The sequence below is a fragment of the Giraffa tippelskirchi genome, chromosome 4 (assembly GCF_054371585.1).
Source record: "Giraffa tippelskirchi isolate mGirTip1 chromosome 4, T2T-mGirTip1v1.2.pri, whole genome shotgun sequence".
NCBI classification, from domain to species: domain Eukaryota; kingdom Metazoa; phylum Chordata; class Mammalia; order Artiodactyla; family Giraffidae; genus Giraffa; species Giraffa tippelskirchi.
In genome coordinates this window covers 132,510,508-132,653,976 of record NC_137278.1, presented here as the reverse complement: position 1 = coordinate 132,653,976, position 143,469 = coordinate 132,510,508, and the positions used below count along the sequence as shown (strand labels likewise).

Here is a 143,469-nt window from a genome sequence, read left to right as displayed (position 1 = left end):
CTTGTTAACACCCACCAGAAAGCATTCTCCACTTAAAAACGGCACTGAAAAACCAAGTGGACGAAGTGACTTGATCAGCTGACGTTAACTATCCTTAATCATCACCCTAGAACTAGGACAAAGTAGACAAAGATGGAGGTTATACTGAAATGGACTCCTAGTTATCACCTGGCTACTGTCCCCTCCAAACGTCTAACCAGCCACCAACAGAGACAACACTGAGCCCCTGTTATGCACTATCCCTCAACCACACCACCTTCTTGGTAGTAAGCAGAATACACCAGGCCCTTTCAGTCCTTCAAGAGCAAGTGATACATCCTCACAGGGATGCCTAGGTCCAGGTACGGGTTTCACCTTTCCTGTTCACAGGGCTTCAGGCAGCACTGCAGGCATGAAATTCCACATGACATAGCACCTAAGGAGTCCACTGCACAGCAAAGGGGGATCAATTGATCATATCACACACTGCACCATCCAGAAAGCAGCTGGCCTTAGACAGCCCTGGAACAGCCTACTGAAGGTACAGTTGAAACCAGCATGGAGGAAATACTTTTCAAGGTTGGGTGCTATCCTTCAGGACACAACTGTTCGTTGTTCTTTTAGTTTCTAAGTTGTGTCCGATTCTTACTGCAACCCCATGGACTGTAGCTCACCAGGCTCCTCTGTCCATGGGGTTTCTCAGGCAAGATTTTGGAGTGGGTTGCCATTTCCATCTCCAGAGGATCTTCCCAACCCAGGAATCTAACCCGGGTCTCCTGCATTGCAGGTGCTGAGCCTCTGGGCAAGTCCTCTTCAGCACGCACAACATGCACTAAATTAGACATCTCTATAAACCGTTATGTTCCCCTGGGAATTAAAAAAAAATGGGCTTGGGACCAAGAGACGGGAGTAGCCCTACTTATTACACCCATGACCTGCTGGGGTATTTCCACCTGACCTTAGGCTCTGCAGGATTACAGGTCCTGATCCCAAAGGCACTCTTGCTGAGAAGACAGGATCTATTTGTTATTCAGTCACTCAGTTGTGTCCAACTCTTTGCGATCCCATGGACAGCAGCATGCTAGGCTTCCCTGTCCTTCACTATTTCCTGGAGTTTGCTCAAAGTCCTCTTCATTGAGTCAATCACACCCCCCAACCATCTCCTCCTCTGAAGTACCACCAGGGAACTTCAAACTCTGTCCAGGAAAGGAGCTCCATTCCAGCAGGATAACTGATCAGCTGGACAAAGTAGGGCTCCAGCTCCATCTTTAGATCACACTGAGGCCCCAGTTCCCTCAGGCTGCTGCCACTACAGGCAGGCCATGTCTTCTAACCTTTGCTTAGGGAATCCCGTCCAACAGCATTTCCTGAGCTACAATGCAGCCCAAATTAAGTCTTTTCCTACCAAATCTCAATTACAGAGGCTAAAACCTTGGAGAAGAATAGTAGCTATGTGTGGCCTTTTCCAAACTCACTTTGCATTTGCAGACAAGTGGCCATCAGAATCTCTGGGTGCTAGGATACAGGTTCCATGGCCTCTACTCCACACCCCCACCCTCCCCAACCCAAAGGTACCTGAACCTGTTAATTTATAAAACCACCAGACTGAGTGATGTGGATGCTAGCAGTTTGCCCATAACTTTTTAAAACAATGGGAAGATGGGACTTCCCTGGCAGTTCAGTGGTTAGCACTCTGTACTACCACCCCAGGGGAGCAGGGGTCTCCTTGGGAAACTAAGATCTTACATGCTGTGTGGTGGAGCAAAACAAACAAAAACAAATGGGAAGAAGATATCTTAATCCCTAATCTTGTTGCAGAAGTTTTTCAATCTGCATAAGGGATGTTCGTGAATAGTGTAAAAAGTACTAGACAAGAAAGCAGTGGGAACAAATAAAGTGGAGTATACAGCAAGCCCTATTAAAGGTAATCTCAGGATTCATCTGACAGGTCTTCTGAGTCACTTCCTGACCATTCCCAGGAAATAAACTAAAGCCAAGGTGATAATGTAACTATATAACTTTTCTCTATTCCATTTTTACAAAGGGTAACTTTTTGGCCCCCTTGTCATATTACATTATGGTGAGATCACACACTCCTAGCTTTACACACACACACACTCCTAGCCTTAGAGAACTCTGGAGATCTCACACACACACACACACACTCCCAGCCTTAGAGATTTTTGAGACAACAGCCAGCCATTAATTGTGAGAAAAAAATGTCAGTGGGAGCAGGGGGCACAGAGGATGAAAAAGAAAGAAGACATTTGGGAGGAATATGCAGAAATACCATAACTAGGCAAGTAGGTTTTAATAAGGGAGCCCTTTCCATTTACTTATTACAGGCTTTTAAATCTTTTAAGTGTATCTGTCTTGTTTTCCCTTTCCCATTAGACTGCTCCCAACCCACCCCCGCAACATATAGACACCACACTCTCAAACACAAACAAAATATGCATTCAACTTATTGTTTTACATTTTCATAACACTTTAACATTTAATAGAAACTATGTACAATCATTTTTTATTGTATCTTACATAAGATAGCCACTACAGAAATTTACATAGGTTAGAAGCAAGATGGATGGTTTAGGAAGGCCCAGTCCTGTGGGCTATTTTCTCAGAGGCTATGGGTCAGATATCATTGAGGAAAGGAGCTTCAGAGTACCCAATAAGGAAGAGAGGTGAGGAAAGGCTAAAATACAGGCTGCTAGACAGAGATAACCAACCACTGGGTCCCTCAACATCCCAAGACTTGGGAAACAGCATTACAAAAACCTCTCTCCCCTTAGGCACAGTCTCCAGGACTCTCAATCCCAGCAGCTCTGATGGGAATCACCTACCTCTCCCCCTTGCATGGAGTGGGAAGACAAACACAGCTCGTAGACACTACTGGTCCCTGCCCCCAACATTTGTTTGACTAGAGCACTCAATAACCCAAAAGAAAAACAAGGTAGTCTGGGTTGTCCTTTATAGTGAGAGACAGGTCAGAAATACTTGTTTAAAGAATGGGAAATACAAATCCTCCAAAGTCAACTTGTTCCCAGAATAAGCTATCAACTAACAGAAGTGGGTTCCGGCTTCCCATTTGCAGCAGCCACTCCACTCTGAGGCAATGGTGCAGGGGCTTTCTCAGAATGTCGAAGTCCCTGTGATCTGCACCCATCTCCAGCCATCTGCATCTGGCCCTGTTAAAACAAAGTCACTTTGGTTACAAACTCATTCATTGTGGCCTGCAGCATGAATCTGACTTATACAAAGCCCATGTATAGTAAGCAGCCAGAACAAGACAACAGATATAAAATAACTCTATGTAGTTGCTTTTCCCCATACTTGACTATTCCTGACCCCTGGAGTCATAAATCATTACTGGTAGCATTCCTGAGGCTCTCCCAATGCAAAGGAAAGCTGTGGGTTGTTTCTTCCAAATGAAGTAGCCATTCCCTGCTGAGGTTCCAGAACAACCGAGAGATCACACAGGAAGACAGTGCTCTGGGCCTCTGTTTGAAACCAACAGCTATAGTGTAACTGCAGGTCTTCAGTCAGGGCCATGAGTGTCCCACCCAAAGCTCAAAGAAACCAAATCACACTGCTTATGCTTAACTTTATGACGTAAACAATTCCAATACTGAACTCTCCCTTAAATCAATAATTTACCTACATTCCTTGCCTCAACCTTTCCTAGTTAACCAAATAAATTTATGTCCTGCTCTCCCAGATATGGGGGCCAGGGGCTAGTAGTAAGTATTCTAAGGCCCATCTGGAAAACTGCAACCAAGGGCACCTTTACAGCTAGTGATGACAACCTCAACCCCCGGGAGTACATGCCAGCCACAGCCAGCACGGAGCTCTCTGCCTGGCTCAAGTTATTATTCACTTGCCAAAATATCCACTGGGCCTTCAGCAATTTCTTTGACTGGATGATCGTCAAGGGTTAGTGAAGGATCAAAAAGCAAGGGTGAAGGAGGACACTGCATACCGTCACCCACAACATCCAAATCCTAAGAAAAGAAAAAGAAAAAAAAAAAAAAGAGTATTCTTTAAACAGGAAAATTCAAGGACAGAAAGTAAAATAGTAGCTACCAAGGGCTAGAGACAGAGGCAGTGTGGGAGTTACAGTTTAATGGATACAGTCTCTGTCGCACTGAGAAAAGTTCTGTGGAAAGTTCAATGGAAACTGATAGTGGTGATGGTTGCAATATAGTTTAAATGTACTTAATACCACTGAATAGTATGTTTTAAAATGGAAAATCTTACATTATAAATATCTTACCACAATAAAAAATATTTTAAAGAAGCATACACTGGGAATTCCCTGGCAGTCCAGTGGTTAGGACTCCATCCTTTCTTTCACTGCCAAGGGTGTTAGGTTCAACCTCTGGTTGGGGAACTAGACCTGTGCAGCACCCCGCCCTCCCCAAAACAGGCATATACTTCTAAGACTAGCTGTAGTCAACCTCTAAGTTCATGAGTGATGCATCTAAAATGGACAGCAGCATAATTATAAATTAAAATGAAATACTGCCTTAATAGATTGGACAATATGAGACCACTTGATAAACATTCCAATAGCCGCAAAGCCAGACAGTGAATAAAACAGGAAGAGGGATAGGGAAGAAAGAAGGAAGACAAAAAAGCTCAAACTCCTTCTGAATGGCCAGGAAATATTTTGGTTAAGTCATTATCCCCACAGAGAATAAGTTCCTGATTCTTAAACCTAACATAATCCAACTGCCCTTTAAAATACACACACACGACATTATATTCTACAGACTATGTTTCTTCCAACTGAACTGGCTATCCCCAAGGGAGGGCTGAAGCCAACAGACCAAAGGAAGACAATGCTCTTGGCTCCTGTCTGAAACCAACAGCTACAGCAAACTACGGGTCTTGATTCAGGGCCTAAAGCACTATAAAAGCTCAGACAATGTGTCAAACTCACTTTCATGCCTCTGCTTTCTAAGCATTACTGCTAAACTCTGCCTTCCAAGAGTGAAAACTACTTAAGGGTTTAAACTGTCCTGTGTTCAAGGCACTTTATAGAGGATCTATGTCTCCGGTAATTCAGCTTCTTGAGAAAACGGAAGTTCTATGCTTTAAAAATAAGTCTTAAGAATTTGAAATCCTTTCCCTTGGTTTTGATCACCAAAATGAAGAATCATATCCTCAAGATAATTAAGGTAAAGGAAACAATATAACTTTCAAGCCTTTGACTGTGTGGATCACAACAAACTATGGAAAATTCTTCAAGAGATGGGAATACCAGACCATCTTACCTGCCTCCTGAGAAATCTGTATGCAGGTCAGGAAACAAGTTAGAACCGGACAAGGAACAAGACTGGTTCCAAATTGGGAAAGGAGTACGTCAAGGCTGTATACTGTCACCCTGCTTATTTAACTTATATGCAAAGTACATCATGCGAAATGCTGGACTGACTGGATGAAGCACAAGCTGGAATCAAGATTGCCAGGAGAAATATCAATAACGTCAGATATGCAGATGAAACCAACCACCCTTACGGCAGAAAGCAAAGAACTAAAGAGTCTCTTATGCAAGTGAAAGAGGAGATTGAAAAGTTGGCTTAAAACTCAACATTCAGAAAACTTAAGATCGTGGTATCTGGTCCCATCACTTTATGGCGAATAGATGGGGAAACAATGGAAACGGTGTGTGTGGGTGTGTGTTTTGTTGCTCAGTTGTGTCCAACTCTTTGAGATCCCATGAACTGTGACCCACCAGGCTCCTCTGTCCACAGGATTCTCCAGGCAAGAATACTGGAGTGGGTTGTCATTTCCTTCTCCAACGGAAACAGTGAGAGACTTTATTTTGGGGGGCTCCAAAATCACTGCAGATGGTGACTGCAGCCATGAAATTAAAACACTTGCCCCTTGGAAGAAAAGTTATGAACAACCTAGACAGCATATTAAAAAGCAGAGACATTATTGCCAACAAAGGTTTGTCTAGTCAAAGCCACGGTTTTTCCAGTAGTCATGTACGGATGTGAGAGTTGGACTATAAAGCAAGCTGAGTGCCAAAGAACTGATGCTTTTGAACTGTGGTGTTGGAGAAGACTCTTGAGAGTCCCTTGGACAGCAAGGAGATCCAACCAGTCCATCCTAAAGGAAATCAGTTGAATATTCATTGGAAGGACTGATGCTGAAGCTGAAACTCCAATACTTTGGCCACCTGATGTGAAGAACTTACTCATCTGAAAAGACCCTGATGCTGGGAAAGACTGAAGGCGGGAGGAGAAGGGGACGACAGAGGATGAGACAGCTGGATGGCATCATTGACTCAATGGACGTGGGTTTGAGTAAGCTCCAGGAGTTGGTGATGGACAAGGAAGCCTGGCGTGCTGCAGTCCACGGTTGCAAAGAGCCGGACACGACTGAGCAACTGAACTGAACTGATAAAGGATGTGCTAGACTTAAAGCTGCTCAATTTAAGCAGAAACATAAGGAAAAGGATACAGCTGGCTACCTAACATCTATTTCAGATGTGTTAGAAACTTCTGTACCATCGACAAAAACCAGTGTTCTCACACCGTTAAGACTATTAACTGCTCGGACTCCCTGACAGCCCAGTGGTTAAGACTTCACGCTTCCATTGTAGGGGGTGCAGGTTCGATCCCTGCACTGGTTTCAAGGAACTAAGATCCTGCATGCTGCAGCCAGAAGGGAAAAAAAAAAAAAAAGACTGTGAACTGTTTTATCCAATTCTTTTAGTATGCACAATTATCATGCACTTGATCCTTGCACAATGCAGTGGTTAGGGGCACCAATGTCCAGTCAGAAATCAGTGTATAACTTCAAGGTGGCCGTTTGTGTCCATGGTTCTGTACCCTCAGATTCAATCAACTGCAGATCATGAAGACTGTAAAAAGTATTCACTGGAAAAAAAAATCTGCATAGTAAGTGAACCCACAAAAGCTCAAGCCCATGTTGTTCAAGAGTCAACTGCGTAATTAACTAACATGAAATTTAAAAGAACCCATATAAGTAATGTGGCAAAACGTTTCAAAGTCTCGAGATGACAATGGCGTAGAAATTTTTCAAAGAAAAACAGATACTAAAAAGGCTTTCTTCACATATTGAGTGTTGTCTGTTATGAGAATTAAAATTGGGAACAAGAACCTAAAATAAGAGGAAGAAAGGATCAGCAGAAATGCCTAACATAAGAGAAATATGTAGAGACAGACCAGAATATAGGATAGAATCCACACTTTGTTCTGATGTCAAAAATGGAACTCAAAAAACAAACAAACACAAAAAGAGAACAAGCTCAAAGTAACAGGATTAAGGTATTATATTACTATTTGTCCAATATCCTTAGATCAAAGGACAGAAAACAGGCAAGTGTTAATATCTGATACCTGGTCCTCCCACAAGTTACCAGAAATTATTATTAAGTTACAGAAATGATACCTAAGAAAGAACACAGGTAGATTGCTGGGTGGAATTCACATAATTAAGAAACTATTTTTTCCCAGCAAGACTAGTATATTCAGAATCTAAGGGAGGACAAAAATTCTTTTATAAAACTGAATTTGAACACATTTTCTGGAGAATTTTTACCTCCAAAGAATAAAACTACTTTTTAACGACCAATGTGGTTCATCTAAAGTACAGTAATACGGACATAATAGATGATCAAGCACAAACAGCGAAGTATCACTTTTAAGCCTCTAACAAAGGTCCTTCTTAAAAACCCATTAGATTCCCAAAAAATAAAGTTACTTCTTATACATTCTTTCACATCTCATAATCACTAACATTTTGTGTTATTATTCTCTGAAAAGCAAACAAGAATATAATCTTCAACAAAAAGTCATATTTTCTCAGATCTAAATCATCAAAAGTTTGAGAGAACACTCTTTAAAATTAATGACAAAAACAAGTGAAAGGGGAAACAAAAGGGTCAAAAAGAAATGGCTCTAGAAATTAACAATCACATGAAATAAAAATTAATAATAATCTAGTACATCTAAATAAAACACATGCTAATTTCTACATATATATATTACCAAGTGAAGGGAATCTGGCAATGTAGTACTTGATCAGGTTGTTTTTAAAACAGATAAATCTGTTCATGTTACTAAGTTTTAAAAAGAAAAAAAAGGAAAGATAGTACCTCTTTGGGTTTTCTTCACACGTAAAAATGAAGACAAGTGGACAAAAATTTGCCCATCAATCTAGGGCTATCTATTCATTTACTCTCTTCAACACAATCTCACTGGAAAACTTTGGAAAGCACTGGAGTATATAATCTCTAAGAGTCTCATACCCTATGAATCTGTCTGAAAGAAAAAAGTTTTTAAATTGTTTTTAATTTTTTTAGCTGTGCCATGCACCTTGCCAGATCGTAGTTTTTCCATCAGGGATAGAATCAATGCCCCCCTGCAGTGGAAGTGGGGAGTCCAAACCACTGGACCACCAGGGAAGTCCAGAAAGAAATGTTTTAAAAAGCAATCATAATCAAGATTATAACCAAAAGTATAATTTTATTATCATGAAGTGACAAACATTAATGTACTATGCCTACAGACAGTATACAATCAAAAAAGAGGGGAAGGGAATTTATTCAGTTCACTCTTCTTTTTGGGCCACACTACTTGGCTTATGCGAACTTAGTTCCCCAACCAGGGAATGAACCCAGGCCACAGCAGTAAAGCACCCAGTCCAAACCACCGGACCTCCAGGGAATTCCTTGGAATCAGCTTACTGATTCACTGAATCAGTTTATTGAATCAGTACCACTTTTTAAGATATTAGCGTTTCCTGATGTATCTTTTTAGTGAGCAACACTGTAGGCCATCCAAATCCTGCTTCTACCCCTACACAAACAATACTGCAACCTTTACTCAATTTTCTATTTTGATTTGTCACTTTAAATATGCCATGGTTATATGCAAAACATCTTATTTATTAAATTCAGAAGATTTATCTTCATAATAAATAATGAAAACCTTTATTCAGAAAGCTAAAGATTAAGCCAAGTGCTAAAAAAAAAAGAGAGGGAATGTCACCTGATCCCTAAAGTGAATGACACAGTAGGGTAGTGCTAATTAGGGAAGCAAATACAATCAGAGATGTGTTTAAGAGCTGGGACCAGTTGAGGAGCAGGCTGAAAAAGGCAATGAAGTGTATACACTTAGAAGGTTGTCACAGTAAACATTTAGAGAGTTCACTGATATCTGAGTCCATTCACCAACGAATCTTTAATAACTATCAAAAATGAAAAACAGTAGGCAGAGCTAAGTTTAGGGTTGTTTTTTGGGGGGACACATTAATCTAAAAATGATAACCCTGACTACTCAACCAAAACACTCTGCATTGCTGAGCAGATACTGGAATTCATTTGTATTGTTAAGATTCTAAAAAAAAAAAAGATTCTAGTGAATTACCTTGTGAATGGACACCAAATTTCCCAGCTACATAAATCCAATCACAAAGAGACTTTCCTCCAACTTCTGTTTATAATTTCCCTTATCATGCCCTCAGAAAAACTTCTGTAAATTTAAACTGTCTCTAAACAAATATGTTAACATACAAACACGACATACATATCATTTCAAAAAATTTATCAGTTTTTTTCTTTTTTAAACCACAAATGACTAACCTAGTCTCACCATTAATAAATAAGGCCTTGCCTCAAGGGCCAACCAGAGCAGAGCTTCTCTAACTTACATCACTGAACTCCAGAGGTAAACTCTCAGTGGGCTGAAGCTCGGCAGCACTCAAGTACAGATCCATGGGGCCGGCTTCCAGATCGTCTGGCACAGACAGTACCTGCTCGGGCTTATACATCTGAGGAGGCAACTGGAAATGCAGTGGGCAGCAAGGATCCTCAGAAAGGCTTACAGGAACTGGTTTGTTGCAGGGTACCTCTTCAGACCCCTGGCAGCATTTGAAGAGAACCTGATTCGTGTCCTGACAAATATCTGTAGAAAAACGGTCAAGGGAAATAAAATGGATCTATCCAAGGCACAAAAAAGTTGTCTGCCATGTAAAATTCAAGGTCTGGACTACACAAGATTATTAGTTACATTTGATACAGAATCAAATGCTGGCAGCAACTTTTAAAGTTATTTCTCAAATTTTCATTTACTAGAGTAATTCTAGCTCTACCAGTAGTGTAAAACTAGTCCCCAACCTCCATTTCAGGATCTATACTTTAGAGTAGACACTAATCTCATTCTCTCCATGAGGGTCAAATATAAAACATTTAAAAACATAGTGCTAAGTATCAACAGTAATGATCCTAGAAATCTGTAGCTATCCAGAAGAAACATGTCCCAGCAAAAGCAAATAGCTTGCAGAGGCCCCTACCAACTCCTTCCAAGAGTCAAAAGATACAATGTTGTTTCTGCTGTTAAGCAGACTGGCAGACAGTTGTTCTTGTTTTTTTAAAAAAACATTTTGAACTTTGTTTCCAAAATGTTTTATTACATAAATTTGTTTAAAAGCAGGGTACTGGGGGAAACAGAAGCTCTGGTAACATAACTAGGTATCATACTCTAACAGGAAACACTTTGCTTTAATGAGGGCCCATGGAAAGTACTCCAAGAACACTCCAGGAGCCCTAACAACTTCTATTACAGGTAGAAGCAGAAAAGGGCTATATTTCCAAGTTGGCAAAGAAGCGCTGTAGAATGAATGAACATTGAAATCATGATTAGATAACAAAATTTCAGACGTCAGTCTACAAAATACATATTTCTCAAGTTTTAGCATTTTCTGATATCCTAACTACACAGTTGTTTTCCCTAAATTAAAAGACAACTGTCATTTCAAATTTGGGCTTATTTTTTAAACCAGAAAGCACAACTTTCTATAAATTGACTGTACCCAATTTTCTATAAATTGATTATGCAAGTATGGGTAATTTTTAATCCTCCAAATTTTAAGGTAATTTTTTAAAGGTAAAAAATCTAATAATTCTAATTTTTAAGCCAAATAAAGCCTCTTGAAGAAAGTTATTTTTTCAATCCATTCTTAGAACTTGCCAAACTCTCTAAAACAGAGTTACACAGCACTGCCACTACTAGCACTGTGGCTATCTGTGTGCTGTAGAATGTTTATTAGCAGCATTCCCAGCCTCTGCCCACTAGATGTCAGCAACACCCGACCAGAGCTATGACTGACAAAAATGTCTCCACACATTGCCAAACGGGGGGACAACGGCCCCAGCTGAGAACTACTGCTCTCGAGGTAAAGTATATAGCTCACTGTAAACAAATAACTATTGAAATGAAAATCAATGCTCAAGTGAACAACAAATTGCAATCTGTGTGCTTAAGAAGACCAATCTTGTTTAAATTATCAAAATCTTAAATGTTAATCCATTAAATGTTTTAATTAGAACCTTTTTCATGTAATTCAAAGGACTTTCACAAGCCTCTTAATTACTATCACAATATCCCTGAAAAACCTTTTACCCCCCTCCTCCACCCCTTTCCTTTCAGATGGGGACGACAGACAAAGAAGGGAATGGTTGACCTACAACTAGAGACTGGGTCCTTCACTTTCAGTCCAGGGCTGTCTCCATTAGACCAGAGTAAAGAGTTAACAGGTCACCAATGGCAGTCGCATCTTTCTCTGGGATAAGGACTTAAGGAAGGGTAAGTGACTTAGGCAACCATGGAGTGGAAAGGAAAAGAGCATAAAAGAGAAAAATAATACTTCCCTTCTCTTTTCAAATACATTTTACGTTCAACTTTGCTTTTTTAAAATATTAAAATTCTAATAAACTGAGTACAGTGCAGTAAGAAAAAGTCTAGAATACTCTTTAATATCCATAAGTTGGGTTTTTTGCCTTATAAAGTAATTCAAGGCCACTGAAGAAAACCTGAAAGTACAAAGCAGAGGGAAAAAAGGCATTCATAACCCCATCATCCAAAAATAGTCACATTTCTCTTATATTCCTCCCAGTATTAGTTCCATGTAGTTAAAACCATACTCTACTGAATTCCATATTCTATTTTTGTCACTATCATTTTCTTGTCATTCATTAACTTTAAATGTTTAATTCCTGAACATATTCCAGATTACACTTTATCAAAATTTTTCTATTTTCCATCCCTGAAAATTTTAAGGCTATCTCTAGTTGGGAGAATTTTATGTAAAAATATTGATCTGTATTTGATTATCTTCTTAAATTCCCAGAGATGACATCAAAGAACATGAACGTTAAAAAAGAAAAAAAAAAAAGAATATGAATATTGTCAAACTGCTTTCTAAAAAGCCTGTAGCACTTTAGTCTCACTGGCAGTGTTTAGAAGGGCCCATTTCACTATTCCCTCAAACTTTTGAAACTTATTAATTATATTTCATACATAGATAAGTATCAAATTTATAGATTAGGGAATTCCTTGGTGGTCCAGTGGTTAGGACTCAGCACTTTCACTGCAAGGACCTGGGTGGGTTCAATCCTTGGTCAGGGAACTAAGATCTCACAGGCTGTGGTAGTGCAGCCAAAAAGAAAAACAAAATGCATAGATTAAAAATCAGTTTTCCTTTCAAAAAAGAATATTTTCCTTTCCTTCTTACTAAAGAAAATACATTTTACTTTCCAAATATTTGTATATTTTGCCAGGCAAATGAAATCCAGCAAGATTCATGCCTTTCATATAATGAAGATTATATTTAGAAAGTGCATTTACTATGAAAGTGACTTTTCCCAATCAATGTTCATAATGTAGATGCACTTTCACAATCTAATATACAACTCAAAAAAGTTTACAACCCAATTATAAATATAAGTTTCCTATTTGAATGAAATCTAAAATACACAAGCCATGGCCCTGACCACACAAAAGGATAATATTCAAAGACAGCTCACAGTTCAGAATCATCCCACAGTTTTTGGATACACAACAATTTTCTTTTATAGTAACTGGACTTAACATTATTACAATTCTAATGAAAAAGTTAAACCAAGCATCTCTAAATTTTGGAATCCTAATATTAATCAACTACAAATAAGTATTAGCCCCTATCACCAATGACTGAGATGTTTCTTTCTAATGAATTGACCACTACATTTCCAAGATCTGAAATGGCCAACAGACCTTAGAAAGAGACTTCTTTAGGCTCCTGTTTGAAACCAACAGCTTCAGCAAACTGCTGGCCTTGATTCAGGGCCAAAAGAAAACAAAGACCTTCAATTAACTAAACTATCACAGATCCCCACTAGCCTTCAGATTAGCTAGCAAACTAAACACAGCGAAAAAGATACGGGTAAGGCAGTGTCTGGTCATTGGAAGAGACTGATTGGAACAACGAACATCATCCACAAAGGCCAAGCACCTCTGACTGGAACGAGTGGTATGGGCCTAAAATGAGAAAATACATTAGTCAAAATAAATTACCTACCATTTAACACTTTATTCACCAATGCTATGCAAAAGGAAAAAAAAAATTAAACCTCATGTCCAAATAAAGAGCCAACCATAATTTGAAATACAACTCCTTCATATTACAAAAGTGTGATACACAGGCCTAGTGTTTTTCAAACTACCTGTCTTTTACTTATCTTAAATTGTAGTCTTACGTTGAGTCTCAAAAAATATGAGAAAGATGGAATTACTCTTACTGATGTTTTGTTTAAAAAGCATTTTAAACAAATTTAAAAATGATGACTTAACTTGGTTCGTCAAACTTACTGACATTCATTGTTCTTATTATTCTACTTATATCTCTGCTTTCTAAAACAAGAGTCCCAAACTGTTTGGTGTTCTGTGCCTATTTCTGACTGAAGATTTCTGAACCAAGTAACTTAGAAATCTATGGCAATCTTTCAATATGCAGATGAAAATAAGAGTTCAGAGAGGTTCATTTATCAGAGCAGGCACGGAACTGATCAGAAGGGAACTAAAACCCATGTCTCTGGACTCTCAGGTAAGTGCTCTTTTCAATATACCCCAGTAAGTTAGATTTCAGAACAAAAACTGTGAAAGTGAGAGTTAATCGTTCAGTCATGTCCAACCCTTTAAGACCCCATAGACTGTAGCCCGCCAGACTCCTCTGTCCATGGATTCTCCAGGCAATAACATTGGAGTGGGTAGCTATTTCCTTCTCTAGGAAATGTTCCCAAACCAGGGATCGAGCCCAGGTCTTCCGTGTTGCAGGCAGATTCTTTACTATCTGAGCTATCAGAGAAGCCCTGTAAGCCCAGTTAAGTTAGATTTTAGAACCAAAACTGTTTTACTGTAACTCTGTAAAAGCAAATGTATACACCTTAAAGGTATATACACAAATTACCTGTTGGGCGGCACCATCTGTGGCCAGCATTCTGCGCTCCTTCAGCTGCCTGTGTAGTAAGGCTTCCACTCCATAGCGCTGACGATACCGCCGAAGACATTTTAGACGCTTTAAGTTTTCTCGTTCTTTGGCCAGAAGTCCCTCTGGGCCAGTCAGGAGACTACTACCTGGAAAGTCAAAAGAGTCAAGATGTTATTTGCCAAGCAACCAATCAAGGATGCATCTTCAAACAGTTTCAAAAGCAAATCCTTCTCCAGTCCAGGTAACAAAAAAGAATAAGTCTAACTACCAAATTCACATGTTGATTGAACCCGTGACAGGTTGTTGGAACTGGCATAAAACTTGCCTAGAGCTTCATGTTCCACTTTGCGATTGTGTAAGTAACGTCGCTTCTTCTCTTTGAGCAGATGCTGAAGTCGTTTAAACTGATCAATGTACAAAGATTGCAAACGAATAAGCTTCTCACGCATAATCAGGGCCACTTCTTCTGCTGTGTAGACACCAGCATGTCTAGAATAAGAGACGATTCAAAAAGGATAAGAAAGCACAACAATAAGACCCAAGCTTAAAAGGAGCAAAGAGTGAAGGTTAGACTTAGGTTTGCTATTCAACAAGCAGTCAGTGCTGAGACAATCACCTTACAAAATTAGAATGTTTTCACAGCATTTTACTATTGTTATCAAAAAACAAAAACAAAATAACCAAGAATGGATACTAATGTATGATCTCAAAATGTGGGGAAGGAAAAATGTTTCTTTATGCTCCTGTTATTTGCATTATGTTTAAATAGGAGTAAAGACACAGAACACTCAAAACTTTTACTAATCTACAGTCTTGTTCCCTTTAATAATTTAATACAGAAGAAAACCACTTACCAGTAAATTAAAGTGTTTAATTTAGTAGCATGTATCTCAATATATTTTAATTAAAGTACAAAAGATCACAAATAATTACAACTTCTAATTTAAAAGTACACTTTTAATTGGTGGTCCAGTGGTCAGGATTTTATGCTCTCACTGCTGAAAGGCCTGGATTCAATTCCTGTTCAGGCAACTAAGATCCTGTAAGCCACAAAGCATAGCCAAAAATAAATAAATAAAAATAAGCTACACTTGTATTTTGGAGTTTACACTAGCCCTCATAACACTGATCTCAATGGCTAGTCAATGTCCTCAGCTCATTCTCTTGACAATATTCTCAAAATATAGTACCCTGGAGAAACCTTTAATTGCCAAAGATCTAGATCCACATCAACTTTATTAAGCTTTGCCACCAACTATGAATTAACAAAACTTAAAAAAAAAAACTTATTCAAAAAAAAAAAAAAATTCTAGTGATTAATGAGGTCACATAAGCAAATGAGTTAAATGGCAGCATTTCAAGACTGTTTCCTTACTCTGATTTAAGTAGTTCAAAACTTAAGAGATTAACTACAAATTTAAAAGATTTTTTATTCCATTTGTCTTATTATATAAATAAAAAAATTATTCTTTCTATTGATCATTATATAAATAGAAAGTGATCATTATATAAATAGAAAGAATAAGCTAGATATATATCTTGACTTGATACTTTCATATTTTGACCTAGTAAAAATTATTTCTATTATTTAAAAGGCAAAATATACATAAACTCTATACTAATTTTAAATCCAAAAAGTATGTGCTCTTTAAAAGTTAACTCTTAAATCACTGAAATACACAGAATGAAACTATTAACTTTAGGACTGACAGCAAATAATCTCTGCCAAAAACTTTTCTTAAATATAAACAGGAGATAATACCTGTGTATAAGAAAAGTACAACTACAAAGTACTCTGAAATTATAAAAATAGCAAAATCTAAGACTCAGAAAATGTGAAAATTTCAAAAATATCTAATGTTTCAACAAGGTGATGAGGTTATTCATATTCAGGAAAATGGGGCATGTCTGCATTAATGCCTGTATCCCTAAAATGCTGAGGCCTTAACCTAATATCATTTGTTAAAATGAAATTAATTTCATTGTACACTGTCAGAAGAGAATTTAACTGAGGACTACAATTAGAATTTACAACAAATCATTTGGGGAGGCAGATGAGCATCCTAACTAAGGTGAATGCCTAGTTCATGTGACAAATGAGTTGTTTTAAAGATGGAGCCGCAAATATTCACAGCTAGTTATAATTTAAAAAAATCATATACTAACTCTTCTTGCTCTGATGTGCACAAATATCAGTCTAGGTTTATTATTAGACCAATTTCAAAAAAGGGAATCACTTACTATATTGTGTTAAATTGTTTTTTCCCTTTGAATGTTTCTTTTAGGGGAAACTGACATTTAGCCCTTTTAACACTTGTATTTCTCATAAAATTAACTGGTATTTTGTTTTATTTAACAATCTCCTGTAAGGGCTTCCCTCCTAGCTCAGTAGGTAAAGAATCTGCCTGCAATGCAGGAAATCCAGGTTTGAATCCTGGGTTGAGAAGAATCCTGGGAAGAATTCCTGGGTTGGGAAGATCCCCTGGAGAAGGAAATGGCAACCCACTCCAGTATTCGTGCCTGGAGAATTCCATGGACAGAGGAACTTGGCAGGCTACAGATCATGGGGTTGCAAGAGTTGGACACAACTTAGCAACTAAACCACCAAATCTCCTGTAAGTCAGGTTAGCGTAAATGTGGATCAGTGAAGATTGATCTACTCTAGATTAGTACAGACAAAATAAAGTTTCTGGACCTTCCAAACTGAGTGTTTACCACACCAAAAGACAATCACTTTGTGATCCTACAGCATGTACACCTCAAACAATCAAGTATGGCATTTCCAGAAGCACAATGTAATGTAACTATATAAATTTTATCTACATCTATGTCTATCTATATCTACATCTATATATATATACAATATCTATATCTATCTATCTATCTATATATATATACACGGCTTAGTATAAAGTTTCTACTGTGAAAATATCCTGCTAGAAACAAGCATTCCTTCTCAAACTACTTATATGGACTTTCCAAACAAGTAGTTTCTGAATAGCTCTCTATATTCAGATTACTTAAATAGATGAAATTATTCTCAGAAAATATAACCCTAAATCACTTCTTAGAAACCTCAGAATCCAAGGAATGAAGAAGATGCTATTCTAAGAATTTGTCAAACACAGTCAAGTCTAGAAATGCATTACCCCTTCCACTATTTAAGAGTTCTTCCACCTAAACTGTCAGTGGGAAGTATCGAGATAGAAGTTAGGAAAAAACAAAAACTAAACCCAAACTATGAGACACAGAAACATTAGACTTTTGAGTGGCCATGTTCTGTAACTCCAAAGCGATCATGGGTTAAGTAAAGAGCAGAACCTTAGTAAGATATAATTAGGTCAATTACTCCCAGGTTTCTATATCAGTTTCTCTTTCTTAGGCATGAAACCAAAGGAAGCTCTTAAACATCTTTTAATTTTTCTTAGACATATAAAGGTAAATAAAATATGAATTAATCAGAATTTTGGGGGAAAAAAAGTTGTTATTCAAATATAACCAGTTTTTTATTCCTGAGGTTTAAGTCAAGAACCAATTCTCATCACTTTTCTCGTCTCTGATCTCCACCCACCTCTCAACTCCTATGTCCAAGAAATCTATTTCCCCCCTGTACTTTCTCACGTGTAGAATCTGATGTCCAAAAACTTTCCCAAATTACAAGACTTCTAAAAAAGAATTGAATCCTACTCTGAAGCAAGATGGTGATGAACAATGATACTTTAATATGCAGAAGCTATTACTGCTCACAAATAGCTAAGCTATCTTCAACCCTCCTAGCTTATTAATCTATTAACAGCATGCAGTACTACATTCCACATACTACCTACTAAAATATTTTAAAGCCCTATGTGGAGTTACAACTTACTTTAGGGGATCTTCTTGATCACTGTCTATGCTATCAGCTTCACTGTCAGGGTCACCTCTCCATGTCTGATCCACAGTAATGGGTTCCTGCTCCCCATCACTCCAGCTGTCTTCATCTGAGGCAAGGAAGGGAGAGCAGCCATTAAGACTTCCCACCTCTGTAACTCCACCACACAAAACTAGATTACTTAACACACCAACCCAAATCTTAAAATTAAAAATGCTTAATACAGAAGCACTGGCAAATAAAAATGGCTTAAGAAATATACTTCCTGAGTATGAGTACTTATAACACAAATGAGTTAACCATAGCCTCAAAAAGGACAGAAAGGGCAACTCAAAATTATTCTGTTTCCTGAAATTATCTTACCTAACAAAGTTGTTAAGTATAAAAACAGCACTGAGTCATAAACTCAGGAAAGTAAACCTAAGCACACATGACTTAAAACCAAAAAGACTGATGAAAAAGAGCAGTCCTGAATTCTCCCAAACTGGCAATGAATTAACAATAATATTGTATTTTCAAGTGCCACATATGTTCAAGGCACTGAGATAAACCAAAGTTCTTTGTTAACTTTCTTCCTGTTTTTTCATTATGAGAGCGAAGATCCTTACCCAGAATTCGGCTGGCTTCGCTGCGGCTACTTTCTGGAGTCTGAGATCCCAGCTCTGTCTTAGCGTATGAGCTCAGCTGGCACAAGAGTGTTTCACCCACAGGCCCTGGATTGGTCTTTTTCATTTGCGCATGAAGTGCCAGGGCATTCCTACGAGCATGTTCAGCACAGAAGGATACCCTAAGGAGACAAAATATTAACGTTTTATACTCATGCTCCCTCTTATAAGAGCTCAATGATTTCCACAGACAGTGATCTTTAGATCATTTTCAGGAAATTAAAATGACTATTATCTTCATTTATAGATTAAAAATGCCAGTGAGGCAGAATAATTTAACAGGCAAGATCAACTCATTTGGTATTACTGAAGGGAAATGTAGGCTAACATACCCCAGTGATCTATCCATCTAAGGAAATATTCCAACTATAAAAATGCTGGTAACATTTTGCAACAAATCACACTGATCCACCTTCATCTCTCAAAACTGGTTCTGGAAGGCAATTCTGCATTTTATAACACTTCAAAATCAATCCATTGTAGGTAATAAGATGTGGGATACAATGCATAAGTATCTAGCCAAATTGTTCCTGCATGGATATTTTTCCTAGAAAAATACACATGTATACAATTTTGCATTACCTAAGATTCAAGGACAGCCAAAAGAGCCATGGAACCTAGGCTTAAGAATAATAATAATAACAATAATCTTTATTTTACAGGTAAGGTAACAAAGAGACAACAAAATGGCCCAACTAGGAGATGTCTCCTCGTCTTCATCATTTTAAAAAATTTTCCAAGGATATATCCATAACTTCAATTTTATAAACACGTGCCTAAAACACTTGGCGGCTGTTTCCAAGGCCATATCCTGCCACATCTTCCTCTCACTTAAAAACTAAAAGTACAAACGACAGGTATCTATCTGTCTCTCTCTCTCTATATATATACATATATATATATATATACACACACACATACCCATCTTTCTTCTCAGGCTTTGGGGCAGCACTGGGACATCTTTTTCCGTTCTTCGTCGATATATAACTACACTGCTTGAAAGGCGCATTCTTGTCTTCAAGAATATGCTTAATGCAAAATTCCTGCCCTTCCAGACGAGGCTGCGAACATGGACGATGAGTAAAAGAACAAGACACGGGCTCCTGAGATCTGGGCACTGGGGTGATCCTCCCCCGATTGGTCGGCAAGACGTGAATCCGAATCCTGTTCATACCAAAACCTGCAGGGTCGCATAAAAATCAAAGCCCTTACCGCGCGGCTTCTAAAACGCCAGGCGGAAGTCACGCTCCTTAACTCCCTTCCGCCCAGGTCTACCAAGACGTTACTGAATCTGCCTCATCTCAACTTCTCGGTCCAAGCCCTCCCCCAACTCCGACCACAGCCACGTTGAAAGTATCTCAAGAGCTCGCACGGTCGCCACACAAACGAGAAGCAGCAAGAGGCGGAGTGCCAGCTCCTGCCCCACGCCGCGCCGCAACCGCCCCACCCCTGGCCTCCGCCTCCCCGCATGCCGCCTTTGTCCCGGCCCGCCTCAAAGCTGAAGGCTGGGCCCTGCCCATCCTCGGAGGCCCGTCCAAGCGCCATTTTGTCCTAAGACTCCGAGAACCGGCGAATCTGGGTCCTGGACGCCCAGAGGAGTAAAGCGACCCTGACGCTGACTGAGACAGAGTAGCAGCTCGGAACAGACACAAGGGGCGAAACAGCAGCCTAACTCCAAAAGCGAAAATCAAACACAACCGCCATCTTACCTCTGCCGCTGCACCGCGCCACTCGCTTTCTGGCAGCGCCAGCCACTTCTAACATGCCTTTCCGGGCTCCCAGCCACTGATTGGATACTGAGTCTACGACTCTGTGTCACCATTGGCTATCTATCGCGTTCAGGGGGAGGGGCGCTGAGAAAAGGCGCGGCTGGGTGGCTAGAAGAGCTGTCTGTCAGCAACTCAGCTCCAGAGAGTGAGGCGGAGGGAGCGTGGGTTGTGGGACCTGCTCGATAGGGACGGCTTTTTCCATTTCCGATCGTGGCTGATGTCCAGGCGGATTTGGGGCGCTGTGTGTGTGATCTTAGGCCGTAGCTGTTTCACCACCCCTACAAAGTGGGTATAACAAAATCGACATGTAGAGGCCAAAGAATCACTGTATATTTGACTCTCATTGTTTATACAGGAAAAGGCTTTAGTTTTCTTTTGCGAACAGTTCATTTATGGAAACATTTTTTCAAGTATTTACTGAGCCTGGGAAATTACACATATAAACTTTTAATTTTCAGAACCCTAAGAAGTAGAAACTATGATCTCCATATTACAGATAAGATAATGGAGGAACAGAACGGGCCCATACCTAATAAATAGTGGCAAGGAGGTGAATTTGAATCCAGCCCTTATTCTGAGTTTCCCTAGTGGCTCAGACGGTAGAGAATCCACTTTCAGTTCAGGATACCCGGATTCTATCCCTGGGTCCGGAAGATCCTCTGGAGAAGGGAAAGCCAAGCCACTTCAGTATTCTTGCCTGGAGAATCCCATGGACAAGAGCCTGGCAGAGATGGGTAGCAAAGAGTGGGACACACTTAGCGACTAACACTCATTCTTTATCCCTTTCTTCTCTCTTCTATAGTTAAGTGCATTGGACTGAGAGGGCTTCCCAGATGGTTCAGATAGTAAGAGTGTTTTCCAGCAATGCGGGAGGCCCGGGTTCGATCCCTGGGTTGGGAAGATCCCCTGGAGAAGGAATGGCAACCCACTCCAGTATTCTTGCCTGGAAAATTCCATGGACAGAGGAGCCTGGTAGGCTACAGTCCACGGGGTCTCTAAGAGTTGGACACGACTGAGCAACTTCACTTTTTTTCACTTTTTGGACTGAGAAAATTGAGTTCTGAGAAAATTGAGTAAATGAGTTCTAGTTGAGGCCTTGCTTCTCTAAAATACTCAATTCCATGCTAAATAACACAGGAATATAGAATGGCAGATAAATCCCAATCTTATAATCCTTTAAGGATTTTTAGTTAAAAGCATCTTTCATCTCACCAGGACTGTGGTAGACGTGAGCCAACATTTTCTCTCCATAACCCTTCTTGATCTTTTCTGCATCCCAACCTTCCCAAACTCTGGTATCTGCTGTCAGTTTCATTTAAGTAAGCTATTTCCCCACTACCAATGAGCCGGTGAGCATGGTGACCATAGAGAATGTACAAAGCTCCAGAACAGCAGTTTAGGCACAAGAAGTGATTAAAACCAAAATGGGGAAAGGAAGGCTTTATAGGTGCCTTTTCCCAAAGATGAGGCCAATCCTAGAAGGCATTTTCAGAGAATGAGAATAACTCTGCTCTTCTGGAGTACACATTCTAGAGTAGTTTGGAATTGTGGATGCAATACAACCATTAAATAGCAACTGTGTTACATACATAAGCAAACACTCCAACCCTCAGAAGTACAGACATTTGTTATAAACACCCTGTAACTCAAAACTAGGGGAGGCAGTCACATTCCAGAAAACCTGGGAATCTTCAAACCAAATGCAGTGATATCAAAAAAGGAAAATTAAAACTACTATAGGGAACAATGTAAAGAGGAATTAGGGACTAGGTAGAGATGCAACAAAGGCTTTAATTAGGGAGTCTAGAGAAGGCCTTAGTTGGGGCGGGGGCGGGGGGGTGGCTGTGAAATCCTGCTAAGCTTGAGAAGACAAAAAATGCTATTTAGAACCACTTCTAAGTTGAGGAGGGGAGGAGATTATTAAATGTTCAAGATATTGGCAAATTCTTTCCGCTTTTTATCAAAGTAGATGGCTGGTTTTAATCCAAGGAACACTTTGTTAGCTACTGAACAGGTTTACGTAGACCTGAGGCTGTTTGTAAATAGAGGTTAGGAAAGATGAATTGAAGGACATTTTAAATGTGGGAGTTCTGGGGGCTAATCCTAGAGGAACTGAGTGTTGGTGGGGAGGGGGATAAATGAATGCTAAAATCCTGTACTTTCTATAGTCATCCTGATCTATTTTCCTTCCAGCTTATCAGGCCAAACACTGGGAGTTATCCTTGATTTCTCTTTGAACCTTACAGCAGAAGCTACCGGCTCCAACTTCAAGATATGTACTTTTCGTTACCTTCAGCACTTCCAACCTGGTCCAAGCCACTTTCATCCTCTACCTTAATTACCGTGAGTGTCCTTACCTTTGACTTCCTGTAGTCCATTTTCAACACAGCAGCCAAATGAACATTTTGGGGGTGGGGTGCGGGTCCACGCCTCACAGCTTCCAGCAGCTTGAGATCTTAGTTCCCTGACCTGAGATTGAACCTGGACTCTCGGCAGTGCAAGTCCTAACCATTGCACCACCAGGGAATTCCCCACCAAATGAGTATTTTAAAACCCAAGCTAGATCATGTCACTTCTCAATACTTGTCAATGGTGCTCCATGTCACTGTCTTTATAATGGCTTACAAAGCTCTACTGTATCTAGCCTTCTGCTGCTTCTATAACCACATTATCCTACTACTTACTGTCTTCCTCAGTCAATTCTGTAACTAGCCCCACTGGCCTCTTTGCTCTTTCTCAAACATGCCAGTATCTTCTCACCTCACTAACTTTGCAACCTAGAATCATCTTACTCACAAATATTCCCATGGCTTGCTCTCTCCCCTTTCAGGTCTTTGCTGAACTGTAATTTCATAAGGCCTTCCTCCCTAGCCGTCTTATTTCCAATTTCAACAATCTTACCTACACACACGAAATCCCTCTCCTTCCCTGCTTTACATTCTCCAAAGTACTTATCATCTAGCATGTTTTATCTCTTCTACAACTAGAATGTAAGTTGTATGAGGGCAAGATGCTTGCTTTGTTTACTGCCATCAGTAAACGGTATACAGTACTTAGCAAATACTATATTCTAACTAAGGAATAAATGAAAGGCAAGGGAGTGCCTAAAACTAGATGTATCTAGTTTTCAGTTTTAACTTGTTTTTATGACTGGGGTTCTTTGCTTTTGAGTGTTATGTGAATCAAGAAAAGGGGTTAAGATTCCACAATGCAAAAAGGGTAGCACAAGACAAGTGACAATCCACAAACCAAATCTATTCAACAGAAGTAGGCCCCAGAGCTACAGATTACAATAAATACAAGCCTCTAAGGGAATCCACAGAAGTCACAGAGAGGGCTTCAAACTTTCTACAGAATGTTGAATGATAGAGATCAAGCCAATCTTACTGGTTTTCAAGTGTCAGAGACCAGGATGATTTAGGCACTGATGGTAAGATGAAACCTAACTCTATACCAGTTAGTTTAACAAACCGCTGTAACTAGGGATCCAGCTGTTTGGAAGTTTATATTGATTTATACCTCATCTATTCCCAAGGATGATACAGTTGCTATCTCTTTTAACAAAAACAAATCACTAAATGTATGACTTTATAATAAATTTATATCATCCATTCTCACACTCTTCATTTACTACTTCTCTGTTCTTCCATTTAAGTCAGACCAATATTCCTAAAATATCAGCAACTTTATCACTGAAGTTTCAGGAGGGGCACAGCCAACAAAAATGTTCTTGTAGTATTTCAGAAAATGGAAGAAGAAATGCACAGAACTCGATTTTTTTTTTCAAAAGTGTTTAACACTGTTAAATTTATCTGTTTCCTTTTAGGGCTTTTAAACTATAGCTACTCCTAACTTTTTAAAAAATAATTTGATTATAGCATAAAAATTCTTTCCATTTAAATGTGTAGTTTACAAAAATTACCTTGTGTATGTGGTTTTATTATTTCCCAGGAAAAGGGTGAGTATTCACTATCAGAGGCTATTAATTTTTTTCTTACAAAAGCACTGCTATCTATACCAACATTTCAGATTTTTTCGAGGAACCAAATATACAAGTATGAATCACTGATAGTGCTCACTAGACAAGCAGTACATGTTGCTATCTTCTGTTAGAGAGTTGTCTGTTGTTCTGTGTACCAGTCATCCTTCCAGGTATCCATGTGACAATATAGAATGAGGGGTTTCTCCCCTCAGCCACATCATACTTACACTGTCAGGTTCACTGTGATGATCAAATCTTAGGTATTCCCTCTGAACTCAATTCCCATAGGATCCTGTGCATTAAGAAAGTACATACTATACTACCAGAACTAAGACACCTATTATCATACCAATAAAATGACAGTTAAAGACTAAGTTGAAGACTCAGCACACATAAATGATCATTGGATGAGTGTTTTAACATTTATTGATGGGATGGATAAATACAGATTGAGAAACATACTTGACAGCAAAATATCAAATTGATAGCCAGACTATAAAATGTATACAATGTACTTTTTAATTTTTAAAAACATTTTTTTTTAAGTTTTTACAAAGAGCCCTTACTGTAATGGTCACTTACATCTTATCATTCACATAACAGCAGTAGAGATCCCAGGAGTAGCATCCAGAACTGGGGTGCCCCAAGGAAGACAGAGGCAAGAGCAGAATAATATGCTAAGAAAGGACTCTTAAGAGCAATACCAAAAAAAAAAAAAAGACAAAAATATCACCACAAAATTGTACCTGAGTGACATAGATTGGTAAAGTGTTTCACCTTTTTATTCCTTCTTTGCTCTTTGGTCTGATAAGAAAACAGTTTTAGGTGTGTGGAGTAGGGTGAGGAGGTGGTCAGTTTCAAATCCAGAAACAGGTTAACACTAAGTCAAGTCAGCTGCATTCTTTTCTTTGTGTGCTTTAACCCAGCCAGCACTTCCATCTTGTAACCAAATCCAATGTGATCAACTACTAATCAGTTAAGGCCTCAGCTTTCAACCAAAGAGTTCCTAATAACTGATGGAGACATACTTGCTCTGGCTTCAATTAGCATGCTGTCAAGCATCCCTCTCCATGCTTAATATGACAACAGAAAACCCAAGTCTTTCTCTTCTTTTCATTCACCATGAATCCACACTTAAAAACAGGAAGAGTAGACACCACTTTTCAGTAAACATTCCTTTAGAGACATTAAAATGGAAGGGTCTCCCACTTAAAAATAATTCTCACTCAAGACCACTCTATCAGGCAGAATTATAGTACCAGGCTTTTTATCCCACATAGGGATGAAGAGATAAAACTTGACAGTGTGATATAACGTGAACGTTTTTTAAACCAACAGGAACAGACACTCAGTTAAAAGCTGGGTGTTGACAAGCAGCAACACAAGAAATCCAGGGAGGTGTCAGTCACTGAAAGTTTAGTGGGACTGCAGAGGGCTTACTTCTCACCATGTGAAGGGTTGCATAGGCTGCTTAAATTCTCCCAACCCTAAGAGAATAACATTGGTATTCCAACTTCGTATTCCAACTTCAAGATGTTCTAGAATCCCTTTTCCCTGGCATTAAGATCAAAACAGATTATCAACAAAGGAATAATCCTTTTAAAAGTTAATCAGTTCCCAAGTTCCCACAGTCCTGTTTCTGTGGGAAACACAGGTATGTTTAGAATCCAACCATAATGGGATAAGACCCCTCTAGTCGGCCTTTGTCCAGGAACAAAGAGGGGAATGGATTTTCAATATGGGGAATTAGGTAGCAGAGGTGAAAGTAAATCCAGCACTGATGTTACCATGATTTTATTTCTATATTCTAATCCATTGCTGTTCCAACTGGAGATTTAATTTTTCTATCAATACTGGTGAAGCCAATAATACAGAACTATGTAAAAGGATACATTAAATGAAAACACTAAAATCATTTAAAAAAGGGGGGGTTGCTGAGGGTCTCAGATATGGAAACACATTGATTCAAGTAAAAAGGCTAGACTAATTCCTATGTATTTTCTAAACCCAAAAAGCATAACTGATACTTCAGAAGACCAACATAGCTTTAGATTAATGCTTCACTAAAGGTAAGCTAACAGCAACACAGGTATCTGATTAAAAGTCCTCAGGACAATTCACAGATAATCGTTTTTGCCAACATGAGATTCAAGCAAAGTTTCAGGAATGAGATTTATAGAACCTGAGGCTCCAGGCCTGCTTATCACCACTTATCCTTGATAGTCTAGGTTAAAGGGGGGGGGGGGGGGAGCCATGTTTACTAGACTAACTGGATGTATAAATCCTGTTTCTCACCCTTTGAAGTGGTGAGGGTAAAAGACGACAGTGTTTAGAAACCACACAACCTCGTGAAGCCTAAGTTTATGGAATTTGGACAATATGCATGCTAGTTGACAGGGACATCTGCTAACCCAAAGACAATGCAGCAAACACTTCATGCAGAGCCCATAAGGAGGCTCATAACATATGCACAGATATAAAAGCAGACACTGCAGGTATCTTAAAACAGTATCAGGAGGCACTAATAAAGAAAAGTCTCTAAACTAACCTATATCAGCAATAATCTACTAGTGCAAAGGCCAGACTATGCAGCAGAAAGCAGCTTTTAGGCTCTAGTAAGCATTTTTTTCAAGGTCACTCCTGACAAAGTTCTAAGGAACTAACTACAGACTGCCATGGAGAACTGCTGAGGCCAAGTGGATATGTATCTCTGTGGTGAGGAAGTGAATGTGATTAGAAAATATGTGACATTTCATGAGAAAAACTTAAAGCTGTAAGAGACATTTTCATAATCAAATCAATGATCATCACTTCCACAAAGATACAAAAGCAAACTAAATAACCTTTAAAGGTCAGGGAAGAAAGCTGACTCCACCAAACAAAATCTAAACGAACAGCCTAAATTTAGTAAATACATCACGCATCTCCCAATTACCAAACGTAACACAGAAAATATCAAGGAGGAAGAGGAAAATGTCATCCATAAAAGTAAAGTGACATTCCAAGTCAAAAGTATTACTGGTGTATCGATCAGCAGAGAGCTCACTTTACACAGCAATGGCAAGCACTCTAGACAGTTAAAATATGCAGACGTAGGACACTAACTCACCTTCGGTTAAGGTTTATTGTACAAATTCCCTCCTATATTAGGCCAGTGCATCATCAATTCCAATTGCCTCAGTTTTCTCCCCAACCTGTTCCTGGCAAACAGCAGCACATATAAAACTCCTATCTCCCTATGACTTCCAATGAAAAAATTCAATTTATCCATAAAGAATATTTGGTGTGAAAAAAGCTGCATTAAAATCAAGAAGACAAATTCAAATTGCATGACCTTTTCCATAGCAAAAAACACCATGAAGACTGAAGAATATCACATTAAATGATCTGTGACTTGGTGGCATTTTCAGCTGGACAACTTGGCTTAGAATTCTTTCTAGTCCCCTGAAAGATTTCTTTCCTCAACAAAAATATTCACTCCAAATATGGGACAATTAAGTACCCACAAGAACAAGACTCCTGATCCATTTTTCTAAAGGACTTTTAGAAATCTCCAGAAGAACTTCTGCCTAGAATTAAAGCCACCAAAGATGGACAATCTAAACCTAACAGTTATCTGTAGGCTAGGCTTGCTCACCCTCATGGCATCAGCACTGTTAAATTCGTAAGTTTCGATCTCTGAAGTCATATAGACTGCAAAAATTGAGGATGCAGCTGGTTCCCTTCAGACATACAGAAAGTCTTACATTCATAATGTAATTTAAAATATAATGTCCTAAAAATTCCCAATCACAATTCTCATTGTTTTCAGTATCCTCTAGCTCCATGGCTTCTCCCCAGAACTATTCTCACATATGGTCTGGGCTTCACAGAAAGGATAGCACACCCCACTTCCATTCAGAGACCCTGAGACTGCTCTCACTTGAACACTTTCCTAAAGCCAACGTGGGGGGAAAAAAAAAGAAAACAATTTTGTAGGACCAAAGCCAGCCTAGCTCTCCAGCCTTCTTCCTCAATCCCATCTTTGTTCTCTATCAAATAAAGGAAAAAGAGGGTAAAAAAGGAAGTTAGTGTGAGAGTCCAAAGTCAGACTATTGGCTGCACCTGCCCAAACTGGAATTTAGAAGGCTACCTTCAATTATAACATAAAGAATAGGGGAAAATATCATGCCAAATATATGCCTCTTCCTCCCTTTATGCTCAAAAAGGCCACACCGTGTTCTCTCTAGTAGACTCTCGAGAAGTAGAAATGGTGAAGGACAGGGAGGGAAAGATAAAACATGATTTTTAAACACACACACACTTAATATCACACATACCCACACTTATATACACACTTACAGGTCGAAACACTTCAAGTGGCCAGAGCCTGTCTCAGAACTCATGGCCAAAATCCTGTCTTCCCATCCCGCCTACACACACCCCCACCCTCCAATCCCACCCGGAAGGACTCATTACTGTGTTCCTCATACACACAGCAAAATCCCTACCCCTTCCCCAATTATATAAAAAAAAACTAAACAGATAACTTACTTTCTTTAAATTATTTTTTAAAAGTCTCTTAAAAGATTTTGATGTTTAAATACTTCCTCTCTTCTGATATATTAAACACCAACAGGATCCACAACTGTTTGATAAAACAAACCCTCCATATTTCAGTCCTGGCAAGAAGAGGGAAGATATCAACTCTAATCAACCTAATTAGGAGGTGGAGAGGCCAAGAAGAGAGGAAGTATTCTGTATCATTCACAGCTTTAACACATTTTCACCTCTCCAATACCAGTAAAAACTATAATAAAATAGTTAAATTTCTGAGGCAGGAGATATTAACAACCAAGGCCCTCAACCATCCTCCCACCTATGTCTCAATATTAATTTATTCCCTAGTCCAAGAAGGGTGACATATTTCATATGAGAAGCAATTTTCTTAGTCCAGAATCAGTAGTTTAAAAACAAATGCGTTTTTAAAGAAGCTTTTTTCTCCTCTTCTTTTTCTTTTTTACTTGGGAAGGGGTGGAAGTGGTGGAGGAGGTTCTGATGGTAGAGGTGGTGGCCGGGGTTTGTCTGTGTTGCCAGATCTGGAGGACATTCCACCAGCCCGTGGATTCATATATTCTCCGTAAGAATGAACGTATTCAAACGCCGGGGGCTGAGTGGGCTGAACACCCTGGGCATTGAGAAGGGAGTTAAGCATATTCACAGTATCTTGATAGTCTGTGGTCTGGGGTGTATTGTGACTATTGGCCCCAGTGGAGCTTTTATCCAATTTCATGTGAGGAACTCGAGTTTTACAGCTGGGCTGTGAAAAATGAAGGCCACTTGTGTCTGAGCTATGCCCAGGCAACTGGGCCATTGTAGGAAGAGGTGGGAAGGAGAAATTTATGGAAGAGGATTTAGCACTCTTGGCAGTTTTGGCTGAATGATCATACGCCGCCCCTCCAGTCTCTTCAGAGAGGGGCCTTTTACGAGAAGAACTGGAAGAGGAGAAAGAGCTAGACAAGCTATAGGGTTTGTGTGCTAAGGTGCTTGTCTGGCTACTATGTTTTGGATCACCCAGACGTTTGTTCCCAGTACCAGCTGGAAGCTGTGAGTGAGAGTGTTTGTGTGAGTGGTGATTATGATGATGATGATGATTAGATGGGTGAGTTTTGTGCTTTTCTTTGTGCTCTCGGTTCTTTGTGACACTGTCATCTACAGAATTGTGCTTGTCAGCTGCAGTGTGAACTTTAATGCGCATTTTTATCTCCTCTGCTTTTGCAGAGGCAGCTTTATCTCCACCTGTCATTGGGATTCTCATTTTGAGAGCTGTCTTGTCTGTTTTTTCCAGAAAAGGCCGCTCAAGGTTTTCTGAGCCCTCTATGGGCATTTTCAGAATGACCGAAGAATGGCTATCATGGTGAGACAGGAGATTCTGGGCAGCATATGCATACTGTGACTTCACATTGGCCTCCATGTTCTCCAGTTGCCTCTTCTGAGCAGCCAACTCTTCTGCATGCTTTGCACGGTATTCTTTCAGTGATACTTTAGCTGACGGCACACTCTTACTATTCTGTTTCTGGGAAACAAATGCATTTGAACCATCCTGTTGTAAGGAATGATCAACTCCTACAAGTGCTAAATTCTCACTCTTCCGATAACCCTGAGCAGGTTCTACCTTGAAAGGAGGGTGGGAGGACAGCCAACGCTCACTTGACAACATCTCCACATTGCTTAAGTTGCTCTTTGAGTCTTCAGTGGCTGGAAGGGAAGGCACTGCACTTGTGGTAGAAGAAGCTGACATGCTCATTAAACCTGCGATAGTTGTATCTGAAGAGCTCTGGGAAATCATATTAAGGATTGTCTGCTCCGAAGAGTTTTCATCTGCTCCTCGGTCATCTGCTTTTGTTTTCCTGTCAGCCTGCCATGCCTAGAATGAAGCAAATAGCATTTTTTCACTTCAAGTAATTCATCATATGGGGAAAAAACACTGAAATGAGTAGACTGTGTCTGCTGTGGCACTGGGAGTTGGGATAGCCCATAACCAGAAGGCTACTCTAACATGAGATTGATAATTATTACCATCAAGAGATTTAAGATTTTTTTAAAACTTCAATCAAGAATCACAAGATTGCAAAGAGGCACAATACCTAAGGTATGAAAGCAAGCCAAGTGTCCAACAACAACAAAAAAAACAGATTTAAAAAATGTGGCCTATACATACAATGAAATATCATTTAGCCTTAAAAGAGGAGGGAGATTCTGTAAAGATAAGAGTAGGAAGCCCCAAGAATCTGTCTCCCACCTAAACAACAACTGCACAGGCAGAATCTTATTGATGTAACTATTTGGAACACTGTAGTCTGCTGAAGGCTTGTAATTTCCAGGGTAAGTAAGCCATGGACAAATAATTGGGTTTAACTTCCCTCAATTTCAGCTCTCAGCCCCAGGCAGCGGTGCATCTGTTCCTACAGTAGCTTTCTCACACCTTGGGGAAGCCTGACTGGCAAATACTGGAGATCTGTGCTCTGATCGGGGACTGCTGCTTTCAGTCACAGAGGTACAAAGAGGCAGGTGACCACTGTTGTTGCACCTCCCTCCATTGTTGTGATCCCCTCCTCTTCTGGCTGAAGTGAATTCCCCAGATACAAAGGGCCAATACCCTTCCTCCCCCATTTCATTTTTTCCTCTTCCTTCTTTGGGAGCCAGATATTATGGTAGAACATTAAAAAAACTACATATATAGAAATGTCTAGGAGAAGGCTCAGAAAAGAGAAGTCCATAATTTTACACATCAGGCTAATCTTCAGCACAGAGATATCCCTCAAAATCAAGCCACCAGCCCAAATATACAAAAATAAAAAATAACAAACCCCAGGAAAGTGAGGGAATCTGATTTCCAGAGTTACCATGTTATTAGATTCAAATAGTCAATCTTCAACAACAACAAAAAATCACAAGGCATATAAAGAAACAAGAAGTATAGCCCATTTGAAAGGGAAAAAACAAACAAACAGAAGCTGTCCTGAAAAAGACCCAATGGCAAATCTACTAGGCAAAGACATTAAAATAACTGCCTTAAAGAAACTTAAGGAAACGAAGTTGGAAGTTAAGAAAACAACATGTTAACAAAATGAGATAAAGAGATTTAAAAAGAAAATAAAAATTTTAAAAGAAATCAGAAAGAAATCCTGGAGCTAAAAAGCACAATAACTGAAATGAAAAATGCACTGGAGGATTTCAAAGGCAGATCTGAACAGGCAGAAAAATCAGCAAACTTGAAGACAGCACAATGGAAATTATATCAAGTCTGAGGAACCGAAAGAAAAAAAAAATTAGAATACTATAATTTCAGGATATTCAAGATAATCCCATGATAAATACAAAGAAAACAGCCTAGAATACAAAAAATGAGCAAGAAAGTTTAAAATTTTTCACTATGAAGAATCAGCTAAGTACAAACGACAGTAATTCAGGAAATGGACAAGCTCTAAGGCATACAGGCATACTTGTGGAAATGCTGTGGGTTCAGTTTCAGACCATCTCAATGAAGCTAATATCACAATAAAGTCAGGGAATTCCCTGGTAGCTCAGTCGGTAAAGAATCTGCCTGCAGTGTAGGAGACCCAGGTTCAGTCCCCAGCTTGGGAAGATACACTAGAGAAGGAAATGGCAACCCACTCCAGTATTCTTGCCTGGAAATCCCATGGACAGAGGAGCCTGGTGGGCTACAGTCCACAGGGTCACAAGAGTCAGACAGACTGAGCAACTAAACCACCACCACCACAATAAAGCAAGCCACAAAAAATTTCTCATTACCCAGTGCATATAAAAATTACCCTTATACTAAGTCTATTAAATATGCAATAGCATTATTTCTAAAAAAAAAGCACATACCTTAATTTAAAATACCTTATTGCTAAAAAATGCTAACCATCATTTGAGTTGTAGTAATAATATTAAGGATTACTGATCACATATCACCATAATAGGAATTTCCAAAATGTAACGGAGATATAAAGTGAGCAAATACTGTTGGGAAAATGGCACAAACAGACCTTTTCATTGCAAGGCTGCCACAAACCTTCATTATAAAAAGTGCAATATCTGCCAAGTGCAATAAAACTAGGTATGCCTATATAAACGGAGAAGGCAATGGCACCCCACTCCAGTACTCTTGCCTGGAAAATCCCATGGACAAAGGAGCCTGGTAGGCTACAGTCCATGGGGTCGCTAAGAGTCAGACACGACTGAGAGACTTCACTTTGATTTTTCACTTTCATGCACTGGAGAAGGAAATGGCAATCCACTCCAGTGTTCTTGCCTGCAGAATCCCAGGGACGGGGGAGCCTGGTGGGCTGCCGTCTATGGGGTCGCACAGAGTCAGACACGACTGAAGCGACTTAGCAGCAGCAGCAGCAGCAGATCCAACAAACATATACAGAACACTCTCCCCCAAATCAGCAGCATACATTCTTTAAGTGGATATGAGACATTTTCCAGGACAGACCATATGTTAGGTCGCAAACTTAGTCAACAGATTTTAAAAGACACATATCACACTAAAAATCAAAACTAGATAAAGGTTAGTGAAAACTGGGGGGGGGGGGGATCACAAAATTGTGGAAATTAAACCAATGGATCAAAGAAATCAAAGGGGAAAATAGAAAATACTTAAAGACAAAGGAAGAAAGTACAACATTTCAAAACTTAAGGGATGTAGCAAAAGTGGTGCTAAGGGAGAAATTTACAGCTACAAACACACTAAAATCAGGAAATTAAAATCCCTCAAGCTGTGAAACACAAAAACAAACAAATCAACAAACATCTCAAAATAACAAACTTACTTTTACAATTTAAGGAACTAGAAAAAGAGGAACTAAACTCAAAGGTAGCAGAGAGAAAGATACAACACAGATTAGAGCAGAGAATAAAATGGAGAAAAGAAAAATAAGAGAAAAATCAAAAAATTTGGGGACTTCCCTGGTGGGCACGTGGTTAAGAATCTGCCTGTCAATGCATGGGACACAGGTTCAATCCCTAATCCAGAAAGATCCCACATGACATGGAACAATTAAGCCCATGCACAACAATACTGAGCACAGGCTCTAGAGCCTTTGACCTGTAACTACTCAGCCTGTGTGTTCCAATACCTGAAGCCTGCACACATAGAGCCCGTGCTCCATAGCAAGAGAAGCCACCACAAGAAGTAACACCAATACTTTTCAAACACTCCAAAAAATAAGAGGAATACTTCCCAACTCATTCTATGAGGTGAGCATCACCCTGATACCAAAATCAGCCAAAAACACTGTAAGAAAGGAAAACTACAGGCCAATATCCCTTAAACACATAGATTAAAAAATCTTCAACAAAATACTAGCAAAATGAATTTGACAGCCTTTTTTAAAAACTACATATCATGACCAAGTGGAATTTATCCCTGGAATATAAAGACAGTTCAACATAAGGAAATCAATTGATATGTCACAAAAACTCAGACATGACTGAGCACGTTCACAAGCACATCACATAAGCAGAATGAAGGGGGAAAAAAAACCACATGATCATCTCAATTCATGAAAAAAACTCATTTGACAAAATTCTACACACTTTCAAGAACTAGGGATATAAGAAAACTATCTAAACATAATAAAAGCCATATATAAAAAACCCACAGTGAATATCATATTCAATGGTCAAAGACTGAAAGCTTTCCTTAACATCAAGAATAAGGAAAGGATGCTCACTTTCAACACCTGTATTCAACACACTTCTGGAAGTCCTAGCCACAGCAATCAGGCAAGAAAAAGAAATAAAAGGCATCAAATTGGAAAAGAAGAAGTAATATTATCCGTCTGCAGATAACATGAGCTTATATGTAGAAAACTCCAAAGATTCCACCCAAAAATTATTTTTTCTAATTCTATTAGAATTAATCAATGAATTAGGCAAAGTAGCAGGATAAATAAAATTCAGTTACAGTTTCCTGAATGAACAGTAAACAATCTGAAAAGGAAATTATATGAAAACAATTCCATTTACAACAGCATCAAAAAGAATCAAGTACTTAGAAATTACCAAGTAAAAGACTTGCACAGTGAAAACTGCAAAACACTGGTGAAAGAAATTAGGGAAAACATAACTGGAAACTCATCCCATGTTCTGGATCCAAACATTAATTCAAACATTAGTACTGTTAAAATGTGCATACTCAAAACAATGTATAGATTCCTGCAATCCCTATCAAAATTCCAATGACATTTTTCGCAGAAATAAAAAATCCATCCTACAATTTATATGGAATCTCAAAGGACCCTGAATAGACAAAACAATCTCGAAAATGAAAAACCAAGCAGGAAGACTCACACTTCCTGATTCCAAAACTTACTACAAAGCCACACTAATCAAAACAGTGGGGTAATGACATACAGATGAACGGAGCAGAACAGAAAGCCCAGAAAAAACCTTGTCATACATGGTCAAATGATTTTTGACAAGGGTGCCAAGACCATTCAATGGGGAAAGGAGTTTTTTCAACAAATGGTGTTAGGAAAACTACACATCCACTTCCGAAAGAATGAGACTGAACCCTTACCTAATACCATATACAAAAATTAACACAGATAAAGGATCCAAATCTGAGATCCAAAACAATAAAACTCATATACCCTGAGAAAACCATAATTCTAAAAGATATATGTACCGCAATGTTCAATGCAGCACTATTTATTTACAATATCCAGGACATGGAAGCAACCTAGGTGTCCACGGACAGATGAATGGATAAAGAAATTGTGATACCTATATACAATGGAATGTTACTTAGCCACAAAAAGGAATGAATTGGAGGCAGTTGAACTGTGGTGGATGAACGTAGAGCCTGTTATACAGAATAAAGTAAGTCAGAAAGAGAAAAACAAATATCATATATGAATGCATATATATGGAATCTAGAAAAATAGTATTGATGATCCTATTTGCAGGGCGGGAACAGACACAGGGAACAGACTTGTGAACACAGAGAACTTCCTTTTGGGGAAGGAGAAGGTAGGATGAACTGAGAAAGTAGCACTGAAATATATACATTACCATATGGAAACAGTGACAGATTTTATTTTCTTGGGCTCCAATATCACTGCAGATGGTGACTGCAGCCATAAAATGAAAAGATGCTTGCTCCTTGCAAGAAAAGCTATGACAAACTTAAGATAGTGTATTAAAAAGAAGAGACATCACTTTGCCAACAAAAGTCTGTATAGTCAAAGCTATGGTTTTCCCAGTAGTCACATGCAGATCTGAGAGTTGGACCATAAAGAAGGCTGAGTGCCAAAGAATTGATGCTTTTGAATAGTAGTGCTACAGAAGACTCTGTCAATCCTAAAAAAAAAATCAACCCTGAATATACATCGGAAGGACTGATGCTGATCATGAAGTGCCAATACTTTGGCCACCTGATGCAAAGAGCCAACTCAAAGGAAAAGACCAATGCTGGGAAAGATTGAAGGCAGGAGGAGAAGGGGACGACAGAGGAGATGGCTGGATGGCATGAATGGACACGAGTTTGAGCAAATTCCAGGAGACAGTGAAGGACAGGGAAGCCTGGCCTGCTGCAGTCCATGGGGTTGCAAAGAGTCAGACATGACTTTGCAACTGAACAACAACAATGGCTGGTTCACTTGTTGTAAGGCAGAAACCAACACAACACTGTAAAGCAATTATCCTCCAATTAAAAAAAAAAATACAACTCTTGGAAGAAAACAAAGAACAAAAGGTTCACAACATTGCATTTAGCAATGACTTCTTAGATATGACAGCAAATGCCAATGACCACACCCCTCCCCAAAAGGACTCCATGGAAATATTTAAATTTTGTGCATCAAAAGACACTATCTGGAGTAAAAGGAAATACACATAATAGGAGAAAATATTTGTAAATTATATATCTGATGAAGATTAGTATCCAGAATGTGCAGAAAACTCCTAAAACTCAACAACAAAAAACCAAACAACCCAATCTGAAAATGGACAAAGGACTAGAATAGACATTTCTCCAAAGAAGATACACAAGTGGCCAATAAGAATACGAAAAATGCTTAACATCATTAATTATTAGGGAATTGCAAATCAAAGACCACTTCACATCCTTTAGACAGCTACTGCCAAAAAAAAAAAAAAAAAAAATTAACAGCAAGTGTTAACAAAGATGTAAAGAAACTGGAACTCTGTGAACTGTTTGGTAGGAATGTAAAATGGTACAGCCACTATGGAACATAGTGTAGTGGTTCCTCAACAAAATAAAAACAGAACTAGCATATGACCCAGCAATTCTACTTCTGGGTATATACCCAGAAGAATAGAAAGCAGGGTCTCAAAAGAGATAACTGTATACCAATATTCATTGCAGCATTATATACAAAAGCTAAAATGCAGACACAAACCAAATGTCTATCGATGGAAGAATGGATAAATAAAATGTGGTACAAACACACAAAAGAATATTATTCAGCCTTTTAAGAGAACAATTAAAATTCTACAATATGCTACAACATGGATGAACCTTGAGGACGCGCTAATTGAAATAAGTCAGTCACAAAAAAACAAATAATGTATGATTCCACTTACATGAGGTTTACAGGTACTAACAATAGTCTAAATAATGAAATATAATTGTGGTTGCCAGGGTCAGGGAATAGACAGTCATTGTTTAATGGTTATAGAGTTTTAGTTTTAGAAAATGAAAAGTTATGTGGATAGATGGTAATAATGACTACAGAACAGTAAAAATGCATGTAATACCTGTATACTTAAAAATGGCTAAGACAGTAAATTTTATGTTATTTGTATTTTACCACAATTTAAAAATTTTAAAGACGGAAATTCTGCCATTTGCAACAACATAGATGAACCTGAAGGACCTTTTGCTAAGTAAAATAAGCCAGACACAGAAAGGCAAGAATTATGTGATCTTACTTATGTGAGGAATCTAAAATAGTCAAACTTGTAGAGAGTAGAATAGTGGTTTCCAGAGACTGAGGGAAGGAGGAAACAAGGACATGTTAGTCAAAGGGCAAAAAGTTTCAGTTACACAAGATGAATATATCCGAGAGATCCTCTGTACAGCATAGTACCTATAGTGAAACATATAATATTGTGGGAATTCTCTGGTAATCCAGTGATTATGACTTGGTGCTATCACTGCCAAGGTCCCAGGTTCTAACCCTGGTCATGAAACCAGGGGCTTCCCAGGTGGCGCAGTGGTCAAGAATCCACCTTCTACTGCAGGAGATGCAAGAGACGTGGGTTCAGTCCCAAGGTCGGGAAGATCCCCTGGAGGAGGAAATGGCAACCCATTCCAGTATTCTTGCCTGGAAAATTCCATGCACAGAGGAGCCTGATGGGCTACAGTCCATGGGGTTGCAAAGAGTCAGAAACAACTGATCATACACACACAAACACACATACAGGAAACTAAGATCCCACAAGCTGTGTGGCACTGCAAAAAACACTGTACACTTAATCAATTCCCAGTCTTTTGGCTAAGATCAGATTTAATATTATATACTTAAAAAAAAAAAGTGACTGTAATCTATACCAATGCTACAAGGCAATAAAAATAATGAAGTTGTATTCATTCATGAACATCCTTGCCTTATGATTAGTTAGTCTAAAACTCTAGAAATCTTGGTAAAGTTTTACATGAAAGTAAAAGGTAAGACCTGTGTCCTCTCAAATCTCCTTTGAACCCTAGGCAAACTCATTTTCTATAACTCAACTTAGGAGAAAGAAATTAAGCATCCTCAGTCTAGAATTCTCAAAATGCAAGGAATACTTTTAAGGTTTCTGACACTAAAAAAAAAAGAGAATAATTTCATTAATCATAAATAAGATTTTCAAGAATACCTGAAATAGAACTTTGAACTGAGACCTATATAAAAACAAAATTCTAAAATTCATTTAAAAGCAAGTAATGTCAAAGATAAAATTACAATACCAGCTCTAACCTCCTAACTCTGTATCTTTCCTATATAAGAAGCCAACATGCTGTGTCTCAGAAAAGCCAAATTTTCCCCCTTAATACTCTCTACACACAAAAAAATACTCAACCAATGTTGCTGACCAAATGACTAAACCACGAGAGTTGCAAAACACAAAATAAATCCTGCTGTTACCTGCATCAACGGATTTCTGAGCCAGTATCCCAGCTATGAAGTTGAAATCATGATTACTGCATAACTATAAAAAAGGGAAATTCCAAACCTAGGGTCCATATTCATATCTGGTATCTCACTGGTGCAGTCAAAAGAAAGTGACAGCAATAATTCTTACCCTCCAATTCCAAATTCGTTTGAGCCTGTTGGGGGTTTTCTCCAGAATCTGTAGAAATTCATGTGTCAGTTCTACAAATGAAATTAGAACATTTAAGAAAAACTGAGAGAGGCAGAAGTAATGAAACAAGAATAACCTCAACTAACTGTATTCATCTGAAATCAAGTCACCTTTGGTCAGATATGTGACAGATCAAGAGCAAGTGCTTTTTCAAGGTCCCTTACTCTAAAACTTACCATCTAAAAGTTCCAAGGTCACAGTGGCGTCAACATACTCCCACCAGTGCTTCCCATCAGTTGAGACTGGGATCTCCCAGTTGGACCACTTGCAAGCCAGATGAATGCAGACACAGGCCACCACAGGAGGTGTGTACTGCAGGCTAAATGTGGTCAAATGCAGGCTGACATCAGAGGGAAGGAAACAAGAGAGTGTCATGAGCTCTCAATTCTGAACCCAAAGTTAAAAAACTCTCCATTATTTAAAAAAAAAAAAAAAAAAGTAAAAAAAAAGGAAAAGAAAAAAACACTGGAGAGCAAGAAAGGCAAGAAATAGCCAGTGCTCTAATCCAACACCCAACCTAATCTTTCCATTAACCCATCTGCTCAGGTAACAACTTTCTAATTTTTTTGACTATACATCATTTAATCCACACACTGATGAAGGACTGGAAAAAATAAAAACAAAAATAAAAGACTGAGTACTCAGTTTTTTAAAATAAGGATTAATCATCCTGAGAATAAGTTCCGAACATAAGAAAAATTTTAAGATTTTTAATATGTACAATCCCTAAATCAAATACTTAAGGAACCATCCTAAAAATTATCTTATTTCTTGCCAGTCATAGATATGGTCTCGTAAATAATGAATAGATAATCACTCTCTCGTGTGAATATGCTTGATAGTTTATTTTTAAAATTTCTCCCATCAGGCTATAAAAATGATCTTCTTAGCCTTGACGGTCATTAGAAGTATCTTTGGTTTCCAAGAACTATGTAGTAGATTGGAGAAGAGAATGAGCAAATCATTTGGTAATACAAGTTATGTGTTAATTTTTTTCTTTAAAAAGGGAATGAGAAAGAAAAAGTATCACAGCTCTTCACACATATATGTGTCCATTTATCTGGGAGTAAGTGAAGACAAAAAGAACCTTTTAAAATACCACAATTACAGCAGAATCCTCCAAATTAAGATTTTAGTCACCGACTGGCAATGAAATCCAAGTTTAAATAAACTTTCAGAACTATGCTCTTGGATATTTTAATGCAAAGTAACAAATGCAGGATTAAGTTGGCTATCAAAGAGCAACAAAAATATTGTATCACCTTAACAAATTAAAAAGCAGCATGGAAATTTTAAGGCACGCATGACAACTGTGCAGAAAAATCAGCATTTACCATGGACTTGTCTATTACACATTCTATTAATATCAGAGATCCTTGACTAGATCTTTGGCTCCTAGTTTACTAAGTGCCAGAGCTATCATCTTTCCACATACCCAACAAAAAGTGACAATTCCAACCCAAGTAAAGTACTATCCCAAAAAGAGAAGAGAAAAATATTAAAATATAAACCTGTTGGTTGCCATGAAGTAAGAAGTTTGTGCTAAGTCCTTGCTTGCTAAAAAAAAAAAAGCAGGGGGGATTATTAGTTCCATTCATTCTCAATAATTATTTAGTAAGCATTTAACATTTGCAAGGCAGAGAATACAGTGGCAAATCAGACAGATATGGTCTCTGACCACCTGATGTTTACATTCTACTGTCAAATGAAACAGTTTAAGTGATTTTTAATTATATTAACAATTATGCTGTTTCCAGACTTAGGGACTTAAGCTTTATTCTGCACACCAGGTATAAGGGTTACATATTTAAAATGCAATTCCTGGGCATCCTCCCGAGAGTCTAACTCAAGACTTTTGGCGAAGGATGTAGTAACAATGAGCATTTTTAACAAGTAACTCAGAGATCCTGATACAAGAGTCCACTGAAAAATTCTAAGCTAGGGGGATAAACTAATCTGGAGGCAAGATCAGAAGACCTTTATATATTTGGAAAAAAATTAGCAAATGACATAAATTATTTAAACATATTACAATAAAAAAATTCCTCCTTCAAAAAAAAATTTGTCTGGGTAACGAAGCAAATTTTAATCTTCCTTAGATGAAATATTAACATATTTAACCCATCTCTGTTTAACACTATGCTTGCTCAATGTAAACCTTTTAATGCTTTCAAAATAAAAAGAACTCAAAAAACCCCTGAGTTTTCAGATGAAACACATGTTAAGGCCAATTATCAGTGAAAGTCTACAAAACAAGAAACTGCGTTTAAATGCACAATGGTATCTAGATATTCTTTCTTGATATTACTATTTGAATAAAAAGAAGAACTAGGTTTAATGCAATCATGGCTACTAAAGTTAAATTAGATAAAAAGCAAGCCTGCCAAGGAATTAACAATCATAAAAGTAAGTTCAAATCAATTCTACGTGGCCTTCTGGGTGGCCTGTTTTTAACAGTGTCCAGGACAATCAACCCTAGAATCAAATTAAGATCACTTCCCTGGTGCCTCAGACCGTAAAGCATCTGCCTACAACGCGGGAGACCTGGGTTCGATCCCTGGGTCGGGAAGATCCCCTGGAGAAGGAAATGGCAACCCACTCCCAGTACTCTTGCCTGGAAAATACCATGGACAGAGGAGCCTGGTAGGCTACAGTCCACAGGGTCACAAAGAGTCGGACACGACTGAGCGACTTCACTTTCATTTTCACTCCCAAGACATCCTTAAAATTGCTATTGGATACTTTGATTTTAGTGACTTTTCAAAATCTGCCTCCAGCTTTGACAAACAAGAAACTAACTCACTTTATCTAGAGATCACCTAAAAACACTACAAGAACTCAACAGAAAAGCTCCAACCACTCATTTTGAAATTAAAAAGCCAGGTAGGTTTTTTAATTTAAATTTTGGCCAAAGCAGCTGTATTATGTATTAGCCCACAGTAAATCTTAACCTCTAAACGGTAAAACAATTGAAGATAGCGTCTCAAGCTGGGATTGGGATTGCTTACCTCGAACAAGTTGAGTGCACTTTACCACATGTGTATGTGGGTGATCAATTGTTAGTTCAAAGCCTAAAAAAAAGTATCTGGTTAAAAAGCAAAAGATACTCAAAATATTTTATATTGCTTTTATCTGAGTCATCATTGAAGGCTTCTCTCATTTTCTGGTCCCAAAACTGCCTATTGAGAGGCTGAGAGTCACATAAAGTATGCAGTACACTCTCAAGATTATCTTCAAAGGCACCACTCAGATAAGAAAGTTAATGCAGTCACAAGATCCCTGACCTATCAATAACATCTGAATACAAAACGTGTTCTTAGGGACAACAGAATATATGATTGGAAAATAAGTAGTTACATAATGATTATCTCTGACAGCTTAGCCTTTAGAAAACATTTTTAAAACCTATTCCTCTCTTAGCTCAGTCTTTCTTTTCATCATCTCAATCATCATTAAGTACTGATCATTTTATCTAACTCTAAATGATCTTAATGAAAATGCAGTATGTCTATAAAAATTTTCGAAGAAGTTTCTTTTTGTGTATGTAAATAAAATTATCTAGTACGAGTAAAGAAATTCTAGGCCATTCTCCCAGCGGTCCAGTGGTTAGGACTCTGCACTTGCACTGCCGAGAGCCTGGGTTCAATCCCTGGTCAGGGAACTAAGATCCCACAAGCTGTGTGCAGCACGCCCAAAAAATAGAAACAAAGTCTGAGGCAAACTGATTAAAAAAAAGAAGAGAATTCTATTGCAAAATTTACTTGATGCAAATTATTCTACAAGCACAACTGACTCTTGCAAGTTAGATTTTACAGGTTTCCACATTAAAACATTAATAAAAACGTATCCCACCAGAAAAATATCATTGTCCCCTAAAGTATGGTTACCTTGAAGATAACTAACTTAAAGTAAAAATTAGCAGGAACTAATTTCAGAGACAAACTTTGAAGAATTCATTGTGTGTATAGGTGTATATGCAAAAAATACAGGCCGATCAGCAACTTTCCAACATGACTCATGAAATACTCTCCTATCTAAAGAGAAAAATGATAGCCCAAAAGAACTAGAAAATCTTTATTTTCCATATTTGTTAAGCTTTTAAAGGCAGGCTGATGAAAATAGTAATAAATAATAACAGAACATCATCAGTTCTTTAGCCCATCAATTCAATTTAACTTGAATTCCTCCATCCCCACTCTACTGTTTGGAACATTGATTACCAATTTTAAAAACAAATAGTGTTATGTAAATATAAGGACAGACAATAAAAACCCCTGGAAGGAAAAAAGTTATTTAGATAGTTTCTGCCATTATTTATCAGAAAGTTAAAAACTGCCAAATCTTAGCAAACAAATCATGAATCCTAGAATAAAAACAAACAGAAAAACCCTGCTAATGGCTATTTCAAAGGTCGGTGGTGCCTTCATTCTCTCTGCGGCAGGGTTAAGCAATCTCTACAATGTGCAAAAACCTTCCCAAGAAATTCTCTTCCTGTTTCCTATTTTGCAAATTAAAAAAACATTATATTGCATACATATTTCTTTAATGTTGTAAAGGAAAATAAGCTTACCTAAAGTCTGCAGAATTATGCTTTCTAGTATCACCAGATCTTGAACTTGCTGCAGGTAAGCCTGCAGGTGTGAGAAGACACATAAATTATTCCCCCAAAAGACACAGTATATAACAAAATGTAGACAATTCTATCATAACAACCTCCAAGGGAAACCAAAGCCACAAAAGGCAAGAGTGCAGTTATGAGGGAAAGTAGGAACTGAAATTAATCTTTATCCCTAACAGATTCTCCTTTGAAATAAATAAATAAATAAATAAGTGGTATAGCAAAAGATGTCACTTTATTTATAAAGGGCTACAGAATAAACACCAGATATCTGGTTCATTTTCAGCCTGACATTTTAGGTTATAATGTTCATATGATGCAGATTAAAAACTTTTAAAATTAAAATATTAACATACCTTTTTTTAACATCATCAAAACACACTGAACAGCCTTCCCACAGTACTGTACGCAATCTCAAACATTTGATTCCTGTTAAACTTTCCTTTTAGAGTAATGCTAGATTTTTAAAATTCACAGAGGAGTTCACAAGAAAATGGAACAAACAACTCCTTCAGATTTGTACAGTCATTACTGTAGCCACTATCCACACATGGCCATCAAGCACCTGAAATGTGCTATGAATGTAGAATACACAATGAATTTTAAAGACTTAGTTAAAAAATAATAATGTTAAAAAACACTTCATTAATAATGTTTTAAAACTGACTATATGCTGAAATGACTATATTTTGGGGTTAAACAAAATGCTATATAAAATATGTTATATTAATTTTAAATTTAAATAAAAATTTTAAATAAAGCTTAATGAAAAGCTTAAAAATTCTGATTACATATGTGACTTCCCTTATATTTTTATTGGACAGCACTGGTCTAGAGCTCTAGGAGAAGCTTGAGCCAAGAGTTAAGAGACTTATGTTGCTGCTAACTTTCCACTGAACTTTATGATCTTGAGTGAGTCCATTAAGGACTTAAAACTATGGTAGCTCTCCTTTCCACATAATGGAGAAAGTATCTTCTCCGAGTCACCTCATAAGATAGACTCAGGTGAGAAGTCATGTAAATATACTTTGAAGAAAAAAAAGTTGGGATTTTACTTTTTATTTCATTAAAATTTTGTTATTTGGTCAATTCTATGGACCAATGGCAGTTAGTAGTCTCTAACATAAATACAAGTTCAGACCAACAACTTTTCAACAAAACTGCTCTGGTGCAGCCCAGAGAGAAAATGAAGTCAAGACGCTGCTATTCTAACATTTGACTCATATTAACTAGGAGCTGTGATTCCACAATTCTACTTATCTATTATGTGCATCCACTGTAACAGACAAATAATCTGGTACAGAAATCTGTAATTTTTCTTCAAACTCACTGCTGCCCAATCACTGAATTGTAAAGCCAGGAGAGTTTCTCTTCTTTATAAGGTCAAGGAAAGACGGAAAGGGGGGGAAAGCTATATGTAGACACAAAGGATAAAGGGGTAGAAGAATATTTATCTGAATTATTATCAACAGTATTCTCCTAGGAGAAGAAGGGGAGATGAGCTTTGACTTTTACTTTAAATGGTTCTTTAGTGTGAGTTCTTTTCTAATGAGCATACTTGAATTTCTTAAAAAGTTAAACACATATGTGACAGGATCCATTTTTTTAAATTCATTAACAAAAATAATGTTCTCCACAGAAATATTTCCAGTAAAAAGCTCGAAATTATCTTAAGAGATAATGGTTAAAATATATGTATGTATATGATGAAATTCTGTATCAATATTTAAAGAAAATAGAGAATTGATGGGAAAATATTTGACATACAGTAAGTGAAAAATGTAGGTATAAAATATATACATGTACAGCTACTTATAGAAAAGAAGCTGGCAATACTGGTTCATTTATATATCTGTGGTACAAATTATACCTAGTTAACGTATTTTCTTCTTTTTCTGCATTTTCCAATTTTATCAGAAAAAATACAATTAACTTTTGTCATAAAATTTCTATGTTTTAAGGAAAAAACAAACACTAAAAGTTCCTTTAACAGTCCCCATTAAGATTTCAGTAAATCAAAGTTGCAAAACTAAGTTATGATCAAAATAAATTAAGAAAAACAGATGTATGCAATTAATCAACCCCCTACCTCACTTCTGGTATCAGGAAGTGATTCCTGTGGATGGAGACAAGTGTGTGCTACCTTGATGACGTGTTCCAATTTTTTTGGCTGCTCCTCTACTTTGGCTGCTAAAAATAAGGCTGCTGGAGCCACAGACTGGATGAAGAGAAAATAAATCACTTTTATTATTTATTTCTAGAGCAAGGTAGTTCTAAAAAAGGACTAAGTTTTAAACCAACTTCTTTGCTTACCTCAATTTTCATCACCTCTTGTTATGCTTTCCCTTCTACTTAAAATATCTTCTCCTCTCCTATCCATTAACCCAAGCCCACTTCCTAAATCAATCCTTCAATGAACTCTCTAAAGCTACTTTCAAGTAGCCACTAGATGTAAGTAGACAGCTTTCTATTTAAAATGAGATTAAGTTTTATCAAAGCACTCTATATACTTTTTTTTAAAAGGATTGTTAGGGAAATTAAAATAGAGGTAATCTTGTTCTCTTGTTCTGGAGAAGGAAATGGCAATGCACTCCAGTATTCATGCCTGGGAAATCCCATGGACAGAGGAGCCTGGTGGGCTCAGTCAGACACGACCTAGCAGCTAAACCACCACCACCAGTCTTGTTCAGACTTCAGAAGTAGGGCAGCAGGCCTCTGACCGACTTCTGACCTTGCCCAGACTCTGCCTGGACTACGTGTCTGCCTGGTAAGCACACCAACTGTTACCAGCAAGTCAAGAGGCACTTTAGAGAAGAAAGGGAGTGGGACTTGAAATCTCTAAGCCTCTAAGGGCCTGGCCAGCCCAGGCCCACCTCCGGGGTCTAATAAGTCTTATGACTAACAAGATGAAATAAACATCATTGTAAAGTTAAAGTAAAACCAGAGCTGCTTTTTTGCTAGCAAACTGATGAAAATATCAGTTTGCAGCACAGGACTGTAATAAGCAGGAGCCCCCAAAACTGCAATCTGAAGTCTCACCCGTGGGGTAGATGTACCACCCTGATCTTTTCCAACTGGGCCTCCAGATTGCTGTTAACTTCTCACGGCTGTTCAAGTCTGGATGTAGGTTGTCAGCCCAATTTGGTGATGTATACACTGTTACACTTCTATTTCTTTTCTTTTAATGACTGTATATTGAAATTAAGTCAAATAATCTTCTATAAAAAAATGAAATTGTTTATTTGTGTGTATCGAGTGGTTTCTTTTGTAAATGAATCCTTCGAACCTAAAACGAAAGTAAAACTTTTGGCAAAACATAAATCGGTGCTGTGAGCAGGATTTGTGAAGCAAAATGCCACTCTTTAAGAAGAAAAACATTAAGATTAATGAAGTCTTTATTTCCAGATGGGAAGATCTGCCTTACTTCTTGTTAGCTACTGAATGGGCCATATCCACTGGATTGTGTGAGAATTGGGACCCCAAATTAAAGAGGGCTGAACCTTTAAAAGTTATTGAATGTTTGCGGCTCTTGCCAACTGAGAAAGAACAAGAATGTACTATGATGGATCAGAGAGGCTGGATCCTCTCTGCCTACCATAAGGTGCAAGAAGCCAAATTAAAATTGGTTGAAAAGAAGTCAAAACTGGAGAAAGAATTATGCGATCTGCAAGGATGATTGTCCATGTTACAATGTCAAAACTACATTTTAGGTGACCAAGTGTCCACTTTCCAGCTGGTAGCTGAAAAAGCTGCTGTAAAGACTGCACAAGCTAAATATAGAAAGGAACACGGCAAGGTTAACAAAAAGAAGTTCATTCTAGGAAATGACAGGGGGAAAAGAAAAGAGACCAAGAGACATTTTAAATCTCAAACAGAAACTGAAACCTCTGCCTATCTGGATATATGTGTATGTCTCAGTATGTGTCTTTGTCCTAGGATAACATTGCTAAGGTTAACTTGTAAATGAGCTCTATTTAACTGACTTAATAAGTGCTTACAAATTAAAGCTACATATCTAGAAAACTGGCCAAAATAAATTTTAGGACCACATGATCTGGGAAATATTTAGTACCAAGCCGATATCTGCTACTGAAGATGGTTTAAGTCTGTTGAGTTAATCAATATAGATATGTCTTACAGTCATCGTATAATAATCAGTAGAATACTTTCACTGTGCCTAGGCTTAATATATGCTAAATAAAATCTTGCTGTTTCCTTTACAAATTTGTCAGCAAGGAAAGTAACTCAATATGAAGAAATTTTTAAGGAAAGAAAAAGCAAATTAGATAAGAGCTTTTAAATTAAACTTTAATAAGAATAATTATGCTTTAGGAAAGTCTCCCTAACATAGTAGGCCTTTGCTGGTGACTCAGTGGTAAAGAATACATCTACCAAAGCAGGAGATGCGAATTCAATCTCTGGTCTGGAAGATCCCACATGCCACAGAGCAACTAAGCCTGTGCACCACAGCTATTGAGCCTGTGCTCTAGAGTCGGAATGGCAACTACTGAGCGCTAGCGCTACAACTACTGAGGCCAGCAGGCTCTAGAGCCCTTGCTTCACAACAGAGAAGCCACCACAATGAGAAGCCTGTGCACCACAACTAGAGAGCAGCCCCCACTCGCCACGGCTAGATAAAGTCCACACAGCAATGAAGACCCAGCACAGCCAAAAAATAAATAAATAAAATTATTAAATAAAGTCTTTTGTCATTATAGTTATGGTTTTATTCTGATGCCTTTGTAAAAACAATTAAAAGACACTTGTTCCTTGGAAGAATAGCTATGATAAACCTAGACAGTGTATTAAAAAGCAGAGACATCATTTTGCCAACAAAGGTCTGTACGGTCAAAGCTATGGTTTTTCCATAGTAGGTAAGGTGATGCTAATGGAAAGAATCTGCCTGCAATGCAGGAGACCTAGGTTCAATCCCTGGGTTGGGAAGATCCCTTGGAGAAGGGAATGGCAACGCACTCCAGTATTGCCTGGAGAATGCCATGGACAGAGGAGCCTGGTGGGCTACAGTCCATGGGGTTGCAGAGTTGGACACAACTGAGTGACTAACACACACACACCATGGTTTTTCTAGTAGTTATGTATGGATGTGAGAGTTGGACCATAAAGAAGGCTGAGCGCCAAAGAACTGATGCTTTCCAACTGGTGCTGGAGAAAACTCTTCCGAGTTCCTTGGACAACAAGATCAAGCCAGTCAATCCTAAAAGAAATCAACTCTGAATATTCACTGGAAGGACTGATGCTGAAGCTGAAACTCCAATACTTTGGCCACATGATGCAAAGAGCCAACTCACTGTAAAAGACACTGATGCTGGGAAAGACTGAGGGCAAGAGAAGGGGGAGACAGAGGATGAGGTGATTGGATGGCATCACTGACTCAACGGACATGAGTCTGAGCAAACTCAGGGAGATAGAGAAGGAAAGGGAAGCCTGGCATGCTGCAGTTCATGGGGTGGCAAAGAGTTAGACATGACTTAGAGACTGAATAACAACAACTTTGTAAAAATATCACCTCTTCAAGATTTATAGAAAGGACTTTCTAGGATTAAATTAAAATTAACTATTAATAGATAAACAGATTTTGTTATTAACAGTAAGCTGGTATCAGACTGGAACTTGGTTTTCTCTCTCTGTTAAGAGAATAGCTTTCTTGGGCTGTGGCTTTTGATAACAAGACTATGCGAATTTCTTTGCCTTTAAGTGATTTATATTTATTTTTAAAATCTTTTGCAACTTTGGTAAAGGAACTAAATATTATTTCACATGATCTATGAAGAATGTGGCACACACAGATAAGCTCATTTTGCTTCTACAAAAAATTAATACTTCACTGTCCGATTTTTGCTATCCTGATCTTCTTAGAACATGGCAACTGTCTACTTCTAAATCAAGGAATTTAAAACTGGTAAACAAAGGCTATAAATCAAACAGTCAGGGCACTGGGAAACCCCAGGTGGCTGCTTGACTTTTCCCGGCTCCCTGATAAACCTCATTTTTTGTTTGATGGGACTAACCATTAACCCTGGCTAGAGGGTTAGTGCCTTCACAAAAAATTGTTTCACTTAATAGTAAATTCTAGTTTTGTTAACTGAGATCTATGTTGACCAAGACTCACTTCCCAGATAGCTCCTTGCTGTTATATTTTACTGCTAAGACGTTTAACTGAATTATTCTAAAGCTTATCTCAGTAATCTATCTTTGGATGGAGATCAGACACCCTGTGACACAAAATAACCTGTTATCAATCAATGAACTATATGCCAATTGGATCTTAAGGAAAAAACAAAATAGAGCCCTTGGGTTTCTAGAACAGGAAATTTTCAGAGGCCGGAAAGAGTTATACTAAGAACAGTCAATTTGCTGAATTATATGCAGTATGTCAGGCTCTAAAACAAGAAAATTTAACAGAATGTCATATTTACACAGATTCTTGGTCAGTAGCCAACGAACAGACTGGCCACTTGGCTTCACCTAAGTGTAAAGAATACCTGGCAAATTCACTCCAAAGAGCTATGGGGAAAGGAATTACGGTCTGACATTGGGAAACTGTTCAAACTACTACTGTTTCAATCTTTCATGTAGATGCTCACAGTGTCCCATATTCTAGGAAACAATGGTTTAACTCTATCAGAGATGAACAAACCCGAATTCAAGCAGAAGTTGATCCAGACTTCAGCAACTTAAAATGTTTGACTTCATGGGCACACCAAAAATGTGGCCATTTGGGAGGAACAACAACATACAGGTGGGCTCAGGATCAAGGTATTTCTTTAACTATAGATCTCATTAAATTTGTCATTTTACAATGTCCAATTTGTCAACAATTAAGCATAGAAGCTTGCCACAACCAGTAAAGGACAAGTGGCACATGGCAAGCTGCCCAGGCAAATACAGCAAACTGATTATATTGGTCCATTAATTTGGGAAGAAGGATGCCAATGTGTGTGTACTGCTGTGGACACCTATTCTGGATATTTAGTGGCCATTCCCTTGGGGAAAGCCAATCAGAGTAATACTATTAAAACACAGGAGATTAATATAATTAATCTATATTATGGTGTTCCACTTCAAATTCAGAGTGACAATGAGTCACATTTTAAAGTAAGTTAATACAAGAGTTTGTCCAGGAACATAATGTACAATGGATTTTTCAAATTATCCTCAAGATGCTGGCTTGACTGAAAGAATGAATGATCTGCTTAAATAGCAATTAATTAAACTTGGAGGGGGTTCTTATAAAAACTGAAGGACTAATTTAAATACTGCCCTCAATATTTTAAGTAATAGACCTAAAAGAGAATTAGAAACTCCTTTGATGAGGATGACTATTCTAAACTTACAGATTCATAAAACAGACTTCCATCCTGAGACAACTAGAATTGGAAAATCAGCCCAGGAGCACTAGCTCCTTTCTGAGCTACCCCTGAGGCATCCAGACTGGATTTGTCACCTACATCTGAACACAGACTTACTAAAGGATTGATATGTGCTATTTCAACTGGTATTGCGATTAAAATGCCTCCCAGACACTTTGAATTAATCCAAGAATGCTCTAGTTTAGCATTAAATGGGATTTGTGTCCGTGGGGGAGTTACAGACCTAGACTACCAAGGAGAAATTTGAGTAATTTTACTAAATGAGGAAAAGGATGATCTACTTATTAATAAACATAATCAAACTGTCAATTGCTGATTCTTCCATTTGTAACTGGCAAAGTACAAAATGGAGAATCTCCCACCTTACTAACAGTCAGAGGTGATAGAGGGTTTGGGTCCTCAAATGAAATACATGCTACTGAAGCTAGAGTCTGAGTGAAGCAGCCTAACCATCCTCCCAAACCTGCTGCTGACGTGACTGCACAAGGGAAGGGTATCATCATATAATCTCCGGACAGGAAAAATGGAAATATGTGCCATTAACACACTGTTATTCCCGAGAAAAGACTCTTCTTGGAGCCTTACTGTAATGCAGATTGTTATTCATACCCCAACTCCTGACTATCTGCTACAGTTAAGAAAAGAACATGAAGAAAAATGTTGGGGAATCTTCAGATGGAGAAATAGGAGCCAGACCCAAACTCAGGATAACTTCACCTGCCTTACAAACAAGGCCTGTTCTTTCTTAACTTTGACTTTCTATGGACAAAATTTATCTGCTAGATTACACCAACTTCATGTGTTACTCACTGTATCTGGGGCAGAGTATTAGTTGTGACATTTTACTGGGAATTGTTTGGACTTTAATAATCGCACCACTTACTGACAGACTGTGATAAGGCTACCAAGAGACTGCTAAGTGGACCAACATCTCACATTTGGGAACCCTACTTATTACAGAACTTCATTAAGTATTGTGAATGGACTATCTTCCCCAAATCCTATGTTTTTTGAAATAGCCCCTCAACTTGTATGTATTGTAACCAGTAATGTAGAAACTTCTACGTATCAGTGAGGAACCTCTTTTTCCAGATGCGTAACACATATTGATCATTTATATTGGAAGGGAACCACCTATTACTTTTCCTCCATGAGAACTCAGGTATTGTGGACTCAAATCCTATTCCCTACTCTCTCTGTTCCAAGTATTAGCTTCCCCTTAGAACCTTTACGAAAGATTTTGCAAGGAATCAAAGAGTCACAAAATTTCATAGATAAACATAATCATACCTTAATAGAGCATTTTATTGTTATTACTGTAACTGCCAGTAACTTAATGGATATAGGAATTGATATACAAAAATGTACTTCTCATTCATGGTGGGTCTTTTTCTTTACTAAATCCCCTACTGCTCAAAGATTCTTTTCTGCACTGCTTAACCCATTACATATTTCTTTGATCACTTTATTTCTATTGATTATCTGGAACTGTTATTTGACTTCTAGAATTAAAGAGACTGTTCACGTTACTCTGCCTTATTCCTATGCTCTTCAGCCTAAACAATTCTGAGATCAACTGGTAGGAATGAGTCTTATTCAGGCTTCAGAAATAGGGGAGCATGCCTCTGACCGACTTCTGACCTTGCCCAGACACTGCCTGGACTACATGCCTGGCTACAAGCACATCAACTGTTACCATCAGGTCAATCGGCACTTTGGAGAAGAAAGGGAGTAGGACTTGAAATCCCTAAGCCCCTGAGGGACTGGCCAGCCTCTCCTCCTCACCTTCCCACCTCTCTGGCCCTCCTCCCCAACTAAGAGGCTTAAGACTCAGGAAGTTAAAACAAACAGCATTGTAAAATTAAAGTGAAACTAGAGCTGCATTTTTTTGAAGTAATCTTTTAAAATTATTTTTATTATTAGTCACCAAAAACTATGTGGAGATGATATTTACAATGTTACATTCTCACAAGAGCTGCTTTTTTGCACACAAACTGATGATGATATCAGTTTGCGGCCTGAGATTACAAACAGGAGCCCCCAAAATTGCAATCTGAAGTCTCACCTGTGGGGTGGACGTACCACCCAGGATCTTTCCAATTGGCACTCCAGATTGCTGTTAACAAGGGACTGGCCAGTGCTGTTCAAGTCTGGATACAGGCTCTCGGCCCAATTCTGTTACTTCTCTCTACTGGTTTTTTTTTTAATGACTATATTAAAATTAAGTCAAATAACCTTCTACAAAAAAACTGAAATTGTTTATTTGTGGTAATGAGTGGTTTCTTTTGTTAAAGAATCCTTCAAACCTAAAACGAAAGCAAAACTTTCAGCAAAATAAGGAGTAAATTGAAACATCCAGAATCAGCAAGTTCTTGGAGACAAAAGTAGAGTAGTGGTTGCCAGGGGCTGGGAAAAGAGAAATGTAAGTGACTGCTAAAGTATGAGGGGTTTCTTTCTGGGGTGATGTAAATGTTCTGAAATTAGATCATGGTGATGGTTGCTAACCTCTGAATATACCAAGAACCAGTGAATTGTACATCAAAAGGAATTCTATTGTATGCGAATTATCTCAATTATACTTACATATGGAGAAGAGCACAAAACTTAAATTAGTGCTCTCACTGCTGGGACCCCAGGTTCAATCCCTGTTTGGGGAACTAAGATCCCACAAGCCATGCTGTGAGGCCAAAAAAAAAAAAAAAGTCAAGCCAATACACAAGAAGACAGAAAACTCGGGTGCTAAAGAAGAAATCAGAACAACAGGACATAAACATAGCCTGGTGATTTGGGAAATCTCAGGAAGTAGAACTTCTCTACAATCTTAACAAGAATACGTCAGTGAATCAAACACGGCAATGGCATGAACTAGACAGAATTCACCAAGAGTCAAAGAAAACAAATAATTTTATAGAAGTGAAATATTTATTTACTGAGTAGAACTGATAAGCAGTCTAATATTTATTTGTATTACTTGTGAAAAGATTTTTCTCCACAAACTCAATTCAGAATAATAATCCTCTTCCTTTATATTTGTTGCAGTTGTATATGGAGCTTGCTACAAATATTCTACTAGACCTCAAAACAAAGAAAAACAAGAGGAAAGCGGGCATGAACAAAGATGTGAGAAATCAGGGCATCAAGCACATTTTGAACAGTACATTGAGTAGTTAAAGGATATAAATAAAAGGATATAGATCACAAAAGATTTTTGAGAGTGACATTAAACATTTTGGGGGAAAAAATGTAGAGTTTAAGAAATAATTAAAAAGATTAATCCAGTGGTAGATGGGACTAACAGGAAGAAAGGATAGAAACATTAAGTTACTTTTAAGAGAAAATTTTACTAATACAAGCACTAGGAAACAAAGTTTAGAATAGGCACTAGCAGTAGAAATAAAGTAAAAAAGAGACGCAATTTTCACCTTGGTAAAATGAATAGGTTTTCAGTAAATATATATATATATGTAATTGCATGAAGAGAAAAAAATCCTAGTAGAATATATGCTAAAAGGTTAATAGGATTATCTCCAAAGACCAGAGTTACAGGGAAATAATTACCTCATTTGTCCTCTTTAATTTTATGATAAAAATACATATTTATAGGGTGAGAAAAACCGAATAGTACCATTATAGAAATTAACAGGACTTTATAACTGATTGGACAAAGGGGAAAAGGAAAAAGATAACTCAAAGGCAATACTAAGATATTAAGCCTACAACTTTGTCTTCAAGGGTCTAAAAATACACTTGAAAGAATCTAACATATATATATGCATATATATAATAAAAACAATGTCTAACAAGGCACTATCTCAGTTAAGTGAAAGACTGCAACAGATAAATTTCAATCTAATTTTTGTGAAATCAATCATATACTCATTGCTCCTCACGGACTCATACACCAAGCTAGTTTATCAAAGTATTTTCCTATCAAAGGTAGTTTCCAAAGGAATTCTTATGCCAAGTAAGAGCGTAAGATTTTTTCTACATTAAAGGAACAGTAATAATGCCAGCTAATACTTGCTATGTGCAGGCATTTTGCAAATTAATTCATCTATATCCTATGAGGTAGGCACCATTTTTGACTCCAAAGAGATGAGAAAACTGAGGCTCAAGGTAACTTGCCCAAAGCCAAATAGCTGTAGGCAGTGCAGCAAGAATCCACATTCAGATGTGTCTGACTCAAGAGATCATCCTCTTAACCACTAAACTTGACCTTTTAAAAGTCAGTTAATGAGAGTAATATACACCCAAATTTGTCAGCTATTACAAGACAACACCTGTGTATCAAATGTTAGAAAATACAACATAAATACACACACATCAAGTTGCTCCCCTTTACTTTTACATTCCCCCACTTGAAACCATTTAAGATAGTATATATAGAAATTCAATTCAGTTCAGTCGCTCAGTTGTGTCCGACTCTTTGCGACCCCATGGACTATAGTGAGGCTGAATTTCTTCTCAAAAAAAGAATGCAATGCCAGGATTTAAGTAAAAATAAACCAGTCATTTAATCATGTCCACTAAAGGAATACAATTTATGCAATCAAAGGTAAGTTCTCTACCTTCCAAGGTATTGGAAATATACTTTATCTTGTTCTGAGTGGAGGTTATCTATTAATAAAATGTAAAAAACAATTGTGCTGCACACCTCAAACTTGAGTGCTTTATGTTGCTGCTATTGTTGTTTAGTCGCTAAGTCCTGTCTGACTCTTCTGCGACCCCATGGACTGTAGCCTCCTAAGCTCCTTTGTCCATGAGATTCTCCAGGCAAGAATACTGGAGTGGGTTGCCATTTCCTTCTCCAGGGGATCTTCCTGACCCAGGGATTGAATCCATATCTCCTGCATTGGCAGGTGGATTCTTTACTACTGAGCCACCAGGGAAGCCCATGCTTTATGTTATACCTCAATAAAGATTTTTTAATTTTTTTTTAAAAAGGCAAGTGTTCTAGGCTCCAAAACACTACACAAGAGTTACAACAAAACAAGAAAAGTATTCACAGCACATGGCACACAGCTTTGATAGGTGAGAAAATCAAAATAAAACAGGGGCAAAAAGAATCAACAGAATTTTTAAGTCAATTCTTCAATTTCACAAGAACAATGACCAACAGGCATAAGAAGTTCAACTTCACTAACTGAAGAAATGTAAATTCAGAAAATAGGACTCCTACTATCTTGCTCACCACTCTATCCCTAGTACTTGACAAATAGTATTTCCTGAAATAATAAGTATTTGTTGTTAGTGAGGACGGAGAGAAAAGAACTGTCTTCCACAGTGCTGGAAACAATGTATGCTGATATCTTTCAGTAGAGCAAATGGACACAACAAAAATCTTTTAAATGCATACCCTTGGACACAATTCCATCTATAGGAACTTATAGAACAGTCACCTGTACCAGACTATTTTATATAAATTATTTATAATACAATAAACTATAAACAACCCAAACATCCACCAATCAAAAGCTGGTAAAATAAATTATAGCAACTACTCAAATACTATGTGGCCATTTAAAATAACAAGAAAATGCCCAATACATAAATACTGTTAAGTGATAAAAGGCAATTGCATAAGAGTAGTATAGTAAGTGATTTTTATAGAAATACATAAATGCTGGTACTACAGGCACAAAAAGATGTCTGGGACACTCCTGTCGAAATGTTTATCAAAAGTTACTTCTGGAGGATGGGATTACAGAGGAGCTTTTACTTTCTACATTACACATGCTTGTATTGTTTTAATTTTTACCACAAGCATTTACCACCTTTGTAATAAGAAAAAACAAGAAAAATGTATGAGCACTTCACAGGACATACTACGTTATCAATGCCACAATGTACTAAATCCCCTTAAATCTGAATTTGGATTTACCACAGCTAAACCCTTAGAATTAACATCTTACAGGAGTCATATTTTTCATCCATTAATTCCAGAATGTTCCTAAAATCTGTTCTCTTAAAGAGGACCAATAACCCCAAATTAAAAGAATCACTGGATTCTCGAAAAGGTACTAAAATCCAAAAGAATATCTATATTGGATAATTACCAGATCGTTCATTCATTCAATAAGTTTACTGAAGGTGCTTTAGAGGATACACAGAAAAGTGAGTCTCTGTCCTTGCTAAAATAAACACACAGAAAATAAGACAAGATGTAATTTAAAAGGTAAAGCAGGGGAAACACACCCACACACGTTGCTGTTTAGTCACTGAGTCGTGTCCGACTCTTTCCTGATCCCATGAACTGTAGCCCACCATGAGATTTCCTCTGTCCATGAGATTTCCCAGGCAAGAATACTGGAGTGGGTTGCTATTTCCTTCTCCAGGGGATCTTCCTGACCCAGGGACTGAAACCACATCTCCTACATTGGCAGGTGGATTCTTTACCACTGAGCCATCAGGGAATCCCATACATACACACACACACACATACATATATAATACACAAACACATATGCATAGAGTGGACAAATTGATTTGAGATGTATTTCACCTTGGATTTCAAACCTTTACCATAATAAAAGAAAAGAAATGTAGAAAACTTTTAGAATGGGCAAGACAGCAATAGACTTCCTCTTCAAATTCCATTTTTTATCTACTACTTTCTATTCTAGAGCTATCAGACAGACTCAATAAATGCTTCTCTCTCTTAAGAAGAATGTGTTCCTGGCAATCAGAGGAGGCAGGGAGGTTAAAAATAGGAGACAGCCAAAATGACTGAATAATTAGCAAAAATTGGGAATATTTAGTCCACAAATCTAAAGGGTTTCCTGTACAATTATTCCCAATAATGAGTCCACTAAATCTTGCTTTCCAATTTCTTTTCCTATGGCATAAAAAAGAGAATTCAAACCCTATTATCCTAAGGGTAAGTCTGAAACACCTTACCTCAAAACATAACCTTTTCTTAAAAAAATAATGAAATATTTGACTCATAAATCCATATGAAGTGTTCATCAAGTTTAGCCCTATTATCTTGTGATTTTATTAAACAAATATATTCTTACCTGCAATTGGAATATCACTATGCACTTGCTTCCAAGTCATTTACAATAATGTTAAATAGGACCATTTCAGGTAGCAAAACTGAAAATAGCATTATTTACAATTCTGTCCAGAAAAAAAAAATCCCTTTATTACTATTATTTTTTTTTCTCGTCTTAAAAGTCATCACCCAGTCATTACATAATGTACCTTCCCCTTCCAACCGGACACTGTTTGGACTCTTTTCAAAGATTTTTAGAAAATGTAAATGACTAACATTCACTTGTTTTCCTGTTCCCATATTAATAACCAGTTCAAAAGTTACACTTAAATTAAGCAGAGTTTCCCCTTTAATGCTACTCTCCAAAACCAAAATTGTTAACGCTAAGTGTTCAATGATCTATTTTATTAGAGAATCCACCTATTCTAAGAATGCACTAAAGCTAAACAACTAGCTAGACACTAAACAGGAAAACTAGAAGGCTGGATTCAGAATAGCAGTGTGACATATAATAAAAGTGATCAATACTAAGTTCTAAACTTCAAACTCCAATTTAGCAGCAAAGATCAACCACAAAGAAATATGAAGTTGAAATTAATCACAAAAGAATTATACCATATAAAAAAATCATACTTACATTTCGATGGAACTGTGTAAAGGACTGAATCATGTAGAATCGATGCATGTAAACTATAGCAGTGTTGATAGTCAATTGTGAGCTAAAATGTTCAAGTTAAGGTCCCAAAACAGACAGTACAATCCCCCAAAATACAATCTCCATATCCTCCCAAAAGGACCATTCAGCCAAGCATAGTAGATGCTCTTATGAAAATCATACTTACCTCTTTGAGGTGTGGAGAAAGGGAATTCTCGACGCTGTTGGTGGGAATGTAAACTGATGTGCCACTATGAAAAACAGTATGGCGGTTCCTCAAAAAACTAAAAACAGAGTTGCCATATGATCAAGTAATCCCACTCCTAGGCATATATTCAGAGAAAATTCTTCTAATCCAAAAAGATACATGGGCCCTAATGTTCATGGCAGCACAGTTTACAAAAGCCAAGTCATGGAAACAACCTAAAGGTCCATGGACAGATGAATGGATAAAGAAGATGTGGTATATATACACAATGGAGTATTACTTAGCCATAAAAAAGAATGAAATAATGCCATTTGTAGCAACATGGATGGACCTGGAGATTATCGTACTTAGTGAAGTCAGAAAGAGAAAGACAAATACCATATGATACCACTTCTATGTGGAACCTAAAATGACACAAATGAACTTATTTATGAAACAGAAACAGACTCACAGACATAGAAAACAAACCATGGTTACCAAAGAAGAAAGAGGGCAGGAGAGGATAAATTAGGAGTCTGGCATTAGCATAAAAACAACTATATATACATATATATAAGTAAACAGATAACAGCATAGGGAACTATATTCAGTATTCTGTAAAAAAAAAAAGGAAAAGAACACATATATACGTATAACTAAATCACTTTGCTGTACACTAGAAACTAACACAATGTTGGAAATCAATAATTGTAATTCTTCAATTTTAAAAAAAGATATCATACTTGTCTCTCAGAATTAAAAAGCAAATCTGTTTTCATCAAACTATTGACACTTAACACAATCCTTATATGAAACAGGTATTCACTATAAACTTGCTGAATTAATAAACAAGGTCTCAGTATGTGTGGATCAAGAAGGACTACAAACAAAACTATTTAAGACCTAAACCTGTCACCTGTCTACTGAAAATCCTGCCAAGGTGATCCATTAGGACAGAATTAACTCTTCACACTGATTTACAACACCCTTCCCCGATCTGTCCTCTAGGTATGCTTCTGCTTATCTCATCATCTCAAGCCCTCCCTGATCTGCCCCCTAGGTTGTTGTTCAGGTGTGTCCAATCTTTGCGACCCCATGAGCTGCAGCACGCCAGGTTCCCGTCTTTCACCATCTCCTGGACCTTGCTCACACTCATGTCCATTGAGTCAGTGATGCCATCCAACCATCTCAGCCTCTGTTGTCCCCTTCTCCTCCCGCTTTCAATCTTTTCCAGCATCAGGGTCTTTTCAAATGAGTCAGTTCTTCGCATCAGGTGACCAAAGTATTGGAGCTTCAGCTTCAGCACCAGTCCTTCTAATGAATATTCAGGACTGATTCCCTCCTAGGTATGTTTCCACTAATCTCCTCATCTACTAAGTGCCAGCAATTAACTTTTCAGTTTTACTTCCCTCTGGCAACCAAACCTTCTAATAAGGTGATCCCTGGGACCAGAAACACTTTGGTATTTAATTATTTGATATTCACTGAAAAGAAAAACTTTGATTTTAATTTTTAACACAATTTTTAAAGATTATGCTACATTTCCAATTTCTATAAAATACTGGCTATATTCCTCCTGTTGTAAAATACATCCTTGCAGTCTATCTCATACCCAGTGGTTTGTACCTCCCACTCCCCGACTCTTACACTGTCCCCTCACCTTTCCCCACTGCTAACCATTAGTTTGTATCTGTGAGTCTACCTTTTTGTTTCCACCAGTTGTATTCCTTAGGTACCACATGTAAATAACATATGTCTTTTTCTTTATGACTTATTTCACCGAGTATGATAACCTCTAGGTCCATCCACATTGCTGTAAACAGCATTACTTCATACTTTTTTTATAGCTAAATAGTATTCCACTGTCTATATATACCACCTATTCTTTACCCATTCATCTGTCCACGAACATTCAGTTTGCTACCATATCGTGGCAACTATAAGCAATGCTGCTATGAACAACTGGGTGCTCGTATCTTTCCAAATTAGTGTCTTTGTTTTTTCAGATATATACCTAGGTGTGGAATTGCTGGGTCATTTAGCAATTCAATTTTTAGCTTTTTGAGAAACCTCTACATGGTTTTCCACAATGACTGCACCAATATACGCTACCACCAACACTGTCCAAGGGTTCTGTTGAAAAGGAAAATTTCTGAATGCCTTACTTAAAAAGACCTCAGAAAACAATGTGGGATATACAGAGATGGGGGCTTCCCAGGCGGCCCTAGCGGTGAAGAAACCGCCTGTCAATGCAGGAGACGTAATAGACACAGGAACAACCCCTGGGTCAGGAAGATTCTCCCCCTGCCCCTTCCCGTAGGAAATAGCACCCCTCTCCAGTATTCTTGCCTGGAAAATTTTATGGGCAGAGGAGCCTGGTGGGATACAGTCCATGGGGCCGTGAAGAGTGGAACACGACTGAGCACACAGAGATGAGACAGTACCACAATAATACACACATTAAAAAGGAAAATACTAGGATGCACCAAAACAGAATTTTTAAAAAAATTTTCTTAACTCAGTACTGACTGGATGCTTAGGAAACAAACTGAATATGGGCACCAAAGACACCTTTTTTCAAGTAAGGACAACCTTAAGACACAAACATACAGCCAGCAACACATTTAAATGGAAGTTGCACCCAAAAACAAATTTTTACTTCCGAAGTGGAAAGAACTTCAAAACTCCACGGTTTTCTCTGCTACAAAATGAGTAGGTTTTCTGACCAAAACACTTAAAGGGGAAAAAAAAAGCCCACTAAATCTTTTAAATATGAGAAAAACGAATATACATTAGCATTTTGAGTAACTTAAAACCCCAGTATTTTATCAAAGATTTTTCAGAACATTGGATCTGTAAGGCTACACGCCTACAAACTCAACTGACATCGTTCCTTCCTCTGAAATACTATAAAACTCTTAACAGTAACTACTTTTTGAACATATAAGTGTGCCAAATATTGTGCTGGGCACAGAAATCAAATTCAAGAGGTATCATCCCATTTTATAAACCAGTCTTAAACAACCAGTAAGTGGAAGGAATGGATTTTAAGCCAAAGCTGGGGTATTAATTCTAGGCCACCCTTTTAATAAGACCTTCAGGTACTGAAATTTCTCAAAACTCTCTTTACACAGTTAGGTTTAAGAAGGCAGCCATCAACAGTGAAACCTCCACTAGACACCCTGGGCATAACAGAAAAGCAGAATCTCAAAGTCACCAGGACAGGAGATCACAACACACCGAAATGGGACAACTTACTACTTTAAAATACAAAACAGGAAGGATACGCATTCCCACCAAGGCTGGCGGCACGGGTGAGCGAGCGGGAAATTAACTCCGCCTCGCTTCCCTCTCGCGAACACTTAACTTCTACCCATGGCAGACTCTCCTAACTAGACACCTAGTCCCGGCCCACCCTCTTCACTTCTTGTCTAACAGACCTTTAAAACTGGAAGCCGAGCAGGGCGGGACCGACTCCAAGGCCGAAGGCCTAGGCCGCAAGGATACACGTTAAGACGTTGGCCCATGTCCTGGAGCAGATTGGCCGCCTGCTGGCGATTAGAAAGTTCTTTATCTGGATCCAAGCCAAAACGACGAGACGGGCTATTTTCCAGTTGTTCTCGAGTAAAATACCACCGTTTATTGTTGTTCTTCCTCTCTCCCTCCATAGTGCTTCAACCAGAAGGCAGCGGCGGCGGCTGCAAGCACTTCTCAGCGTCACCTAAGCGGCGACACACATCCGCTGTGCGGGGGCAACTGCGACGTGACGAACTTCCGCAAAGGCCGGACGGCTAGGTTGTGACACACTTCCGGGGAGGAAGTGCTAGTTAAAGGACCTACTTCCGGAATGGACCCCTGGCCATCCTGTAGCCGAGTTAACAGCCAGTAGGCGATCAGAAAAACGTTGGTTCTAGGACGCCGGCGCCAGTCACGTGACCCTGCAGCGGCAAGTTAGGGCTAGGAGTTCTCGTTAAAAAAAAAAAAAGCGTCTCCTCTCGCGAGAACTATTTTAAGCCTTCGCGCCCTGAGCGAGGGGGCGAGGCAAAGGCTGTGGGTGGGTAAGGCTGTGGGTGGGTAAGGCTGTGGGTGGGTGAGGCTCCCGCCCTCGCGCCGCGCGGCGGTTCCTCGGAGAATTTCGCTTGTGACGGAAGTGGCTGTACAAAATGAGGCAGATGGAGAACTTGACAGAGAAAATGGGTAAGAGTGTCAAAAACTGAAAAAAGTAATCAAAGCGAGTAGCCTATCGTATATCGTAACATAAAGCAACCAGAAAGCTCTTGAATTCGTTGGTAGCAGTATAAGTTACCCATTTGAAAAGCTACAACGCGTAGCTAAATCCTTGGAAACACTAATGATTCGCCACGCTGAACCAATTTAAAGGAATAAAATAAAATTAATAATTTCATTTTATTAATAATTTAGTGCTTACCACATCGCTGACTCTTAACTACACTATTCAATCGGCACAACCCGAAGAAGCGGTACTATCTTAACCCCATTATATGACCGGATGAACTAAAACTGCTCCTTCCGTGTGAAAAACTTCCACTACCATCCTGCGCATGCACAGATTTTTAAATTCCTGTCCACTGTCAAGCTATATCCCTACTCCAAGCTTGAGTGCTGTTTGTTCCTAGGCAAGATACGTAACTTGTCTGTGTCTGTTATAAATGATACATAGTACATAGGTTTTAGGTTCTGAAAAGGATTAAGTGATTTGATAAGTTATAAACAGTTATAGTAGTACCGGGCACATAGAAAACATTCAGTAGGTTTCCTCATAATATTTATTCCATTATGTGAAGTTGAGGGCAGGAACAATACCATCTATGCTTTTGTATCCTTAGCACCTACCTACTGTAGTCCTGGCCCTAGTAAAGGAGTGTTTGTCAAACAAAGGGTCACTACCACCTATAATAAAGAAACTGAGGCTTGGGAGATTAGGTAGTTTGCCCTACGCTACACCACTTGTAGATTTTAAAATCAAGTATAATTTCATTGTTCTTGCTTTCCTGGAACAGTCAGTTCACCTTGATTATATTTGAGTAATATTAGAACCTTTTGTCTTTTATGAAAAATATTTTGAGTTTTGTCGTTTCTAGACATGGCTTTTCCCACTCAGGTTGATTCTAATTCATTCTCAGAAGTATTTTCTTTTACTGCAAGCCTTCCTCTGCCATATACTGCCTCTAATGAGCATTAAGTAAGTGTTAGTCACTCAGTTCTGTCTGCTTTTTGCAACCCCATGGACTATAGCCTGCCAGGCTCCTCTGTCCATGGGATTTTCCAGGCAAGAATACTGGACTAGGTTGGCATTCCCTTCTCCAGGGGATCGTCCCGACCCAGGAATCAAATTCAGATCTCCTGCATTGTAGGCAGATTCTTTACCATCTGAGCTACCATTAGCTCCATTTTACTCCAGAAAAATTGAGGAAAAGACGATAGGTATGGAGTAAAGGGATACATAAATGATTGAATAGTTAATCCCACTAGGGGATTGTAACTAGAATTAGTATGAGAGACCTTTGTAAGTTAATAATTACTTAAGAAAGCAGGTTTACTTAACCACAAAACCAAGCAGGCTTGTTTAGCAACAAAACCATGCAACAGAAGCAAGAGATATGCCCCCAAATAATAAAACAATGGTGGCATCAGACTCACATGCTGCTCAGTGAGCCCAGTGAGCTCAGTAAGTTAATGATCCCTAGGACATGCTCTCTGCACACACAAAAAACAGTAATTTGTGCACCTAACTTGACCATGTAGGGACAAGAAAACTCCCCTGCTCAACTTGGAGCTGAAGCTGATGATGGAAGCGTGATGTCTACTCAAGAAAGACAAAGAAGTTCTGCTCCTCCTCCCCACTATTCCTTTAATTATAAAACTAGCCCATTAAGCTCTCGAGGCATAGCATCCTTTTTTCCTTCTGCTCATAAGCCTCACAAGTATCCAATTTTAATAAATCACTTCTTATCTATCACTTTGTCTCTTGCTGAATTCTTTTTCTGTGCTGAGATATAAAGGACTGGTACTAGAGCTCTTCAGAGCCGCTGAAATGACACCAAATGGTTTCAAAAATACTTACTTCAAATTATAACATTAAACATTTTTCTTTCAAACTTCTTCCATGGCAGACTTTTTCTGTTAATAGAAAAAGCACTTTTCAGTCATGTCATCGTGAATTTTGTCTTTTAAACAGCCAAAATTATTTCTCCCAGATCCCTCTTGCCTGTTTCTCTGACCAGTGTTTGGTTCTCCACTAAGTCTCTTGGATTTATGACTCCATTTTAAATTTGCTGTTGTAGCTGTGTACCAGTCCTCCAAGAAAAAGTTCTGGTGTTTGACAGGCTTCAGGCAAAGCAAATGCTAGCCAGTGGTTTACTACCCTGTCATACGGAAGAGGGGGACCTGTGTAAATCAGAGAAAGGAAATGTTCTTTGAAGATGAAATTATTGAAAGTAGGCAGCAGTGATTACATAATTGCTAAACATAACTTTTTGATTCAGGCCTGATATCAAATCCAAGTTATTTTAAAACTGTCTTAACCACTTTTAATTGTACAGTTCAGTAGTGTCAGCTGCATTGTTATGCAGCAGGTATCTACAGATTTTTCTTTTTGCAAAACTGCAACTCTATATCCATTGAAAATCTTTTTGCAAAACTGCAACTCTATATCCATTGAAAAACTTTCCGTTTCCCCCTCCCCCAGCCCTGACAACTCCCATTCTGCTTTCTGTTGTTTTGAATTTGAATGCTTTAGATATTTCATATAAGTGGAAAGGTATTTATTCATATAAGTGGACAGGTATATGAGACAGTCTCACAGGATTGTCTTTCTGTGACTGGATTGTTTCACTTAGTATAGTGTTCTAAAAATTCCCAGTTATGTATTGACTAGCTCTGTGATCTTTTTTTTTTAATTATTATTGTTATTTTTTTTCTAACTTTAAACTTCTTATTTTGTATATGGGTATAGCCAATAAACAACTTTACAGTAGATTCAGGTGGACAGTGAAGGGACTCAGCTGTACATATACATGTATCCATTCTCCCCCAAAGCCCCCTCCCATCCAGGCTGGCACGAAACATTGAGTGGAGTTCCATGGCTATACAATAGGTCCTTGTTGGTTATCCATTTTGAATATAGTATTGTGTACACGACCTTCCCAAACTCCCTAACTGTCCCTCCCCCCCAACAGTCAGTTTATTTTCTATGAGTCTCTTTCTGTTTTGTAAGTAAGTTCATTTGTATCATTTCTTTTTAGATTCCACATATAAAGGATGTCATAGGATATTTCTCCTTCTGTCTTACTTCACTCAGTATGACAATTTCTAGGTCCATCATGTTGCTGAAAATGGCCTTATTTCTTTGGCTTAGTAATATTCCATTGTATATATGTATCACATTTTTTTTCTTGAAAGAAAGCTCCTATTTTTTGTTTTAATTAAAAATATTGCATGGAAGTATAGTTGATATATAATATTATATAAGCTGCTGCTGCTGCTGCCGCTAAGTCGCTTCAGTTTGGTCTGACTCTTAGCGACCCCGTGGACTGCAGCCTACCAGGCTCCTCCATCTATGGGATTTTCCAGGCAAGAATGCTGGAGTGGGTTGCCATTTCCTTCTCTGTCTCAAAGCCTAGAAACTCCGAATGCATGCATGCTAAGTCGCTTCAGTCGTGTCCAACTCTTTGCGACCCTATGGACAGCAGCCCACCAGGCTTCTCTGTCCATGGGATTCTCCAGGCAAGAATACTGGAGTGGGTTGACAGTTCCTTCTCAATTATATAAGCTACAGATATATAATATAGTGATTCACAACTTCTGAAAGTTACACTCCATTAATAATTATTATAAAATACTGTGTTCTCATTCTCCAGTTTTTTCTACACATACACACCCCTACTACCCATTAATAGAGGAGAATATAAATGTTAATCTAATCTGGTAAAATTTTAGATCCAGTAGTTTAATTATTCCATTAAGATAGTTCCGTTTCTTCTTTTTTTGTTGTTGTTGTTTTTTTTTTAAATTAGTTCCGTTTCTTCTGGTTTAACAGTTTCTTTTCAGTATTTCAAACTGTATTATCCTTCCCATGCTCCTTGTAAAATTGTTGTCAGAGTATATGGAAGAATGTAGCTGATATGACCTAGTGTTCATGCTGAGGAGGTAGAATATAAATAATCCAGTATCCTCTGTATGAATGGTCTGATCTGGTCTGTTCTGTTCCATGAACTTGAGCTGCACAGGTACAGTACTTCTCTCTCACATTTTTTTCTTTTTTTTAAGAGTGAGAGTCTAGTGTTCCTTGCCAGAGTCCACAGCCTCAACCATTTAAACCCATTCCCCTCATTCCCAACTCAGCGTCTTCTGCTCCACTGCCTCCTCATCACAATTTCTGGCAGTCCTGTGGCCACTAAAGCCTTCTCCATCTCTACACCAGGCCAATTTTGCCAAGCCTTACAAAGGCCAAGGGCAGCCAGTGATGCTCCCTAAGGCTCATCCCTGAGTGATGGAATCATCATTTTTTAAAAAAAGTTTTTAATCCTCTCTTTTTCTTAATTTTACATTTATTTTTTAATTGAAGGTAATTACTTTACAGAATTGTGTTGGTTTCTGCCAAACATCGATGTGAGTCAGCCATATGTATACCTTCCTCCTGAATCTCCCTCCCCAACCTCCCCTCTAGGTTGTTACAGTCCTGGTTTGAGTTCCCTGAGTCATACAAAAAATTCCCATTGGCTATCTATTTTACATATGGTAATGTAAGTTTCCATGTTACTCTCTCCATACATCCCACCCTCTCCTCGCCGCCCCCCTCTGCCTGCCACACTGTGTCCATAAGTCTGTTCACTATGTCTGTGTCTCCACTGCTGCCCTGCAAATAATTTCATCAGTACTATTTTTCTAGATTCCACATATATATGTGTTAGTATGGTACTTGTTTTTCTCTCTCTGACTTCACTCTCTATGATAGGCTCTGTGTTCATCCACTTCATTAGAATTGACTCAAATGTGTTCCTTTTTATGGCGCGGTAATATTCCATATAAATAACCTCACATACGCAGATGACACCACCCTTATGGCAGAAAGTGAAGAAGAACTAAAGAGCCAAAGAGCCTCTTGATGAAAGTGAAAGAGGAGAGTGAAAAAGTTGGCTTAAAACTCAACATTCAGAAAACTAAGATCATGGCATCCGGTCCCACCACTTCATGGCAAATAGATAGGGGAACAATGGAAAGAGTGAGAGACTTTATTTTGGGGGGCTTCAAAATCACTGCAGATGTTGACTGCAGCCATGAAATTAAAAAACGCTTGCTCCTTGGAATGGAGACGGCAATGGCACCCCACTCCGGTACTCTTGCCTGGTAAATCCCATGGACAGAGGAGCCTGGTAGGCTGCAGTCCATGGGGTCGCGAAGAGTTGGACACGACTGAGCGACTTCACTTTCCCTTTTCACTTTCATGCACTGGAGAAGGAAATGGCAACCCACTCCAGTGTTCTTGACTGGAGAATCCCAGGGACGGGGGCGCCTGGTGGGCTGCCATCTATGGGGTCGCACAGAGTTGGACACGACTGAAGTGACTTAGCAGCAGCAGCAGCAGCTCCTTGGAAGAAAAGCTATTACCAACCTAGACAGCATATTAAAAAACAGAAGCATTACTGTGCCAACAAAGGTCCATCTAGTCAAAGCTATGGTTTTTCCAGTAGTCATGTATGGATGTGAGAGTTGAACTATAAAGAAAGCTGAGCACTGAAGAATTGATACTTTTGAACTGTAGTGTTGGAGAAGACTCTTGAGAGTCCCTTGGACTGCAAGGAGATCAAACCAGTCAATTCTAAAGGAAATCAGTCCTGAATATTCATTGGAAGAACTGATGCTGAAGCTGAAACTCCAATACTTTGGCCACCTGATGCGAAGAACCGACTCATTGGAAAAGACCTTGATGCTGGGAAAGATTGAAGGCAGGAGGAGGAGGGGACAATAGAGTATGAGATGGTTGGATGGCATCACCGAAGTGATGGACATGAGTTTGAGTAAACTCCGGGAGTTGGTGATGGACAGGGAAGCCTCTCATGCTTCAGTCCACAGGGTCACAAAGAGTCAGACATGATTGAGCTGAACTGAATATCCCATTGTATACGTGTACCACATCTTTATCCCTTCCTCTGTCAATGGACATTAGGTTGCTTCCATGTGTTGGCTGTTGTAAACAGTGCTGCGGTGAACATTGTGGTGCATGTATCCTTTTGGATTATGTTTTTCTCCAGATATAGGCCCAGGAGTGGGATTGCAGGGTCATATGGTAGCTCTATTTTTAGTTTTTTAAAGAACCCCCACATTGTTCTCCATAATGGCTATACCAATTTACATTCCCATGAACAGTATAGGAGGGTTCCCTTTCCTCCACCCCCTTTCCAGCATTTGTTGTTTGTGGATTTTTTGATGATACCCATTCTGACCGGTGTGAGGTGATATCCCATTGTAGTTTTGATTTGCATTTCTCTAATAACTACTGATGTTGAACATCTTTTCTACTGCCTATTGCTCATCTGTATGTCCTCTTTGGAGAAATGTCTATTTAGGTCTTCTGCCCATTTTTTGAGTGGGCTATTTGTTTTGACGCTGTTAAGCATCATAAGTTATTTGTAAACTTTAGATACTAATCCCTTACCAGTCACGTCATTTGCAAATATTTTCTCCCAATCTGTGGGTTGTCTTTTCGTTTTGTTTTGTGTTTCCTTTGCTGTGCAAAACTTTTGAGTTTAAGTAGATCCCATTTATTTTTGTTTTTATCTCCCATTATTCTGGGAGATGGATTGAAAAAGATGTTGCTGTGATTTATGTCAGAGACTGTTCCGCCTATGTTTTCCTCTAGGAGTTTTATAGTGTCCGGTCTCACTTTTAGGTCTTTAATCCATTTTGAGTTTATTTTTGTGTATGGAGTTAGAGAATGATCTTATCTCATTTTTTCACATGTGGCTATCCAGTTTTCCCAGCACCATTTGTTGAAGAGACTGTCTTTCCAGTCTTGCCTCCTTTATCATAGATTAATTACCCATAGGTGCATGGGCTTATTACTGGGTTTTCTATCCTGTTCTATTGATCTATATTTCTATTTTTTACCAGTACCATACTGCTTTGATGATTGTAACTTTGTGGTATAGTCTGAAGTCAGGAAACCTGATTGCTCCAGCTCCATTTTTCTTTTTCAAGATGGCTTTGGCTATTCAGGGTCTTTTGTGTCTCCATACAAATTTTGAGATTTTTTGTTCTAGTTCTATGAAAAATGCCACTGGTAATTTGATAAGGATTGCATGAATCTGTAGATTGCTTTGAGTAGTATCGTCATTTTGACTATTGATTCTTCCAGTCCATGAACCTGGCATATTTTTCCATCTGTTTATGTCGTCTTCAATTTCTTTCATCACATCTTATAGTTTCTGCAATACAGGTCTTTTATCTCCTTTTAAGTAGATTTATTCCTGGGTATTCTATTCTTTTTGTGATCCACACAGTCAAAGGCTTTGGCATAGTCAATAAAGCAGAAATAGATGTTTCTCTGGAACTCTCTTGCTTTTTTGATGATCCAGCGGATATTGGCAATTTGATCTCTGGTTCCTCTGCCTTTTCTAAAACCAGCTTGAACATCTGGAAGTTCACGGTTCACGTATTGCTGAAGCCTGGCTTGGAGAATTTTGAGCATTACTTTACTAGCATGTGAGATGAGTGCAATTGTGCGGTAGTTTGAGCATTCTTTGGCATTGCCTTTCTTTGGGATTGGAATTAAAACTGACCTTTTCCAGTCCTGTGGCCACTGCTGAGTTTTCCAAATTTGCTGGCATATCGAGTGCAGCACTTTCACAGCATCACCTTTGAGGATTTGAAATAGCTCAACTGGAATTCCATCACTTCCACTAGCTTTGTTCGTAGTGATGCTTTCTAAGGCCCACTTGACTTCACATTCCAGGATGTCTGGCTCTAGGTGAGTGATCACACCATCATGATTATCTGGGTCGTGAAGATCTTTTTTGTACAGTTCTTCTGTGTATTCTCGCCACCTTTTCTTAATATCTTCTGCTTCTGTTAGGTCCATACCATTTCTGTCCTTTATCGAGCCTATCTTTGCATGAAATGTTCCTTTGGTATCTCTAATTTTCTTGAAGAGGTCTCTAGTCTTTCCCAATCTGTTGTTTTCCTCTATTTGTTTGCACTGATCGCTGAGGAAGGCTTTCTTATCTCTCCTTGCTATTCTTTGGAACTCTGCATTCAGATGAGAATATCTTTCCTTTTCTCCTTTGCTTTTCGCTTCTCTTCTCTTCCTAGCTATCTGTAAGCTATACCAGACCATCTGACCTGTCTCTTGAGAAACCTGTATGCAGGTCAGGAAGCAACAGTTAGAACTGGACATGGAACAACAGACTGGTTCTGAATAGGAAAAGGAGTACGTCAAGGCTGTATATTGTCACCCTGCTTATTTAACTTATATGCAGAGTACATCATGAGAAACGCTGGGCTGGAAGAAACACAAGCTGGAATCAAGATTGCCGGGAGAAATATCAATAACCTCAGATATGCGGATGACACCACCCTTATGGCAGAAAGTGAAGAGGAACTAATGAGCCTCTTGATGAAGGTGAAGGAGGAGAGTGAAAAAGTTGGCTTAAAGCTCAACGTTCAGAAAACTAAGATCATGGCATCTGGTCCCATCACTCCATGGGAAATAGATGGGGAAACAGTGGAAACAGTGTCAGACTTTACTTTTTTGGGCTCCAGAATCACTGCTGATGGTGACTGCAGCCATGAAATTAAAAGACGATTACTCCTTGGAAGGAAGGTTATGGCAAACCTAGATAGCATGTTTAAAAGCAGAGACATTAGTTTGCCAACAAAAGTCCATCTAGTCAAGGCTATGGTTTTTCCAGTGGTCATGTATGGATGTGAGAGTTGGACGGTGAAGAAAGCTGAGCACCGCAGAATTGATGCTTTTGAACTGTGGTGTTGGAGAAGACTCTTGAGAGTCCCTTGGACTGCAAGGAGATCCAATCAATCCATCCTAAAAGAGATCAATCCTGGGTGTTCATTGGAAGGTCTGATGTTGAAGCTGAAGCTCCAATACTTTGGGCACCTCATGCGAAGGGTTGACTCATTGGAAAAGACCCTAATGCTGGGTAGGATTGGGGGCGGGAGGAGAAGGGGACGACAGAGGATGAGATGGTTGGATGGCATCACCGACTCGATGAACATGGGTTTGGGTAGACTCCGGGAGTTGGTGATGGACAGAGAGGCCTGGCGTGCTGCAATTCATGGGGTCGCAGAGAGTCGGACACGACTGAGCGACTGAACTGAACTGATTCTATTCTTTTTAATATCTTCTGCTTCTGTTAGGTCCATACCATTTCTGTCCTTTATTGTGCTCATTTTTTCATGAAATGTTCCCTTGGTAACTCTAATTTTCTTGAAGAGATCTCTAGTCTTTGCCATTCTATTGTTTTCCTCTATTTCTTTACATTGATTGCTGAGGAAGGCTTTCTTATCTCTCCCTGCTATTCTTTGGAACTTGGCATTCAAATGGGTATATGTTTCCTTTTCTCCTTTGCCTTTAACTTCTCCTCTTTTCTCAGCTATTTGTAAGGCCTCCTCAGACAACCATTTTGCCTTTTTGCATATCTCTTTCTTGGAAATGGTCTTGATCACTGCCTCCTGTACAATGTCATGAACCTCCATCCATAGTTCTTCAGGCACTGTCTATCAGATCTAATCCCTTGAATCTATTTGTCACTTCCACTGTATAATCATAACGGATTTGATTTAGGTCATACCTGAATGGTCTAGTGGTGTTCCCTACTTTCTTCAACATAAGCAGAAGATATTAAGAAGAGGTGGCAAGAATACACAGAAGAACTATACAAAAAAGATCTTCATGACCCAGATAACCACGATGGTGTGATCACTCACCTACAGCCAGAGATCCTGGAATGCGAAGTCAAGTGGGCCTTAGGAAACCTCACTACAAACAAAGCTAGTGGAGGTGATGGAATTCCAATTGAGCTATTTCATATTCTAAAAGATGATGCTGTGAAGGTGCTGCACTCAATATGCCAGCAAATCTGGAATACTCAGCAGTGGTCACAGGACTGGAAAAGGTCAGTTTTCATCCCAATCCCAAAGAAAGGCAATGCCAAAGAATGTTCAAACTACCGCACAGTTGCATTCATCTCTCACGCTAGCAAAGTAATGCTCAAAATTCTCCAAGCCAGGCTTCAACAGTATGTGAACCATGAACTTCCAGATGTTCAAGTTGGATTTAGAAAAGGCAGAGGAACCAGAGATCAAATTGCCAACATCCTCTGGATCATCGAAAAAGCAAGAGAGTTCCAGAAAAACATCTATTTTTGCTTTATTGAGTATGCCAAAGCCTTTGACTGTGTGGATCGCAATAAACTGTGGAAAATTCTTCAAGAGATGGGAATACCAGGCCACCTGTCCTGCCTCCTGAAAAGTCTGTATGGAGGTCAAGAAGTAACGGTTAGAACTGGACATGAAACAACAGACTGGTTCCAAATCAGGAAAGGAGTACATCAAGGCTGTTTATTGTCACCCTGCTTATTTAACTTATATGCAGAGTACCTCATGTGAAATACTGGACTGGATGAAGCACCAGCTGGAATCAAGATTGCCAGGAGAAATACCACTAACCTCAGATATGCAGATGACACCACCCTATGGCAGAAGAAGAACTAAAGAGTCTCTTGATGAAAGTGAAAGAGGAGAGTGAAAATGTTGGCTTAAAACTCAACACTCAGAAAACTAAGATCGTGGCATCTGGTCCCATCACTTCATGGCAAATAGATGGGGAAACAATGGAAACAGTGAGACTTTATTTTCTTGGACTCCAAAATCACTGCAGATGGTGACTGTAGTCATGAAATTAAAAGACGCTTGCTCCTTGGAAGAAAAGCTGTGACCAACCTAGACAGCATATTAAAAAGCAGAGACATTACTTTGCCAACAAAGTCTGTCTAGTCAAAGCTATAGTTTTTCCAGTAATCATGTGTGGATATGAGAGTTGGACTATAAAGAAAACTGAGCGCTGAAGAATTGATGCTTTTGAACTGTGGTGTTGGAGAAGACTCTTGAGAGTCCCTTGGACTGCAAGGAGATCCAACCAGTCTATCCTAAAGGAAATCAGTCCTGAATATTCATTGGAAGGACTGATGCTGAAGCTGAAACTTCAATACTTTGGCCACCTGATGCGAAGAACTGACTCACTGGAAAACATCTTGATGCTGGGAAAAATTGAAGGCGGGAGGAGGAGGGGACAACAGAGTATGAGATGGTTGGATGGCATCACCGAAGTGATGGACATGAGTTTGAGTAGGCTCTAGGAGTTAGTGATGGGCAGGGAAGCCTGGCTTGCTGCAGTCCACGGGGTCGCAAAGAGTCAGACACGACTGAGTGACTGAACTGAACTGATTCTATTCTTTTTGATGTGATGGTAAATGAAATTGCTTCTTGAATTTCTCTTCTGATCTTTCATTGCTAGTGTATATAAATGCGACAGATTCTGTGCATTAATTTTGTAACCTGCAACTTTACCAAAATCATTGATGAGTTCCAGTACTTTTCTGGTAGCGTCTTTAGGATCTTCTATGTATACTATCATGTCATCTGCAAACAGTGATGGTTTAATTTCTTCTTTTCCAGTTTGGATTCCCTTTACTTATTTTTCTTCACTTATTGCTGTTAGCTGTGATATTAAATGTCATCCTGAACAGAACACCGTTTGGCACATGGTAGGTGTTCAACATATGCTTATTGTCAAAATAGTGTTAGCTTTCAGATACATGGCCCTTAAAGAACAACTGACAAAATCTTAGACCAGAGAAATTTTCCTCTTTTTTTTTTAACATTTTTAAATAGGACTCTGTTTCCTGTCACACTTACAAGGCTATTCATTCTGGTTATAGGATGATATTTCATGGTTCGATCTTATTTTGCATTGTGCTTATGAAGGTCATATTTCAGTCATGTCACACATTACCATTTACTGCTTTTACAACAATTTCTCCACACATTCATGTAGTTTCCGAACAAAAATATGAAAAGATGGTGTGCTATTCATAACTATACCCAGTTCCACGTTGAATGATGTGTCTATTTACATAAGTTTAGTACAAAGTTTACTGATAGACTGTATAGCATGCAATTTATAAAAAACTAAAATATATAATTTTTTTATTGTAAATTTTTTATAGCTAGCTGATCCTCATGAAATGCTTTCATTGAATTTTCCCAAAGCTTGAATCAAGAACCAAATATGTGGTGACATTTGACAAACAGATACAGGCGTACCTTGGAGGTATTGTGGGCTCAGTTTCAGACCAGCATGATAAAGCAAATATTGCAATAAAGTGAGCCATATGAATATTTTTGTTCTTAAGTGTGCAGTAGCATTATATCTAAAAAAACAATAATACATACCTTAATTAAAAAATATTTTGTTGCTAAAAAATGCTAACCACCATCTGAGGCTCCAGTGAGTTGTAATCTTTTTGCAATAGTAGCATGAAAGATCACTGACCACAGATCACTATAATCAATATAATAGTAATGACAAAGTTAAAAATATTGTGAGAATTATCAAAATGTGACACAGAAACACAAAGTGAGCAAATGTGGTTGGAAAAAAGTTTATGCTGGTAGACTCACTCAAACCTTCAGTTTTTAAAAAGCACAGTATCTGCAAAGTGCAAAAAAGTCAAGGGCAATAAAATGAGGGATGCCTGTATAGCTTTGATTGCTGGTTGACATTTTCATTTGCATTAATAAGATGAAAGTGAAGCAGTGAGACATGTTGGAACTTCAGTTATCAGTGACTTGAACAACATCTTTGCTGAATTGGAAAATAGTTTTTGAATACTGGGAAAATATTTCAGTTTTTTTGTGCTTTTGATAATTTAATGGCTGCAGATATGATACATTTTTAAACTTAATATACATTATTAACATTTTCTTGATCACTTTCTTAAGTCTAAACTGTTGACAGAGCAAATAAATTGACGGTTTGTAGTATTTGCCAATTTCTGTAGTGTAATTCTTTCACCATAGTTAATTTCAAACTACCACTGTGACATCACTGATCATGAAATTGGGAAGAGATGAACATACCATCACATAGTATTTCCTCCATACAGATGTAATAGTCAGGAATTCTGGTTTCCAGTATGACATATAAAGAGCTTAGAAGTTATCACTCCTGTTCTCACAACAACAAAAAAGTTGAACAAACTGAAAATCAGTAACCCTTCTTAGATCCATCAGAGAATCAAGGTGACAGGGCAAACCTCTACCACAAAAAGAAGAATCAGAACAGGCAGAACACAGAATCGTGGTTTACTAGGAGCAAAATCATGGAACCAGTAACTGATGTAAATATTTAAAGGACAATTGACTAACTACTGGAGACTAAACATGAACTTAATTGAAAGATTACCAGAAACAAAAACCTCCTAGTGCCCAGCCTAAGGAGATATCCACATTTTCATGAGTTTTACCTCTCAGAGCCCCACAGGTCTTACTATGAAGATAGGAGAAAAATCCTTTCATCCTTCCAATGGACAGAATGAAACGTAGCCATTTTGAAATATGCTAGAGCATTCAGTTCTCCTTAAAAAAGATCTTCCCTCAAGGGAAACGATTCAACAGAGCCTACCTAACCAACGTGGGAGAAGGAAAATGAGCCAACTCCAGTTTCTTGTAGCTGTCCTGTTTCATGTAAGAGAGAAAAAAGACAAAAAGCATCTATGAAGGTCAAAATACAGGAACACAATCTCACTAAAAGAATGAGACCTATAGGACACTTCCCCTCCCCCCCTTTACCAACACATCAGTTGAGTTCCTGTAACAGGTGATTCCGTCTGAAAGAACTCTAAACTCAGACCCTATTAAGAAGGAGTCTCTAGGGAAACCCAAGGACATCAGAGGAAATTTGACACCTATAGCTATAGCAAACAGGAAACACAGCCTAACTCCCAGCCAGACAAACATAGAACCTCAGTTCCTTTTACCAAATATATTATGTTGCATTTTCTCCAAAAAAGTTACAAGGCATGCTAAAATGCAAAAAATAACAGTCTAGGTATTTCCTGGGCAGTCCTGGGGTTAGGCTCCACCCTTCCACTGCAGGGGGGCCCAGGCTCAATGTTCAGTCAAAGAACTAGGATTCCACATGCCCTGGGGCATGGCCAAATATACAAATACATATTGGACAACTGGACATATATATATTTGGCCATGCTCCAGGGCATTTGAGATATATAGATAGATAGATAGATATAGATATAGATATATATGTACACAAAGCAAGCATTAGAATCAGACTCATATATGGCGGAAACTGGAAATGTACCTGATTAATATCCTAAGGACTCTAATGGAAAAAGTGGACACCATGAAAGAATCAGTAGTGATACAAGCAGAGAAATGAAAACTCTAGAAAGAATCAAAAGGCTAGAAATCAAAAGCACTATAACAGAAATAAAAAATGCCTTGATGGGCTAATCACTGCCCTGGACATGACCAAGGAAAGAATCAGGGAGTTTGAAGATATGTCAGTAGAAACTTCCCATACTGAAAAGCAAAGAGGAAAAGTAGTGAAAACAACAGAACAGAATATCTAGATACAGTAGATGTAAATAACTTCGTGAACATAGATATTAGTAAAATGTAATACAATAATTAGGAAATGGTGAATTTTTAGTATTTACTGCTGGCATGTTGCAATCCATGGAGTTGCAAAGAGTCAGACATGACTGGGCAACTGAACAACCACCATCCTTATTTTTAATAAGTATATTTTATTCAATTGTAAGTTTAGATAATCAGTAGATTATCTGTAATAGCAACAACAATAATAATAATGTGTTAACAACCAGCCCACAAAGTTCCTGAAAACTTAGCAGGTAGTTCTCAAAAGTCAAGATGAACTGGCTCAACACATTACTCTTGAAATAACTTAAAGACGTATTGAAATTACCATATTCAGATTTATTAATGCATTGTATACATATATAAGGTTCTATTATATGCAGAACACATGCTGAGGAAGTGTGCATATGTTATTTAATTCTGTTAACTATGAAATAGGTATCATAGCCCTTTTTAAATTAATCGGTTCAAAGTTAGACACCTAGAATATGGCAAAACTAAGATTTGAGCCCACATCAGTGGCGTCCCTGGTGGCTCAGACAGTAAAGAATCTGCCGGATTTGAGAGCTGGGTTTGACCCCTGAAGATCCCCTGGAGAAGGGAATGGCAACCCGCTCCAGTATTCTTGCCTGGAGAATTCCATGGACAGAGGAGCCTCGCGGGCTATACAGTCCATGGGATCACAAAGAGTTGGACACAACTGAGCGACTAACACTTTCACTTCACTTTTATCAGTGCTCTTTCCACGCACTGCTTTCTGAAGCTTACAGTATAAAGAAGACTAGGACAAGAAAAAGGGTAACAAACAGTTGGTTCATCAGTTTTTCTGAAGTTATTTTGTCCACTGCCATTCCATCCCTACTGTGAACCCATAAATCCTGTGCCTCCTCAGACAATGGGAGTTTCAGTCATAGTAGTTCTTCAGGACATTCGGTTCAGTTCAGTCGCTCAGTCATGTCCGACTCTGGAACCCCGTGGTCTGCAGCACGCCAGGCTTCCCTGTCCGTCACCAACTCCTGGAGCTTACTCAAACTCATGTCCATCGAGTCAGTGATGCCATCCAACCATCTCATACTCTGACATCCTCTTCTCCTCCTGCCTTCAATCTTTTCCAGCATCAGGGTAGTTTCCAGTGAGTCAGTTCTTTGAATCAGGTGGCCAAAGTATTGGAGTTTCAGCTTCAGCATCAGTCCTTCCAGTGAATATTCAGGACTGATTTCCTTTAGGATAGACTGGTTGGATCTCCTTGCAGTCCAAGGGACTCTCAAGAGTCTTCTCCAACACCACAGTTCAAAAGCATCAATTCTTCAGCGCTCAGTTTTCTTTATAGTCCAACTCTCATATCCACACATGACTACTGGAAAAACTATAGCTTTGACTAGACAGACTTTGTTGGCAAAGTAATGTCTCTGCTTTTTAATATGCTGTCTAGGTTGGTCACAGCTTTTCTTCCAAGGAGCAAGCATCTTTTAATTTCATGACTGCAGTCACCATCTGCAGTGATTTTGGAGTCCAAGAAAATAAAGTCTCACTGTTTCCATTGTTTCCCCATCTATTTGCCATGAAGTGATGGGACCAGATGCCACGATCTTAGTTTTCTGAGTGTTGAGTTTTAAGCCAACATTTTCACTCTCCTCTTTCACTTTCATCAAGAGACTCTTTAGTTCTTCTTCTGCCATAGGGTGGTGTCATCTGCATATCTGAGGTTAGTGGTATTTCTCCCAGAAATCTTGATTCCAGCTTGTGCTTCATCCAGTCCAGTATTTCGCATGATGTACTCTGCATATAAATTAAATAAGCAGGGTGACAATAAACAGCCTTGATGTACTCCTTTCCTGATTTGGAACCAGTCTGTTGTTCCATGTCCAGTTCTAACTGTTGCTTCTTGACCTGCATATAGATTTCTCAGGAGGCAGGTCAGGTGGCCTGGTATTCCCATCTCTTGAAGAATTTTCCAGTTTGTTGTGATCCGCATAGTGGCACAGTCAATAAAGCAAAAGTAGATGTTTCTCTGAAACTCTCTTGCTTTTTTGATGATCCAGCAGATGGTGGCAATTTGATCTCTGGTTCCTCTGCCTTTTCTAAATCCAGCTTGAACATCTGGAAGTTCGTGGTTCACATACTGTTGAAGCCTGGCTTGGAGAATTTTGAGCATTAATTTGCTAGCGTGAGAGATGAGTGCAATGATGCAGTAGTTTGAACATTCTTTGGCATTGCCTTTCTTTGGGATTGGGATGAAAACTGACCTTTTCCAGTCCTGTGACCACTGCTGAGTATTCCAGATTTGCTGGCATATTGAGTGCAGCACCTTCACAGCATCATCTTTTAGAATATGAAATAGCTCAACTGGAATTCCATCACCTCCACTAGCTTTGTTTGTTGTGATGCTTCCTAAGGCCCACTTGACTTCGCATTCCAGGATCTCTGGCTGTAGGTGAGTGATCACACCATCGTGGTTATCTGGGTCATGAAGATCTTTTTTGTATAGTTCTTCTGTGTATTCTTGCCACTTCTTCTTAATATCTTCTGCTTCTGTTAGGTCCATACCATTTCTGTCCTTTATTGTGCCCATCTTTGCACAAAATGTTCCCTTCATATCTCTAATTTTCTTGAAGAGAGCCCTAGTCTTTCCCATTCTATGGTTTTCCTCTATTTCTTTGCACTGATTGCTGAGGAAGGCTTTCTTATCTCTCCTTGCTGTTCTTTGGAACTTTGCATTCAAATGGGTATATCTTTCCTTTTCTCCTTTGTCTTTCCTATCTTTTCTTTTCTCAGCTATTTGTAAGGCCTCCTCAGACAACCATTGTGCCTTTTTGCATTTCTTTTTCTTGGGGATGGTCTTGATCACTGCCTCCTGTACAATGTCACAAACCTCCACCCATAGTTCTTCAGGCACTCTGTCTATCAGATCTAAACCCTTGAATCTATTTGTCACTTCCACTGTATAATCATAAGGGATTTGATTTAGGTCATACCTGAATGGTCTAGTGATTTTCCCTACTTTCTTCAATTTAAGTCTGAATTTGGCAATGAGGAGTTCACGATCTGAGCCACAGTCAGCTCCTGGTCTTGTTTTTGCTAACTGCATAGAGCTTCTCCATCTTTGGCTGCAAAGAATATCATCAATCTGATTTTGGTATTGACCATCTGGTGATGTCCATGTGTAGACTCTTTTCTTGTGTTGTTGGAAGAGGGTGTTTGCTACAACCAATGTGTTCTCTTGGCAAAACTCTGTTAGCATTTGACCTGCTGCAGGGGCAGGGGCTCTGGGTGCAGTAGACCCAGGTATGGCATAAGCCTTCTTGGAGGAGGTCACCATTAACCCCACCACAGAGACTCTTGGAGGGCACAAACAGAACCTTGTGCACACCAGGACCCAGGAGGAAGGAGCAGTGACCCCACAAGAGACTGACCCAGACTTGCCCGTGAGTGTCCAGGAGTCTCTGGCGGAGGGGTGGATCAGTGGTGGCCTGTGGTAGGGTTGAGGGCACTGAGTCCAGCAGTGTCTGCATGGGACCTTTTGAAGGAGGTCGCCATTATCTTCATTACCTCCACCATAGTTTGGCCTCAGGTCAAATGAGCCCTGCCCATCAATGGAAAATTGGATTAAACATTTACTGAGCATGGCCCGCCCATCAAAACAAGACCCAGTTTCCCCCTCAGTCTCTCCCATCAGGAAGCTCCCATAGGCCTCTTAATCCCTCTCTGTCAGATGGCAGACAGAATGAAAACCTTAATCACAGAAAACTAACCAATCTGATCACGTGTACCACAGCCTTGTCTAACTCGATGAAACTATGAGCCATGTAGTGTAGGGCCACCCAAGACAGACAGGTCATGGTGGAGAGTTCGGCAAACCACTTCAATATTATTGCCTTGCAAACCAATAAACAGTATGAAAAGGCAAAAAGATAGGACACTGAAAGATGAACTCCCCAGGTCGGTAGGTGCCCAATATGCTGCTGGAGATCAGTGGAGAAATAACTCCAGAAAGAATGAAGAGACGGAGCCAAAGCAAAAACAACACCCAGTTTGTGGATGTGACTGGTGATGGAAGTAAATTCCAATGCTGTAAAGAGCAGTATTGCATAGGAACCTGGAATCTTAGATCCATGAATCAAGGCAAATTGGAAGTGGTCAAACAGGAGATGGCAAGAGTGAATGTCGACATTTTAAGAATCAGTGAACGAAAATGGACTGGGATGGGTGAATTTAACTCAGATAACCATTTATCTGCTACTGTGGGCAAGAATCCCTTAGAAGAAATGGAGTAGCCATCATTGTCAACAAAAGAGTCCAAAATGTAGTACTTGGATGCAATCTCAAAAACAACAGAATGATCTCTGTTCGTTTCCAAGGCAAACCATTCAATATCACAGTAATCCTAGTCTATGCCCCGACCAGTAATGTTGAAGAAGCCGAAGTTGAACGGTTCTATGAAGACCTAAAAGACCTTCTAGAACTAACACCCAAGAAGTCCTTTTCAGGACATTACCATGGTTACCAAACAGACTTCAGTGCTGCAGCCTGAACATTCTAGAAGAAGGCAGGGAGGACCTGAGATGGCCTTCTTCAACTTACATCTGTTAGGATATCAAAATTCCTTTCGGAACAAGAAAAGGGGCAAAACTGAAGAAACAAGTAAGGGGAACATAGAATAGAGGGTTATAAAGGGCCACTTCTTAGTCATTTCTTTTCCTACCTTGGGTTAGAGTTTTATCCCCCAAGATTAACCACTACACTAGTTAAAATTATGAAGTAGAGAAAGTATCCATTCCCTCTCGTGTCATTTAATATCCTTAATAAGACACCCAGTTTGTTCAACTGAATAAATTCATTTGCTCATTTAGTCAACATTTATTAAGCACCAACTATGTGTCAGGCTTTATGTTGGTGACTAGGGTTACAAAGATAGATAAGATTAGCTCTCTCTCTGCCATAAAGTGGCCGACTATCCAATGAAGAAAAGTATGCAAACAAATTTGCAATATGGTGTATGATTCAGTTAAATATGGAATGCTGTGGAACCACTAAAGAGGAAGTACCTAATGCTATTAGATTGAAATGAGAATACAGGGATCCTTTAGAGAAGAACTCCCACAGGAAATGCTTCTAGAACTGAGTATTAGAGGATGATTAGAATTAACCAAGTAGACAAGAAGGGAATACAGCACAGACAAAGGAACAGAGAATTGAGGCTTATTAAGTGAGCTCCAAGTCCTTGGGTACAGACAAGTGGTAGACAGGAGCTAAGAAGCAGGTGTTGAAAACTAGGCAGGGGTCAGATAATTGAGGATTATGTTATCCATGCTAACCTTTTAACTTTATAGGAACTATTGAAGGAATTTTAGTAGGCAGTGAGTAAATAATCAGACCCATATTATATCTGCAATACCTAGCAGTACCTCATATCTGATAGAGATCTAATAAATGTATTTGTAGGGTGAATGAATAAGTGATACTGAATAACTAATTCTAAAGGGAGGATTTACAGGAGATGTGACAAGATTAAGATAGTAAAAGATGAATTGCTTGAAAACAGAAATAAAAGAGAAAGGGTATTCCAGGAAGAATGAAGAACACATGTGAAGGAAATTAAGCATGGGCAGGAACTGAAGCAAAAGTTGTATTGGGGTAAAGGGAGGGGATAACTGGGGAAGTATAAAGCACAAAGTTAAGGCTGAGAAGGACTGATCTTGTGTAGACTCCATTGGGCTCTCTCTGTTCTCTAATCCTGTTAAAGAAGCTCTGTTTCATGTATTTAGCATTCAGGTAAGATTTGTACAAAGGGTCCCACTAATAGACCCTAGGAATCCTTTTATAGCCCTACACCCTACTTGCCCCCACCCAGCTGGGTCCCAGCATTGTGCCCTGGTGAGGATATTTTTGTCTCCAAATTAGTTCATCACCCTCTCTCAGTTCATCACCCTCTCTCAGAGAAACACACTTGGCCTAACTCACTAATTCCCCATGTTCCATTTTGGTTTATATATTGCCCTCCTGTAATGATAGTTGAGAATTTAGCTTCCCCTCTCCCATCCTAGTTCTTCTAGTATAGTTATGTCACAGTTTTAGGTTTATGGTAAGAAAAATTCTAAGAATGACCCTCAATGAATCTTGGCCTTATATCATCCCCTCCCCTTTGAATGTGGGTGGAACCTCTGAATATGATGGAAAACACTCTGGTGATTGTTACTTTACATAGAAAAAAAGGAGATTATGCGAGTGGGCCTAATCTAATCACACAAGCCCTTTAAAATCTGAGTGGTTTTTTCCAGTTAACAGCAAAAGAGGAATTTGGAGATTGGAAGCATGTGGGGCTCTGAAGATGGAGGGGGGCTGCATGCCAAGGAATGTGGGTGGCAGTTAGGAGCTGAGAGTGTCCCAGCTGACAGTCAGCAAGGCATCAGTCCTATAACCACAAAAACCTGAATTCTGTCAATAACCTGACTGAAACTGAAAATGGATTCTTCCTAGAGACTCCAGATAAGACCCCAGCCCAGCTAAGAGTTAGATTTCAGCCTTGTGAGACTAAGTAGAGACTGCCAGACTTCTGACTTGTAGAAGTGTCAAGATAGTGAGTGAATGATGTTGTTGTTTTAAATATTTATTTATTTTGGCTGTGTACGGTCTCAGTTGCGGCAGGTGGGCTCTCCTATCTTAGTTGCAGCGTGTGGGATCTTCAGTTGCTGCTTGCGGGAATCCTCTTCTCGTTGCAGCATGTGGGATCCAGTTCCCTGACCAGGGATTGAACCCTGGCCAGCTGCATTGGAAGGGTGGAGTTTTAGCCACTTGGACCACCAGGGTGTTGTTTTAAGCCACTAAATTTGTGGTCATTTGAGATGTAGCAGTAGAACCCTAATACAAGCTTATATCTATAGTCTTGTAGTCTTAAAATATGTAAAAACTGTTTACTTCTAAGGCAATTAATTTGACTATAATAACTTTTTTGTTCAATTTTTTGTTTATTCCTAGAATTAAGAACTGCTACCATTGTTTTTTTTTCCCCATTTGCTTGGTTCTCTGCTATTACTTCAACAACTCTATCCAATGCCCAGTGATATTTTTTCTAGTCATTCAAAACACAAGTAATCTACCAATTCCTTTTTTCCCAAACTTCTCTCTCCTACTCCTACTTTCTGCCTTCTATTCCTGGCACATAGCTCTTTCCTAAAACTTGCTTTTGCCTCTCTCCAAGATTTTATTCCCTATTCCCTGGATCCCATGTTTTCTTTCTTGGTTTTACTCTCCTTTTCCTGGAATATATCCTTGCCTAGCTTTCTAAGAGCGTATCGGAGGTATATTTTTGAGTGAAGAATGGTTTTAGACTACCGTCACACTTGATTGTCAGCTTTTCCAGATATGGAATTCTAGGTTGAAAATCATTTTCTGAAAACTTTGAAGGTATACTTTATTGTCCTCTAATTTCCAGCTGTATTCTTTTGTGTATGATGTATTTGTCTCCAGAAGCTTTTTGTTTTCTTTTTTGTTCCCTAAGTGTTCAAAATTTCATAATGTTGGAACTTGCTGTAGGTCTTTTTTCATTCACTGTGATAGACTTTCCATGAGCTTTTTCAACCTGGACATTTGTACCCTTCATTTCTGACAAATTTTCCTCTATTACTTCTTTATTAATTTATTCTCTATTTTCTCTCTTCTCTCTTTTTGGAACTTCCATTTATCAGCTGTAAAACCTGAGGTGATCCTCTAACTTTATTCATATTTCTCTATATTTCCTTTGGGTTTTAAAAAATTTACCCTTCGGGAGCCTCCTCAATTTCATCTTCCAACCTTCTGGATTAATTATCTTTTGCTGTGTAAGAAAGTACCCTAAAACATAGAAGCTTAAACCAACAAAACATTTATTACTTTATAGTCTGTGTGAATCAGGAATCCAGAAGGAGTTTAGGTAGGTAGTTCTAGCTCAGGGTTTCTCATGTGTTTACAGACAGGGTGTCAACAGGGGCTCCAGTCATCTCATGACTGGAGGCCTCAGTTCTTATCAACAACCAGGCATCTCTGGCTCTTGACAGGACACCTCAGTTTCTCACCACATGGGCCTCCCCATAAGCTGCTTGAGTGTTCTAACCTGGCAGCTAACTTTCCTCAGAGCTGGTGATCAGAGAAAGAGAGGAAGGAGGAAGGAAGCCAAATGTCTTTTTATGACCTCGTCTCAGAAGTGACTGTCACTTCCACCTTATTCTTTTTGTTAGAAGAGAGTCACTAAAGCCAGCCCACACACAAGGGGAAGGGTAATAAAGAAGCTTTGGACACGGGCAAATCACCATATCTTTGTATCAGAATATTTTGCTGACTATATTCTTAATTTCCAAGGACTGTTTTTGGTCCTCTGGTTTTCCTTTTCCACATCTTTTTTCTTCAGGGATATTTATACTTTATTTGAAACTCTGTTCTCTGCATTAGCTCTGTTTCTCCTGCGCCTTTCTTTCCTATGAGTTTATTTTGGTCTCTGTTTTCCTCATTGATGACTATTATCAAATAACTGGTTATCCTTGGCTCTTTATTGTAAGAGTGAGGAACTAAAAAGCTGACTAGAAGCCTGGAGGGCAGGGGTGGTTATCCATTTTGGGCTTCCCTAGGAGCCTTCCACTGGCTTTCTACATGTTCTCCAAGGAAGAACACCATACTTGCCTCTCTGGGGATTGTTACGTGTTTGTTGCTAGCATACTGGGACCAAGACTGAGAGTCTCACTTTTGAGGATCTCAATTTTCACTTAATCATGGTATTCTTAGTACTACACCATATGCTATCCCTCGCAGTAAATCTTGTCCAGGAGTGCAGTGCCTCCAAGATTCAGTTCTTCCAAAGACATCTTTCTCCTTTTTCACCATTTTTATTGAGATATAATTGACATATAACATTGTGTAAGTTTGGGCTTCTCTCGTGGTGCAGCAGTAAAGAATCCACCTGCCAATCAGGAGATGTGAGTTCAATCCCTGGGTCAGGAAGATCCCCTGGAGAAAGAAATGGCAACCCAGTCCAGTATTCTTGCCTGGGAAATACCAAGGACAGAGGAGTCGGCTGGGCTACAGTCCATGGGGTTGCAAAGAGTGGGACACAACTTAGCTACTAAACAACAATAACAAGCAAATTGTGTTAAGTTTAAGGTGTACAATATGTTGGTTTGATACATTTAAAATATATTGCAAAATGTTAACCACTGTAGCATTAGCTCTAATACCTCTATGACATCACATAATTGCCATTTCTTTCTTGTGGTAATAACATTTAGGATCTACTCTCTCAGTACCTTTCAATTATATATAATACCATTTAATTACCTATAATCACCATGCTGTACGTTAGATCCCCATAACTTATTCATCTTATAAATGGAAGTTTATACCCTTCGGCCAACATCTCATCCCCTCACCTCCAGCTCCTGGTGACCACCATTCTTCTTTTTGAGTTATACTTTTATAGATTCCACATATAAGTGAGATCATACAGTATTTGTTGTCTTCTGTCTGACTCACTTATCTTACTTAGCATCATGCTCTGAAGGTTTGTTCATGTGGTTGCAAATAACAGGATTTCCTTTTTTCCCATGACTGAATAATATTTCATTGTATATGTATTTATACTGCATCTTCTTTATCCATTCATTCATTGGCAGACACTTAAGCTTCCATATCTTGGGTATTGTGAATAATGCTGCAGTGAACATGAAAATGAAGATTTCTCTTCAAGATCCTGTTTTCATTGCCTTTGGATATATAGCCAGAAGTGGGGTTGCTGGACAGAGAAGTCTTTTATTTCCTTGCTAGGGCATGGTGAATATGATTAGCCTGGTTGTACCATGTGCTCTGGAATACCTCCCTGTTCTCAGACCTATTTTTTACTCCTACCTTCTGTGGTACCTGCTGTATACTAAAGTTTGAGTTTCTCAAGCAGATTAGGTCAATTCTAGATATATCCTCCATTGCAGAAACTTAAAACATTTCCTATTCTGATAAACTGGGGCTTCCCAGGTAGCGTTAATGGTTAAGAACCCGCTTGCCAATGCAGGAGATGTGGGTTCTATCCCTGGGTTGGGAAGATCCCCTGGAGGAGGGCATGATGACCCACTCCAGTATTCTTGCCTGGAGAATCTCATGGACAGAGGAGCCTGGTGGACTGCAGTCCATAGGGTTTCAAAGAGTCAGACAGGACTAAAGTGATGTAGCACACATGCATGCACATTCTGATAAGTTAGTTGCTACCCCTTTATCCATGTTCCATTTTTCAAAAGATGTTTCCAGTGAAATATATCATCTTGCTACTGTATCCTTACTCTCTCTCTGCCCTTGAAGGTTAATGCCATTTTTGTCATTGTTTTTTTGTTTGTTTGTTTGTTTGGGGGGGCAGCACTGGATCTTCATTGCTGTGCACAGGCTTTCTCTAGTTGCAGCGAGCAGGGGCTGTTCTCTGGTTGCAGTGCATGGGCTTCTCACTGCAGTGGCTTCTCTTGTGGAACATGGGCTCCAGGCACACTGGCGTCAATAGTTGTGGTGCGTGGGCTCAGTTGCCCCGTGGCATGTGAAATCTTCCTGGACCAGGGATGGAACCCATGTCCCCTGCATTGGCAGGCAGATTCTCAACCACAGGACCACCAAGGAAGTCTTTGTTGTTGTTATTTTGATGTCATTTTAGGAAATTTAGAGGGGAAAGAAAATAAACTTTACGGTTAATTAATCATTTTTAAAACTAATTTTTGTGATGTATTTCCAAAATTATAGAAAATTTGTAAGACTGGTACAAAGAAATTCCCTATACCCTTTACCCAAATTAGTCAGTTGTTAATATTTGGCCATATTTGCTTGTTCTCTCTCCCTTCATATTTATATATATATATGCTATATATGTAATTTATATATTAGCATATCTATATATAAACATTTGTTTTTTCTCAGCTAGTTGAGAATCAGTAGTTCATATTATGTCCTTTACTCTCAAATATTTCAGTTTGTATTTCTTAAAAATAAGAACACTTTTTTAGGGGCTGCCCTGGTGGCTCAGTGGTAAAGAATCCATCTGCCAATGCAGGGAACACGGGTTCGATCCCTGATCTGGGAAGATGCCACAGAGCAACTAAGCCAGTGTGCCACAACTATTGAGCCTGTGCTCTAGAGCCTGGGAGCCGCAGCTCATGTGCCCCAGATCCCATGCTCTGCAACAAGAGAAGCCACCACAAAGAGAAACCTGCTCGCTGCAACTAGAGAAAAGCCTGAGCGGCATCAAAGACCCAGCACAGCCAAAAACAAATAAATAAAATTATTTTTATAAAAAGAATAAGAACTTTTTTTTAGATAACCCACAGTATAAGTTATCAAACTAAGCAATTTTAACACTGATAGAATACTATTATCTAATTACCGACAGTCTATATTCCAATTTTTCCAGTTGCCCTGTTAATGTCCTTTAGAACAAAATTTTCCCTTTTAGGATCCAATTAAGGATCAGGCATTGCATTTAGTTGGCATGACTCTTTAGTTTCCTTTTATCTGGAAAAATTCCTCTGCTCCTTTGTTTCATGACGTTGACAATTTTAAGAGTACAGGCAAGATATTTTATACAGTTTTTCTTAATTTGGGTTTATCTGACGTTTATTAAGATTAAGGGCTTCCCTATGGCTCAGATGGTAAAGAATCTGCCTGCAATGTGGGAGACCTAAGTTCAATCCCTGGGTCAGGAAGATCCCCTGGAGAAGGGAATGGTAACCTACTCCAGTATTCTTGCCTGGAAAATGCCATGGACATAGGAGCCTGGTGGGCTACAGTCCACGGGGTTGCCAAGAGTTGGACACGACTGAGCGACTTAACACTTCCTTTCTCAAGATTAGATCAGGTTTAAATGTTTTTGGCAGGAATAAGCAATATTATGTCTTTAATACATCACATCAGGAGGCTTGTGATGTCATTTTTGTCCCATTATTGGTGATGTTAACTTTGACCATTTGATTAAGGTGGTGTTTTCCAGTCTTCTTCATTGCCAAGTTGATAGTGACAGAGTAAAGGGACAAGATAGGTGAATAAGTAGTTAATCCTTACTTATTGTACGAAAAAGTATGGGAGACCCTGTAATTTAATGATTACTTAAGAAAGCAGGTTTGCTTAACCACGAAACCAAGCAGACTGGCACAGCGACAGAACCACGCAGCAGCAGAAGACATGACCCAAAGCAATAAAACAATGGTGGCATGAGACTCACATCCTGCCCATTGAGCTCAGTAAGTTAATGATCCCTAGGACATGCTCTCTGCACACATGAAAAACAATAATTTGTGCATCTAGCTTGACCACATAGGAACAAGAAAACTCCCTTGCCCAACCTAGAGGAGGAGCTGATGATGGAAGCGTGATGTCTACTCAAGAAAGACAAAGAAGTCCTTCTCCCTCTCCCCACTTTTCCTGCGATTATAAAACTAGCCCAGTAAGTTCTCAGAGCATGGCATCCCCTTGCCCACCTGCTTGTAAGCCTCCAAGTGTCCTTTTCTAATCAGCTACTTCTTATCTATCACTTTGTCTCTTGTTGAATTATTTTTTGCACTGAGACAAAGAACTCTTTGAGACAAAGAACTCTATCAGAGCTCTTCAGAGCCCCTGAGACAAAACCCAAACAGTTTCAAAGTTACTATTTTTATTTTGTAATTAGTAGTGATTCCCAGAAAGATATTTTGAAAAAATGTAAAGATCCTATTTTACATCAAACTTTTTCTTCCTAGTTTTAGCATCTACTGATGATTCAGTTATCTCTATGATAGTTCCAAATGGTAATTTTCTAACTCACATCCATTCTAACTCCAAATGTAAAGTTTAATTGAGTTTTTCCAAAGCATTCAATTTCATTTTTATACAAAATCACTGCTCTTTTTTTAATATCCCAGAAGTTTATTTAATTCTTGCTTGATACGTTTTATAGAGAAAGGTTGGGACTATTTGCTTTGGGTGCCCCTAGTAAATCTCATGGAGGCACTCACTGATCCTTTTTTAAAAATACATATTCCATTAGTTTAAATAATATATCATTAAATGGCAATTACAAAGTAAAACTGGCATAAATTTTGGGGGGAGAAAAATCACAGCTGACTCTTGGTATGCATACAGTTCAACTGGTGGGAGCATAAGTATGCAGGTATGCTAGAGAGTAGCTCTTGGCTGCGACTGAAGTGTTTCAGGCATCTTTTAATACGTTTTTCAGAGGAAATGGAGAACATTAATTAATCTAGCAAGCCTATTCAATAGAGCTTCTTTAGAAGAGCTCCTAATATTTATAATATTGAGCTATTCACATTTAATATTCTAAAATACATAAAGGAACTAGGGCATCGTAAAGAATTATTGATAAAAACTTAGATAAGCTTGTCCTGGACCAAGCTAGAGATTCCTGAATATTTGCCAAATTCTGTATGTGAGTTAGGATACAGAGGGGAATAAATGTGAGGTCCCTTTCCACACATATTTTAGAAGCTTAGAATTCCTTGTGGTAAAATATCACCCAAATGAGGCTAATGTAATATTGTATGTCAACTACAGTTCAGTTTTAAAAAAAAAGAAATATTACCCAAAGATAATGATATCTGATAGAAATTGACAAAATACCCTAAAATTCATATGGAAATATAGGGTATCCAGAATAACCAAAGCAATCTTAAAGAATAAGAATGATGGAGGACATACTTCCCAATTTCAAGTCTTCTACAAAGCTTCTATAATCAAGACCATGGTGATGTTGGCATAAGAATTGCCATATTAGATCAGTGAAATAGAATTAAGAGTCTAGAAATACACTCTTATATTTATGGTCAATTGATTTGCAACAAAGATGCCAAGACAATTCAATGGGAGAGAATAGTTTTTTCAACAAATGGTGTTGCAAAAACTGGATAATTACATGCAAAAGAATGAAATTGGACCCCACCTCACACCATATGCAAAAATAAACTCAAAATGGATCATAGACATAAATGTAAGAGCTAAAACTTTAAAACTTTTAGAAGAAAAATCTTCGTGACCTTGGATTAGGCAATGTTTTGTAATAAATGACAGCAAAAGCATAAATGACAGAAGAAAAGATAGGTAAATTGGATTTCATAAAAATTAAAAACTTCTGTGTTTCAAGGAACACTATCAAGTAAGTGAAAAGAAGTTTATGTGTTTTTGTAAATGTTTGGATTATAAGACAGATTTAGAATAAATAAGTACAAACTTATTAAATCAATAATCATAAGAGAAAATGAAAGTTATTACAGTTGCATAGAACAAAATGTGGGCTCAGACAATTTTGATAGGAAATATTTTCAAAATGTTAACAGGTAATTGCATTCTTAATAGCAGAAAAAAATGAAAATAACCAATTAATTTTATAATACTAACACAAACTGATAAAATAACATAAAACAATACAGAATACAGTACAAAAGAGGAACCCATAGACCAATAAATGAACAAATTCACTAACAGATTAAATTCAAGAATAAAGACAATCATCTACCATCAAGTAGGATTTATTCCAGAAATACAATGATAATTTATTATTAGGAAATAGATAAATATAAATACATCACACCTGTATGTCAAAAAGTTATATCCAACTATCACTAGGAACTAAAAAGGCATTTGATACTTTTAGAAAACACTTTGTAAATTAAGTAAAAAAGGACATCATCAGCATAATATGATATCCACCTCATATCATACACAAATATAAATTCTTGATGAAGACCTAAGCATATAAGACAAAACTATGGAAATATTAGAGGAAAAAGTAAAATATATTCACAATCCTAGGATGATTTCAGAAAACTTTCTTATAGGACATAAGGCCCAGAAACCTAAAATTGAAGATTGACAACTTTTCCTAAATAAAAAATTATAATTCTGTATCAAAAGACATCATAAAGTTAAAGCAAGAAAGCAACTAAGAGGGGAATTCCCTGTTAGTCTAGTGGTCAGGACTCCACACTTTCATTGCCAAGGACCTGGGTTTGATCCCTGGTCTGGGAACTAAGATCCCACAAGCTATGCAGCATGGCCAAAATTAAATAAATAAAAGAGAGACTAAGAGAAAATATTTGCTATTTATAGGTGTGTATGTGTGTATACACATATTTACATATATACACACACCTATATAAACACACAAATTTATAATTCACACATACATAAAACATACACACATTTATAATTCATATATATAATATTCAGAGTACATGGAAAACCCCCAGATAGGGCATCAGTCCAGACTCCCCTTCTCATCCAACATCAGATATTTATTTGTTGGGAACTGACTGTGCCAGGCCCTGTGTTAGACACTAAGAATACAAAAGTGACTAACACAGACAATAAACAAATAAATAAACATGATATTCACAGATTATACCAAGTATAACAAGTATGGAAAGGATATAAGGGTGGGGGAGTTGATGCAATGGCTCAGGAGTTATAAACTGCTGGCCAGAGGGCCGGACTCAGCCTGCAGAGTGATTTCTTGAAAAAATTTGTACCAACATCTAAAAGTCAGGTGCTTTTATGTAAATTCCACATTTCTGACTTATCTTAAAGATTAGAACTGGCCACACCGGCCCTGAATTCCCACATGAGCATAAATGGCCAGAGTAAAGTAGCAGCTGCCCATTTTGATTGGACAGGTTTCTTGCTCAGTTGGCTTTACTCATTAACATTATCTGCCTGACTCTTGGAGGCAACTGAGTTCATAGATCCCATGATGGAGAGTAACTTGGAGAGGTCTACTTTAGACAGTAATCAAGGAAGTAATGTTTGAGCAACCTCATGAAGAACAAGAATGAACCAGCCATGTGTAGAGCTAAGGCAAGAACTTCATAAGAGCAAATTTCAAAATCTAGAAGCAGTTCAAGGCCAAAACTATAGCAAAACACTTCCAACTCCCACTTTGATCACAGACTACTTTCACTGTATCCCAGTCAGAAGCCTGTGACTCATCTCCCATTTCTAACAAGCACTTTTTTCTCCTATGGTTGATTTCTAGTTTCATACTGTTACGGTCAGAAAAGATGCTTGAAATTATTTCTCTCCTCTTAACTTTGTTGAGTCTTGTTTTGTGTGAAATTATGTGATCTATTCTAGAAAATGTTCCTTGAGACTTGAAAAAAACGTGTACTCTGGTTCTTTTTTTAAAATTATTTATCTATTTTTATTTTTGACTGTTCTAGGTCTTCGTTACTTTGTGCAGACTTTCTCTAGTTGTGGCGAGCAGGGTCTACTCTTCGTTCTGGTGCGTGGGCTTCTCATTGTGATGGCTTCTCTTGTTGTGGTGCACAGGCTTTAGGCACGTGGGCTTCAGTAGATGCAGCTTGTGGGCCCTAGAGCATGGGCTCAGTAGCTGTGGTGCATGGGCTTAGTTGCTCCTCAGCATGTGGGATCTTCCCAAACCAGGGATCAAACCCATGTGCCCCTGCATTGACAGGCAGATTCTTAGCCATTGCACCACCAGGGAAGTCCTGGTTCTTTTGTTTTGCTTTGTTTTGCTTTTTGTTTTGTTTTGTTTTGTTTGGATGTAGTGTCTTGTAGATATAATTTAAGTCCAGCTGTTTTATTGTGTCCTTTAGGATTTCTGTTGCTTTGCTGATTTTCTGTCTGGAAGATCTGTCCTTTGATGTCAGTGAGATGTTAAAGTCTCCTACTATTACTGAAATATTTACCATATATAGGTTGTGTATGTGTATATGCACATATATTTACATATATACACACATCATATGTACACATAACTCATGTCAATTTCTCCCTTTATGTCTGTTAGGATTTGTTTTATGTATTAAGGTGCTCCCATATTGGGTGTATTTCCGTTATTGATGTTCAGTTACTCAGTCATGTCAGACTCTTTGCAACCCCATGGACTGCAGCTCGCCAGGCTTTCCTGTCCTTCACTAATCTCTCGGAGTTTGTTCAGACTCATGTCCAGTGAGTCAATGATGCCATCCAACCATCTCATTCTCTGTCACTCTCCTCTCCTCCTGCCCTCAGTCTTTCCCAGCATTAGGGCCATTTCCAATGAGACAGTTCTTTGAATCAGGTGGCCAAAGTATTGATGCTTCAACTTCAGCCTCAGTCCTTCCAATTAATATTCAGGAAATTTCTTTTAGGATTGACCTGTTTGATCTCCTTGCTGTCCAAGGGACTCTCAAGAGTCTTCTCCACCGCCACAGTTTGAAAGCACCAATTCTTTGGTGCTCAGCCTTATTTATGGTCCAACTCTCACATCCATACATGGCTACTGGAAAAACCATAGGTTTATACATGGACCTTTGTTGGCAAAGTGATGTCTCTGCTTTTTAATACACTGTCTAGGTTGGTCATAGCTTTTCTTCTAAGGAGCAAATGTCTTTTAATTTCATGGCTGCAATCACCATCTGCAGTGATTTTGGAACTCAAGAAAATAAAGTCTCTCACTGTTTCCATTGTTTCCCCACCTATTTGCCATGAAGTGATGGGACTAGATGCTATGATCTTAGTTTTTTGAATGTTGAGTTTTAAGCCAGCCTTTTCACTCTCCTCTTTCACCTCATCAAGAGGCTCTTTAGTTTCTCTTTGCTTTCTTCCATTAGAGTGGTGTCATCTGCATATCTGAGGTTATTGATATTGCTCCCAGCAATCTTGATTCCACCTTGCAAGTCATACAGTCCAGCATTTCACATGATATACGCTACATAAATAAGCAGGGTGACAATATGCATCCTCCTTTCTCAACTTTGAACCAGTCCATTGTTCCATGTCTGGTTCTAGCTGTTGCTTCTTGACCTTATGTCTCAGGAGGCAGGTAAGGTGGTCTGATATTCCCATCTCTCTAAGAATTTTTCACAGTTTGTTGTGATCCACACAGTTGAAGGCTTTAGATTAGTCAATGAAGCAGAAGTAGATATTTTTCTGGAATTCATTTGGGTTTTCTGTGATCCAACAGTTGTTGACCATTTGATCTCTGTTCCTCTGCCTTTTCTAAATCCACCTTGTACATCTGCAAGTTCTCGGTTAACATACTGTTGAAGCCTAGCTTGGATTTTGAGCGTTACCTTGCTAGCATGTGAAATGAGCACAATTGTACAGTAGTTTAAACATTCTTTGGCATTGCCTTTCTTTGGAATTGGAATGACAACTGACCTTTTCCAGTGCTGTGGTCACTGCTGAGTTTTCCAAATTTGCTGGCATATTGAGTACAACACTTTAACAGCATCATAATCCTTTAGGATTTGAAATAGCTCAGCTAGAATTCCATCACCTCCCACTAGCTTTGTTCGTAGTAATGCTTCTTAAGGCCCACTTGACTTCACACTTCAGGATGTCTGATTCTACGTGAGTGAACATACCATAGTGGTTATCCAGCTCATTAAGATCTTTTTTGTACAATTCTTCCATGTATTCTTGCCACCTCTTCTTAGTATCTTCTGTTTCTGTTAGGTCCATACTGTTTCTGTCCTTTATTGTGCCCATCTTTGCATGACATGTTCCCTTGGTATCTCTCATTTTCTTGAAGAGATCTAGTCATTCTCATTCTACTGTTTTCCTCTATTTCTTTGCATTGTTCACTTAGGAAGGCTTTCTTATCTCTCCTTGCTATTCTTAGGAACTCTGCATTCAGATGGGTATATCTTTCCTTTTCTCCTTTGCCTTTTGTTTCTCTTCTTTTTTCAGCTATTTTGTAATAATACCTCCTCAGAGAACCATTTTGTCTTGTTGGGTGTATATTGGGTGTATATATGTTATTAATAACACATGTAATATCCTCTTCTTGTAATATAATGATTCCTTTATCATTATATAGTGTCCTTCTTTGTCTTTTTTATGGACTTTGTTTTAAAGTCTATTTTGTCTGATAAGAGTATTGCTACCCCTGATTTCTTACTGTTTGCATTTGCATGAAATATCTTTTTCCATCCCCTCATTTTCAATCCATGTGTGTCTTTTGCCATAAAGTGGCAGCATATTGTATGTTCTTCACCAGTCATTTTAATTGTGCACATCCTGAAATATCTATGCACAAAGACATTCAAGGAACTTGACTACCCTCTGCGAAGTTTGGTTTCAGTCGTATTATTCAGACTTCTACATAAAAATTCCACTCAATAGCAATTATGTTCTGTTTCTAGTATTCCCTTGAAGCCACTTCAGCCGCCCCAGAACTGAAGTCTGGGCTCATGTGACCAAGCTCTGGGGAACATAGGCTGACTCTAAAAGTTCAGGATAAGGCTATGAAACTCAAGGGAGTTGGAGTGTTGAACTATCAATCTATCTAAGACAAAGGTATGTGTATATGGCTCTCCTCCTGGGACATCTAGTCTTCCTAGAATGATTAGGAACAATAACCACAAATCTCAAGTGAGCACTTGGGACTTCCTGATAATCCTATTATATTTCCCTAGCCACTCTCCCACTACTCAAGGCAACTTCACATCTATTCTCTCTTCAAATCTCTAAAATGCCCTCTCCCATCCTCACTCTGAGGTAGTAACTTCCTTGTTCCTTATTTAACTAAGTAGGAGTAATAAAAAGCCACTTTCCATCATCACATCTAATATTCCACTGCATTTCCATTCCACTCATTTCTATTTTCCCTCTGCTACAACGAATGTACTAACTCCATTTGTCTACTATATCTCATCCACTTTTTTTTTAGGTTTATTTCTTTTTGGCTGCACTGGATCTTTGTTGCTGTGAGTGGGCTTTCTCTAGTTGTGGCAAGTGGAGGCTACTCTTTGTTGCAGTGCAGTGGGCTTCTCGTTGTCGTAGCATCTCTTGTTATGAAGCGTGGGCTCTAGAGCACAGGCTCAGTAGTTGTGGCACATAGGCTTAGTTGCTCTGTGGCACGTGGGATCTTCCTGGAACAGAGATTGAACCTGTGTCCCTGCATTGGCAGATGGACTCTTAACTACTGGACCACCAGGGGAAGTCATGGATCTAATCCACTCTTACCTCAAGGATTTTGCTCCTGTAATTATCCCCTTCTCCCTCAGTTTTTTCCCTCTTCCCAGATCATTCCCATAAGTATACAAATGTGCTGTAATCTCTTCCATCTGGGAAAAAAAGGAATCCTCTCCTGATTATATGGTTCCCTGAAACTGTAGTCCCCATTTCTTTCTCCACCACTGTCCCCTCCCACTCCTGATTATACCAAAATTCCTAGGAAAAGTAGTTTATACTCATCAACAGGAGAAAAACAACCATGCTGATTGACCTCACTTCAAAATTCCTGATCACTAAACTCAAGCGGGCCTTTATGGCTGCCCGAATGTCAGACTACATTTCTTTGTTCTATGCATTCTCTCTTCATACCTTCTCTTCCCTCAAACCTCCACCACTTCCTCCCCTATCCTCACTCTCAGATAATGACTTTCCTTCTATTTCACAGTGAAAACGGAAGCAACTGGAAGATCATTTTTATAACCCCTCACAAACCGTACCTATCCATCTACCTGCATCTGTGCCCATATATGTCTTATAATAACGACTGAATGTTCTACATGCTTAAGACCAACCCCTCCACCTGTGCATCAGATCTCATATTTTTGACTATTCAAAGACACTACTCCAACTGTTGCATCAGTTTTTCTATGTTGAACCATTCCTATCTATATATATACATGCTATAATTTCTTCCATCTTAAAACCTTACATCCTATTTCCCTGCCTACTCCCTATACAGAAAAGTTTCTCAAAAGAATTGTCTGGTCTTTCTGTCTCCAAATGTCCTGCCAGTCTCTCTTGAACCTGCATCAATCAGGCTTTTGCCTCCACCAATCCACTGAAACATACCTAGTCACCAGTGCTCCTATCCATGGTGATGTTGCTAAATTAAATGGTAAACTCTTAGCTTTCATCTTATTTAACATATTAACAAGAAAGAGCAACAGAGCTCATCTGGTTCTGAATCCTGATGGTGCTAATGTTGCTTACAATATGTCAGCTGGTAGAGGTTTTGGAATGTGGACCACCATAATGGGGAACTTGCTTCATACCTTTCTATTACTTCAGAACTGGTTTGGAAAAAGTATGTGTGGAGAAAATACTGCATTCTGTTTGGCTTTTACAAAACCACATCCATCTACCTTGCTTAGGCAGGTCTTTCTAATCTCAATTTCTACATTCATTAATTTAAGGAACACACAGTTCCTGACTGTGCTCACCCTTAGTTCCACAACACACGTGATCTTACAGGACTGTGAGTTGTAACCCACACTTGTCTTCAGAATGATTCTCTGGCCCTGCTCACTTTCTGACTGATTTCACCCTGTTAATACATTCACTCAAGTGGCTTGACCTTTTTCTGACTGCCTGTACTAGCACTTCAACCTGTTCTCCATACTCAGATCAGCCACACTCTTACCTGGCTCTTCAGTGAGGGCTTTAACAGCAACATTAAAATGAACCTGTTAACACTTCACATTCTTAACACATACTATAATGATATTTTTAAGTTATTCACAAGTTTCCTTTGAAGAAAGTTTTGTTTTCCCTTCTAGTAGATATGAGGGCCCACTCAAGCTTTCCTTATTATAGTCATAATGAAAACTTGTAGAAGTGAGTCAACACAGGTAATTAAATATTCTGCCAGTCTCTGCCCCCTTCCTTTCTTTTCCTCCTGATAAAGAACCAAAAAAGAAAAGCCAAAGAGGAAAACTGGGTGTGGAGACCGTATTTTGGTCTATCCTTGACTTCAGAAACTCATTTTTATCAGGTACTCAAAGTTGTTCTGGGAGCTAACTCACACTAAGCAAATTCAGAGTGCCCCATTTTCCTCACCTGTAAATGGAGATAATAATGCCTTCCTTACTGATCTGTTGTGGAGAGTAAATTAAATATACAATGTATGTAATACACCTAAGACCTAGCACATAAAACTGTATGACAGATGATTGGAATAAAAGTTAAAAACCATAATGTTATTTACATAGAGAATATATACCTTTCCTCTGACTGGAATATATTTGCTACTCAAAACATACTTGCCAGGGTAGAGAGCCTGAAAAGCAACATACATATATTTGGGTCATATAGCTTATGGGATCTTAGTTCCCCAACCAGGGATTGAACCTGGGCCCTTTGGCAGTGAAAGCACCGAGTCCTAACCATCAGACCACCAGGGAATTCCCATGGAAAGCAATATTCTTAACCATAAGATTTCTTGAGAAGCAACAAATGCTAGCTGGCTTCAAAGGCTAGCTCATCCAGACCCTGAAAGAGCCTGGTCAATTGCAGTTGCTCACAGAAGAGCATCCCTGACCAGTGACCAGAACTCTCTTGTCCACCAATCAGTAATTCCTACCCCTCCCAGACTCACCTTACTGATCCTAATTCTGCTAGTTGCCCCTGCAGGTTCAGCCCAGCTTCCTGAGTTCATTCACCTTGAGTGCCTAAGCTTACCCTTCCCTATCCTGCCCAAGAGACCCTGGCCATATATCTGTTCTTTCCTTTGCTGAATCTGTCTCACCAGTTGCTTTGAACCCCATTCTCCCATCTTTTAGCGTCACACCTGGACTCTTTTCTTGGTTTGGAAGTGTCTTAGAATTTCAGAAAAATTCCCTTATGTGGCCCTTTGCTAAGACAACTCCCTTGCCTTGTTATATGAAAAACCTAGGTCAAGCTAGATATAATCCCAACACACATCTCCACTCAGGGCATTGCCCACTGACAGGCGTCTCAGAGGCAAATTGATGGGGACTGGTGGTAAAGAGTGCTTATGCTTGTTCTTGATTTGAAACAAATAACATCTCCCTGCCAGACTCTCTAGTGACTGCCCTCCAGCCACAGACACAGTGACCTCCGAGCTCTGCATATCCGAAGGGCCTCACTCCATCTTCCTCCACTGCGGCCTTTATCATTCCTCCTCCCAGAGGAATTCCATAATGAGTCCTAGTTGCTCTTACTTCCAAATGAATCTCTTCAAAGAAAAAGTAAATCTTTGGTAAAAGCTGCGTGTGTATCACTTGTATTCTCATTTTCTGGATCTTGTCAAAGGGATCCCATAGGTTTTCCCCACCCTTGCTGGAAAGCACTCTGCTCAGTCTCCTAGTTCTCTTGAACTAGGCCTGTTTGATGACCCGCTATGAAGAAGACAGCTGAATATACCATTCTTAGACTCCAGCAGAGGGCACTGTAGTTCTGGCTTTTCAAACAGCAGCATGAATGGCACAATGAAGCCAAGAGTGAACTGGCCCAAGTCTCTGAGCCCCTCTGCCTTTCTAAATGGATAAACGTACTGAAATTATAGAAGTGTTTTTTGGAAACAGTCATACATCTCATAGCTGCTACAGACTGTCGTCCTCATCCACCCGAAACTAGAGGGAGGAGATACTCAAGCTACTCACAGTTAGATAATATCTAACAGACATTACTTGCAGTTGTCTTGAAGTTGCAAGCGTAATACCACCCTGCCAGAGCCTCAGGAATGGGCACCTCCAAGGTAGGTGACTGTGTCTGTATTGCAGCAAATAGACCACTTTTTTCACAGGGGCTTGATCTTTCCCTACTGGTTCTCCCCACTGAGACTGGTCTAATCCACTGAAGAGTGACCTACCAGGTTCCAGTCTTCTCTCTTACCTCGATGCTAGCCATAGGAAATGATGTTCTGCATTTAAGTGATACTCAGGGAGGCAAAGATCTGCTTCTGGAACAAGGTAGGATCATTACTAAGTCCCTTACCCAACTCAAGGCTTCTTCAGGTGAGAAGACACCCTTGACAGGGCCCTCACTGAGCTATACACAAGGAAGCCCACTAAGAGGGTAGTTCTATCAGTTCATGTTTTTCCTTCAGTTCAGTTCAGTCGCTCAGTCGTGTCCGACTCTTTGCGACCCCATGAATCGCAGCACGCCAGGCCTCTCCGTCCATCACCAACTCCCAGAGTCTACCCAAACCCATGTCCATCGAGTCGGTGATGCCATCCAACCATCTCATCCTCTGTCGTCCCCTTCTCCTCCTGCCCCCAATCCTACCCAGCATTAGGGTCTTTTCCAATGAGTCAACTCTTCGCATGAGGTGGCCAAAGTATTGGAGTTTCAGCTTCAACATCAGTCCTTCCAATGAATACCCAGGATTGATCTCCTTTAGGATGGATTGATTGGATCTCCTTGCAGTCCAAGGGACCCTCAAGAGTCTTCTCCAACACCACAGTTCAAAAGCATCAATTCTGCGGTGCTCAGCTTTCTTCACCGTCCAACTCTCACATCCATACATGACCAATGGAAAAACCATAGCCTTGACTAGACGGACTTTTGTTGGCAAAGTAATGTCTCTGCTTTTTTTTTTTTTTTAAATAAATTTATTTATTTTAGTTGGGGGCTAATTACAGTATTGTAGTGGTTTTTGCCACACATTGACATGAATCAGCCATGGGTTTACATGTGTTCCCCATCCTGAACCCCCCTCCCACCTCCTTCCCCATCCCATCCCTCTGGGTCATCCCATTGCCCCAGCCCTGAGCATTTGTCTCATGCATCGAACCTGGAATGGTGTTCTGTTTCACATATGATAATATACATGTTTCAATGCTATTCTCTCAGAACGTCCCACCCTCACCTTCTCCCTCAGAGTCCATCAGACTGATCTATGCATCTGTGTCTCTTATTCTGTCTCACATATAGGGTTATCGTTACCATCTTTCAAATTCCATATATATGCATTAGTATACTGTACTGGTGTTTTTCTTTCTGGCTTACTTCACTCTGTATAATGGGCTCCAGTTTCATCCATCTCAATAGAACTGATTCAAATGTATTCTTTTTAATGGCTGAGTAATATTCCATTGTGTATATGTACCAGAGAGCTTCCTTATCCATTCGTCTGTTGATGGACATCTAGGTTGCTTCCATGTCCTGGCTATTGTAAACAGTGCTGCAATGAACATTGGGGTACACGTGTCTCTTTCAATTATGGTTTCCTCGGTGTATATGCCCAGCAATGTCTCTGCTTTTAAATATGCTATCTAGGTTGGCCATAACCTTCCTTCCAAGGAGTAAGCGTCTTTTAATTTCATGGCTGCAATCACCATCAGCAGTGATTCTGGAGCCCCCAAAAATAAAGTCCAACACTGTTTCCACTGTTCCCCCATCTATTTCCCATGAAGTGATGGGACCAGATGCCATGATCTTAGTGTTCTGAACATTGAGCTTTAAGCCAACTTTTTCACTCTCCTCTTTCACTTTCATCAAGAGACTCTTTAGTTCTTCTTCACTTTCTGCCATAAGGGTGGTGTCATCCGCATATCTGAGGTTATTGATATTTCTCCCGGCAATCTTGATTCCAGCTTGTGTTTCTTCCAGCCCAGCGTTTCTCATGATGTACTCTGCATATAAGTTAAATAAGCAGGGTGACAATATACAGCCTTGACGTACTCCTTTTCCTATTTGGAACCAGTCTGTTGTTCCATGTCCAGTTCTAACTGTTGCTTCCTGACCTGCATACACGTTTCTCAAGAGACAGGTCAGATGGTCTGGTATTCCCATCTCTTTCAGAATTGTCCACAGTTTATTGTGATCCACACAGTCAAAGGCTTTGGCATAGTCAATAAAGCAGAAATAGATGTTTCTCTGGAACTCTCTTGCTTTTTTGATGATCCAGCGGATATTGGCAATTTGATCTCTGGTTCCTCTGCCTTTTCTAAAACCAGCTTGAACATCTGGAAGTTCACGGTTCACATATTGCTGAAGCCTGGCTTGGAGAATTTTGAGCATTACTTTACTAGCATGTGAGATGAGGGCAATTGTGCGGTAGTTTGAGCATTCTTTGGCATTGCCTTTCTTTGGGATTGGAACAAAAACTGACCTTTTCCAGTCCTGTTTTTCCTTAGCCCTTGGTCTTTTCTGGAAACCCTGATGATATATTTCAAAAGCCAATTTAATGTGGTGGTTAAGAGCATGGGCAGTAGAGCCAAAATGCTGGGTTAAACTCATGTCTTGGCCATATGCTAGTTATGTGATCTTGGCAAATCACTAAACTTCTCTGGGCCTCCATTTCTCCATTTATAAAATAAGGTAATAGTACCCACGTTTTACAGTTGTGCCAAGCACATCCACTGCATATCAGCTCTTTTTACTGTTGTTATCTCTAGAAGATCCTGGAGAAGGCAGTGGCAACCCACTCCAGTATTCTTGCCTGGAGAATCCCAGGGACGGGGGAGCCTGGTGGGCTGCCGTCTATGGGGTCGCACAGAGTTGGACACGACTGAAGCGACTTAGCAGCAGTAGCAGCTAGAAGATCCATACAATCCATTTTATATCAGTAGTCTGCAACCAGCACTGTCTCTCTCTTATTTCGTGCCACTTTCCCTGTGTTCAGAATTCTGAAGAACTGCACCACTTTAAAGAAGATATTTTTGGAAGCAAGGAACTGTCCCCGTGTGTAAAATGTGCCCTGAGAATTGGTCTGGTTCCCTGGGTTTATGTTCTTGTTCACTTCCTCCCAAAGCACTGACAATTTCCTGATATCAGGAAAGACTAAGTGCAAGATAGCCTTCCAAAAATACTTTAACCAGTTTCAGTCCCTGTTAATACTCCAGTCAACTTGCCTCATATCTGATACGACCTCTTAGATAGGAGTCATATTTTATGTAAATACCACAACATGTAGAAATGTTGTTTGCATTTCTACAAGTATGTTCTACAAATATCTTGTATGCATTTCTAGTCTGGGTAGTATTACTCTGCTTACAGTGACACCAACTTCAAGTAATATCTGTTAGATATTATCATCACTATGTACTAAGAATCTGGAACAGACAGGCAAATACCTTAACCTAAAATTCAGATTCTGGGAGCCACTGAGGTAGTGTACATGCTCAGTCACTCAGTCATGTCCAGCTCTTTGTGACCCCATGGGCTATAGCCCACCAGGCTCCTCTGTCCATCAAATTCTCCAGGCAAGAATACTGGAGTGGGTAACTATTATTCCCTTTTCCAGGGGATCTTCCTGACCCATGCATCAAACCCAGGTCTCCTACATTGCAGGCAGATTCTTTACCATCTGAGCCATCATAGGTAGACCCATTCTAAAAAGTTTTCAGCTTGAAAACATTGTGGCCAGTCAGCCCCAGTTCCAACTAACAGAAACAGTGGGCAAAGCAGTGGGAAACTAAGATTTTGTGACCTTCCTAGGGGTGCTGGGAAGCTTATACTACTGAGAAATCTGCAACATAAATTTGGAAAAGTAGAAGATCCAGCCAACTATTTTTGCATTACCCCATATATCCTTCACAGTCCATTCAGAGCATTAAATCTGGTCTTTTGGCAATTCCTAATTTATGGCCTGGTTCTAGAAGAAGCTGTCAGGGCCCTTCCTATCTATTTACCACAAAAAAAACCATATGGAATATAGTATTAACTGAGTGGATGAAGAACCTCTGTTATACCATCTGCCAACAAAATGATGAGTTTTTCTCCCTTGCCACAGTGGAATTTGCTTATAAAGAGTTCATTGCATCATGCTATCCAGAACATGCCCTTTCACAGTAGCTGTGGCATGATTCTTACCTACCCCTCACCACCCTTCACCTCGGGTGGCTTCCAAAACTTGGCAAAGCTATGGATTACCAAAAATATCTTCCAGCTTGCCAAATACTGATCCGAGGAGTAGGCCAACTGGTGCTTGATTCAAGAGGAAAGCATCCAAGTGGGTGATACTGTCCAATATACCTCCAAGCACATGGTGATCCGTACAGGAAGCTGGGTGCCTACTACTCAGAAACTGACATAACAGTCATCTGATAATAATCATATGGCTATACCTTAAATAACAATCAGCCTGAGGCCTCAGGACCAGAGAAAGAGCTCCCGCTGTCACCTGCACCCAAATCAGTACTTACTTGCAGTCCAGGTCCCACTGCTCACTAGAAATATGCTCTTGCTCTTCTCGGTCTGCACTTACTTGGCCATGGACATTCTGCCACCCTCACTTAGCCCAAAGTCAAACAACCAAACTCAAATGACACTGTTTCTAGGAAATGTAACCTGTGATGAAGTACAAAGCCAACCCCTGGTTCAGTCCAGGGTTCCACCTGTCTCAGCCCTCAACTGTCAATGGAGGGGACTCAAACTTTGCCCCACTCTGGTGGTGTCACTGTCACAGAGAATGTTAAAGATGTCCATGGGAGGGCAAAAGGGAGGGTGGAGGGACAGAGATGGTGAACGTTTGGGGCCAAGCAGAATAGAGGGGAAAGCAGGAACTGCGGAAGAACTACAGAACAGCGGGCATCCCCACCACCCACCCAAGATGAGTCAGCAATCTCAACAAACAATTTCCAGAGAGAATGGCAAACTTTGATCCAGTTCACGACAAGCTCAGGATTCTGAGATGCAAGCCAAATCTAGCCTATTTAAGCAGAACATGATTTTTTTTTAAAGACAGTGATGAGAGTACACCAAACTTAAAAGCTTCCATATGGCAAAAGAAACAAATTGAAAAGACAACCTACAGTATGGGAGAAAATACTTGCAAACCAAATATATGATAAACGGTTAATACCCAAACCATAATGAATTCCTATAACTCAACAGCAAAAAAGAAAGAAAATCCAATTAAGAAATGGGCAGAGGATCTGAATAGACTTCTCCAAAGACACACAAGTGGCCAACAGATACATGAAAAGATGCTCAACATCTAATCATTGGGGAAATGCAACTTAAAACCACAATGAGATATCCCCTCACACCTCTTAAAGTGGGTATAATAAAAAAAAAAATCCACAAAAGATAACAGCATTGGTGAGAAGAAAAGGGAACCCACGTGCATTGTGGTAGGTTAGCAAATGGGTGCAGCCACTGTAGAAAACAGTAGGGCGATTTCTCAAGAAATTAAAATAGAACTACCATATGATCCAGCAGTCTCACTTCTGGTATATATATCCCCAAAGAAATTGAAACCATGATCTCAAAGGGATATCTGCACTCTCACATTTGTTGCAGCATTATGCACACTAGCCCAGACGTGGAAGTAACAAAAATGTCCATCAGGGCTTGGATGGATTTTTTAAATGTGGTAAATGCATACAATGGAATATTACTTGGCCTTAAAAAAAAAAACTAGGGAAATCCTGACATTTACAACAACATGGATGAACCTGGAAGATACGCCAAGTGAAATAAGCCAGACAGAGGACACATATTACATGATACCACTTATATGAGGAATCTAAAATAATTAAATTCAATAGAAGCAAAGAGTACAATAGTGTTTGCCAGAGGCTCAGGGGAGGAAGAAACAGAAGGGCAGTAATCAAAGGGTACAAAGTTTCAGTTATGCAAGATGAATAAATCCTAGAGATCTACTGTAGAGCATAGTATAGTTAATCCTATACTATATACTTAAAACTCTGCAAAGAAACTTGAGTTTATGTTAGATGTTACAAAATAGTAAAGAAGGTTGAGAGGAAGTTTTTGGAGGAGATGGATATGTTTGTGGCATAAATTTTGGTGATGGTTTCACAGGTGCATACTTACCTCCAAACTCAGTAAGTTGTATACATATGTACAATTTTTGTGTGTCTGTTACACAATGAAGTAGTTTTTTATTTAAAAAAAAATTATTCATGTGTGTCAGGTCTTAGTTGCTACAAGTGAGATCTTTCACTGCGGCCCACAGGCCCTCTAGTTGTGGTGCGTGGGCTCAGTTGCTCTGCGGCAACTTAGTTGCTCTGCAGTCTGTGGGACCTTAGTTCCCTGACCAGGGATCAAACCCAAGCCCCCTGCATTGCAAGGCAAATTCTTAACCACTAGACCACCAGGCAAGTCCTTGAAGTAGTTTCTTAAAAAATATTAGGAGGCACATAAAAACTGTAGAAGGGACAGAGAACTAAGTTTGGCAGATGGTAACCAGAAACAAGGTTCACAGTCATGCCATAGACCTGACTGTGCAGAGACACCAGTGCATTTGGTGCTGTGGTGGGCACTGCCGGCACTGAGGACACTGGGCCCCAGATAATGCTGCCCCAACCTCCATCAACAGAAGAAGACTTCATGTGCTCCCAGCTTCTTTGCAACCCCAATCTTTGATTCAAAATCTGAAGAAGACATGTTGATTGGCCTAACCAAAACTCTTGGCCCTTGGCCTTGCTACAAGAGAGGCTGGGTATCTTAGTCCATGCAGGCTCCTATAACAAAATACCATAGACTGGGTGGCTTATAAACAACAGAAATTTATTTCTCAAAGTTTTGGAGGCTGGCAGTCCAGGATCAAGAAGCCAGGTGAGGGCTCTCTTCCAGGTTGCAGACTTCCTGTTGTTCCCTCACGTGGCAGAAGGGCCCAGGAAGCTCTCTCAGGACTCTTTTTATAAGGGCATTTATTCCATTCATGGGCGCTCCGTCTCATGAATCACACCCCAAGAGCCCCACCTCCAAATGCTATTACCTTGGGCATTAGGTTTTCAACATATGAATTTGGGGGACGGCAGAGTGGAGGGAATTCAAACATTCAGACCACAGCACTGGGTAAGGAAAAGTTCCTCTTTTCAGTCACTGTAAGAAGATACAGATTTTGCATCTGAGACGATTCTTAAACCCCCATAAGAATGCTAAGACTACACTATCCCACTCTATACTGCCTTTCCAGCTCCCGTCCCTGTCCCTCTCCACTTGACCCAGCACCAGTCCAGCTCTAAACCAATAGCAAGCTGAGACCTCTCTAATGCTTCTAACACACTTGATGCCTGCTGCCCAAAATGCTCTTCCTGATACTACTGTGTCCCATGAACCCCTTCTTACCCTGCAACACTAGGCTTGTGAGGGGCTTGGAGGGATCCCTGCCCTGTGTCTGGTTAGCATGGAGACCAGAGACTGAGAAAGTCGAATAACCCCATTTGCTAAGTATTCAGAGCAAGTCTGCTCTCATTTCAGACCAGAAGGATCCGGGGCCCACTAGGCTTCCCCCTATTATCTCAGAAGATGGCAATTATTCCGTGCACCAAAATAGCCACACAAAGTACCACAAAGCTGTTCGGAAGGTATCATTAAAGACATGTAAGTATCTTGGATTTGTCACCATTCTAGGGGCAGAAAAGGTGTGTCTGAGTTGCTAAAGTGGCTGGGATGTGGTGGGGCGCTGTCTTAGAGCAGGCGGCGAGGTCAAAAAGAGCCAAGAAGAGACTGAGAAGAGAGAGAAAGTAGGCTCCAATAGTGAGGTAAGCAAGATAAGATAAAATTGAATCAGAACTGACAGCAGAAGATCTACCTGTGAATACTTGCTGTCTCTTTCAAGTGTCTCACCGTGGATAAGTCACTTATCCTTTTTTAACTTGTTTCCTCATTCATTTGAAAAAAAAAAAAAGGCAGAAAACACTGACTCCACCAACCTTACAGGATTGTTATGAGGATCAAAGCTTTGGAATTTGAACTGAGTTTCAACTCCAAACAAGCTGTTTGACCTTGGGCAAAATCCTTTGATCACTTAACCTCTCTGGACCATCTGAAAACAGGAATAACACTCTAGTGTTTTTTGTGAAAGAGAAACATATATTTTAAAAAGTACCTAGGACAAGCTACTGATATAGGCAGATACTTGCAGGAATCTCCAGGAAATCCTGCTATGTAAAGAAAGCCAGTCCCCAAAAGATCCCGTACTGTATGATGCCATTTATACAACATTCTTAAACTGACAAAATTACAGAACTGAAGAACACATTACTGATTACCAAGGAGTGGAGGGAGGAGTATGTGACCATAAAAGGGCAACTCTGGGATCCTATGGTGACAGAACTGTATCAATAGGTTAATAGCCTAGTTTTAACAGGGAAAAGTGAAAGTGTTTATTTTGTTTGTTTGTTTAATCCTACTAGACTCTTTGCAACCCCATGGACTGTAGGCTCCTCTATCCATGGGATTTCCCAGGCAAGAATACTGGAGTGCATTGCCCCTTCCTTTTCCAGAGGGGCTTCCCGACCCAGGGATCAAACCTGAGTCTCCTGCATTGGCAGGCAGATTCTTTGCCACTAAGCCACCTGGAAGGCCCCAATAGTATAGTAGGGACTTTTTAAAAAATAATAATTATAAAGACTAGATAGCCAGAATATTAGGCTAATAATTCTAAGTTTTAAAACGTATACAAATTTTATACACTTGTATAATTAGATTTATACAATAAATTAAGAGTGAAAATCCAAAAAAAGAAAATCTAGGTAAGTCTGATATTCAAAATTTTTAAAATATCTAATACAACATTTAGAATTTAACAGGTACTTGATAAATTATAGGACTTCCCTGGTGGCTCAGATGGGAAAGCATCTGCCTACAATGTGGGAGACCCGGGTTCAATCCCTGGGTCGGGAAGATCTCCTGGAGAAGGAAATGGCAATCCACTCCAGTATTCTTGCCTGGAAAATCCCATGAATGGAGGAGCCTGGTAGGCTACAGTCCATGGCGTCGAAAAGAGTCAGACGCGACTAAGCGACTTCACTTTCACTTTCACTTGATAAATTATACGTTAGCAATACCTAAACATAAGGCAGCATCACTGCTAAATTTCAGAGAATCTCCTGAAATAAGCAAAGGGGGAGGGGAGGAAGAAACAGTAGACCTATCTTGCACATTTTCCAAGCGGGTTGTGTGGTTAGGACTCTGCGCTCTTATTGCCGAGGACCTGAGTTCAATCCCTGGTTGGGTAACTAAGATCCCACAAGCCATGTGGCACGGCCAAATAGAAAAGAAACCAAGTTAGGTGGACCACTTGTTTTTGCACCATCTTAGCACTTGGGGAAAGCACTCTTGGAGATGGACTTATGGTAAACACAGGAAGAACCAAGACTGATTCCACTGACCATGAAGGGTGTAAGATGCTGGAATCCAGAAGTAGAGCTGGGTGTGGTGACTACATTTCCAGGACTTCTCAGCATCTGGTCAAGCCTAGTTGTTAGGTTGGACTTGTGGTGCCCTGAGGCACAAAAGGGGGCACCCAACTCTAAGAAATCTGATAACCTGCCCAACCATTCAGTCCCCAATCAGGTCTTCAGGGTCCCCCTGACTGATGCTCAGAACTTCAGCTTCTGGCGGTCCAACAGTGCAGGAGTGCGCCCAGAAGAGACCATGCCATGGATCCGGAGCCCCCGCCACTGCCTCATCAAAAGTGCAATGACCAGGTTAGGTTGGGAAGGGTTAGGGTGTGGAGATCACTTAAATCCTTGGAGATGCTTTCACTTCTATTCAGAGTTGAAAAATGGAATAGGTTTTGGTCTTACCAGGGAAAACTGGCCCCAGAATCTGGGCAGTAGTGGCTACTGCTAGTAGTGGCTATTCAAAGGAGCTAAAGATTTATCCGTGTCTTTGTGTTTCACCTTATGGCTATGACTTCTCAACAGACTCAAGAATCTACAGCATTCCTGTGGGAGGCCTGGAATGTTTCTGCTCCCTTCGCTGCCACCTCCCACCCCTCTAAGCACCACCCATTGGCAGCAGCTCCACCTCTTCATCACTACCCCTGCCCATTCAAGGTTTAAGCCCCCCTACCCCCAGTCCAGCCTAACCTGGCTGAATCTGAGACTGTCTCTTTTCCAGGTTTATGGATCACTCTATTCTCAATGACAGAAACTTCAGTCTGTATTGAAGAGGATGTGTTTGCAGAAGGACAAGATAGTACTGTGGATGGAGCAGTGAAGAGGGCAGTATCCTGGTTCCAATGGCTGACTAATGGGAGGAGGGGACTGAGAAAATGCAATAAATAGACTGATCTAGAAGTAACTTGTGTACACAGGAAATGAGGGAGTGGGAAATTATTCCCCAATTCCTGTGACATCAGGATTGTGAGAGAGTCCTGAAGGAGTCAGAACTTGGTGCTTGGTTTGGGAGGGGCCAGGACAGACCATTACAAGGGGTCCTGAGCTTATGCAGGAGTCAGAGTAACGAATGCTGCCGGGCCTCAGAGCGGTCACGCTCTCTGCAGACACTGCAGCTTCACCTTGGCAGATGAGAGACATCTACAGAACCCCTGGCAGGGACCTGCCCCCTCTACCAGGCTCTGCCACTTCTGACCCAACCCAGGGCCCAGAACAGCTAGGTGCAGAGAACAGGGAATTTTACAAAGAGTTTGATTTTTATTGATATTTAAATATATTAAATATTTCACTGAAATACAATGGTATGCCACCCTCCACTCCCCCCCCCCAACGCTGGTTACATTATAAAACCAAAGTCCATGGGCCTCCCATCCACTGACTCCCCCACCAACTGGCAAGGAAGGGGGCAGTATCAGCCCAGGGGAAATGCATGGCTGGCACTGTGTTGTGGGGAGCCAGGGTGCAGACAGGCCCCTCCCACTGGCAAGAAGCAGACACAAGTCACTCACTTCGCTGTAAGTGAAGCAGTCTTCCACTCTGGTCTCCTTACAGCCTCATCCCCACCCCAGGACCCCATGCAGAACCTTCCTGTCCAGGGCTGTGGCTGAGGGAAGGGGAGCTGACTTCATCTGGACCACCTAGTCTTTTCTCTTCTCCTGCCTTGGCTAATGAAGTGACTGATGGCCCACGTGGTTGATACATGAAGATCCCCCAGAGCAGTCAGTACGAGCCAGAAACAACCTCTGCAAGGAACTAGAGTCAGAAAGGGCATGAGGAAGGGCAAGATTACCACCTGCCCCTTCCAGTCCCCAAAGTCAGCAACTCTGGGACCCTCTCCCCTCGGCCTCTAACACCTCTGAGACAAAGCGATCTTCAAGCAAAACTGTGGCCAATGCCTCAGCTTAAACAGGTACAGAGAAACCAAGGCACCGACTCATTCAGGCCAGAGGCAAGGCTGCAGGAAAGCGGGTGAAAAGCAGGCGCGGACAGGAAGGGAATCTAAGGCCCAGCCCTCCTAACCCTCCTGCCAGCCCTTGCAGGCTTCATGGGGTCTGGGGAGCCTGGAGCATGCTGGGCTCAGGCTGCAGACTGGGGACGGCTGATGTGCGGATTCCCCTCCCCTTGCCCCTAGTACCAGAATCTGGGTCCTTGGATCCCAAGCTACCCCAGCCCCAAGGCTTACCACATCCCAGGATACCAGCTGGGGAAATCCAGGGGACTCCTGAGCCTCTGCCCACCAAACCCCAGAGAGATCAAGTGCAAGGAGCATGGGGGCTCCAGCAGGTGCTTGGGTCACTACCCTAGCAGAGAGACAGTCATGCTGCACATGTGGTCCCCACACGGCAATTAGGGATTTGGCACAAAAGACCTCCTCTCCCCAGTCACCCTCCTCTCGTTACCACACCCCATCCCACTCCTGTGCAAACTGGGCATCTGCCTCCATCCCTTGAAATCAGACATCCTGCCTTATTCCCAGAAGACAGAGGCCCACAGGAAAGAGGCAACCCAGGGTGGAGAGTCGAGGAGCAGGAGCGTAAGGACACACAGACCTGGAAAACAGACACACAAACACGGACCACCGTGCACACACAGTTACACAGACACACAGGCCCTCCCCAGTGCCAGAGGTCTGGGAGGACGGGTTTAGGATCAGGGTCATCTTCCTCCAGGCCCTGGCCCTTTTCTATTTGGCAACAGAAGGGGTAGAGACGCTCTGCGTCCCTTGTAGCAGACAGCAAGAGCGCACGGGGACAGAGTGGCCTGATCCTGACCTTCGGAGTCCGGCACCACCCCCACCCCAGCCGGCCTGCTCTCTTTGGCACCTGCAGGCGAACGTCCACCTTCCAGTCTTCTAACATCCTCATGCACGTGCCTGCTCCCTGGCTGGGTGTTTTCACAGTACCAGTGAGACCAGCTGCCCCTCTCCCTGGAGCTGTGCAGGAACTGGGGCTAATCTGAGCTGTCAGAAGTCCCTTTGTTCCCCTTTGGGGACAGATCGTGGGACTAGGATTTGGCAAATGGAAATGTTCCCCTGAAATATGGACAGAGCTGGGTGTCCCGAGCCTCTCCCTCCTTGGCCCTGTGTCCCTGATGGAGACCTGGCGGGGTGGGGAGAGCCCAGGACCCATGCTGGGGATGCAGGCACGGCAAAGGCAAGCGTGGAACAGGCCCTCTTCAAGCCTGCCCCAGTCTTTGTACAAAAGATTCCCAGGAAAAAGGGAAAGGAAGGGCCCAGCCCTGAGCCTGTTGCCCAGACAGACAGGGAAAGGGGAGGTGTGACAAGCTGCCATTTTAATCTCTCAGGCAGGAAGGGTCCCCCCACCTTTGCTGCTGCCCCCTCCCCTGCTCCCAAAAGCTGGAAGAAAGGAGGGAAAACAGCCCTACCCCAGTTTTAAAAAGTCACTTGCATAATCCTCTTGGTATCCCCTCGTTCACCAGCCTGAGGACGTGGTTGAACACAGCCTGCTGGGGTGTTCCCTTTGTGATCAGCAGGGTCTGGAGGCTCAGTGCCCCCTGCCACAGCTTTCCCCAGTGAGCACAGAGTCCACCCAAATGCCCACCTTGGTCCTTTCAGTTGATCTGTAGCTGGGCCCTGCTAACTGCTGGGGCCCCCATTGAGGAAGTAGGTGGTCATCTCCCCCTTTCCCTTCACCTTGACCACCCCTCGACACTCCAGCTGGTAGCCCTTGGCCGCTAGAACCTGGTACAGGTCCGTGGTCACCTGGGGGGGAGTGGGAGGGGAACCTGCTTAGGCCAGGATCCTTCCTGCTGCATTTGCAGGGGCCCAGGGGTTCTCTGGTCATGCTACTATCTCCCCCCATAACCCCCTCCACCAAACACAGAATATCGCCACCCTACCCGTGTCCTGGCTGACTGCAGAGGGGGCCCTGTGGAAGCTCCCCACACCCAGACCCCTCCCAGCTTCCGCTTAGAACCCCCTCACCTGGATTCGGTCAGGGACCCCGGTGCTGTCCATTCGACTCGAGACATTCACTGTGTTCCCCCAGATGTCATACTGTGGCTTCCGAGCCCCAATGACACCTGCCACAACTGGGCCCATGTTCAGTCCTGGGGTGGGCACGGATAAAAGTAAGAAATCAAGAGCAGTGGATGTTCCCCGGTCAGCCCAGGGAGGCATGACCTCCCAGCACCTTTAGAAGGACCCAGAGAAGAAAGTGGAAAAGGGACAAGTCTCCTGGTTGTAAAGAATGCCAAGGAGCTCCCCTGAGTCGGCAGGGCTATGCCAGAACAGCAGCTAATCCACCAAAGGCTCATGCTGTGCCAACCACTCTGTAAGCATTTTACACTATCTCAGCCTCTCAACAGCTCTACAAGGTAGGGCTCATCATCCCCATTTTATAGAAAAGGTACCTGAAGCTTACAGAAGTTAGGTGACTTGCTAAGTAAGCCCATAAGTGGAAGAGCCAGAATTCAAACTAGACAGTCTTGACTCCAGAACCCACACTGTCCACTCATCCACCAGCTCATCTGGGAGGAAGTGCCTCTTATCAGACCAGCCACAGATAGGGACATAGGTACTGGTATCTACATAAACCTGGTCTTGAATCCCAGTTCAGCCATAACTAGTTGTATGACCTTGGCTGAGTTATTTACTCACTCTGAAAATCCAACTCTTTTTCTGTAAAAGGGGATAATAATGTGAGGATTGATACGTGTTAAAAAAAAAAAAAAAGTCTGAGACAATGCTTAGCACATAGGAGGCCCTTAATAAATGGTATCTATTCTTAACATCAGATGATCTAGAAGTGAGAGAAAAGGAAACCCCCACAGGACTCCTGATGGGGAGTGAGACGCCATCCCCAGCCTGCTGCCTCAGCTTCACCCCAGAAACAGCCCTGGGAAAACGTGCCATGATACAGGCCCTCTTACCAATCTTCATCTGGAAATTGTTGAAGGAGTGCTCATTGATGTGCTTCATCTGCTCCATGAGCCGCATGGCGTAGTCGGCGAGCGCAGTGATGTGGGAGCGGCCCACCTGATCATAGGTGCTGGCGTTCAGCCCAGAGGCAGCCATGTAGGTGCTACCAATTGTCTTGATCTTCTCCAGCTGCCGGAAGCGCTCCTCACTGATGATCTGGACAGCACAGGGGGACCTGGCTGTCAAGGCAGAGAGGCCAAACCGAGCCCTGCCCCAAGGCTCCTTCCTGGCCATGCTCTGGCCCCCGGCCCCACTTCCCTGTCTCAATACTTCCCTCCAGTAAGTGAGCCCCGCTTCCAACTACTGCTCTTGGTGCTGGGCTAGGAACCGGGAAAACATCTCCCTTACTAGGCAGCCATCAAAACCCAAGCAGGGACTTGAGCACACAACTCCAGGTCAACTTTGACAGCTCGCCACAGAACCCAGAACCACAAGAGGGACATCAGGCATCAATGATTCCAACTCTCACCTCTGGGGAAAGAGTCCCAGACTGAGGACGTGCCTTTTCTCCAGACCTGACCTGGATGTTCAGGACACTTCCTCATATTTTACTTCCATTTTCTCTATCCAGGGGATCATCTTGATTACTTGGCCTCATGAGGCCATAGTCTACAGATTACCAGCTCCTTCTTCAATGACATCCACTTGGTAACTCTACTGGCCCCTCCACAGGTCTTCACGTCCTCTTTTGCTCCCCAGTAACAATGACCCTGCCCCACTGGAGCTGACCCTGCTGCCTGTGACACATTCGTATCTGTCCCCAACTCCACTGTGCCTACCTTTACTCCTGCCCTTCACATCTCTGGGTCTCATCAGACGGGCCCCTCCAATCCTGGCCTTCTTATCCAAAGTTCTCCCCAGTTCTCTGGTCCCCACATCCCCCCACCCTCTGCCAGCACCAGCCTAAGGGACAAGTACCTCATCAAAATCAGCAATGATCTCATTGAGCAGTCGCAGGCACTCGACACCCTCGTTGTTGGCCTCCAGCTCCACATAGAACTCAGAGAAGTTGGCAATGGAGGCGAACATGACGGCCACACATTCACAGGACTGATAGTAGAGCTCGTCGTTCCGGCGCTCCCGGGCCAGGAAGTGGGCGGCCACATCCTTGGGCAGAATGTTATGTAGCAGCCGCCGGTTGTAGGCCTGGAGCTCCTCCATCTCTTCCTTCTCCCCTGTTGCCTGTGGACACCACACCCATCACCCACTGCCCAACATCCACAAGGCGTGGGTACAGCGGCCAACACCTGGAGAAGGGTATCCGAGGGAACCGCGTGGGTAAGAAAACCAGGGAGAGATGAGGCCAAAGAACAGGCAGAGGGGCTGAGGGGGCAGGGACAGGATGAGGCAGGGCATGGGGGTGGGCACAGGGAAACCATGGAGCCAGGGTGGGCTCAGGGCAACCTGAACCTTGACCAGCCTAAGAGATGCCTGACGTGGCCCAGGATCTGCCCCCTGGATCCCCCCCACCCACCCCAGAGGCCTGCCCTGTCACCTGCAGCTTCCAGAGAAAGTCTAGGCGGGCGGTGGACTCCACCTGCTGGGCATGCAGGTACAGCGCCAGTGCGAACACCAGCAGAATCACGGGGGTCATGTATTTGAGTGCCACCCTCCCGGCCGCTGGGCTGAGGGAAGCAGAGGTGGGCTCAGTGGCTGAAAGAGGCGTCTGGCAGCCCAGCCCTTTGCTGCCCTGGAGCCCTCACTCACCAGTCCAGCCCATCAAAGGTCTCGTTGGAAGAAGCCCTGGCAGGAAGACACAAGAGACAAAGTCATTGGTTCTTCCTGGGTCGCCAGGTCAGGGCATGGAAGAGGAGATAGAAACTGCATTTACTCAGCACCACAGATCAGGGACCAGGCCAAGGCATTTGCTTATATTAAGAGCAGAGATTCCACTCTTGGCTCCTCTACCCACCAACTATGTGACCTGGAACAAGTTGTTTAACTCTGTAAGCCTCGGTTTCCTCATCAATACAAGAGTGATCAGGTCAAAACAATGCGAGCAAAAGGCTTAGCACATCCACATCTATAGGAAGCCCAAGTAGCACAATAAAGACCCAGCAGAGTCTAAATTCTTTAAAAATGCTTTTAATTAAAAAAAAATAAAAAGCACAGTGCTTGGCATCAGCAAGTCTTCAATAAATGTCAGTTACTATAATCTTTACAACTACTCTCTGATATAGATGGCACTGCCATTTTACAGATGAGGAAATTGAGGCTCGGAGAAGTTAACTCACCAATCTAAGGTCACACAGCTAATAAGTGGCAGAGTATGGATTCAAACTCAGCAGGCTGCAGAGGCTTTTTCTACCACACCATATATTTCTGCCACATAAGGTGTGGGCTTTTACAGAGGAAAAGCCAGTGTTGTCCCAGGCAGAGCCCTGAAGCAGGAGCCCAAGTTTTGGTTCCTTTCCTAGCCGGGGCTCTACCCCAAGCAGCTATGTGACCTACCAGTAGTGAAGAGTGGATATGAAAGCAACATGCACATGCAAGAGGGAGTTTTTATTTTTAATGTCTAGCCTAAAGACAAAGGGATTTCCCAGGTCTGGGGTTTCCTTGAGGTGACTGTTGGGAGTGATGTGCTGCCTCGTTTCCCCCCATGTGAAGGATGAGTGGTAGCATGCCAGGGCACAAAGGGCTCTCAGTGACCCAACAGGGTCAAGAGGCTCCTGGGGGATTAAAGGGGTTGAGGATAAACTCACAAGCCATGGACACCCAGCAGGAGGTCATAGTTGTCAAAGATGGTGGCTGGGGGACCCAGCAGAAGCAGCACCAGATAGACGAGCCCCAGGACAAAGATCATAGCCAACTTCCCGATGCTGCTGATGTGCAGGAAGACAGAGCTGGCCAAGAGACTCAGCAACACGTTCCCAATGAAGTACTGCGGAGCGAAGGCAGAGGAAGTCTGGGTGAGGGCAGAGGACAAGATATGCCGCCGCCTGACCTGAGCCCCCCTCCACAACCTCAAACCCAAACCTCCTTCACCCTCCATACACCCCTACACCACACCATGCCAGGGCTGCTCCTGGAGTTGGAGACTCTGGTGAGATCCTGGGTCCCCAGTGCCCACCTGGCACAGAAAGGTCAAGAACTGGTACTGATCAGGACCCCCCCAACCCGCCTGACCACTGCCTGGACACCTCGGGGAAGCCGCAGGTGGGTGCGGTGCCCTCACACAGGGGAGCATCCAGGCCCAGAGAGTAATTGAGCTGCTGCAGGTGGCAGGCGGTAATGTCAGCAGGGGTTAAATTCAGCATCCGGGCTGCGCAAGTCCGTAGGGGGGTGTGGTTACAGGTGAACTGCAAAAACAGGGGGAGGGGAGGTATATATTTGGGTAACTGAGGAGGGGAGGGGTTACCAGGGCCATGCCCAAGTGCCTTATATCCCAGAGGCCCAAGTTCTCATTGAGGGATAACAAGAGGCAAAGGGAGCAAGCCAGGAGGACAGGGGTTAACCTCACTCCTGCTTTGGGGAGGAAATGTGTCTTGTTCCTCTTTGTAGTCCCAGCACCCAGAACAGTGCTTGGCACAGAGGAGGAGCAGGAGAATTCTCCCTGGACCTTTACCATGCTGGCAACAGCGGAGGTGAACACAAGCAGGACAGAAAAGATGCCAACTGCAGTGCTATGTGCCCTCGAGCGGACGATACTGCGAGACACACGTCGCAGGGCCTCAGGAAACAGCTGGCAGGAGGCAGGAGACAGAGACAGAGGCCACGTCACCCAACGGATAAGGCCACCCAGGGCCAGGCCCAGTGGCAAAGGCCTGGCCTTCTCCTCCCTCCCCACTCCCAGCCTGGGCTCCCCGACCAGCCCTGGAAGGTCCCCCACATACAGAGCCACAGGAGTACACGGCACAGATCAGCACGGTGACCAGTAACAGCAGGAAGATACCGGCGTGGATCCCAAGCATCAAGGCTGAGCTGGGCGGGAGAGGGCCAGGGAAGATGTTACTCTGGGAGATCTGGGGGTCCTTTCCCACTCCCTGGGCAGGCAGGGGGCAGGCCCCAGGACTGTGTGCTTGCGAGGGTGTTTAAGAAGGTTCTGGGAAGTGGTAGAGGGAACAGAAGCCCAGCAAGGGGGGGCAGAGCTCTCACCGTGGGAAGATAAGGAGCTGGATGAAGCAGATGAAGCAGAGGACCAGCAGGGCACAGGCCACATAGGCTCCAAAGCGGGGGTCCACCTTGCGTGAGTACTGAGGGGGAGGAGACTGAGCTGGGCGCTGCCACTGCCCTCGGAAGGCAGGCTGTTGCCAGTTGGCCCAGCTGAGATGAATCCCCACAGTGCCCTGTGGTCACCCCCACTCCCCAGGAACCTCTCCTGTTCCCTCACTTGTGCTCAGACCACCCTGCCGGGACCTCCTCCTCCTGCCCTTCCATCCCCCAAACCTTCTTTTCAAGATCCTCTCTCTGGAAGGTGAGCAGGAACCGGCGCACATGGTCCTTGCGCAGCTGATCGATGCTGCGGGCGTCGATGGCCCGGCCCAGGAACTCGTCTACCTCATCCTCAGGGTTCAGGGCATCCTGAGCACCCCGGCTGAGGGCAGAGGACATGGCTTCACCAGGTGCCTGACCACGGCCGCGTGACAGGCGACGAGAAGGGAGGGGCACAGGCAGCACTCAGGAGGATTGTGAGCGGGGCAGGTGGCACCTGCTCCCACACGACACGTCTGAAGTCCAGGGAAGGGGGGATCTCAGCTCCCCACAACCTTACCCCAGGGTGCAGGTGCCTTCACCCACCCGCCCTCCTCAACAACCTGACTTACTTGTCTTTGCTGGAATCATCGATGCCCTGGAGAAGGGGACAGAGTGTGTGAGTGAGGTGACGGGCAGGCCACCGTCACCTCTACAATCCCTTCCCCACCCCCCAACACTGTGCCGAGGGCTTTCCCCATAGACCCTGGGGAGCTTGGGACCCCTGGGATGAAATCAGCCCTCCCATTCCCAATTCCAGAAACGACAGAGACAACAGCCTCAACAAGGGAGGCAGAAGAGGGCAGGGGGATACTGAGTGTTGAGGGAAACAAGAAACCAAGGCCCGGGTCCAGGCGCGGTGGGACCCTCACCATCTGGCGGAAAGCCTTGGAGTCCTTGGTCCGGGAGAAGGCACGGTCAGGTACCCAGCGTGGCATCAGACCCTCCATGGAGTTGGCACGTGCCCGCTGTAGCTTGGCCAGCATGGCCTTCTCCTCTTTCTGTGTGGACAACACAGGTACAAGCTGGGAAGAGGCGCCCAGAGAAGGCCTCTGCTTGCTCCCTCCATCTGCCCCTCTCCCCAGCTGCCTTCCCCAACCCGACCCTGACCCGTTTCTGGCTGGCTCCCAGGATGAGGAACGTCTCAATATGCTGCTCCTTGAGGTAGGCGTTGCGCTCCCCGCCACGGCCTGGCTCCACCTCATAGTCCCCATTCAGGTACTGCAGTGTGGCCCGGGTGATGTGGATGCGGCTGCGTGGGACAGGCAGGTAAGACCCCGGCTTACCTGATGGCTCCCACCCCTTACCCCCTGGATTGGCACTCACCCTGCCCGGCCCCCAGCCTCCATGTGGTTGGCCAGAGTCACATCATTGGACCACACATCAAACTGCCATTTCCGCAAGCCAAGGACACCGCAGTGCACACGCCCGCTGTGGATGCCCACGCGCATATTCACGTTTACACCTGTCACCTCACGCACCAGCCTGGGAGGAGGTGGCCTGGCTTAGCTCTTGGTAGTCCTCCCCACCCCCAGCCCAGAGCCCAGGCCTTGAGCTCGCCTTGGAGCCAAGTGGGCAAGGACAGACGCAGCCACAGGGCACAAGGCACACCCTTGGTGGGACACACCCTCGGCGGGACACAGGTAAGAGGCTGCACAGGGTTCAAGGACAAACATTTGGGAACCCTGTTTGCCAGCAGGGGTCCAGCAGCATCCTATGGGACTGGGTGAGGAGATGAGGAATCACCACCCTCCCAGCAGGCCTACAACTGGCATTCTCTCCAGCCCAAATCCCCCCTCACCCTGACTCCCCCCGCCCCATCCCAGTCGCTGTAGTCTAAGGTGCACATGATCTTCACGTGGGCCGAAGCCTTTCCCCTCCCCAGGCATGGATCTCCAAGACAGAGAGACAGCCAAGACTGAGGAAAGGTCCTAAGGACACATCAAAGGGGAGGGCCAGGCGAGGCACCCTCAGTCCCAGGAAGCCCGGGAGGGGACGGTGCTCACGAGATAGCCTCGATCATGTCCACCCCCATCTCCACGCAGCAGTGGGCATGGTCTGCCCGGGCCTCTGGCAGCCCTGACACGCAGTAGTAACAGTCCCCTAAGATCTTGATCCTCAGGCAGTGATTTTCCTGAAGCAGAAAGAGTTGGGGGAGACTCACCTTTACTCTCTTACCACCCAGCCCGCCTAGCCCACTACTGTCACTGCAGACTCCACGGGCTCTCACCCCCAAGCTGCTGCCAGAGAAGTGTGCCCTCACCAGGTCAGCCCTGCCCCCTAGCCCCAGCACCCTCACCGCAGCCAGCTTGTCAAACCGGGCAAAGAGCTCGTTCAGGGTCATGACCAGCTCCTGCGCCGTGCACTGGGACGCCAGACTGGTGAAGCCTTCAATGTCCGCAAACAGGATGCTGTGGACGATGGCAGAAGATGGAAGGACGGTATGGCCCTCAGAGACTCACAGACCCCCCCCCCACCTCTCCCAGTATCCTCCCCACCCCCACCCTACCTGACATTGTCGTGCTTCTGGATGTAGATCTTATGAAACATCATGTCTTCTTTCTTTGTGTTGATGTCTTCTTTCATCTCCATGGCAACGTGCTGGGGCAACACGGACAGCAGCAGCCGCTCCTAGACCAGTGGTTTCAACAGGGCACCCCTGTCTTCCTGGCCTCACGCTTTAATCCCTCCTGGTCCCTCCACATCCCTGGAACCCTCCCTGACCTCTCTGGAGACCTGAGCTTCCCTTCTGGACCGTAGCTTGACCCTCCTCCGTTAAGAGCCCTCAGCAAACACACACCCCAGTCTTCTCTGACTACACCCCATTCAACCCCTCAGGTGCACTCCATCTATTCCCTCCCCGCCTCTGACAGGCCAGCAACTCCAAAGTCAGAAAGCTTCTGTGACGCACAGTCAGGGGGAACCATTCACACTACTCCATGGAGTTGCACACGGTGGCAGACCCAACCTGCAAGCTATTGGCAGGTGGGGCAGGGGAAGGCCGTGATCAGGGAGAGCAGCCCCACCTGCTGCCGGTTCTCATGCTGCAGGTGCAGCCGGGCCTGGATGTAACCGCGGGTCTCTTGAAAGGCCTGGCGCTGAGACACCTCAGCCGGATAGTGTGTGCAGATGCCAATGACATTGGTGCAGAGGAACAGCAGCATGTTGGCACCGAGCTGCAGAAGGGTGGCAGAGGCAAATGGTGACCACCCCCAACACACACAGCTGCAACTAACTAGGCTCTCGGTAGACACACTGCTTCGGGGAGGAAGCCAGGATCCTGTGCCCTGTCTTCCCCAAGCCGGCTCCAACCCTGTAGTCCAGCTCCCCATTCCCCATAGGGGTCCAGCTCCCTGCCTGGCTCACCCCGCGGTGAGAAATGTGATCTTCTCACAGCTCCTGGGAGCGGAAGCACCAGCCAGGGCCAGGAGGGTCCCAGGGCCTGGGCCCAGCACACTCTGACTCCCTGCCCCACAAATACCCCAAACAAAAGACACATGCTATGCTCCAGCATGTGGTTCTCCTCAAGGGACTGACACCCAGGAAACCTGAGCTCCAAATCTTCCTGTGCATGCCCAGGACAAGTCACCTCATCTCTCTGGGCCTGTCTGCTTGTCTGGAACCTGGAGAAGGAGAGTAAGATCTCCAAGGTTCCTCCCTACCCAGACATAAATTAATATAATAATGACTACTGTTATTATTACTGGAGCTAATTTGTTGGCTATTTACAACATGCCTGGATTCTATAGGTGTGCTCTATACATTAACGAATGCATTTCTTACAACTATGAGATGCGGAGCATGATCTCATTTTAAAGGTGAGGGACTTGGGTGCACAGAAGTTATAAAACCTGCCCAGGATCTCACCACTGGTAGTAGCTGGTGTGGGACTCAAGTCCAGGACAGTCAGACTCCAGGCTGTGTCCTAACCCTACCATGTACTATAGCCCACGTTCCCAGGACTCCAACTCACTCCACTCACCAACACTCTTGAGGCCCACCTCAAAACCCAGGCTTGGGAGTCATCAATTCCACCGACACGAAGAACCCTTCTGAACTGGGACGGGGTGCCACCATGCCTGGCCACCCCCAACACTTGGTCCAGCCAGGTCCCTACACCCTAGGACCCCAACCCAAGGGTGTTCCATCCTCAGTCAGCAGCAGCAACGGTGACTGGAGAGCGAGTCTAAGGGAAGCTGGCCTCGGTGATTCTGGAACTTCAGGGGTTAACCTGGCACTTGTGGCTCCACCCCAGAGTTGGCTGGGGCAGGGCTCTGGTTTTGGGAGAAGGGAGGGCAAGAGCACTAATTGGAAGCCAGGAGTTCTGGGCTCTGCCCAGAACCAGGACTCATCCTGCAAAATTGGGCCTGTCATTCAGTCTCTGGGACCTCAGCTTCTTGTTCCTTGGGTAAGACGGAGGGTGGGCCGGCTAACCCCCAGCCATTCCCAGCTCCCACCCTCTAGGACTGGTCTCCCAGCTTCCCTTCTGTCCAGCTCACAAGACCCCCCCCCACTTCCCAGCAGCAGGGGTGAAGAAGGGGGGCACACTATCTCCCTGGAGGTTTCTAAGAATAGCCCCCAGTGGGGGAGAAGAAAAGGGGGGGCAAACCAGGCAACTTCCCTTCCTGGCCCCAGGAGCCCAAGAGGAAAATGTGAGTCATGGTGGAGGGAAGGGGAAGGGGGACAAGAGACTGAAATAGATCTGTACACAGACCCCGATCTGACTGTGAGAAAAAATGGCTGCCAGGGCACTGTAGGACACGCCAGGCTGGACTGGGTCACCGGGTGAGACTGCTCAGTGTGTCTGGGTGAGCAGGTCAGAGGAGGATGAAGGGTCTGGATCGGGGAAGGGGCTGCCCAAGGACCATAGAAAGGAGGCCAGAGCCCCACCCAGAAACCTGAGAGCCAACTGGGTGCAGGGAATCCTCAGTTCAGAGAAGGGATATGAGCTGCCCTGGCCCCAAGGACTGGCACAGGGTACGGGCAGCTTTCTCCACTCGCCCCAGGAACGTGCCCACTGAGCCCCACTGGTTGGGCACCCTGGAGAGGCGGGAGACTGGTACAGTCCTGGCCTGCATGGAGCTGTGCCTCCCTAGTCAGGCCCTGGGCTTGGCATTGGGCACCAGGCCAGCAGAGAGCAGGGAAGAGACACCCATCTACCCCAGAAAGGATGGGGGATGGGAGGTCCCACCTCCAAGCTCCTCCTTCCCCAAGAGGGCAGCCCAACTTCAATGCGCAGTGTGACAGCTCCCCTGGAGAGAGATGGGGGGCTAACAACGGCAGAAGGACCCTGGCCCTTTAAGAGATCTGACAGCGCCCTGCGGGTATGTGCTCCACAAACAAATGGCTATAAGGTTACTCTTAAAAAGGTACATTCTGTTCCACAGGCAAGGCAGGGAAGGGCATCATGCCAGAGCACCCAGCTTCTCACCCTGGGAGCCCCAGGCAACTTCCTCTTTGTGGGTGGGGCTGGGTGGGCTACAGGCCACAAGCTCTGGGCAAGGCAGAGCAAGAAAGAGGACAGCACCATCTAAACCAGGGGCCAATGGAGGGATCACAAGGAGTGTTGGGGAGCTGTATCTACAGCAGCCCCAAAGGCTCAGCTGGGCAAAAGCCCCTGTGCCTGGTCAGGGGATGACATGAGACAGCCGACTCCACTGGCTCATGTCTCTCTGCAACGGACGTCTCGGAAGCCCCTTTATTGGGTACCATCCCCTCCAGCCTCCCCACACCCTGCTGCAGGTGAGAACACCACCCTGGGGGGTTGTACTCCACACTGGCAGAGGGCAGGGCCCTGACAGCAGCATCATGAGGTAGACACCATTTGTATCTCCCTTTTACAGAATGGGAAACTAAGACTGGGAGAGGCAAGATGTGCTGTCTGTGATCTCACAGAGAAGATTTCGGCCCCTTGGACAACCAGGTCTGCCCACAGCCAAGCCCTTAACAAGAGCCTCACCTCACACACCACTCAGAACCCAGAGGCAGAAGCCCACGTGGGCAGAGCGCCTCAAGGCGGTTTCCAGAGCCCTGGTGCTCAGTGGGAAGAAGGCAAGATGAGGTCGCGGCATCACAGTCCCACCCCAAACTACTTCCAGCCCAGGAGAGAAGAGACCACCCATCACCTCCCCTGTCCTCTTGGAGCTGGCCTCGCTCCAGGAGACAGGTGACTCCTCCCTCGCTAACTCCATCGAAAACCTACTCGATCCCCCCGGATCACCACCGAGAGCTGCCTAGAAGGAAGGCACCAAGCCTGGAGTCTCAGGTTGGGGTCAGGGGTCAGGGTAGGATGTAGCCTCCCCTGCCCTCTCAGCCTTGCCCCCACCCAGGGGCTAAACATCCCCTGCCCTCCTCCAGACCTACACTGTGTCTCTACAGATTATACGATTTCAAGAGCCTCAGGCTCAAGAGCTGCGGACAGTGGGAACAGAGCACAGGGTCTGCAGCCTTCCTTCCCCTCAGCAGGGCCTTCTGCCCCAGATCCCAAATGGAGACTGACCCCTGAAACCAGGCCTCCCAACCCCTGCCCCTCCTTCCAGATCCAGCCAGACATCCCTCACCCAGTGTCCATCCAGGACTCACCCGCCCCCCGATCACCAGGCCCCTTCTCATTCCTGGCCTGATGCCCCAAGGCCTACCTCCCCGACCACCCACCTGCTTCCAGAGGAAGGCATCACCACGGTTGAGCTGCCAGGCCAAGATCAAGTGCAGGGTGGAGAGGCCCAGGCCGCTGAAGACAGCGGCCCGCATGCGGATGGGGAGGAGTGTGTAGGTGATGTAGACAAAGAACACAGGGCACCAGAGGCCTGCAGATGGGCTGTGCGGGTTGGCTGCCAGGGCGCCCCCGACCTGCACGGCCGCCAGGATGCTCAGCACCACATAGCTCACCACCCACATGGAGTCCTGGCGGAAGCTGTGGCGGTTGCACACTACCATGAGCGCCACGAAGAGGGTGGCGGCACAGGCCAGCAGGGCCACGTAGGCGGGCTGAGGGCGGGCGGGCGCTGCGTGGAAGGCCAGCAACACGGCCGTGAGCAGCACGAGCACCGCCATGAGCAGCGTCAGGCTGCTCTGGTTCATCTGGAAGAAGTACCGCTGGTACAGGCGCTCCAGCTTGGCCGAGCGGAACTGCTTCGACTGGAACACCTGTACCAGCTGGCGCCAGCAAGCCCGCCTGCTCCTGGTGGCCACGGTGGGGGCTACCTCAGCTGCCCCGGCAGCCACGGCCACCTCAGGGTCCTCGAAGCCCAGGGCCACCGCCCGCAGCCCCAGCTCTGGGCCCTTGCCTGGGCACCCCCTCCGGATGAAGGCCTCATCCTGCCAGGGGCACCGGGGGGCAGTGGCGGGGGTTGGGCTGGGTGGCTGCGCACCCTGGAGGCAGCTCATGTAGCGGGGTGTGCAGAAGCCACTGGTGCGGGTCCCGCGGCGCGGCCGCTGCTGCCCATTGCGCTCCCCCCAGGCTGTTTTCCGTTCATCCACTTTGGGGACCAAGAGGCCACTAAACCACGACATCCTGCGGGGAGGAAAGGAAAGAGACGGTGTCAATACCCCCATCACGGGCCCGCCACCACCAGCAGCAGCTCTCACTAACTGAGCACTTCCTGCTGCCAAGCGGAGCGCTTTGGGCACATCCTCCTCCTACAATGACTCTGAGGAAAACCAGGGTAGCCCTAGTCAACAGGTGAGGAAACCAAAGCAGAGGAGGGTGGGGCCACCTGCCCAAGGTCAAGCAGCCACACAAGTAGAAGAGCCGAGATTCTAACCCAGATCGGTCTGACTCCAAAGCAGTTCACTTAAACATCCACCTCTTCCCTAAAAGGCACTGATTTGGTGGTCACAGACTCGAGTGCCTGTCAGTGAGAAAAGTCACCTGGCTCAGGAGAGAGGGCACACCCCAGACATGGGCCAGCACCACCCCACACTGGGGGACTGGTGACACTGGTGTCCCAGTGGAATCTGATCTGATTTTTCAACAGAAGCTTTAAAAAAAAAAAGTAGACTTTAACACGACATCTCCTGGTTTTACATGTTGGCAAGGGACTTCCCTGGTGGTTCAGTGGTTAAGACTCCACTCTCCCAAAGCAGGGGCCCAGGGGCCATCCCTGGTCAGGGAACCAGATCCCACATGCCGTGTGGTGCAGTCAAAAGATTAAAAAAGAAAATTAAACTTTGGCAAGTAACCAACATTTCTCAATACTGCAAGCCAAATAAATCACATCTATGGAATGAATTCAGCCTGGGAGCTGCCAATCGGTGACCTCTGTACAAGGGGGGATCTTGCACGTGCGTGCATGCGCGTGCACACACACACACACACACACCGCGCACTCACCAAGTGAAAGTCAAACTCTCCGTCAGGTTCCAGCTTAAACGTAACTTCCTCAGGAAGGTGTCCCAGTGCCCCCACCCAGACTAGGTTTGGTCCCTTATTCACTCTCCATGCATTCCCTCTGTAGTACTGATCACAGCTGAAACTAAATCATCCCTTGGAAAAGACCCTGATGCTGGGAAAGACTGAGGGCAGGAGGAGAAGGGGGCCACAGAAGACAAGATGGTTGGATGGCATCACTGACTCAATGAACATGAGTTTAAGCAAACTTCAGGAGAGGATGAAGGGCAAGGAAGCCTGGTGTGCTGCAGCCCTTGGGGTCACAAAGAGTCAGACAAGACTTAGAGACTGAACAGCAACCACAACACCCCTTGTTTATTGTGTGACTCTGCCTCCAGACTATAAATGTCATGAAAGGAGGGATGATACCTAGTTTGTTCAGCACCTTATCCCCACCCCCAAGTACCCTGAGCATCGAGCCTGGCTCATAGTAGGTACTCAACCCATTTATATGTTGAAAAAATAGAAAAAAAGCAAGCTCAAGGGACTAGTTCAGAGAAGCTTATTTGAAATAATAACTAATAGCGATAATCCCATGATTCTCCATCTCTCTTACTACACTCTCATTCAGTTAGCCTCTTTGCTGTTCCCCAACACACCATGCACAAGCCAGCCTGGGACCTTGGTGCTTGCTGTCCCCTTTGCCTAGAACAAGGGCTCCTCCAGGTCACAGCTCAAACACCCTCTTATCAGTGAGCTTTCCCTAACCACTCTATTAAAATAGCAACCCCCTTTCCTGGCACTCCCTATCTCTCTTCCGAGCTTTATGCTTTATTTTTCTCCACCGCTCTTATCGGCAACGGCCATTCTATACATTTTTCTTATTTGTTTATTGTCTGTCTCTCCTAACTGTAATGCCAACTTCATGAGGGCAAGGATTTTGGCTGGTTTTGCTCACTGCTACATCTGCAATACCTAGAAGGGTCTAAAGGAATGTTCACTGAGTGGACAGGTGGGTTGGGGGATGGATGGACAGATAACACTTCCATGCACTTTCCCTCTGCTTTGAACTATTATCTGATCATCACCAAAACCCTGTGAGGCTGGTCCTGTGGCCACCCAGTGCACAGGACAGATTTGACAGCCAAACAAAACAAAATGAAACTGAGGTCCACTGTAGTTTTACATGGCCGGCCCAGGCTCTAGAGATCACGAGTAATCAAGTCAGTCCCAGATCTCACGTCTCCAGGAGGGAAGTGTCTCGACCTGGGGCAGGAGGACTCCCTGATAACACCCTGGACGTCTCCAGCTGAGCCCACCTCAGGAGAAGGTGAGGGTGAGAGCCCTGCCACCATGGATGCCTGTGTCCCCTCCAGGGCTACACTCCTCCATGCCCACAGGGCACCCTAATGGGCTCCTCATACTTAAACCTGTACAGCTAGCAGCACTGACATTTATACTCACAAGAGGAGTACCCAGCATTTGCCCCAGGTGGCCACAGAAGCAGTGCTTCAAGCTGACATCCAGGGACCCACAGAGCAGAAGGCAGCCTGGGGACCTCTCTGCACATGGGAAACCCCCATTCCCAAGCACACTCTGCCAAGTTCCCTGGTGTCCTTCAACCCTTTAAGATCACCAACAGCACCATCTGGAGAAACAGATCAAAAACCCAAGACTTCTGGTCAGGCTGGTGTTTGGAAAAGGTCACCAAAGAAAGCCTGGCTCTTCAAAACACTTCCCTGGAAACGGGGTCTTGGGAATGAGACCAGGCTTCAAACCTTACTGTGATTATTTGCTAGCTTCACAGCCTTGGACAAAGTTACATCACCTCCCTATGTCACTTTCTTCATCTGTAAAATGGGAATAAGAAAAGTTGTGAGGAAAGAATAGAACAGCCCCTGCCACGCACGTAGTACACACTTAATAAACATGAGCTCTTCTCCCCGCCTTGCACCACTTTGAACCTAAAAGCCTGTCAATGTCCAAGAGATGGAAAGAGAGGAAAAGTCATGAGCAAAACCCCACGCGTGCCAGCCAGTCATGTGGCCCCATCAGTCGCTACGTCCTCAGCTGTCAGTCTCCAGAGCTGCATGAGACACAGCCCAGAGCGAGCAGGTTGCCCACTCCCCGTGATATTTTGCTTCAGCCTCCTCACCCTCACCTGCCCCCTGACCTGTCCTTACCACCACCCTACCACGACCACTGGCCAGACCTCTGTTCCCAAAGGACCCGTTTCTGGCCATGTTCCCAGCCCCCTGGAAGCACATCCTAGCATGTGGCTTGTACTCACAGAGGAAGGCACAGACACTGTCCAGCAGAACGCATGACCCTCCCAAGAACACTCTGACCCCACAAGCGGATAGCTTCAGAGATCTGTAATTGTCCAACCAACTGCAACCATCCCACCCTGGGCTCCACTCCAGGCGCTGCCCAACTTGGGAGAACTCACTCCTGGCACCCCACGCCAGGCTGGTACGGCAGAGAACAGGGCAGGGTACTGTTCAAAGCCACAAAACTTCCCTATATGGGCCCCCACCCCTACACGTCCAGGAACCCAACACTGTGAACCACAGACCACCCCTTCCTCCCCAGATGCAGGCTCCTGAGCCTGTGCCCCGGACCCCTCCTCCCCAGGCTCCTGGTCTCTTTGCTCTCTCTCACCGATCTTCTGCTCCGATGCAGATCCAGGCACCTCCGGCTCCATCTGGGAGCTATGTCCATACAGCCTGGCAGACCCAGGCCCAGGGCCCCTGACTCCAAACCTGGATCCTCTGGTGGGTCTGCAACTTGGAGCTTGAAGCAGGCCAGGCCCCAGCCCCAAGGATGGCTCTACTCACTGCTTCGCCCTACACCCTTCGCTCTACACCCTCTTCCTGGCTACCTCCTGTCCCCAGGACCCCTCTGCCCCACCGTCCTTGATAAAAGGAGGCTGGGGGCGGGGGGGTGGGGGGTGGGAGGGACTTTAAAAGGACTTCAGAAAGTTCATGGCAGAAGGCGCTGCCCAGGCCAGGCACTTCAGTGCCAGCACCACCCATCAGGCTGGGACGTGGGCCTCAATTCCAGGCCTATCCAGATGTGGATGAGCCCCGCTAGGGCCTGTATCAGGAGGTCCAGCTACCCTTCCCCTCCCTTCCCCAGCCCCTAGTCTCCCTGAAGATGGCACTGAGCTCTGTCCTCCACCACAGCCAGAAAACCCCCATCAGGGTCCTCCAGTCACAAGGCACTCACTCGGGTCAGGGGAGGCTGGGGGAAGAGAGTCCACCGCCTGACTCCTGATTCGAGCTTTTCAGTCGGGCCCCAGAGCTGTTCTGAATAAAGTCTGCCTTAGCACCCGGCCAGCACATCAACCCTTTCTGTTCCCAAGGTCTGGGGTGAGGAGGATGACTGCAGGCAGAGGGCACCCCTCCCTCCCTTCTTCCCCAAGCACAACCACACTCTACCTCAAACTCGGAGACGCACCCACAGCCCGGCTGCAAAAACCTCAGGGCAGCCCCTCCCCCCGTACATGCCTCTCCCCATCTTCCCCGCCGGCCGGGAACTCGCTCCGGGTGGAGAAAGAGAAGCGCCCGGCGAGGGGTGAGGGTGGGAGCCTGCAGCCCCGGACCTGAGTCCACCGTCCCCGAACCATCCCCTCCCGGACTTCCCTCCGCCAGTCCCGACGGCCTGGAGCTCCCCGCTCTGCCGCGACCACAGAACTCTCGGGGGCCCCGCGGGAGTCCCCCCGCCGCCGCGCCGAGACCCGATCGCCGGGCGCCGCCTCCTCCCCCGACGCTCCTCCGCGCGGTCTCACCTGCCGGCTGGGGTGGGCGCCTCCCCAGGGCCCCTGCCCTGCAGTCCCCGCGGGCTCCGGCCGGCCGGCCGGCAGTCCCGCGGTCCTGCTCCGTGCCCGTGCGTCCCGGCCGTGCCGCCCGCCGTCCGCAGTCCGCCGGGCCCGCGCCCCCTCCCTTGTTGTCCAGCGCAGCCGCCCTCTACCCCGGATCCAGAAGTCCCCTCCCCGCCGGCTCCCGGACTCCCCGCCTTAAAGGCACAAGCTCCTTTTGTCTGGGCACCCCCTCCCCCCCCACCACCCCGGACGCCGGGCCGAATCGGCCGATTCCCTTCGGAGGAACGGGGTAGGGGCGAGCGAGACCGAACAAGAATGGAAACCCTCCCTCCGCACGCCCCCTCCTCTCCTCCGGCCGCTCCCTCCCCCAGTCTTGGGAAAACAGGCGGCTACTGTTCTAGGATCAAGACCCCGGGGAGGAGCCGGCCGGCCGGCCCTCTCCCCACTTCCCTCCACCCCCGGGCTCCCTCCTCTAGCATTCTCTTCCCACCCTCACTCCTGGGGTCCCCCCACGCGCAGGGGAAGCCCACTCTCTAGCAGCGATAACCCGACCCCCTTCCCGCCCCCGCCCCGCGCCCAGAGGGTCAGCTTCCTTCCTGTCGGGGTACCCTGGGACTGAACGGGTGCCAAGCACCCACTCCTCACCCCTCCTCCCTACCCCAGCCCCCACCCCGCCACTCCCGCCCCGCCTGCCACGGCTCTGCTCGCTCCCGAGGGAACTCGGTTTAATAATTAATAAAGATTTCATTCCACAAGGCGCCAGGTGTGTGCAGCCTGCTTCCCCACACACCACTTTTTCCCTCTTCCTCCTCCCTCCGGAGTACTGGCCCCACGTGAATCTCCTGCACCCAGAGCCCCAGGGGGACTGAAGGAAGGGGCACTCTCCACGCCGCCCCACTCTGCGAAGCCGCTCCCCAGCACCTGCCCATGTGTACACACACACACACACCCCTGCACCTTTCACACACACACACGCACACACACTTTTTACCCAAAGGCCTGTGCTTCTCTGTGGAGTGGGGGTGGGGGTGGAGAAAGGGTGCATTGCTAGGGTACTGAGAAATTGTTTGGTATTTTTATTTATTTCCCACGTTTTCAAGCCCGGAGCTGCAGCCCAAGTAACCTGGGTGATGGGAAAATCACGTGGAAACCGCTTTAACCCTTTGAGGGTTGGAAAGACAGTGTAGCCAGAAAGGAGAAGAGGGTGGGTGCACTCACCCAGGATGTAGGTGATTCTGACTTTAGAGGGAGTGCCAGTCCTCCTGAGCTGGGGAGCCTTGTTAGCCTTCCCCTGGAGGCGGCTCGCAGGGTCCTCAACCAGACCAGTAGTTCCTCCTTCCTTTGGCAGCGCCTTCCCCACCCAAGGTCCCAGCCTAGAGGTTTGAAGCTGCTCTTTAGACTCAGCCCTCACCCCCTCCCGTGCACTTGTGCTTCAGGGCCCAACTCTTGTCTTTGCCAAACTCCTACTAGGATTCTGCAGCCCCGGACAGAGCCTGAGGCCAGAAAGAGAGGAGAAGAATTAAGAAAATCCCTTTCAGGGGGCTTCCCTGATAGTCCAGTGGCTGAGACTCCGCGCTCCCAATGCAGGTGGCCTGGGTTCCATCCCTGGTCAGCGAACTAGATCCCACATGCCGCAACTAAGACCCGGTGCAGCCAAATAAATACTTTTTTAAAAAGAAAACGAAAATCCCCTTTCAGTCACTTATCAGGCATATATAATTGCAAACTCTTCATCTGGGGTTAATCATCACTTACTCTCTTGGCACCTCATCTATGAAATAGGGATAAAACTATCTGTCTTGTCTTTTCTTACAGGATTTTCAGGATAAGCTAGAAAAATGTTGGTTAAAATGTTTGAAAATTGAAAGTGAAAAAGGGACAGTTTATTCTTCCCTGTATGAGTCTCAGTGGTGCAGGCCTGGCCTGTAATTTGACCTTTGGGGCCTTTCTGCCTGACTTCTCCCTTCAAGTAGCCAGTGTTCTGACCACTGTCAAAATTTCCTCTCCAATCTGAATCTTGTATCTGCCATTTATCTCTTAGAATAATATGTTTATGGACAGTACTGGGGAAATACAAAAGACAATTGAGGGAAAGAAATGTACGTGGTATGAAATTGTATATTTCAGAATGGAAGGCTTTATCCTTCATTTTATTTTGGAATGAAAAAGAATATTTGGGGGACACCAACCAAGTAAGCTGAAGAAGTATGCTGGGGGTACATCTCGGGCCTCCTCCTCCCTCCTGTAAAGCCGCTACGGCAGTCCGGCCTCCTGAAGTCCTTTTCTGGTTCCTGAAGGGGAAGGCTGTCAGCAGCATGTTTCTTTGATCCCTGCTATCAGCACCTTACACAGAGGATCTGTTTCTAGCGCTCTTGGGGCCATAAAAATGATTCCAGCCCTGTACTTCACAGATAGGAAACATGAGCTAGTGCTAGGCAAGTGGGGAATATTCAATAATTAAAAATTTTAATCTATACGATATTGAGCAGGAAGAAACCTTTATGTAATTTAGCTGCTATACTTTCCATAAACAAAATAGCAAGCACATTTATATCATTTGCTGTGCACTGAGTAGCCCTTGACTTAAAATAATTCATTTAATCTTCATAATTAAGTTCATGATGCTATTACTATCCTCACCTTGGAATGAGGATGTACCTCACTTTTCCCACGAAAAATGAGGCACAGATAGGTTCAATAATCCCAGGGTCAAAGAGTGGTAGGTCCAGATTCTGAACGTGGGCTGCTTGGCTTCAGAGTCTGTGTGTGTCACCACTGTCCTCTACTGACTCTGGAAAACCCAGCCCCTGAGATGGGAATTGACTTGCCTATGATCACCCAAAACTAGACAGCATATTAAAAAGCACAGGTATCACTTTGCTGACAAAGGTCCATATAGTCAAAGCTATGAGCTTCCCAGGTGGCACTAGTGGTAAAGAACCTGCCTGTCAATGCAGTAGACATAAAAGACGCAGGTTCAATCACTGGGTTGGGAAGATCCCCTGGAGGAGGGCATGGCAACCCACTCCAGTATTCTTGCCTGGAGAATTCTATGGACAGAGGATCCTGGAGGGCTACAGTCCATAGGTCACAGAGAGTTGGACACGACTGAAGTGATTTAGCACAGCACAATGGTTTTTTCAGTAGTTATATACAGATGTGACAGTTGGACCATAAAGAAGACTGAATGCTGAAGAACGGATGCTTTCGAATTCTGGTGCTGGAGAAGACTCTTGAGAGTCCTTGGACTGCAAGGAGATCAAACCAGTCAATCCTATAGGAAAGCAACCCTGAATATTCATTGGAAGGACTGATGCTAAAGCTCCAATACATTGACCATCTGATGCAAAGAGCCAACTCATTGGAAAGGACCCTGATGCTGGGAAAGATTGAGGGCAGGAGAAGCAGGTGGCAGAGGATGAGATAGCTGAATAGCATCACTGTGTCAAAGGACATGAGTTTGAGCAAACTCTGGGAGATAGTGAAGCACAGGGAAGGCTGGCGTGCTGCAGTCCATCGGGTCACAAAGAGTCAGACCCAACTTAGGGACTGAACAACAACAGCAACAAATGATCACACAGCTGATCGGTGATGGAAGGAGGGCCAGAACACAGAGCCCCTGACCCCAGTTCCTGTCCCTTTACACTCAGCTTCACTGGGTTGGCCCCAAAGTTCGTTGGGGTTTTCCATACGATCTTAAGGAAAAACCCAAATGAACTTTTAGCCAACCCAAAATCATAGACATGAGTTGTTCTCATCCTTCCCTATGTTCCCTCAGAGGCACGACATTCTTCTGCTGGCAGGTGGCAACATTTTTCTCCCCTTTGGCTGTGGGGAATGCATTGAAGGGTAAGGACAGTGGGCCCCTGATCTGTAGCTTCCTGGCCCCAGAAGTGTGAGACCTGCTGCTAGTGACTGACTGTAGAGGGCCAGGGACTCTAGATTAGACCACGGGTTAGAGTCTGGGCCTTCCACCAGCCCCTCCATGAGAGAAGGTTGCAAGTGTGGGACGTTTTTAAGTCAAATCACCTCCCTCTGAAATGCACCAAGGCTATTTAAAAGAGCTTGCATAGCAAACATGGAATTTTTGAGACAGTGGTTCTCAGACTTAATCCTAAGCCCCTGGAAGAAATGGTGCTCTTAGCAGAACATGATGAAATATTAATATATTAAAATACATAATGTTGTGCTTTGCCAGATCTAATAGACTATAGAATCACAGGCACCAATGTTTTGGGAAAAAATGTTGGAGAAACTTTAAAATTGAGAAAATTCTATTAATTTTTATTCCTTGAGCCAGAACACAATGGCTATTACTCAATTTTCATGGTAGAACACCTTGATCCAGCTGAGGGAACACCAGCCCTGCTGAGCCTGGTTTGAGAACCACTACAATAAGTGAAATATTCAGAAAAGACCTTCTTATCCCAGGGTGGAAAATAAAACCAGTTGGGAATCAGTTGTCAAGTTTTAACCCTAACAAAGAGAAGAAAAAAAGAGAGAGGCAGCTGGCATGAACTATTTCTGTTGTCCAAGTCTATCTTAATGTCAATGACTGTGGTTTTTTCTAATACAGATCACAGTCACAGAGTGATATACCCTCAACCCCTCATTTTCAGAAAGAGGAAATTCCTATGAGAAAAGTGCATCATATGTAAATGCAAGTTCCATATCACTGTAAGTGTATCTGGACAACGCTATAAATATCCAGTGTTGAAAGCATCCTGGAACATAACTAATGGGAGAGCTTGGGTCCCCTGAGTTTTCCCTGGGTTGTTTGGGAAACAGCTAAGTGAGCCTCTGCCTACTCCCTTTTACAAGGCAAGAATTCCTTTACAGTGCAAACAACCAATCCCTGACTTTTCTGTCTTCAAGGTCAGATTTCTATGTATTTCCTTTCTGGAAAGTAAGAAAGATGTGTCAAGACAGCCCACATTCATATATCCCCTGTCCACTCCCCAACCAGAATGTGGCTACTGCCACCATCACTGCCCCAGAGACTCTTGGCTTCCTCTAGGTCCCAGATTAGAGGAGCCCTTGGCTACCACCAGTCCCACAGCCACTACCACCTATGGGAATGGAATGATTAACTGTCAACCCAAGATGGATACAAACTTCCTCATTCCTTAGCTCCCCACCATTCATTCATTCATTCTTTCTTTCCACAAATATTTATCAAGTGCTTACTAAGGCTGGGTACTGTTCTGTTCATAGGTACTGGGGCTACAGTCTCAGCAGACTGGGTCCTTATTCTCATGGAGCTTTCTTTCTAGTGGGAGGAGACAAGAAACAAATGAATAGATGAGAAGATACGTTGATGGTGATAGGTGCGATGATAACCATTAGAAATGGGGACAGGGGCTTCCCTGGTAGTCCAGTGGTTAAGAAATCACCTTGCAATGCAAGGGACCCAGGTTTGATCCCTGGTGGGGAACCAAGATCCCACATGCCTCGGGGCAACTAAGCTCATGCTCTGCAACTACTGAGCCCATGTGCCACAACTAGAGAGTCCGTGCAATTCACTGAAAGGTCCCCAGTGCTGCAACTAAGACCTGACACAGCCAAAAATAAATATTAAAAAAAAAAAAAGCGGGGACAGATAGGAAGTAACTTCCTCTCTGAGGAAGTAATGTTTTCATGGAGACTTGAATGACAGGAATCAGCCATGCAAAAAATATGAGTAAAGAGCATCCAGACAGAGGGGACAACTAATGTAAAAGTCCAGAGGCAAGAGCAAGCTCACTGGGTTCAAGAAACAGAAAGCAAGTCAATGAGATTGAAGCCCAGTGAGCTGGAGGAAGAGAGTAAAGATGAGATCAGAGAGGGAGGCATGCCCTAGCTAGTGCAGAAGCTCGGAGGCCAGGGTAAGGAGCTTGGATTTCATTCAAAGTGTAATGAGAACCCTTTGGAATATGTTAAGCTCGGAAGTGGCATGATCTGATTTATGGTTTTAAAAGATCATGTTGGCTGCTAGATGAAGAATAAATCAAGGGATCAAGAGATGCAAGAGAAACCACTTAGGAAGCTATTATAGTGGTTCAGGTGGAAAACAGGAGTGTCTTAGACAAGGATGGTGATAATAGTGGGCTACTGAGAAGTGAAAGGTTTGGAGTTGGAGTACCCTAATGACCTGTCTTGGTTCCCTCTGCATGGTTGATCCACATCAAATAATAATCCCAAACTGACAAATATATATTGAGAAGCCACTGTATGCCAGACACTGTGCTAGGCGCTGGAAGTTACAGTCCAGAGGAGAAGACAAATCTACCCTCTCCCGTCCCACCACCATATCAAGCTCTAGGTTGGGCAAGCTACTGCCCACCCTGTGCCCTGTCCCATTTTCAGGGCCCTGGCCACACCCTCACCTCACCCCTGCACTATATTCCAAAGCTGAGCTGGAGTTAATGGGATAGGGGTGGGGGAAGTGTTTACAATTGGAGAATTGATGCCATAAAAAATGAGTCCAAAGTCCTCCCAAGATCTCAGAGCAAAGACCGAGAGAGCCCAAAGCTCCAACAATGGGGAGATGGGCAGTCAGAGCCTTGAGGACAAAAGAAACCAGCTGGTGCCCACACCAGTGCTCGTGCTTCTTTGAGCCCCTACAGCCTCGGCATACCAGAGGTCCAGTCAAGCAGTACTTCTCTCTACCATCTGGTTCTACTGCCCTCAAGCCCTCCAGCTCCCTTTGATTTCTGTGTCTTGTGTGCCCTCTGGTGGCACATTTCTGACACTGCAGCCTACAGTTTGCCTCTCCAGTTTTTTACCATACAATCCACAATCCTTGCTGGGGAAGGGCAGGGGACACTATGGGATCCAGACTCTTCCATGGTTGTGTGTGTGTGTGTGTGTGTGTGTGCGCGTGCAGTCTCTCAGTCATGTGTGACTCTACAACCCCATGGGCTGAAGCCCACTAGGCTCCTCTGTCCATAAAATTTTCCAGGCAAGAATATTAGACCAGGTTGCCATTTCCTCCTCCAGTGGATCTTCCCAACAACCTAGGGATCAACCTGCATTTTCTGCATTGGCTCTTTAGCACTGAGCCACCTGGGAAGTAATTTCCCTTTGTTCCTGCCTGTTTTTTAAGCCTGGTACTCTGACTTTTCCATCAATTCTATGAGCAAGTTATTCCCTGTTGTTAGTCGCTCAGTCATGTCCAACTCTTTTGTGACCCCATGGACGGTAGCACGCCAGGCTCCTCTATCCATGGGATTTCCCAGACAAGAATACTGGAATGGGTTGCCATTCCCTTCTCCAGGGGATCTTCCCAATCCAGGGATCAAACCCAGGTCTCCTGCCTTACAGGCAGATTCCTTATCATCAGCCACCAGGGAAATTCAAGTTATTCCCTAACTTTCCAATAACCTTCCAATAAATATCTCTTCTGTTCACATTAGTCGGAATCCATTTCTGCTTTTACAACCAAGATGACTGACACATTGATCCAGCCTCTCTCAGCTCTAGTCTTCTCTTTGGTAAAAAGGGATGAAAGTGAATTCTTTTTTCAAGGCTGTTTTACTAGATAAATGTATTAGTTACCTATTGCTGCCTAACTAACTACCACACATTTAACACCTTAAACATGTTTACTATCTCAGTTTCTATAGATCAGGACTCAGAGCATGGCTTAGTTGTGTGCTCTGAGCTGTAATCAAGGTGTCAGCCAGGGCTGCAGTCTCATCTGAGGCTTGAATGAGGAAGAATCTAATTCCAAGTTCAGATGGTTGTTGACAGCTCTTGAAGGGTGTTGGACTGAGGGTCTCAGCTCTTTGCTACATGTATCTCTCCAGCATGGCAGCTTACTTCATCAAAACCGGAGGAGAGAGTCTGCTAGCAAGATGGAAGTCACAGGCTCTTGTAGCCTAATCAAAGAAATGCCATCTCATCCTTTCCCTATGTTCTGTGAACTAGAAGCAAGTCACAAGGCCCTTATGCCAGAGGAGTGGATACCAATAGACAGGGATCCTTTGGGGCCAGCTTGGAGTCAGCCTGCCACAGTGAAGTAGCTTTTAGTTTTCATTCTAGGCCTTGTTCAGAATCACACTTCCTTCTTTTGAGGGGTGGGGGTAGGGTGGGGAGGATGTGTGCCATGCCCCATGACTTGCAGGATCTTAATTCCCCAACCAGGGACTGAACCCTGGTCTGAGGCAGTGAAAGTACAGAGTCCTAATCACTGGACCACCAGGGAAGCCCCAGAATCCCACTTCCTTCTTGAGGGCTTGTCAAGTCCCTCCTCAACCCAAACTCCTCCCAATCAACCTTTCTTACAAATGAGGAAGCTTGATGTACTGGGTCTCACATGGAATTATTTTTAATTGTGTTGGGGGATAATGTAATTTCAGTGCTATGAGAAAATGTTCTGTTTGAGAAATACCACTGAAATTTTTAGTGGTAGAATATTATGATGCCCACACTTTTGTTTAAAATATTTTAGAGTAGTAAGGAGAGAGTCATAAGGCCATTCTCCCATTGCTTCCCAATCTCCCTGGCTGAGCAGTTGCCATGGAAAAAGTTGCTTTTGCTCTTGCCAAAAATGGTCTAGAAAGTCAGCTTTATATACGTGTTCAAGATGGGAGTGGGACTAAAAGGAACAATATTTAATAAATATCAGAATTTCTTATCTCATAAGCATCGGGGGGTTGTGTGTAAGGCTGTAAATATATGTGTGTGTGTGCTGTGTGCTAAGTCGTTTCAGTCACGTTTGACTCTTTGCGACCCTATGGACTGTAGCCTGTCAGGCTCCTCTGTCTGTGGGATTCTCCAGGCAAGAATACTGGAGTCAGTTGCCACGCCCTCCTCCAGGGATCTTCCAAACCCAGGGATCAAACCTGCATCTCCTGGGTCTTCTGCATTGGCAGGCAGGTTCTTCACTGCTGGCGCCACCTGGGAACCCCCATAAATACATAAATATACATAGATATATATATATAACCTCACTAAAATTGACCTGTCTCTTGAGAAACCTGTATGCAGGTCAGGAAGCAACAGTTAGAACTGGACATGGAACAACAGACTGGTTCCAAATAGGAAAAGGAGTACGTCAAGGCTGTATATTGTCACCCTCCTTATTTAACTTATATGCAGAGTACATCATGAGAAACGCTGGGCTGGAAGAAACACAAACTGGAATCAAGATTGCCGGGAGAAATATCAATAACCTCAGATATGCAGATGACACCACCCTTATGGCAGAAAGTGAAGAAGAACTAAATAGCCTCTTGATGAAAGTGAAAGTGGAGAGTGAAAAGGTCGGCTTAAAGCTCAACGTTCAGAAAACTAAGATCATGGCATCTGGTCCTATCACTTCATGGAAAATAGATGGGGGAACAGTGGAAACAGTGTCAGACTTTATTTTTTGGGGCTCCAAAATCACTGCTGATGGTGATTGCAGCCATGAAATTAAAAGACGCTTACTCCTTGGAAGGAAGGTTATGACCAACCTAGACAGCATATTTAAAAGCAGAGACATTACTTTGCCAACAAAGGTCCATCTAGTCAAGGCTATGGTTTTTCCAGTGGTCATGTATGGATGTGAGAGTTGGATGGTGAAGAAAGCTGAGCACTGAAGAATTGATACTTTCGAACTGTGGTGTTGGAGAAGACTCTTGAGAGTCCCTTGGACTGCAAGGAGATCCAACCAGTCCATCCTAAAGGAGATCAGTCCTGGGTGTTTATTGGAAGGACTGATGTTGAAGCTGAAACTCCAATACTTTGGCCACCTCATGCAAAGAGTTGACTCATTGGAAAAGACCCTAATGCTGGGAAGGATTGGGGGCAGGAGGAGAAGGGGACGACAGAGGATGAGATGGTTGGATGGCATCACCGACTTGATGGACATGGGTTTGGGTAGACTCCGGGAGTTGGTGATCGACAGGGAGGCCTGGCATGCTGCGATTCATGGGGTCGCAAAGAGTCGGACATGACTGAGCGACTGAACTGAGCTGAAAATTCTTCCATCTACGCTGAATAGAAGGATGTGGGGTGGAGATGATTGTCACTGGCTTATAGATATTGTCATCAAAAAAAAAATAGTGTTTAGCATATGACATTTCCCCTTCTATATTGTGCTTAGTTCTTCAGGACAGATCAAGGTAAAGAGAAAGGATCCTAGAGAAATCCCAGAACGGAGAACCAGCACCTAGGAATCAGTTATCACTCTGTAGATGTGGGTGGCAGACACTCAAGACAAGGATTATCTTTGAACTTGGTTTTGATCCAAGTGCATCTCAGCCCTTAGTTCAGGACCTGGGCATCAGGGAAGAGAAGGGAGAAGAGAAAGTCACTGAGTTGCAGGCTGGCGCAGGCTGGCTCCAAGGCTCCGCGGCAGGGAGCAGGAAGCACCCTTCACTTTGTGCAGTGTTGGCCCCAGGAAAAATGATGACCAACCTTAGCCCTTCCTTTCCTCTCCTCCCTGGTCTTCTCGCTCTTCCCTCCAGCTCTCTCATCCCTCTCTTCCTCTTGGAGGTAACATCCTCCCTAACTAAGAAAAGGGCCATGAATGCCACCTTAACAAGATGATTAAATTTTTTATATGATTTTACTTATTTATTTTCGGCTGCTCTAGGTCTTCATTGCCTTGCACAGGCTTTCTCTAGTTGCAGCAAGCGGGAGCTACTCTTGGTGATAGTACACGGGATTCTCATTGGGGTGGCTTCTCTTGTTGTGGAACATGGGCTCTAGGCGTGTGGGCTCTGTAGTTGTGGCTAACCAGCTCTAGAGTGTGGCCTTTTCAGTTGTGGTGCATGGGCTTCGTTGCTCTGCGACATGTGGAATCTTCCTGACCACAGATGGAGCCTGGGTCCCCTGCATTGGCAGGTGGATTCTTTACTACTGAGCCACCAAGGAAATCCAACCAGGTGAGCAGATTTAACGTCACCAAAAATGGGACAAGCTGACATCCCTTGTCCCCCATAGGATGCACCGGGAAAGACATAAAGTCACTTGTCGTATTCCTACCAAAAATGTTTAAACTGAATCTGATCCCAAGGAGACAAATTGAGGTATATTTCTAAAATAATTGGCCTGCACCATTCAAAAATATCAATGTTATGCAAAAAATAGAACAGGGAAGTCTTATAGTTTTAAAGAAACCAGAGAGACATAATTAGACATAATGCATGATGCTTGATTGGATCCCGGGGGTTTTGGGGGGTTTTTTGGTTTATTGTTTGTTTTTTTAATCATAAGAAAATTGTTGGGACCATTGGGGGAATTTGCAACAGACTATATAGTAGATATTATTGTAACAATGTTAAATTTCCTGAATGTGATAACATTTTGTGCTTATGTAGAAATGTCTCTGTTCTTGGCAAATACATGATGAAGTATTTAGGCATGAAGCTGATATCTGGAACTAACTCCAATTGTTCAGCAAAAACACATGTCTACACAGCAAATGTGGGAAAACTGTAGCAACCAGTGAATCTAAGTGAAAAGC

The 143,469-nt window shown here is 42.3% G+C and overlaps 4 protein-coding genes, 2 long non-coding RNA genes and 3 other non-coding genes across 53 annotated transcripts; 2 read left to right on the top strand and 7 right to left on the bottom strand.

Moving 5' to 3' along the window:
* Positions 1-2,449: 2,449 nt before the first annotated feature.
* KANSL2 (KAT8 regulatory NSL complex subunit 2) lies at positions 2,450-20,557 on the bottom strand. Of its 12 annotated transcripts, none has more exons than XM_081596834.1 (10): positions 20,508-20,557; positions 19,720-19,978; positions 18,742-18,920; positions 18,128-18,242; positions 14,584-14,751; positions 14,242-14,404; positions 13,217-13,313; positions 9,667-9,920; positions 3,857-3,980; positions 2,450-3,167 (listed from the first exon to the last, which is right to left on the bottom strand). In XM_081596834.1, the coding sequence occupies exons 2-10, from the start codon at positions 19,968-19,970 to the stop codon at positions 3,112-3,114; spliced, it is 1,407 nt and encodes a 468-aa protein (XP_081452960.1). In that variant the 5' UTR covers positions 19,971-19,978; positions 20,508-20,557; the 3' UTR covers positions 2,450-3,111. The 12 variants fall into 12 exon arrangements, with proteins under 12 accessions (XP_081452960.1, XP_081452963.1, XP_081452958.1 ...); XM_081596837.1 differs by having other exon boundaries at positions 2,450-3,161; XM_081596832.1 differs by having other exon boundaries at positions 3,861-3,980.
* LOC145504108 (small nucleolar RNA SNORA2/SNORA34 family) lies at positions 3,393-3,531 on the bottom strand. Its single transcript, XR_014052088.1, has one exon. It is a non-coding gene; the product is annotated as a small nucleolar RNA SNORA2/SNORA34 family (small nucleolar RNA).
* On the bottom strand, positions 4,753-4,884 carry LOC145504106 (small nucleolar RNA SNORA2/SNORA34 family). The gene has a single exon (XR_014052086.1). It is a non-coding gene; the product is annotated as a small nucleolar RNA SNORA2/SNORA34 family (small nucleolar RNA).
* On the bottom strand, positions 12,990-13,125 carry LOC145504105 (small nucleolar RNA SNORA2/SNORA34 family). Its single transcript, XR_014052085.1, has one exon. It is a non-coding gene; the product is annotated as a small nucleolar RNA SNORA2/SNORA34 family (small nucleolar RNA).
* An 8,981-nt stretch (positions 20,558-29,538) lies between the features above and the next one.
* CCNT1 (cyclin T1) lies at positions 29,539-62,978 on the bottom strand. Of its 5 annotated transcripts, XM_081596822.1 has the most exons (9): positions 62,767-62,978; positions 59,055-59,136; positions 46,122-46,250; positions 43,985-44,045; positions 42,423-42,485; positions 40,926-40,971; positions 39,591-39,754; positions 39,355-39,425; positions 29,539-30,955 (listed from the first exon to the last, which is right to left on the bottom strand). In XM_081596822.1, the coding sequence occupies exons 1-9, from the start codon at positions 62,925-62,927 to the stop codon at positions 29,549-29,551; spliced, it is 2,184 nt and encodes a 727-aa protein (XP_081452948.1). In that variant the 5' UTR covers positions 62,928-62,978; the 3' UTR covers positions 29,539-29,548. The 5 variants fall into 5 exon arrangements, with proteins under 5 accessions (XP_081452948.1, XP_081452949.1, XP_081452950.1 ...); XM_081596823.1 differs by lacking the exon at positions 59,055-59,136 and having other exon boundaries at positions 62,700-62,978; XM_081596824.1 differs by lacking the exon at positions 39,355-39,425 and having other exon boundaries at positions 39,703-39,754.
* Positions 62,979-63,060: 82 nt separating this feature from the next.
* On the top strand, positions 63,061-117,817 carry SPMIP11 (sperm microtubule inner protein 11). Of its 7 annotated transcripts, none has more exons than XR_014083801.1 (6): positions 63,286-63,456; positions 108,826-108,948; positions 110,915-111,059; positions 111,475-111,581; positions 115,509-115,971; positions 116,264-117,817. XR_014083801.1 is itself a non-coding variant. In XM_081596828.1 (5 exons), exons 2-5 carry the CDS (start codon positions 101,549-101,551, stop codon positions 111,521-111,523), a joined length of 390 nt encoding a protein of 129 aa, XP_081452954.1. In that variant the 5' UTR covers positions 82,507-82,614; positions 101,456-101,548; the 3' UTR covers positions 111,524-111,657. The 7 variants fall into 7 exon arrangements, 3 of the variants coding, with proteins under 3 accessions (XP_081452956.1, XP_081452954.1, XP_081452953.1); XR_014083799.1 differs by lacking the exon at positions 63,286-63,456 and adding an exon at positions 82,507-82,614; XR_014083802.1 differs by having other exon boundaries at positions 63,092-63,456; positions 115,518-117,817.
* LOC145547385 (uncharacterized) lies at positions 101,471-106,507 on the bottom strand. Its single transcript, XR_014083804.1, has 2 exons — positions 104,869-106,507; positions 101,471-104,057 (listed from the first exon to the last, which is right to left on the bottom strand). It is a non-coding gene; the product is annotated as an uncharacterized LOC145547385 (long non-coding RNA).
* On the bottom strand, positions 111,991-132,150 carry ADCY6 (adenylate cyclase 6). Of its 24 annotated transcripts, XR_014083798.1 has the most exons (24): positions 132,003-132,150; positions 126,538-127,396; positions 122,910-123,059; positions 122,393-122,514; positions 122,183-122,294; positions 121,890-122,017; positions 121,210-121,368; positions 120,994-121,135; positions 120,756-120,884; positions 120,456-120,481; positions 120,079-120,226; positions 119,788-119,885; positions 119,526-119,613; positions 119,258-119,374; positions 118,833-118,991; positions 118,395-118,573; positions 117,400-117,435; positions 117,188-117,317; positions 116,611-116,874; positions 115,644-115,848; positions 114,697-114,821; positions 114,314-114,474; positions 114,138-114,218; positions 111,991-113,302 (listed from the first exon to the last, which is right to left on the bottom strand). XR_014083798.1 is itself a non-coding variant. In XM_081596811.1 (23 exons), the coding sequence occupies exons 2-22, from the start codon at positions 127,393-127,395 to the stop codon at positions 114,349-114,351; spliced, it is 3,501 nt and encodes a 1,166-aa protein (XP_081452937.1). In that variant the 5' UTR covers position 127,396; positions 132,003-132,150; the 3' UTR covers positions 111,991-114,218; positions 114,314-114,348. The 24 variants fall into 24 exon arrangements, 23 of the variants coding, with proteins under 23 accessions (XP_081452937.1, XP_081452935.1, XP_081452934.1 ...); XM_081596811.1 differs by having other exon boundaries at positions 111,991-114,218; XM_081596809.1 differs by having other exon boundaries at positions 111,991-114,215.
* On the top strand, positions 119,194-122,446 carry LOC145547384 (uncharacterized). The gene is made up of 3 exons (XR_014083803.1): positions 119,194-120,254; positions 120,644-121,526; positions 122,069-122,446. It is a non-coding gene; the product is annotated as an uncharacterized LOC145547384 (long non-coding RNA).
* Positions 132,151-143,469: the final 11,319 nt, after the last annotated feature.

What these genes read in the sequence shown, in the direction of transcription:
- KANSL2 (XM_081596832.1), bottom strand. Translation starts at nt 19,970, where the DNA reads ATGAACAGGATTCGGATTCACGTCTTGCCGACCAATCGGGGGAGGATC. An exon ending in GAACATGAAGCTCTAGGCAA is followed by an intron (nt 14,405 to 14,583) that starts GTTTTATGCCAG and finishes CTTTCCAGGTAG; the next exon opens with TAGTCTCCTGACTGGCCCAG. An exon ending in AAGGCCCAGTGGATATTTTG is followed by an intron (nt 3,168 to 3,860) that starts GCAAGTGAATAA and finishes TTGTTTTAACAG; the next exon opens with GGCCAGATGCAGATGGCTGG.
- CCNT1 (XM_081596822.1), bottom strand. Translation starts at nt 62,927, where the DNA reads ATGGAGGGAGAGAGGAAGAACAACAATAAACGGTGGTATTTTACTCGA. An exon ending in ATGGGCCAACGTCTTAACGT is followed by an intron (nt 59,137 to 62,766) that starts GTATCCTTGCGG and finishes TGAACATTTTAG; the next exon opens with CTCACAATTGACTATCAACA. An exon ending in TTACACAGTTCCATCGAAAT is followed by an intron (nt 46,251 to 59,054) that starts GTAAGTATGATT and finishes CTCTTCATCCAG; the next exon opens with TCTGTGGCTCCAGCAGCCTT.
- SPMIP11 (XM_081596827.1), top strand. Translation starts at nt 82,536, where the DNA reads ATGGCCTTCTTCAACTTACATCTGTTAGGATATCAAAATTCCTTTCGG. An exon ending in GAAGGTATCATTAAAGACAT is followed by an intron (nt 108,949 to 110,914) that starts GTAAGTATCTTG and finishes CCAACCATTCAG; the next exon opens with TCCCCAATCAGGTCTTCAGG. An exon ending in ATCAAAAGTGCAATGACCAG is followed by an intron (nt 111,060 to 111,474) that starts GTTAGGTTGGGA and finishes TCTCTTTTCCAG; the next exon opens with GTTTATGGATCACTCTATTC.
- ADCY6 (XM_081596796.1), bottom strand. Translation starts at nt 127,395, where the DNA reads ATGTCGTGGTTTAGTGGCCTCTTGGTCCCCAAAGTGGATGAACGGAAA. An exon ending in GACATGATCGAGGCTATCTC is followed by an intron (nt 121,369 to 121,889) that starts GTGAGCACCGTC and finishes ACCTCCTCCCAG; the next exon opens with GCTGGTGCGTGAGGTGACAG. An exon ending in CTGCTGGGTGTCCATGGCTT is followed by an intron (nt 117,436 to 118,394) that starts GTGAGTTTATCC and finishes TCTTCCTGCCAG; the next exon opens with GGCTTCTTCCAACGAGACCT.